The sequence below is a fragment of the Apis florea genome, unplaced genomic scaffold, assembly GCF_048593485.1.
Source record: "Apis florea isolate Af1SG1 unplaced genomic scaffold, ASM4859348v1 contig_3571_pilon, whole genome shotgun sequence".
Lineage (NCBI taxonomy): Eukaryota > Metazoa > Arthropoda > Insecta > Hymenoptera > Apidae > Apis > Apis florea.
The window spans coordinates 211723-350000 of record NW_028256783.1 but is presented as its reverse complement, the minus strand read 5'-3'; the positions used below and the strand labels follow the sequence as shown (position 1 = coordinate 350000).

The 138278-nt window shown below is 22.7% G+C and overlaps 8 protein-coding genes and 3 long non-coding RNA genes across 21 annotated transcripts; 5 read left to right on the top strand and 6 right to left on the bottom strand.

Moving 5' to 3' along the window:
* Positions 1 to 39: 39 nt before the first annotated feature.
* On the bottom strand, positions 40 to 18514 carry ITP (ion transport peptide). 5 transcript variants are annotated; one of them, XM_012486166.3, is made up of 4 exons: positions 18326 to 18514; positions 3261 to 3790; positions 2344 to 2464; positions 40 to 1032 (listed from the first exon to the last, which is right to left on the bottom strand). In XM_012486166.3, exons 2-3 carry the CDS (start codon positions 3785 to 3787, stop codon positions 2344 to 2346), a joined length of 648 nt encoding a protein of 215 aa, XP_012341620.2. In that variant the 5' UTR covers positions 3788 to 3790; positions 18326 to 18514; the 3' UTR covers positions 40 to 1032. The 5 variants fall into 5 exon arrangements, with proteins under 5 accessions (XP_012341620.2, XP_003693445.3, XP_012341619.2 ...); XM_003693397.4 differs by having other exon boundaries at positions 16782 to 18483; XM_012486165.3 differs by having other exon boundaries at positions 18240 to 18482.
* A 4515-nt stretch (positions 18515 to 23029) lies between these two features.
* LOC147656621 (uncharacterized) lies at positions 23030 to 24295 on the bottom strand. The gene is made up of 2 exons (XR_015294089.1): positions 24107 to 24295; positions 23030 to 23273 (listed from the first exon to the last, which is right to left on the bottom strand). It is a non-coding gene; the product is annotated as an uncharacterized LOC147656621 (long non-coding RNA).
* Positions 24296 to 25337: 1042 nt separating this feature from the next.
* On the bottom strand, positions 25338 to 27404 carry LOC100864833 (activator of basal transcription 1). Of its 2 annotated transcripts, none has more exons than XM_086914017.1 (4): positions 27099 to 27404; positions 26286 to 26586; positions 25909 to 26098; positions 25338 to 25821 (listed from the first exon to the last, which is right to left on the bottom strand). In XM_086914017.1, the coding sequence occupies exons 2-4, from the start codon at positions 26461 to 26463 to the stop codon at positions 25545 to 25547; spliced, it is 645 nt and encodes a 214-aa protein (XP_086770143.1). In that variant the 5' UTR covers positions 26464 to 26586; positions 27099 to 27404; the 3' UTR covers positions 25338 to 25544. The 2 variants fall into 2 exon arrangements, with proteins under 2 accessions (XP_086770143.1, XP_003693446.1); XM_003693398.3 differs by having other exon boundaries at positions 26946 to 27129.
* On the top strand, positions 27178 to 39221 carry pps (protein partner of snf). Of its 4 annotated transcripts, XM_086914014.1 has the most exons (16): positions 27178 to 27464; positions 27780 to 28116; positions 28186 to 28443; positions 28669 to 28922; positions 28996 to 29152; positions 29221 to 29520; positions 29606 to 30259; positions 30344 to 30604; positions 30684 to 30845; positions 30924 to 31048; positions 31163 to 31536; positions 31608 to 31969; positions 32087 to 32554; positions 32644 to 32789; positions 32857 to 35739; positions 36567 to 39221. In XM_086914014.1, exons 2-16 carry the CDS (start codon positions 27990 to 27992, stop codon positions 37494 to 37496), a joined length of 7461 nt encoding a protein of 2486 aa, XP_086770140.1. In that variant the 5' UTR covers positions 27178 to 27464; positions 27780 to 27989; the 3' UTR covers positions 37497 to 39221. The 4 variants fall into 4 exon arrangements, with proteins under 4 accessions (XP_086770140.1, XP_086770142.1, XP_086770141.1 ...); XM_086914016.1 differs by having other exon boundaries at positions 27376 to 28116; positions 29221 to 29511; positions 31614 to 31969; XM_086914015.1 differs by having other exon boundaries at positions 27376 to 28116; positions 31614 to 31969.
* On the bottom strand, positions 28441 to 38905 carry LOC147656620 (uncharacterized). The gene is made up of 2 exons (XR_015294088.1): positions 38544 to 38905; positions 28441 to 28842 (listed from the first exon to the last, which is right to left on the bottom strand). It is a non-coding gene; the product is annotated as an uncharacterized LOC147656620 (long non-coding RNA).
* Positions 39222 to 40422: 1201 nt separating the features above from the next.
* On the top strand, positions 40423 to 49443 carry OstDelta (oligosaccharide transferase delta subunit). Its single transcript, XM_003693399.4, has 11 exons — positions 40423 to 40580; positions 41093 to 41298; positions 41499 to 41630; positions 41830 to 41990; positions 42102 to 42241; positions 45091 to 45466; positions 46170 to 46349; positions 46455 to 46677; positions 46765 to 46977; positions 47294 to 47465; positions 48827 to 49443. Exons 1-11 carry the CDS (start codon positions 40424 to 40426, stop codon positions 48967 to 48969), a joined length of 2103 nt encoding a protein of 700 aa, XP_003693447.2. The 5' UTR covers position 40423; the 3' UTR covers positions 48970 to 49443.
* LOC100866804 (dynein regulatory complex subunit 2) lies at positions 49234 to 52175 on the bottom strand. Its single transcript, XM_086914013.1, is given in 6 exon segments — positions 49234 to 49647; positions 50448 to 50680; positions 50712 to 50972; positions 51108 to 51230; positions 51386 to 51675; positions 51738 to 52175. Coding segments are annotated over 6 exon segments (1305 nt in total). The 5' UTR covers positions 51971 to 52175; the 3' UTR covers positions 49234 to 49482.
* LOC105735359 (uncharacterized) lies at positions 52167 to 53995 on the top strand. Its single transcript, XM_012486161.3, has 3 exons — positions 52167 to 52948; positions 53179 to 53462; positions 53565 to 53995. The coding sequence occupies exons 2-3, from the start codon at positions 53179 to 53181 to the stop codon at positions 53641 to 53643; spliced, it is 363 nt and encodes a 120-aa protein (XP_012341615.1). The 5' UTR covers positions 52167 to 52948; the 3' UTR covers positions 53644 to 53995.
* A 1751-nt stretch (positions 53996 to 55746) lies between these two features.
* LOC100865144 (uncharacterized) lies at positions 55747 to 57085 on the top strand. The gene is made up of 4 exons (XM_086914012.1): positions 55747 to 55987; positions 56077 to 56321; positions 56411 to 56590; positions 56675 to 57085. The coding sequence occupies exons 2-4, from the start codon at positions 56077 to 56079 to the stop codon at positions 56682 to 56684; spliced, it is 435 nt and encodes a 144-aa protein (XP_086770138.1). The 5' UTR covers positions 55747 to 55987; the 3' UTR covers positions 56685 to 57085.
* A 1176-nt stretch (positions 57086 to 58261) lies between these two features.
* LOC100865263 (retinal guanylyl cyclase 2) lies at positions 58262 to 93047 on the bottom strand. 3 transcript variants are annotated; one of them, XM_086914009.1, is made up of 22 exons: positions 92523 to 93047; positions 91061 to 91458; positions 90011 to 90174; positions 87815 to 87941; positions 87554 to 87706; positions 84673 to 85105; positions 84231 to 84547; positions 82014 to 82119; positions 81708 to 81810; positions 81453 to 81641; positions 78054 to 78134; positions 77782 to 77958; positions 76361 to 76520; positions 74440 to 74589; positions 73921 to 74092; positions 73356 to 73496; positions 73051 to 73243; positions 72744 to 72915; positions 68182 to 68452; positions 66909 to 66920; positions 58832 to 59401; positions 58262 to 58740 (listed from the first exon to the last, which is right to left on the bottom strand). In XM_086914009.1, exons 2-22 carry the CDS (start codon positions 91335 to 91337, stop codon positions 58440 to 58442), a joined length of 4269 nt encoding a protein of 1422 aa, XP_086770135.1. In that variant the 5' UTR covers positions 91338 to 91458; positions 92523 to 93047; the 3' UTR covers positions 58262 to 58439. The 3 variants fall into 3 exon arrangements, with proteins under 3 accessions (XP_086770135.1, XP_086770136.1, XP_086770137.1); XM_086914010.1 differs by having other exon boundaries at positions 91061 to 91453; XM_086914011.1 differs by lacking the exon at positions 58262 to 58740 and having other exon boundaries at positions 58835 to 59401; positions 66909 to 66964.
* On the top strand, positions 91316 to 93141 carry LOC147656619 (uncharacterized). Its single transcript, XR_015294086.1, has 3 exons — positions 91316 to 91645; positions 91808 to 91968; positions 92429 to 93141. It is a non-coding gene; the product is annotated as an uncharacterized LOC147656619 (long non-coding RNA).
* The last annotated feature ends 45137 nt before the right edge of the window (positions 93142 to 138278 follow it).

Here is a 138278-nt window from a genome sequence, read left to right as displayed (position 1 = left end):
TAAAAAGGAAATGAACACGACAATAATAAGAATGAATAATTCAATGAATAGGACATCAACGATCATATCAACTGGTGGGATTTATTTGTTTTTTAATTATATTTTTACAATTATTTTATATTAGGAATAATATTTATTTTAAAATAAAAGAATCACATTAAATTATTTATTAAATTCATTTAAAATCCATTTTTTAAGATTTAATTCTTTTTAAAAGATTTAATTCTTTTTAAATATTATATCAATTATGTATTTTTACATCTCTCTCTCTCTCTCTCTCTCTCTCTCTCTCTCTCTCTCTCTCTCTCCCCCTCCCCTCTCTCGCTTGCTCGCTCGCATATGCTCTTCCGCTCATTTCTTCTCTTCCCCGCTCCTCTTCTCCTTTTCTTTTTTTCTTCCTCTTTTATATCTTTTTGTCGCTCTCTCTTTTTGTCTTTTTCTCCTTTTCTTTTCCGGATGAATGTAAATATGTATACATATACGCATATTTGTATATGTATACATATAACATATATGATATAACATATATGTACAATACACATATACATATAATATATACAATACACATATACATATAATATATACAAATATGTGTATATGTATAGCAATTATTAGTTACTCCGATAATATCATTTTTGTTGTTCTATATGATGTATCATAGAAGAGAATGGAAAAGGTATGATTGCGTGCTCGAATTTAAGAGTATTCTTTCGGACTTCATAAAAGAAGTAGGATAAACGAATATTATATGTTTTTCACAATTCTGCGTAACAATAACCTTTTTATGAAAATTGTTTCTTATAATTTCTCGTTTCTCGTTGTTTCTTATAGTTTCTCGTTGGTCTTATTAAAATCATTCATCGCAGATGTCATAAAAATGAAAGCCTTCACGATGAAAGCGCTTCTGTGTTCTCTTCCTCTTACTTCTTGCGACCTAGGTACTCGACCATTTCGTAAAGTTTTTCCTTTTCATCTTCAAGCAGCAATGCTTGAATACAGCTTGTAAAATATTCCGTACCAAAGCAGTCTTGCCTAAATTAAAAAAAAAATAAATTAAATTATGCAAATTAAATTTTTGTAAATTATTATAGAAAAAAGAAAGAAAGAAAAGAAAAAAAGAAATAATGAAAAAGAAAAATTTAAGATCCGTTTGTTTGATTTTATTTAGTTTTGTTTTACGTTTTAATTTTCTCATCATTATTATTTTTGACAAATTTTACGATTGATATTATTATATATGTTTTCTTATATACATAATATAAGTAAATACAAACGAATCCGCCAACATGAACAAATATTAAATAACTCGAAATTGAAAAAAGTGCCATCCATTTATTACACCTTCTGACGAAGTATAAAATGTATAAAAAAAACATAACAGATACGATTTTATCGTAAAAAATTGCAATTGCAAGGAGATCAAAAAATACATAACTGCTTCCGACAAGAAAACCTGCAAAAATATTTGAACGTTGCAAAAATATGTTTTATTATTCTCCATTTTGCTGTCTTATCCTTTGGTATCCTATACTGATCATGTTTTCTGAAAAATTATGTTAACACAAAAAATATATTTTCAACGAGGCACGATAATGCGTGACAAAAATTTGAAAAATGTGTGCAAAAACGATGTGTTATACATCATAAAAAGATAAAAAGTGTAAAAATGAAAATGCTATCGAATAAAAAGTTTGAAAAACTATTATTTCCAATACGCATAGTAAAATGCGTATATATTAAAATAATGTATCTAACGAAATATATATTAAAATAGGTATATCGATCAAATACTAAACAATATTATTTTTTTGTTGCAAAATCTGCTGAAAATTACCTAAAGGAACATACAGCATGCGCGAATATCGCGTATCATCGTACGTATCATATGCATCGTTGAGTTGTGGTTCGTAAATTCTTGAGATGACATCAAAAGTAAACCATATGCGTCGATGAGAAAATAACTAGCTCGATGGTAAATGCTGGTAACTATCGGTAATAAGAGTTTGTTAACGAGCAACGAAAACAAAAAGATTGTAACCAAAAAATAGAGAAAACTAAAGAATTGTAAAATAAAAAAACTGAAGAGAAAGAAAAAAGAGAAAGATTTAAAGTAAAAATTGAAAACTATATAAAAACTATAGGAAGATATTTATCAAAATTTAAATAGGATGGAAAATTTTTTAATGAAAAAGATAAAACAGAAAAAAATGATAGGGTGATTAAGAGGACTGATCAAAAATAAAGGGAAAAGGGAGAAGCAAATGCGTTTGGTGTACAATATGTATAAAGCCATAAAATGAAAATGCGCGGATAAGAAATCATAAACATAAAATAAAAAGCTACCTAAACCCCGGGTTCCGCTCCATGAAGTTGCTTGATCCATGTTTGGATCTTTTCTACTTCATCTTGCAATAACAATACGTCTAAGCATCCTTTGAAGTAGTCTGATGTAAAGCAGTTTTTCCTGGAAAAGATTTCAAAATATAACGCTAAATATAATTTGATGAATTTGTGATGTATCTTGCGTCCTAGATCTGAAAGTATAGTGAAATATTCATCATTCGTTCTTAAATAAATGTAAGACAACGATTTTGAGATAACCTTCGATATAAATTATATATTTTATAATTGAAGGAAATAACAATTAAAAATATCACATATAATATCCATTTACATCTATAATAATTTATAAATATATTTCAATATTTATTCTTTTCTCTTTGCATATTTAGCTCTCAACAATCTATGTATTCTGATATTCTATTTGAACTTGTGATATATGATTATGTTATTAACAAAAAATTGTGATTACATATGTATTACTATCAAAATTTTGAAAATTCAATATTTTGAATTTAGAATATTTAACAATGGAAAATGAAAATGAAAGAAAATCTTTAATAAATTATTAATGTTCAATTATTAATCACGTTATTAATGTTAATGTTTCCACATGAAAAATATATTGTAATATTCCGAAATATTAAACATAATGAACATATTATTATGTTTATGTATTATCAAAATAAAAAAGGATATTTGCGAGTTTGCCGCAAATATATAAATGTATTCAAGACAATATATTATATATTCGAAACAATGTGCATATTATTTAATAATGATAATAAAATTTTATCTATTAATTATTTTTGTCGATGGTTATCTGAATCTACTTAAAATTAAAAATTTGTTATAATAAATACATTAAATAAATATATGCATATATAATAAGTACAATAAGTCTTTTAATGAATAATTACCTGCATAATTGATGCAATTGAGGTTCTCGAAACAGGTTATAACAATCCTCGCAGATTCGATCCAGCCGGGCAAAGATACTTTTATCATATATACCCTTACATTGAATATCAATAAAGGACCTTTTACCCAAAGGATGTCCATTTAAGATGCCAGCATCCGTTAAACCGATACATGATGAAACAAGTAAAAGCGTCACAGACCAGGCTAACACAGAAACAAGTCTTGGACAGGGTATTGTTGACATGATCGACAATTCGCTTGGCAACGAGGATAACCTCGAACACGAGGTTTGTTGCACACTCCAAGAATATGACGATAAATTGGATGTCGACCATGTTGCGGACGATGGTAAAAAGATGGATGACGATGATAACGGTGATGACAAAGTTGAAGTTGATGTTGTCACAGACGACATTGATGTAGTTGGTGACAGCGGTGCGGATAGAATGGATGATCGAGACATCGAGAGTGGCAACGATAATAAAGATGACGATAACGAAGATCGAATCCTCTGTTGCCGATGCATGGTCTGGAAAAAAGTAAATAAATAAATTTAAGAAGATAAAAATAATTTATAAAAAGAAATAATAATGAAAATATATGAGTATCATTTTCAGTTTGAATTCAGTTTAGAAATTTAGTTAGTTTAGAATTTATTCTAGTGAAAAATGATTGATTATTTAATTCTGCATGTCAATAATACTGTATATTATATCCTTAGTATATATATATACTTTGTAGTGCATAAAACTGTGCATAAAACTACAATAAAGAAAAGAAAATATAGCGAATATCGAAAGAGAAAAAAATTATATTTAAAAAATAACAGAGAAAGGAGTAAAAAAAAAAAAACAGAGAAGAAAAAAGAAAAGCAAGAAAAACGAGGCTGTGCAAATGATTAACAGAGAGAAACCTGGATCACAATGCGATGTATTAAATTCATCGATTATTCAAAATATGTCTGTGTATTAATGACTCATTTGCTGATTTTCTTAAGATAAATAATATTCATACTTAAACGTTTTAATATTTCTGTATTCTTTCTTTCAAATCTCTTTTTACAAGCTATTTCGTTGTATTTATTTGATAATAATAATCGTTTTCTGTCAATTTTACCGCGGAAACAGCAACAAACAATTGCGACTTTAATAATAATGACAACGATTATCATCGACAAGAAAGACGATGACGATGAGAACAACGATCAATCCTGTTCAAGCAAAGAATATCTCGAGGCTCGACGAACTCGAAGCAGTTCGTGAGGTAAAAGTAAAGATGTAAAGCACTCCTAACCAGTCCCGCGGCAATCGTTGTGAATGGACCACACGCAGGTAGGCCCCACCTGTAAACGTTCTGAACCGACAACTTCATTAAGCGGAGCTGAAGCGCAGAGCAGCACAGCACGGCACGGTACTGCATAGCAATATGTGAGACAAGAGGGTTCTTCTTATGCGGGGCAATGCGAGATTCTCGAACACACGGCAGTTTCTCGTTTGTCCCTTTGCCTTCGACTCATTGGCGGCACCTGTACACGCCGAAGAGAACGTTTCGCTCAGTTCTCTTTTTTTGGAACATAATCACTGCTCCCGGGTGGGATCTTATTTTTAGCCACGACCGATTCTCGGAACTCTCAAACCGCTCCACTCTATATCGGTCCCCCACCTGGTAATTGCCTGCAGTCTGATAATTTGCCTCTGAAATCGCATTTCAATCGTTAAATATCGTCCCATGGATTTTCGAATCAAGTGATCATCGATCATTGGTCATAAACCATCATTTCGATTTTACCGATTCTCACGTCAATTATTAAATATCACTGATTGACGACTGATTTTGAACAGAATAATTCTCTTATTTTCTTTACATCATCATCAATGTAAATTATTTTAAAAACATTAACTTTTTCATTTTTTATATTATATATTCTATTGTAAGATATTCTATTATAAGATATTATATTCTAAGATAATATTGAAAATATACAATTAATCATACAAGTATTTATATGCTTATATTAATTTAATTGATAAGTCATATAAATATAACTTGTAAATTTAATTAATAAATTATGTTATTAAAATAATTCTATTTTGTATAAAACATTGTGAATATGTAATTATGGTTATATATAGATAATCATAATGATTATATATAAATCAATTTTTTTTATTAATAGAATATCATTTCGACAGGACAATATCAATCCTTAAAGTTTGGTTTTTTTGGTATTTTTGTTTTTTCAATATAATTTTGTAATGATACGAAATAGAATACGCTCTATTACTTTGTTATAAAAAGTGAAATCTTTTTATTTGCATTTATATACAAAAAAATGTTAAAAATTTTAGATTGATTTTAAGAAGATTTTCGATCGAAAAATAAATTATTCTATATATAATATATCATTATGCTGTATATATACTGATTTAATTTTCAAATCAAATTTTTTAAAATAAGTAAACTTTCTTATGAAATAGCATATAAATATTTTTGCTAAGTTTATATCATAACTTATAATATTACATTATAATCAATATTTGTGATTATCTAACATTAACTAGAGAAGAAAATAGAAAATGAAAAAGTAGGAAGTAAAGATTTCAAAATAAAAAACTAAATATCGAGACTGAAAAGTAAAAAATAAATAGCGAGACAGGTGAAATAAGAAGGATGAAGAGCAGATAGTGGAGAGTAGAGTGGAGAGCAGAGAACGAAGTGAGTGTACGTAAACGAAGAAAAAGTCAATGGAGACCGGTTACTCGACAGGTGAGGTCTTTCCTCGGCTGAGCCATGCACAGGTGTGCAATCTGTAAATCCCCCTTAGCAAAAAACTATATACTCTTCGGCACCGCTTCACGGCTCTGTCGCATGCTGTTATTCGAATCACTAGTTATACGTTCGTACACACGTTCAATGGTTGCACGCGACTAAATGCGATTCTTTCATTGTCACGCACGTTTAACATTTTCATTTGAATTGTATGATCAAAATGTAAATTATTCTTACATGTACATTTTTTCTTATATTTATTCGAAATTTTGAAAATTTTTCTCAAATCGAAATTGTCTGGCGAAAACGAAAGATGAACAAAAATAATCGTAGGTTTTATTTTCGAAATAAATGAAATAGAATTAATTTTTTGATTTTCAGCTAATTTTTCCAAGAAATCAGAATCAAAAAAGAAAATATTTAAATTTGTACTTATATTATTCGGATGATAAAATGATAAATGTATATCTGATAATGAAGAAAAAGTGAAATTCAATAAAAAAAAAAAAAAAAATAAAAGATAGAAATATAAAAGAAAGGAAAAAAAATAATGACAACATAAGTTGAATTGAATCGTAGTATCGTATTCAATTCAGTTGGATCGAATCCAAGCAAGTCGAATCCAGTTGATGAGATAGGAGGAAGGAGCCACGAGGCGAAACAGTCTACATATATCGTTAAGTAGATATATCGTGGGTTCTCCTCACCAGGTGGTCCTCTTTCCGTGCCGGATGACTCAATCGTGAGATGGAGTTGCTCGACCAGCTTACGAAGAGACTCGCTAGGACCGCAAGTATTTCACGACTTGATTTCAATTTATATGTTTGTGTATCTATTTGTCTTCTACTAAATTTATATTTATGTAGTTCGATTTTCTCGTCAATTTTTTTCATCATATGCTAACATATGCAATACTTCTATGATAGGATTGTGATATATAAGTATTATTCAGTATCAAATATGTAAACTTTTCGAATAAAACATCTTCTTTTATAGTATATATTGCATATATAGATAATCAGAGGAAATTATAAACTGTTTATAAAAAATGAAATAGGAAAATAAAAGAAGAAAAAAAAAAGAAATGAAAAACAAAAGAAGAATAACAATAATTATTTGAATAATGAATGCAAAAATTCAAACGAAGGCATAAGAAGAAACAAAAAATAAAAAACAAAAAAACACATAAAATAAATAATTCATATTAGTTACTTATATCAAAGTAAAATGAAATTGACAAAATTTGCTAATAAGATTACTATCAATGATTTTTACATGTATTTATATATATTATAATATTATAATACATATTTTGTATAGAATATTATAATACATATTTTTTTCAAAAATTTTTTATATAATATATTTTCATTTTCATTTTTTTTTTTTTTTTACATATATTTTTCTATTTTTTCTTCCTTTTGCATTTAATTTGCTTTTTACTATTCTTATATTTACTATTTCAAGAATATAAAGAAAATTCATTTAAGTTAGATTATTTCATTAAAATCTGAATAATTAAATTTATATCGCTAGAGAAATTGAGTTTTCGAAAAATGAAATAAACACAATAATATCAATAAAAATTTTGATCGTGAATAACAATTGAAAAAAATCAATTTATTTATTTGTAAATATTTAGTAATTCTGTAGAAAAAATTGCAGAAATGCAATTGCAATTACATAAATGTAGTAAATAATGCGAACGAAATAACAAACAAGCAAAAAATGATAAAAATTGAATCTATTATTCAACCAGTTCGAGAACTTTCTGATAAAGTTAAATGCACGCGTAGTTAGAAGTAATACTTTGAAAGTACCGCGAAAGTGCTGGTTATCTGGTCACGATCGAAGATCAAAGTGGTAGGATAGGCACAGAAGAGACAGAGAAGAGAGAAAAGGAAAGGTAGAAGTTGTGAGCGGAACGGGGAGAAGGACGCGGAGAAGCCGAAGAACTCAAGGAGAAGGAGAGTTAGGCGGGTTGAATGGTCGACGGAAGATCGAGGCGTCCGGCGTCCTCGATCTCGGGATCTTGGAGCAAAACTAACGATCTCCCGCTCGCTTGCAAGATCAACACGATGATAATTTAATACACGAGATCACCACCCAGGTGTGCTCTGACGTGTACAGATGCTGTTTATAACCTCGACGAGAAGGAAAAGGCTGAGTCGACAAAAGTAGGAATTTGTATATGTAATTCCAAATGCGAATATTGACTCTTCCCTTTTCTCTCTCTTTCTTTCTCTTTTTCTCTCTATTTATCTATTTATTTTTTTATCTATTTCTATTTATCTAATTATCTATATATCTTGTCGTTATAATGTTTTTACCATTTCTTTTTTTTTTTGTATTTATATTTTTACTTTTTATTCTCTGCATTAATATAAAAGATACATGCATATATATTTTTAACAAATCTTTGTTATTACATAATTTATTCATGAGTTCAAAATGCATGATATCCCAAAAGTCATTAAGTCATTGTTTCTTATGAATAAGATATGGAATACGAATTTTATTGGTTATATTTATATTTTAATATATCATGGAAAAATCAATATTATCTATAGCTATGAGATATGAGGAACATAGAATATAAAAAAAGAATATATTTTTGACGTCATAGATTTTTATAGAAAGAACTCCATTCGATATCAAACGAAATCGATAATTGAAAAACGAATCGACAATCAAAATGAAAAAAACATATATATATTATATGATTCGTTGATTGTGAAAGAAAGAACACATAAATAGAAAAGCTAATAATATCAATCATTTGCATTAATTATATAAGAACAGTTCTTATTAAACTATGCCCAGACCGAATGACGATTTAATATTAAATGATTGCAATAAAATCAAAAAGTTCATTTACGAACGAAATGATATTTATATAACATTTTTTTGATATTTCTGTTTATCTTTTTTATACACAAATTATTTTGTTTTCATATTGTCCTCTCTTTATTAATAATTCAATTATTTGAATTAAACTATACAATCTAATGTTGCATTATCTAATTTGATCGCGTGTATATATTTGAGCATTATGATCTTATATAAAGCATTCATATTATGCATATACATATATACGCATATATACATACTTATATATATATATATATAGTGTATATTAATTGATATAAGTAGATAAAACACTAAACAGTAATTATTTATTGACTTTGAGTCATTTATAATAATAGAATTTCTACGAAAAAAATGAGGATGATTAAATCATATATATATTATAATGTCCCAGTTAAGTTTTTAAAATTCTTAATTCTCATTAAAAATAATTAAGTTCTAAGTACTGTTTTTTACGGATTATCATTATGTTCATTTTGTTATTCAACTAAAATTACGTAAAAGTGAGACATGATTCAGAAACACAAATTTTTCCATCATGATACTTTTTCTATCATGAATTGTTATAAAACATTTCAAAGAATCGGATCAAAGTCTAAATCAACTATACTAACAATTATATTAAAAGATGGATTAATGGAGCTTATTTTCATGAAATTCGTGGAATAGACAAGTTCTTTCGTGACTAGTTCATGTGCAAAGCAAAGCAAGACAAGATATGGCAAGGTAAAACAAGACAAGGCAAGGCAAGACAAGACAAGGCATGGCAAAGCAAGGCAAGGCAAGCACAGCTGCGTCCGTATGCAACTTCGCATGCAATGCGCGTAGTCGACGCGCGGGTATTTGCGAAGGAATGTTCAACAGGTGTGTCGCTCGGATTGAGCTTTATGCACGTACACGCCTTTCCTTTCGCCCTTCCTTCTTTCTTTCTTCCTTCTATTTTATTTCTATTTTTCTATGTGTTAAATCTTGCGCGCCAACACTGTCGTAACGAGTGCTCAAATAACGATCGATCATATTTACCGTAATACAATTAATAATAAAAATATATAAAAATTAATAAAAATATATTATAATTCATCTCTTTTTTTAATTAAATTCCACATTTGAATTTTATTCAATATCTAATATTATATTTTTTTATTTCTATTTCTATTCGAAAATACTATTGATCTATTTTAAGTTACTATATATATATATATATCTACGTGATAGTAAGGAAAAAAAGATTGTCAAATATGATGTAATATATTTTTCAATCAATAAATATATTTAATTAAATAATTAAATAATTTAATGTAATAATATCATATTCTAATCAAAATTGAACATCGAAGGTATTTATTTCTTACTAAATTAAGATGGTGAGAAAGTATATGAATACACAGTCGATGACAGAGAAGTTACTGTTTCTTCAGACCTTGTGGCCGTTAGTGGTTTACATGTTTTTTTCTTTAGTATACTTGAAATCATTCAACTCGTGGGTAAGTGATGGTTAAGGGGAAGCTGCGAGGAGAAAATTATACATGATTTATTTACACGATCTGGCCAGGCTTAGTCTGTTACATTTCATAAGTATAAAATATATATATGTGCTATTTCTCATATATAGGACAAAGCTCGCTTTGTGGTGATTTCTACTGCTGTTCTGATTAACATTTCAACTTTACTCTCTATTCATATTCTATTCTTCTGAATGTTTAAGTGTTCTAAGTGATCCATCATTTATTATTACATCTATTTATTCATTTTCATATATATCATTGTTGCTATATAATGATGGTGATATTCACAGTGTCATTAATGATGATAATAATTATAACGATAATAATAGTAGAATATTGTTATCGTTTTGTTGTCTATGCTTTATTTATTATTGATAATTATAATAATAACAAAAAAAATATTGGTAATATAAATGCAAAGAACAAAAATAATTGCATTTTTTATAAATGCAGAAATTGAATTAAGGTTAAACGCAACGTATTAAAGCAACGATAGTTTATGAGTACGAATATAAGTTTAGTAAGAACAAGGACAGAAATAGAGGCAAAAGCAGAAACAAATATAGAAGGAAGAATAAGACAACAGCCGCAGTCTCTGCTGGCAGCAACGTTGTGATTGGACATTAACATCGAACTCTGTAGTGGGGCAAAGCGCGTTCCGGCAGACAGCTTGGCGTCCTATGGTTCGCATTACGACAAGCTGTAGCCTTTCTCTGTCTTTCGCTTCTCTCGTTTCGCTTCACTGCATCTTGTAACTGCTTGCTACTCCATGTATTTTGTCGAATACTCGAATATATTCTCTTAGCCTTTCTTTCATTAATATCTCAATACATACATAGTTTATTTTTTTTCTTTTTTCTTTGATATAAAAATAATATTTGTGTCTGATTATTTGGTTGATAAACATTTATATATTATATATTTATAAAATGAAGATATATATATGAAAAATTTATTAGAAAAAAAATGATGTTTTCCATTTATTTTTCTTTAGTCATAAAAGCCATTTTGGAATTCATATTCTATGTGATTCATTGTAATTTGGCTTTTAATACGATCCATTATAAAACATATGTAATAATAGATAAATACATTTTATTTGCTATAGTAAAATTTAAAATATATATGTGATATTATGAAAGATATTATAAATATTTTATGAATTTAGAACAAAATAAAATTTATATAATGTCGTGTCCAAAAAATATTATAAATGAGTATATGAATTATAATTTGTCATTAATTTAAATGGATTCATTATTTTTCTCATTTCCTGATTAAATATTATTATAAGATTTCAAAGATTAATCAACGATTCTTTTTTTTTTGTTATCTATAAATTAATAATTTTAAAAATTTTAAAAAAGGGAAATATTGAAAGAATTGAGATTGTATATATAAGTTACGTTTCTACCTGCTTGCCAGAAAACGCGCACGCTCGTTGAGCAAGTTTCTCGAGAGGCGTGTCGCTGCTAGCTACAGGTGGTTGTACCTCATTCCTCCTACTCTTTCCTGATTTCGTTCGTTGTTTCGATTTCTTTATCTTATATTCATATTGTTATATAGTTTGCTTTTCTAATTCTATTCATATGTTATTTGGCATAAATAATTTTTTTTCAGTTAGATATATTATATAAATTACACTATATAGATATATATAATATTCATCTTTATATTATATAATTATTTAATATGCTTCGTATTATTCTATTTTTCAACAATACAGTATAAATTCTGTTTTTTCTTTTTCTATCTTTCTCTTTTTGTTCTCTTTTGATATTATTAAATTTTTATTTCTTTTATATTTTAAATTAGAAAAATATTCTCCATTTTAATCTCTTTTTCTTTTTTTCTGTTTCTTTTTCTTTATTCTTTATCTTTTATAATAATATGTAATAATTTAATAAAAAAGTATAAATCTACTTAATATAAAATTATAAGTATATTAAATTGAATTGAATATATACTGCAATTAATAACGTCTTCTTAATCGATATACTATTTGTATCTTTTTATATCAATATTCAAATTGATCTCATCATTTTTAGATTAATGCAAAATAAAAAATCAATCAAAAGAAAATATTGCTTTAATTTTTTCATTTTTATTTTTTTCCATTTTTTTCTTTTATCCAATTTAAATTTTACTCGAAGATTTGGAATTAATGCATTTATAATGCATAAAAAATTGTAAATAAGAAATATATAAGGAATATATTGAATCTTCCTATTTTTCATTTCTTCATATATTGGTTTTTCGAGTATGAGTCAACTCGTGTTTGATGCTCACTCATTCGGCCCTGAGTGAAAGATTCTCTGAATGAACTCTAAAGATAGAGACCCTCTTATATCCTTTCATCCTCTATCTTCTTTTTACCTTTCCGTTCGTTCTTCGCATAAGTATTTTTTTCTTTCTTCTTCTTTTTATATTTTTCTTTTTCTTCTCTGTTTCCTTTTCTTTTTTTTTTTCTATTTTTTTCTTTTACTATTGCTTTTTCTAATAATGCTTCAATCGAACACTCTTTTCTAACAATCTTTTTTTTTCTATCTTTCTTGTTAATCTTTCTAACAATATAGTAGGAATTTAATTAATTCATTAAACATATGATTCAATTTTTTAAATTAGATGTGCTTAATGTACAAATATTTGGGAAATATTTCTAAGAAATATTTAAAATTTGTTATGCTTTAAATTAATCGAAATAATAATTAAAATAAATGAAAATAGTAAATTAATAATAAGTGAAAATAGTAAAAAATGATTTATAGAATGAAAATAATATAGTTTAGAAATTGATTATAAAATAAATAAATAATTGAAAACGGATAATTAGGATGAATATTTTTTATAATCTATATCTATCATTTATATAATATAAATAATCATATCTTTTTTTAGATAATAATAATTTAAAAAAAAATTCAAATTTTTTTGTTTGATTTTATAATATATATACGTATATATATAAGTTATTCGAAATGAAAAATCAACAAGGATCGCGTTACATATTATCTTATCTATCAATTGTTAAAAATTTATATAACGGATTAATATGAACGATAGTCAAAGATAAATATTACAATTAAGGGTTTATATTGAAATCTATAAATAAAAAATGAAATTTAAATTGTTACATTTGTGTGCACAAAATAATACACACAATACAAAAATAAAACTTACATTTTTCTCCTTTTTTTGTTACTTGTATTATTATTTTCTATATTCTTCGATGTATTAAGTTCTTCACTATGAATTTCTTTTTTTCTCTTTTTTCTTCTTTTACACGTTTATTTTCCTTTCACAATTTATTTCTTTCAGGATTTCACATTTTATACGCGCATTTTTCTCATGCTACTTTCTTTTATAATTTTATTTCTTTTATAATAAATAACTATTTTTTTTCCATTTCCACTCTTTTCTTTCTTCTTTTTTTTTCTCTTCTCCTTTTGCTTTTTCCTGTGTTTTCCCTCCCTCCCTCCCTCCCACCCTCCCGCCCAGCTTGCCTTCTACCCCCTATTTTTCTCTTTCTCACTCTTTCTATCTCCCCTCCCCTTTTTTCAACTTTCAACAAATTCACTTTTGATCACTCTCTCCTTATAAAAAATATTGTGTTGATGAAAAACTCATTTGCCAGTTTTAGAAAAAAACGTATGTATCTTAACCGATTCTTTTCTTTTTTATCAATTTCATAAGTATCAATAATATTATCACTTCACTAAATATTTTGCATGTGTCTCTATAATATACATGAACGATTCTTTCGATCACTGTTACATTAAAAAATCTTATTTTTTTGTATTTCTGTCTATTATAAAACAGTTCCTTCTTTGAGGCAATTCCTCAAACGTCGCGGAAGGAAACACGCGAGACAAGTACCACCGCGGAACTGTGGTATCGCGATCTCGAGAAAGGCGCGCGCGCGGCAGAATGCCCGCCTGCCTCCTCGACCACCCACCCCCTTACAGCTCCAGCACTGTCGAGTTCGTCGGAGCCGAACAACGCGAGATATATCGAAGGACAGAGCCGTTCTCCGACGCGATCCACCGCGTACAGGTAGGCCGTACGTGACAATCCAGAGAACTGATCGGATTGGCCTTTAAACCATGGGCGAGATTTCCTTTTCGCATCTCTCTACCCCCCCCCCCTCCCCCCTCTACACAATTTGTCTTTTTTCTCTCTTCTTTCTTTCCATACATTTATTTATATATCTGTTTGTCAGCTTATCTATTTACATATTTATTTATTTATCATCTGATTTTTATTTCTTTCTCTTTTAATATATCTAAAATATACGTGTATTGCGCTTATTTTTTATTCGCTTTTTTTTTTCTTTTTTTGAGTATGTGTTTCTTTTTTTGATTTGATTTTCTTCTTTGACTTCACTTATTCTTTTATATAATTTATTTAAATATGCAAAATAATTAGAAAATATTTAATATATTTAAAAATATATATTCAAAAATTTTTATTGTTAATTTAAACAAATTTTTTTTCATTGTTTTTGACATGACCGTATCTTTGATTACATAAGATTATTTCTTTTTTAATAATCATTGTCAACATCATCATTAATGTTTCTATTATCATTATTATAAATATTGTCATTATTATCATCACCATTGTATATTGTCACAATTTATTATAACTAGGTTAAATATTGACAATATTATAATATCATTTCTATCAGCAGCATCATCATCATCATCGTCATCATTATTATCGCTACCAACAATATCAGTTCCATCTACGTTTCCATTACATATATCTATTTTCATCATTATTTCTTATATAATTATTACCTCTATCGTTTTCTTTTATATATGGCTTTTTTTACATGCAGTATATTATTTTTGATTAATATTTTTCGATCTATTACTTAAAATATTTTTTATTATTTAATGCAGTATATACATTTATGTAATTTTTTAAATATATTTTTTTTATAAATAATATTCAATAATAAAAATAAATAATAAATACAGTTAAAAAAATGAAAAAATTTTCCTTTCAAATTTAAATTTAAATATAATAAATATTTTACATACGTTTCCTGCATTCTATGTGCAGAAAACGTAAATTTGATTTTAATAAAGAAAAATATAATAATTTTAGAAATTGTATTCTAGAAATTTATATAATTTTCCATATTGTTTTTTGTTATTCTGATTTTTTCCAAATACTGTTTATTGTTAATTATTGATAAAGAACTACTTTAGAATTTGTCTCGTCATGGTTCACGTAAACTCACGTCACGGTTGCATCAACTGACGTGAACTCATTACATCATTTCACCTTTTCCGCTAAATATAACAAATGTATTTTATATAGAAATGTGAAAGTTGTATTAAATTATTATTAATTTTTTATCGAAGATAAAAACATATTTTCGTATAGATCAGAAAGTAGAATAAATTACAGGAAGAAATTAAATTCAATCCACTGATTAAATTATATATATATATAATAATTATATAATTATGCATAAATATTATATTGTTTATTGCATAAATACTATTTTTAATGTTTTTGAGGTTTAAAAATTAAAAAAAAGTTTTAAAAATTTAACGATATAAGTAAATTTAGATTATATAATAAAAAAGATATTATTTTTAATAAATTTATAAAATAGATATAACTTTTACCTAGATATGATTTTTATAAAACATATAGAAATAGTCAAAAAATATTTATTGCATATAAAAATTTAAATTTTAAAAAATAGATATATAATATTTGTATAGTAAATCATCAATAAATTAAAATAAAAATTTACAAAATCTTAAAATCTTTCATAATTTTAAATTGAGAATAAAAAAAAAAAATTCGACTTTTATCTCATTTAATATAAACATGAATTAATGACAAATTTATGACAAAATTGTGTCACTAAATAAATATCTTCACTGATAATAGAATAGAATATTGAATTTTGAAGACTCGAAGCAAAGAGTATAGTAGAATTAAGATTGATTAAAATAAAATATACATATTCATATATATTGAATATTGTATATATAATATGAAAAAAATTTGTTAAATTATATATAGATTATGATAAATTATATATAGAAGAAGATTCATAAAATTCATAAAATAGAAAAAGATTTTGGAAATAATTTTTTTGAAATATACCAAAAGATATTTATCTATTGAAGATTATCTTAAATTTTAATTTTTTAATTCTTTATAAAATATTTTATAAATTTTAATTCTTTATAAATCCAATGTTATTTTTAACTAAATATTTTATTAAATTTTACATGCATTCCATTTATTTATGATGCATTTTTTTATGAAAAGATACTTTTTTACAAATGATACTTTGTGTAAATCTCGTTTATAAAATAGTTTCTTGAAACATTCATTCTCGAAACTCACGTAGTGAATCGTTAAGTTGACACAGCTTCTCGTAGCGTGATGACGGTCGTTGTCCCCCATGGTGGATTATATGCGCCGGCAGCTTCATTTCCTTCGACGAACATTAAATTAAATCGAAATCAACTCTACTGATTCGTTGAAAATTCAAAGAAACTTTATTATCAACTTGTAAAAATTTCCTTTGAACAAGAACACCAATAATAAACGATAAGCTATTGTATACACAAAATACATAGTCTCGCTTTATTTTTTTTTTTTGTTTTTTATTAATATTTCTTTTCTTTTCGTTAATATTTATTTTCTTATATTTATTTTTTTTCTTAATACTTTTATTTTTCCATTTTTTTTATTATTCTTATATTTTTATAATATTCTTTTCTGTTACTTATTTTATATATTTCTCATAATTTTATCATTGTTTTAGTTGTGCAATATTGAACTTTATCACGATTGAGAACTAGCCATGATGAGGAGGACTGATAGGTTTAATGTCTGTATCCGTACCAGTCAGTGCATACGCTTCAACTAATTTTCTCACGCATTTAACTTCAACATTAGCTAATTGTCTCCTTATAATAACTAGCGAATTGTTAAATCGTTCATCAAATAATCTTAATACAGGATTAAACGTCAAGTACATTTCTAGTATTATTTTCTCTTTCAATTTCATTTGATATCCTTTTCATCAATGTGCGCATCTTTATTTTCTCATTTTTAATTATATAGTTTTTAAAATTTTTTTATACTTTCTTTAATTTTTTTTTAATTCTATTTTTTTTCTTCTTTCATCGTTACCACCATCTCCGTCACCACTCGCGCTTTTACTTCCACCACCACCATTATCACCATTACCACTACCTCTTTCTTTTCCACCGCTACTTCCACTTCCACCTCCACCTCCATCAGTACTACCATCACCATCATTGTCGCCACTACCACTGAATAGTCACCTCCACTAACACTATTTCTATTTTCACCTCTTTCTACTTTATATTTTATTCCTTCTTTTCTTCCTCTTGTTTTCTCTTTTTCATGACTCTTTTCCGTCTTGACTTTTTTTTTCTTTTCTTACCTTTATTTTTCTTTTAAGCTGTTACAAACTCGATAAGAAAGTTTCAATTTCCTTTCAAAACATGGAATGAACATCAGCATGTTCTTTTTTCACATAAAAATTTTCTATTTTTTATTTTTCGTTTAATAATTAATCGTATATTTTTTAAAAATTAGTTTTATATTTAAAATTTGGTTTTAGATTTAAAAAAGGATAGAATGATTTTGCTTTTTTCTTTGGCAAAATACGCGCAAAGAAATGCAAGATCACATGTGAAATATATATTTTCTCGTTGAAAATAAAAAGAAAATAATATAGATGAAAACAAACAAATAAATACGATAAGTTAATAATAAATCTTGCATAAATAGAACCGTAAAAGAGAGGGGAAAAATATAATAACATACGAAACGACACGCGGCACCAATTTGTCAGCTTCAGACCAAAGAGTAAAGTATCGATGATAGAGTAACCAATCACAGTGAATACTGACTCGGAATCGGACTGGTTGTATAGGGCAGTGAAGCACGCACACGCTTTGCCATCCTTTTTTGTTACGGTCGAGCCCCTCTGTAAGTACGACTGGCACTTAACGCGAATGGACGGTTAAAAGACCCTCCTGTACGAGTCAAGCGGCCACTCGAAACAACTACGATCAGCCTAGGTTCCTCTTACGCTCACCCGTTCATTGCTAACCCCCTCCGTTGATGCCTACTTCACTTCTCTTCCCCTTTCCTCCCTTTCGCTGTCTTTCAGTTGGCTTCTGCACGCGCGTGCTCGTGTTCTGTCACCGCGAATCATATCGAGTCATAACGAAATGGTTTATTCCATATACTCATAGAAGTTATCATATGGTCCGGAAACAGAATTCATTTGAGTTTTTCATTTCAATTCTTTAATATCATTTTGCCTCGATACATCGTTCTATTTTTAAACATAATCAAACATGAACTTTCGAAATAGAACGAAACATTTGTATGACTAGATAATGATATTCGATCATGTACGATTATCTTATCATTTTATAATGGAAATCGTAAAATGAAAAATCAAAGATCAGACGATTATTATTCTTTTTTTTTTTTACTCGTCACTTATCAAGTTTCTTATATATTGGTTATTAATTTTTGAAATTCTAATGAATAAATAATTAATATATTAAATAGCTACTTTTTGCTAAGAAGTTCTTATTAATCATATATTTAAATTAGCAAGAGATTCTATGAAGAAAATTAAGGTTAGAGAAAAAGAAGAAAAATTGAATGTTCTTTTCTGACAAACAGATCACGATAGGACTATGAGCTATAAATAACTCGGCGACTTCTCTGAAAACGGAAAGTAGCTCGCCTTCGAGTTCCGTAGCAAATTCTCAGAATAGCTTTCTGGATCGGTGTTTGTCCGGTTGTTCGATCGCTTGACTAGCCACTTGTATTCTTTATGTACGATTATCACACATTCGCATTTAAAATGCGATTTTCAACTTTAATTATACATATTCTTTTTTTAAATCAAATATTAAAATGTTAGTGATAATTTTTTGTTCAATAAATTAATAAATCAAAATTTTCGAATAATTTGCGAATAATTTTCAAATATATGAAATAAATAAATCATTTATTTTTAAGTAAAATATGTCTTTTTTTATTTTAACAATTGGATTAATTTTTGTTTCCTTTTTTTTATAATCAATTTTTTAATCAGCAATTACACTTTTCAAAATTATACGATTCCATGTCATTCGATTATATTGATTATCGAAGATGATATTAATGTTAGAGTAATCTAATAATACATATAAATATATATTATAAATTTATTTTTTAGTGTTTGCTAAACCGCCACCCGTTTTTATTAGATAAATAATAATATTAGACAAATAATACAAATGTTAATATATTTACAGATGTCTTTTCATATTTATAATCATTCATCAACGAAATTTCTTCCTTTTCTTTTCAATTATTTTCCTTATTTTCCCTTTTCTAATCTATTTTTATCATTTACTATAATTTTATTAATACTATCATAGTATGATTTTGATTATCTTAGAAAATTTGATTAGAGAATCTCTATATTAATTTATATTTCTCAGTGATAAAAGACTATGAGAATTAATGAATAATATTTGTTGAATAGTTAATAATTTATAAATGATATAAATAATTATATGAATTCAAGATGTAATAAGAATAATTAGTATATAAATATAACAAGCTGAAATGCAATTTAAACATTTATAATTCATTAAAAAGCGTGCATCTTTCGTTGACATCTTTCATTGGTAACGTTTATGTACAATATTCCTCTCAACTATGTCCAGATGCAATTGATATAAATTAAAGCGAACAATTAAAGAAAGCAAGAGAATGTCATTCTTTTCTCAATATACATTTGATAAGACAGCTGGACAGATATATGTACATATATGCTTATTTTATTACAATTATTTGTTTTTTAAACGATTATTTATTCGTTAACAGCTTCATTGAAAAGAAATATCATTTTAACAATTCAAGAACAAAATCGATTTATTAATATATCAATGTACTTTCATGGATTTTCATGATTTTTAAATATATATGATAGGATAAGATTTTAAACAATTTTTTCTTATGTATATATATATTAATCAGTTTTAGTTTTTGAAATGTTTGTAAAAAATAATATTACGTTGAATTTTGCCTATATATCTATGACAACATATGCATCAGATGTAATCTATTTACTATTATATCCAAAATATGAGTCACTTGATATTTATTGTTTGATCATTTCGATCATTGTAATTTCAACTAAAAATTATTTATTATCTTTTATTTTCGCATTTTACAAATTTCAAGAATACCTAATTCATAAATATTAAGTGATTTCTAGGTAATATTTTAATATAGTAATAGCAAGCATTTTTATATAAATATTTGAAAAATTAAAATTGATTATATGTATCTATAGGAAAAAATTGCTCAAAATTTTGTTTTTTAAAACATATTTAAATCATTAAAATCCATGAGAATGTTACTATGTCTATAGAATCATCAAAAACAGTATAAGTTTTATACAAAAAATAATCATTGAAAAGTTCCTTTTTTAAATTTATTTTTTATCTTCAATTTAGAATAAAAGCAATAAATATTGAAAAAAACATTAAACAATTTAAATCAATTTAATTTAATTTTGATTCAATCTCTATTTTGATTCAATGTAAGTAAACTTTATTCAACTCGACTCGATTCGATTCAATTTAACTCGATTCGATTCGACTTGAACTGTATTCTTTCTTGTCCTGTTGCGTTCGGTTCCCTTCCTCCATTCCCTAGTCACGCGATACTCGAGACACTTAGACATACGACACTCGACACTCGACACTGAATACCGAGGACGAATCTAGACCTTAAAGACAATGACAACGTTACAATATAAAATTTTCTCCAAAACCGAAACTTTAGTGTCGATCGAGATAACAATAATTACAACAATGTATTTTCGTAATCGGTATCTCGAAAGACATACCTTGATATAGTCTTCGTTGAATGACAGCAACACCACAACGAACGGAATCCTTCTGATCTGGGCGTCGCGACGTTCTGCGTCTAATATACACCTCTCGGCGGGTGTTCGGTGCGCGCGTCCTTCTCTTTCAAGGGGAGGACCCCTTTCTTCGTCACCCCTTCAAGTTACCCAGAGAATCGCTGCGTTATCGCTGCCCCCCGGTCTCTTAGCTTCAAGTTACCTCCCTCGGCACTACTAGTTGCCCACCTAATTGCGAACAGGCAGAAATAGAGCCTGCAATCTTCTTCTTTGCAAATAACAAGTACCCTATCTCTTATTCATCGAGAATTTTTTCTTTTTTCCATGTTTCTCTTCTTTTTTTCCTCTCTTTCTTTTGCATTTTTTTTTATCGTCAATTCATTTCATTACTTCCTTCTTATTATCTTTCATCATCTATCCAACATTTTTTTTCTATTTTCATTTAGTTTATATTTTTTTCTCTCCCTTTTTTTTTTCTTTCTTTGAATTATTTTTATTATTTCGATTTATGTTTTTAAGATTGAACGTAGATGCGCGATACAATGTTTCGAACTACATTTCGAAAATTGACAATGGCAAAAAATATATTGTAGGCGGCAGTGAAAGAACAAAGACAGTTGATTAACGATAATTTTAGGACGACACGTGGAATGACGAAGAAATTGCCTTAAGTACACGTGTCGTTGAATCTCGCTAAAACCGTGGGTGCCAAGGGTGCAGAGAATATCTAACCACTCTAACGGATAATAATATGCTCTGTATAAATAACTAAATATAATAGCAAACAAAAAGAAACTATTGAGAAAATTTTTTTAATCTGATCTATTTATAGAATTAATCATCTAATCATTTTGTCGATTTTTAATGATTTCTACTTCTTATTTTCTTATAAACAATGACGAGATTTTTTTTCATACTTTAAATGTATCTTTAAATAAATTTTTTTTTATTTCGTTATATTTTTATTTTTTCAATCTTGCAAAAAAATAAAAAGTTATAAAAGAAAAATAAACATTGAAAAAAAGATATTATCAATTTTATATTCTATAATTCTATATAAAGAAAAGTGTTTTTATGTTGAAAAGATAACATAGAAAAAAGATATAATGTTTTTATATAGTTATTTTATAATTATTTTATAATATTAATTGCAACATATTGAATGCTTATTATAGTTTTATAATTTATTTTTTATTTTATTAATTATATTTTATAAATTTATAATTTTATTGATTTCTTTACAGTTTTAAAATCTGAATATTTGAACATCGAAAAAATTAATCGATGATCATTTTGAATTTGTGATAGTCATTCATTAGAAAATATCTTAATTGTTTAAAAAAAGATCTACTTTTGAAAAAAATATTAAAATATCTTTCTAAAAAACGTATATTTGTAAAAAAACCAATTTTAATTTTTTATTTTTGATCTTTTTAATAATCAAATAGAAATTGTTTAATTGATAGAAAAAAATGAGAGAAGCTTTAAAAATTCATGAAATTAAATAACTTTTATTTTGTCTTATCATTTTTTTATTTTAATTTGTATTATTAAAATTTTACTTGTTAATATCATGATATTGTATATAATATACAAATAATTAATGTTATATAATTATTATTATTAAGCAGTATTAGTAAGCTAATAATTGTAAAAAAAAACAAATGAATTATATTTTGATTATAAATATATTATTTTTTAAAATTCTGAATCTTCAAAATTAAACAAATAACAAATTTAACAAATTTTAACATATACCTTATACAATTTTTCTTTTCACATAAGAGAATTGTTTTAAAATTTATAGATAAGTATTTTTTTATTCTCCCTTTTTATTTAATTCATATGTCAATTTCAATATGGCATAATTCATCTTACGAAAAATGATTCCTCCATTGATTTTTAAAAAATCTCTAAAAAAGGATTTAAGATTATAAATTGTGATTCTAAATGAAACATTAATATTCTAATAAATAAAGCAAACGAAAATTCATATATGATAGATATGTTAGATATTGTTATAGTAATATAATAGTATAATAGTATAACTTTTATTTTTTTAAAATATATATATATTTTTTATTTCTTTTTAAAATAGAATTATGTTCTTCTGTTTTTCAACAATTTAAAGATTTTATTTTTGCAAATCACGAAATTCGTCCACTTAAAATCTAATTATCTAAATATCAAAAAAAAAGAATCAAATCATGTTATATGTAAATAAATATGAAAATTATACATACAAAAAAATTTAATCTAAATAAATTTAGTTTTAGACTATCGAATTTAAATAAATCTATCGAATATCGATAAATCTATAAAAAGGCCTGAAAGTTATTTCATTTTCAAATTTAAATAAATTTTACAAATTCGTTTTATATGTATATCTGATATAGCATATTATGTAAAATTTAATATTTTATTTAACATATTATTATAATATTTAATACATTGAAAAATAAAAGAAAAATAAAGTTAAATTTGTTATTAATTAAATTCGAATTAGACAAGTTGCTAATGAAGTGAAATGGAAAAATGGTATTGATGTCATTACTAGTGCAGTTCATATTAACAGTTATACGTTCGGTTATATCAAGAATGGAGGCTTTTTTGTAACGTATCCACACCGTTGGAGATTATTCCGGTTGGTTAACGGTAATGAAAATAAGAATTAAGAATATAGGAAGAACATCGCATATAAGGCGACATTATGGCGCCAAACATTGTAAGGGACAGCAACACTGACCTTCTTTCACTGACGGAAAAATAACTAAGTCTAAATTGAGTCAATTGATTATTAAGGATCTGAATCGATGTTTCGTTGGTTTCGAACAAATATCACAAATATCATCCTTTTCGAACTCTTTTTTATCTCTATCTATCTATCTATCTTTTCATTTATCTTTTTCTTTTCTTTCTTTTATCTTTCATTTCCCTTTCAATTGAATTTAATGTGTCTCTGTTATTAACAAATTAAATAAATAAATACCAATTAAATTAAAAAAATTTGTTTGATTAATCGATGCATAAATTTATAAAAATATATATTTTTTATTTATTGAACATTGAATAATTATAAACTATTTTATATTATATTATATTATATTATTTATATATGATATTATATATGATATTATATTATATGGGTTTTTTTATAAGAAAATAAATACATTCTTTTTTTAGAATTTTATTTTCTTTGAAATATGAAATGAATCATTAGTAATTGAATATTAAAAATATCGATGTCCAAATTATAATATACTATAATATAATATAATAATAAATTTATAATTCTTTCTTTAATCAATGATTTTAAATTTTTATCGTTTACTTTTGTAGTTTAACGTCTCGATTTTATATTCATCGATATTATATTATATATAATGATTTTTTTAAATTAAAGATAATTGAATAACTCTCTATAAACTTTTCATATATGTATAAATCTTTTGAATCTTGTTTTGAATTTTTTTATAAATTGAATTAAAAAAAAATAACAATGATATAAGAAAAATATTATAACGAATTTTTGTACTTTTTTTTCTCAAATACATGATAATGATAAAAGAAATGAAATATGACATATTATAAAAACAAATTTATTTATTTGATAGAATAACAATATATATATATATATATATATATATATATATATATATATATATATATATATATATATATATTATATAGAATAGTTAAATAAATAGTTAAATATAGAATAGAATAATTTAATATATTTTATAATTGCTTTTTAAAATTATTATTTAATTTAAATTGTTTGATATAATAAGTATATTATTATTCATTTTTTTTAATGTAACTATTTTTATCAAAATAAATTTAATATGTGATTTTTATATTTTAATGATATAATTTATATTCTGAAGACTAAATATTAGAATATAAAAAAAATAAACAATTGATATTTACAAATTCTATTTATTAATAGAGGTTTTAAAGAAAAAAGTAAAAAAATATAAAATATATGTAATTTATTTTATATCAGAAGATGTAAAAGATAAAAAAATTCATTACAATCAATCAATTAGATATTATTCCATTAATCAAATGATAATTGTTTAAATATAAAGAATAATATAAATAAATATATAACTTTTATTAATACAATTTCTTTGAATATTTTTTTTAAAAATATCTTTCGATGTATATTATAGTCAAATATTTCATCCAAATAAAGATTTTAAAAAACCTGTTCTATCTGTTACCAATTCGATTTCCTTTCTGCTTCTAATTTCAGCATCTGTGTCTCTCTGTTTTATTACAGGTGGTATAAAAGAATTATTTCCATTTTGCTGCACTTGATGTAATTTTCTACTTCTATCAACATTGTGTGAAAAGAAGTTTGCTTCTCGCTTTGCTTGTGCAATTTCAGTTTGTAATCTTTGTTTACGAACTGCTTGTTCATATGCTAAACGTTCACTTAAATGAATCCATTTAAATCTAATAAAAATGGTATTATTAATATATAAATGCATTTTTTTCAAAAGTGTAATTACAATTTAAAAATAAATTATTATTTATTTATACCTTGGAAGATATTTTATGTTCCAAATAACATCATAAAATTTGCTTCTTTTTCTAGTTGAGATTTGTGTATTATTCAATGTAGATGCAATATATTTTGCTACTTTCTTACTTTCAAATTCAACCCATCCTTCAGTAAAAAATTTTGTATGAATTTTTTTTCGTTTTTTTGCTTTACTATCTTGTTCCAATACTGCATAAAAAAGATTTGCTTATACATATTTAAATATTAATTAATAGAAAATATCGCAATTGTTATCAAATGAATGAACGTGTGTATTCTTTTAAAAAAAGTGTTTAAAAAATATGAAATAGAGGTTATGTTTATATAGAATAAAATTTTTTATACATATTTTACTTTTTCACATATGACAACTAACCATTTTCTGCCAATTGAAAATAGATTCTTCCAACTTCTCCATATATTGAAAATAATTCACGAATTTTTGCAATATTCATATATTTAGGTATGCTAGATAAATATACAATTCCTCGTTTTCGTTTTTTTGTTTTCAATCCATCAAGTTTCGCAATTTTTATACTTTTACTATTTTCCATATTTTCGATATTTTATATATCATTATACATTCATTTTCATTTTCTTATTATTTCTTTGTAATATATTTATTTAGTTTTAATCGAACAAATTCTCTCGCACTCCCTCTTACGGAAAAACTTTAACTGTATGACACAAAATGTTAAAATGTATATACAATGTTATTATTATTTTACTTTTTTTCTTTTATTTTTAAGTTTTATTTTACCATTTTATCATATTTATAAATATTATATAATTTTCAATTCACTTTATACAATATATAAAATAATATATAAAAATTTATTTTGTATTATTTATTTAATTCATATATAGAAATAAATAAGAAATATTATTTTGAAATCTGTTTATTTTCACATATGCATTAATTATATTAAAATCAATATAAAAATTTATTAAGATTTATTGAAAAAAATAAAAAAAAAATTTATAGAAATATACAATATGATTTATAATTTTATAACTTCAAACTTATTTATAATACCATTTAAAAATATAATATATCAAATATGTCATGTTTCAGTGAAATTTTAAATGAAAATGTTATTTAAAGTATTTAATAACATGGAAACTACTTTAAGATATTACAAATCATAAATATTTATGAGATTCGTAAAAATTAAATATTATCAGTTACAATTTAAGGTGTTTTTAACGCGCTATAGCGCTACTGCTTTACTCTTCTCGTTGTTGCGCAACGAGAAGTGCGCAGCGTCTCAGTGTGTGCAGAAAGGTAGAAGTGCGTTCGTAACATCATGTATCGTTGAAAAAAGTCTCATTTTTTCGTTAGTTACGTTATTTTTGCGAAAATTACATAAAAAAAGTCTCATACGAAGAGCTTTATTGTGAAATAACTTAATAACAACGAAACAACGACGGATGACCGAAAACTTTTGGGAAACGTTACTTGGCTAACTCAAACAAAATGGCGACTATCCTTTTCTTGGCGGTACTGTTTACTTGACCATGAACATTATGTTTCTTTCAAAGTGTGACATTAAAGGTGTTGTGTATTTAATTTCTTTACTATTAATTAATATCAATTTAATTTGATATTCTTAAAAAAACGTGTAATATTTATCATCTTTAAAATTTTTATAATTGTGTATCATAAAGCGTAGAATAGATAATAACGCGACAAACGTGAACGACACGATACTGTGTATCGCAATTTTTAATTATTTGTTATTTTACTTTTTTCTTAATTTTTCGTGATTTCTTTGATATATATCTTAAAAAATTTGTTGCATTCAACTTATTTTGATGTCCTACCCGGCTTATACTGCACAGGATCCAAATTTAATTTCCATCTAACTAGGAACGCGGCTGATTAATTGGAATTCTTGTTTATTCCTTCTGATACTCTCGATGCTTGTTCGAATGTTACTTCTCCCTTTGAAGGGCATATATAATCTTTCTTTCTTCTGGACACAATTCATTTGTGAGACAATTGCGACGCAATTGTTGTTTTTGATAAGACAACTTCATTGAAAGCAAATACTGCAATATTATCATTATTTAAAAAAAGATGTCTAGCTCGTTCATTATTGAACCACAAGAGAGTGGATCAGAAAAGAAAGATGATACATTGATTATCATTGTTAATGATGATGGTACAATATCTGTTGATCAAGAAACTTTGCAGAGTTTAATCAGTAAGTTTACATTATAAATTTATTTGCAATTATTGGTTTTAGATATTGATTACTCATGTTAACTTTTAGTGAATCAATCCAATGCAAATGTTAGTGTTGTTAGAGTAGGACAAGCAGAAACAGATACAGAAAATGGAGATATCACATTAACTGTTGATCCTCCAATGTTTACATCTACTGCAATAAATTCTGGTACATCCACTGATACAAATAGTTTGGTTGACCCTTTCATGGAAATGGATCCAGAACAATTGGAACGATTAGAGACAGCTTTGCAAAGTGAAGAGGCAAAACAAATTCTAGGAGAAAATGTTACAGCAATGCTTGGTATTATTAGTTTTATTTTATTTTATTTTAATTTTTTATACTTGAAAATTCTGCTATGAAGCTTTTAGGTACAAAGATTTATAAATTATGCAAATTGAATTATTTTCATTTCATCATATATGCAATAATTGATTCAAATAATTAAATAATGATTAATTTGATAATTGATAATAATTTTTAAATAATAATTTAATTTTTAATTAAATGATTAATTATGTTTTTCAGATATGTTAACAGTAGAAGAACAACAAAATTCTATAAGGTATAGTGTTAAATTAGATCATTGCTACACAAGTAGGCTATCTCCTTCTGATCCAAAGCCAAGAGATCCATTGCCTGTTATTGATTCACCTACTTCTGATGATGGTTTACAATATGGGCGTCAACATTCTCCTGCTCCTGGAACATCCAAAATATCATCGCCTATTGGCGATACTGAAAATACAGTCACAATAAAATCAAAAGCTATTGTAAAAACTGTAAGTTCAATATAATTAAATTTTTATGATCAACAAAAATTGAATATATTCATTATTATATTATTTATTCTAGGGTAAACCAGTTGGTCGACCACGAAAAAATTTTCCTGCAACATCTACTTCTCTTTCTAATAATTCAAAATCGATCAACATAACAAGTACGCCTAAATCTATTGGACATCCAATTTCAAGAAATTTAACAGGTGTAATGCAACAAGGAATTGGAAAAAGTAATCATATCATAGGTACATTAAATTTATTAATTTATATAACATTAACATTATACTTCTTTAACTAGATCAAGGAAAATCTAATGATGAGGATGATGAAGAGTTACTGTCATCAACTGAATCATCAGATTCAGAACCATCTGATAATGATTCAGATTTTGGTCCAAGAGGTCCTAGAAGAGGTGGTGTAAGAGCTAGAGGTGGTAGAAAAGGACTTACTACTAGAGGAGGAAGTATGGTAGCTACACGTAGAAGAGGTCCTAATAAACAAATGGATATGGAACAAGTTCGTCGGTTAGATATGGAAATGGCTGCTGCTGTGAATGCTATGAAGAGTCCTGAGAAAGATGAAAAGTCAGGTATAAGAAGTAATTATTTTTTTTTATTTTTTCATTTTTATTAATATAAAAATTCATGATAAATTGAAAACAACTTTATTTTTTCTTTTCTTAGGAGGATTTGGTTTAGTTAGAGGTAAAAGACAGCTTAAAAATACTATTGCTCGGAAAAAAGAGGAATCGCAACGTATTGAATCATCTTCAATAATGAATGAAGATATTTCAGTTAATTTTGACAAACCATTGCAAACGACGAATCAAGTTAAAGCGAATTTGATTAATGCTAATATGATTAAAGGTGATATGATTCTTACAAAACCTGGACAAGGAAGAACTAATCAAAAAGTTACTTTTGTACAAAAGCAAGTGCTTATGAAGCCAAATGATCTTAAAAATATTGACATAAAGAAACAAATGATTCTTCCCAAAGGGAAATATTTGAATCAAACTGGAACGAAATTTTTTGCAACCAAAGATGGTAAACTAGTTCAAATACCTGTCGCTGCTAAAAATATAACATCAAATGTATCAGTCACTCAAATGAAAGGAACAATACCGCAAGTATCGTCAGCACAACAGTCTACAATGATACAGAATCAAACATCAAATATGCAACATCAACAATCAGCAAAAATAACATCACCTGGTACTATTTCAAAAATAAAATCTTGTGATCTGAAGAAAGAGAAAAGAAAACCTGATGGTTCAGAAATTCTTATGAAAACAGAAATAGATTCTGGTAAAATATCAGAGAACAAGATTTTTGATGGTTAATAATTTTATTTTATAATATTTTACCAATTAATTTATGTATGATATTGCAAATATATAAAAAATACCAATTTATTTTTAGGCACGAAAAAACATCCAAAAAAAGAAAATCGCAAATCGCCAGCATATATGGTAGACAATTTGGGTCCTGCATTGTTTTCAACTCCAGATATTATTCGTCGTGTTGGTTCGAATAGTGATTCGAAAGTTCAGGAAAATGTAGTGACATCATTGATCTCTACGACATCCTCTACAGTTGTTTCTTCTGGAAGTGGAAATTCTCTTACTCATTTATCATCAACACCTTCATCATCAACATCGTCTATAACATCAAATCGTGCCAGTTTGTATATATACATATTTGTATATATTTTAAAAAATTTATATATGTTCAAATTATCATTTAAAATTTATAATCAAAGGTACTGTTTCTACGTCTTCCGACCGAATTATAAATTCTGAAACTTCAATTACCATAGAAAAACGAGAAAATGGTGATTGTTTGGTACAAAATCACGAAGTGGAATCTAAATCAAGTATAAAATCTAATGTTTCAGAAGAATTACAACCAAGCTTGGATTCGGGTAATTACTACTTCTAAAGATATTGGAAATCATTAAATTTCTTATACTTATCGAAGTATATATTTAATTCATTTTTAGGTGGTATAGAAGGTGAAGAACATTTACTAGCTACGTTGGAAATGGAAGCTAGTAAACATGAAGAAGAATTATTAGCTGAAGCATTATTATTACAAGAAGAACTTGGAGTTGACTTAGCTGAACATGTATTAAAATTTTTATTTTTATTAATATTAATATATTATTTAAAAATAGTATTAAAAATTTGAATCATGTTTATTCTCTTTTCATTTTCAACTTTTTATTCTCTAATTTTATAGGCTACACTTGTTGAACAAGGAGGAAATGTTGTGCCTGAACCATTGACGTCAAATAATATGCTTATTCCTTCTTTGATTACATCTGAACAAGAAGGTACTAAGCCGTTAGATGCTTCTACGGCAATAATTGTAACATCAACTATGTCGAGCACAACGGTAGCTGGAGTAACAACTAGTGCAAATATAAACACATCTAAAGAAACAGGAAAAAAGTCAGCAAAAGATGATAAAGAACCCATTCAAATTATTCGTGGTGGTCGAGTAATTACATTACCTCCTATCGAAGCACCAGCTACTAGGAGCAGACGATTACAAGTTAAAACAGAATCTATTCAAAAAACATTTGAACCCGTTAAACGAACAGAAAAACTTGGGTACGTAAATAAGTTAAATACAAAAAATTATTATAATTTTCAAATTACAATATTTTAATATTTATTAATAGTTACAGTGTACAAACAATGCAACAAAGGATGTCGCAATCTGTAAAACATGAAATTCGTACAAATATAGATCAAGATGAAAAAAGTCAAAATGAAATTCGAGATGAAGATGATGTAGAAGAAGAAGGTGAAGAAGAAGAGGATGAAGAGGAAGAAGATTTGGAAGAAAAAGATCCAAAACAAATTGGGGAAGAAGATGAAGAAGAAGAGGAAGAAGAAGAAGAAGATAATTCGGATTCAGAAGATGATCCCGATAGACTTTGGTGTATATGCAAACGACCGCATAATAATCGTTTTATGATTTGTTGCGATGTATGTGAAGATTGGTTTCACGGAAAGTGCGTACATGTTAGCAAAGCAATGGGTAAGAAAAAAAATAAATATTATATTTTTTCGTTCAAATAATATGATAATATAAAATTTATATATGTTCTTTGTTAATGTTATATTTCTTCTTTTTTTGATTTTTTTTCTTGTTTAGGACAACAAATGGAGGAAAAAGGAATAGAATGGGTTTGTCCAAACTGTGCTAAAAAAAAGGACGAAGAAATAAAAACAAAACTGAATACTCAAAATGCTTCAGGAAAGCAACGGATTCAATCTGATAATATATTTGATAATCCAAAAAGTCTTACTTCTGTTAATCAAACTTCATTTAGTGAAGAAATATCACCTTTAATACGTTCTAATTGTGACTATGGTAGTGTTCAATATTCTAGTGGTATGCAATGTGTTGTTTGTAAAAAAGAAGCAAGAAACTCCAGCATTTATTGTTCTGATGCATGTATACTTGCGCATGCTCAAGAAACATTGACCAAAGACAAACCAATACCAGGATCAACCACTAGCCCGAAAGGAACAAGATTGTCACCTTTTGATTCTGCCTCAAAGCCGAAATCTGATACACGAGTTATTGTCTTTGAGAGAAAATCTGGAACAGTATTAACTGGTAAGTTAATTCTGTTCATTTTTAGGTTTCAATTAAATCTTTATTTAAAAAAAATATATTTTTATTTGTTATTATTAATATTTTTTAAGGTTCGGATGCTCCAACAAGATCAAATTTACGTTTATGGTTAAAAGAACATCCTACATTTGAAGTAGTTGGGACAAATAATCTTGGTACTTTACAAATAGGGAAAACGATCACAACTATTCAAAATACGCAAATACCCGTTAAAACAGTAAGTATAAAAATTTTCTTTTATTTTTCTACTTTTTTATTAAATATTTAATAAAATGTATCTTAAGGGAAAGTCTGCATTATTATCACCTGGAAAAGGACAAAATCTTCCAAAAATGACGTATACAAAAGTACAAGGATCTAAGCAAATGATTTTAACAACAGGAGGTAAAAAAATTACAGTCATTTCCGGTGGACAACAGCCGCAAGTACAACAAATTCAACCAACAAGTACAAAATCAATACAAATTAAACAAACGTTATTACCAGCATCAAATAAAAACTCTTTATTATTGAAAACTACAACGACAAAATTGATTACTCAACCACAATCTAAACAACCAAATGCTGTATCACCAAAGCAAACACCAAATGTAAAGAAACAGGAATCAAAACAGACAATTTTACAATCAAAACAGCAACAAATCAAGCCTAGTCCGCCAAAGAAACCTGAAACTGAACCTATAAGATTAAATATACGAAAAACTTTGACAGAATTATTGTCTAGCCGCATAAAAGAAACTGAAGATTTAAAACTTACTGATGAAGAAATAGCAGATTTAGCTTACAATATTGAACTAGAGTTGTATAAATATTTTAAAGATACAGGAGCAAAATATAAAGCTAAATACAGAAGTCTCGTATTTAATATAAAAGATACAAAGAATTTGACATTATTTAGAAAAATTGCTGATAGATCATTAACGCCAGATGCTGTTGTAAGATTAAGTCCTGATGAAATGGCAAGTCAAGAATTGGCCGAATGGCGAGAAAAAGAAACAAAGCATCAGTTAGAAATGATTAAAAAGAACGAGTTAGATCTAATGGCTCAAGCTAAGTCTATTGTTGTTAAAACGCATAAAGGTGAACAAATAATTGAAAATGATGGTAGTATTGATCACGTTGATCCAAAAACTCCTGTACAAGATATTGTAACTGCACTAAATAGTGCTGATAGTATAACTTCAACTGTGGATGATATGGAAAAAGATCTAGAAAGATCAAATGATGAAGAAAAATTAAAAACTAAAGAAGATATGAAAAGATTAAGGAGTTTTGATGATAAGAGAAAAAAGGATAAGGAAAAAGATAAAGATAGAGGCAGAGAGAAAGAAAAGGAAAGAGATAAAGAAAAGGAAAGGGGAAGAGAGAAGGAGAGTAATCGTTCGAAGGCTACGAACGATAGACGTGGTAGAAGTATTAGCAGAAGTAGACATAAACATAGTAGAGATGACAGAGAACGCAGTAAAACTAGAGAAAAGAGTAGAGAAAGAAAATCTCGAGATAAAGAAAGTAAACGTGAACGAGAAAAAGATCGCGATAAAGAAAAAGAACGGGATCGAGATAGAGATCGTGAACGATCCAGAACCAGAGATCGAGAAAAATCAAAACTTCGTTCGGAAAAAAATAATAGAGAAAAAACTAAACAAAAGGAAAAAGATAGGGAGAGAGAAAAAGAAAAAGAACGACATAGAAATAATGAAAATAATTCAAGAAATCGTAATAGTAGTTTCATTCATTGTGATTTAAAAGATGTCGATAAAAAAGACGACGAAAGGAAGAGAGAGATGGAAAAGAAAGAAGAATTATCAGGATTAACAGGAACATCATCTGAAAAATCAATTGAAGATCGGCTTTGGCGGCATATTGAAGACGAAGCAACAACTAACACCATTGATGGAAATGATTCTGATCTATCGGATAGAGAACCATCTTCAACAGTTACGATTAAAACACCGGATATAAATGATGAAATTGATAGAGAAAGAGAACAAGAATCAACTATCATTGAAAGTGAAACTCCGAAAGGAGGATGGCAAACAGTTTGGAGAGGTTTCGTTAATATGGTGGATGTAGCAAAGTTCTTTATTACCGCGCAAGAAGTCAGTGGTCATGCAAAAGATTTGATGGATGACTTGCCAGATACAGTTGATGTTGTTGGTAGAATAAGTCATGAAACTGTGTGGGATTATATTTCAAAAATGAAAAAAACTGGCTCGAAAGAAATTCTAGTGATTCGACTTACTGCAGCGAATGATGAAGAAAAGATTCCATACATAACTCTGTATAGTTATTTAAATAGTAGAAGTCGACTTGGAGTAGTTGGAAATGTTTCTAAAAATATAAAGGATTTTTATATAATGCCATTTTCAAGTCAAAGTACAATACCTCAAGTTCTGTTACCTTTAAACGGTCCTGGTTTCGAAGAACACAGACCGCATCTTCTTTTAGGAATCATTGTTCGTAATAAAAGAAAACGCCTTGCCGGTATAACTTCGAGTGTTCCAATGAAATTATCGAAAAAAGACACTGATCGAAGCTATACGCCACCATTAGTAAGTGCTTCAAAAGATAAACCTAATAGTACCAATACAACGATTGCAGCTTCTGTTGCTTCTACGGCAACACCAACGATCCCAGCGTCTTCATCTCCTTCAGCAACCGGAACAAGTACATATCATAAAACAATTGGAAGTGTTAGTACGACAGAATCCACAAAAGAAAAACAACATTCTGTCACACAAATAACTCTTGACAATTTGAATAGAGCACATATAGGAATGTCGAGGAGTACGTTACTCGATACCGCAACAATATGTAAAATAGTTCCCGAATTATCTTCAAAGATCGATCTTACTTCTTCACCTGGTAAAGTACCTCTTGAGGATGATGGTGATGAACCGTATAGTCCCGGCCAGATGGATGAAGAAGAGGTTGATCTTGATATACGAACTTCTTCAACATCGGCATCAACAGCTACAGTACCTTCGATATCTGGTTCAATGGTTATTGATAATACCCCACTTGATAATAGCATAATTTCTTCTAGTAAAAATTCTACCGATCTTCAACGAAAAATGGAAGAATTAAATAGACAAATCGAAGAGCAGAAGCAACAAATACAGAGTATTAGTTCGTCGTTTCTTGGTGAATCAACATCTACTTTGCCGGTGAGAATTTTAACAAGATTTATTTTTTATGAAATCAAATGTTATTGTTTTTCCTTTTATCCTATTGTAAATAAAATTGATTTCGATCTATTCGTGGTATCCTCTTCCTATCCTCGAGCTGTTTGGTTACTTTTTGCGAAAATATTTTAATGAAATCATTTTTATGTTTGATACATATATACATTTACATTTTTTATTTCTTTTTTCATTTTTTTTTACTTATTAATATAAATTTATATATATATATATAAATTTGTATATATAATTTATTATATATATATATATATATATATATATATATAATATATAATATATAATAAATAATATATATATATATATATATATATTATATATATTATATATTATATAAATATATATATGTATATTTTATACAATTGTATAAATTTTCTTTTCAATTTAATACTATCAATATATTTGATTGATTTTAAAATGCACCAAATTTTTTTAATTATAAATACAAATATTGTATCAGTTTTAATATATTATAGAATTGATAATTATTTTATTAAAAAAATTAACATATATAATGTGAAATAAGTAAAAGTTATTTCTTTCAGTTTTAGTTTGTTTTTTGATTTTTATTTTAATTTTTTTCCTTTCTTTTTCTCTTTCAATTAATATTATTAAATCAATTCGGTAAGTTAAAAACAATTTCGGCAAGGATAAAAGGAAATAAGAAGTTCTAAAGAGAAATTATATTTGATTGTAAATGATTCAATATTATATACATGGATACATATATTTATTTAAAAAAAGAAAAATTTAAAAATTCTATTGATTTTTGATATTATTTTTGTTAATTTCAGGGTTTAGGGCTGGACCCACCGGCCAGTGATGAGTGTGAAGAAGCTTACAGTCCGTCAGATACAAGATCGTTTACACCACCACCACCGCCCGGTATTTCAAAATTTACTCAACCAATTCTTGACAAAGTTTCAAACATAACGATACCACCAAATTTGCAAGAAATCTTAGCAAATGTTAAACGACAAGAAAGTTCAAAAATAGACCCATATTTACCATCCAAACCCAGTGCTACATTCTTAACTACTGCAAATTCTTCAATTTATCAAAATTCAGAAAAATATTCTTCACCGCCTTCTATGAAACTCTCAGTTGGAGGATCAAATAAATCCAATGCTGATAAATCCTCACTTGAACCATCATCTAGTCATCGAGAATCAATTTTAAAGGAAAAAGAAAGTAAAAGCACTTTAAGTTCATTAAGTGATTTGGATTTAATCAGAAAAGCAGAAGAAGAATTAGCGGCCGTTGCAGCTGCATCAGCTGTGGTAGCATCAGGAACAATGATGACTGAAAATTCTGTTCCATCAACTTTATCTACAACACCAACTGTTCCAACAATCATTTCCTCTCCATCATTAATACCAGTATCTGTAAATCTTTCAAGTTCGACAACAGATTCTCCCACTCACGAAGGAACTTCTTATAAAAATCCCTTTCCAGAAACTTTTAAACGAAATATAGCTCCTGAACAGCCGAAACCTCCGGGTCTCGAAGATGAGGATTTTCCTCCGTTCCCGTCTACGCCACCAAGTGTGGAAAACAATGTATCTAAAACAATGTCTTCTCGTTCAAAGTTTGTTCCAAAAAGTGGAATTGTGTTAAGCGTTAAAAGAAAAGTTAATGATGATAGTATTGCTCCTTGTACTCCAAACAAGACACAAAGGGTAAAATCAAGATGGGGTCAAGGTCCTTCCGAATCGATTGATTAATTGTATTTATACATTTACATACAGGAAGAAATTTTTTGCAATGGAAGGTTGAGAGTATCACATGACTTGAAAATTTAATTATTTTTCGCGAATTTCAAACGCGATATCACTGAAAAAAATGTAGCCAAATTGATACAAAAACTCATTACTTTTTTTATGAGATATAACGATTGGTAATTAATATGGAGAAAGAACAAACTATTGGAAATGTTTTCGTACTAGATAGATAAACTTGGTATTTTGTGTTTATTGTTATTTGATACGTAAAAATGGATCTGTTCATGTCGATGTTTGCTCTTATGAATTGTATGTGTGTGCATATGTGTATAAGTGTGTTGCTTGTGTACATGCGTGTGTGTAGTATTAAATATGAAAACAAAGAAAGAAATTAAAGAAAATCAAATATCTTTTGTCGAAAAGATTTCGGCACCTAAGATTACTTGTAAATACTAAGGCGATGAAAATGAACGTTCATATCGCTCATTAAGCTCTTCGCTATATGTATATAGTCTTATTGAAAATGCTGTAATATATTGTTTAAATTTACTCGGAAGATTATGTAAAACGGTGCATACATTTGTGTGCGCTGTCAGTGTATATATATAAGTTAGTTATAAGGATCTACGACCGACCAATATCTTTATTTCAATCAGCACATTTGTATATTTATTTGTGCGGTTGTGATTCATACATCGTGCATCTTTCTAACAATTCATAAATATGTATAACATAATATTTTTAGGTTTGTAACGCTTCATTCGGAAAATTAAATATTCATATAACGGTGTAATCGTAGATTCTTTGACGCGCAAATCGTTATGTCGCTTAAGATATCATAAAATCCACTATAATAACGTTTATTTTTTCACTTTGAGATCGATGAAAAGGCTAACCAAAAAAACGACGATCTCATCTGTTCTCTTTTTAATATTTGCTTTAAGTTTATATGTACGCATTAATCTCTCTGCGTCACATAGTTAACGCATGTTGATAAACTAGTACTATATTATTTTTACATTATTCTCTCTATTAAATTTTGTTTATTACCTTTGTTTCATTTTCTTTTCACCGATGCTATCGAGATATAACCATTTTTTTTATATGTTGCAAGTAATACGAAATCTTATTCAATGATTGAAGATCTGTTACATATTATAATGATGATTATACATAAATATGATTATTATATTGCTAAAAATATGCAATTCAAACGAAAACTTATATTGATCAATACACACTTGTACGAATTATGTATGTATCAAAATTCGAAGAAACAAATATCTTGATCAAAAGAGAATTTTTTTCTCGTGCAATTTTTTCTATTCTTAGATAAAATCTTAATCATTGCACGAATATAACTCTTTTTATAAACAAAATCCTGTGTACCTTTATCTATATTCGTTTTATACAAATCAATTATCGTTAAACTTAAGTTTTGTACACATTTTTGAATAATGTGACACAATAACAATTCACTATATAATCACATTACTATCGCTTTCGTAGCATTATTTTTATTATTATAATTATTAATGCCATTTTTATTGCTAGAATAATAGTAAATGAACTCAATTATCATCATTAATTACAGTTATTATCATCATCATCTGTTGTTCATTATAATCATCCAACAATCATTATAGTTATCATTATAATTACCTAATATTATAAAAATAATATCGAAGATCAATACATAACATAATTAATTTTGATTGTAAAAGTATATACAAATTTTTTATTTTTTAAATGAATTCAAAAAAATCAAATATTTTAAATCATTAGAATAGTTTGATTACTGAGTGAATTAGAAAATAATATAATTCGTTTTGGGTTAAATGTTAATGATAATACATATTGTATTTAAAAGTAAAATTAAAATTTTTTATTTTTTTAGTTCTAAAATTTTCAAACGATTTCAAAATGATTTATTATATTAGTTTGGATTTCTAAAAGAATTTTTAGAAAAAACGGAAATAATCTTCATACAGTTGTAAAAAAAAAGTTCGAATTATATTGATTTCAGTTTCTATATTAAATATCGGTTCTATATTTAGACGTATTTAAGTAAAAAATTTTGAGATGATTCTAGAGATTAAAATATACATAGAGATAAAAATTGATACAAAAATATTTCTTAAAATTTATTTTTCAATTTATAAGTAATTTTATTTTATATTAAACGAAATAAAACAGAAATAAAATGTGATGATTTTGATTTGTTAAATCACTTTATATGTTTTATTTAATTTCTAAAATCTAAAATCATTGCTTAAATTTTATGTTTAATTAATTCAATACTGTATGATGATTTCATAATAATATATCAATTATAATACACATATTTGTATCAGTTTTGCATTAGACAAATATTAAATTAATAATGTTTATTTAAATATTAATTAGTTTATTAATTGTGAACGTAGTCACTATTTCTTCGATTTTATTATAATTTATTATAATTTAAACATAAAATTAATATATCTCCAACCCAAAGAATTACATTTCATGTTTATTCATATTTCTTTATTGCCCTTTTTGTTTTAGTTTCTGTTTTTAAAATTAAATTTGATAGAAACTAAATCGTAAGATAGAATTTATAAATCAATACTGTATTGTTATATAAGCGAATTGATATAATATTAATTATGTAGAATCGAAATTGAAATTAAATCACTATAAATGATATAATAATGATATATAATATTGATTTTCTAAAATCAAAATTAAAATTAATCAATATAAATTAGAATTTTTTTAAAATTATTTCGGTTTTTTAAAACTGTTTCAATTTAGAATTTTTAATTTTCATTGCGAATAAAACATAATTTTGATTGAATTCGAACATTTTAATATATTTTAATTGTTGTTTCTCATAACCAATCAATTTTTAGTGACTTATAGGAAATTTATTATTATTATTATACTTTATGCGCATGCTTTCTCTATTACAATATATTTTCGTTTCGCTACTTCCGGAAAGAATTGTCCATTTTTCCGTACACGCGCAATGGAGGAAGAGCCATTTTGTCCGGAGCAGCAACGTGGCAGCCGGTGTTCCCGGTGTTCTTATTACAATGAATATTCGTAAGTATATTGAATAATAGTATATTATTTTCAAATGTATTTTATATAAAATTGGATACAAATATTTGTAGATATCATATTATGATATTTATATATTTTATATATATATATATATATTATATATTATATATAATATCCGTTCTTTACATTTTAGTTACATTGACTACACCCCTAATTTTTTTTGTTCACTTCAATTTATTATTTTTATTTTTATTATTTTGAATTTATTGATTATTTTAATAATTATTTTAAGTATCTATATATTTTATATTTTTAAGTTCTTAATATTCTTAAGTTCATTAGTAATTTTTATCTGTTTTTTAAATGGATAATATGTGTATATTATATTTGTATGTTCTTATTTCAAATTATCATTTTCACAAATTTTAATATTTCATTCATTATAATTTTAATATATCATTATTATATTATTTCACTATAATTTCTTATAAAATATTATAAGTAAAAGGTGCGAAGTTCAAGTTAACATTTAATATTTAATTTTTTTTCAGTTATATCATTACTAGTCACAATTATCGGTATAACAACTTGTTTTTCGACCGAAATATTACAGTCTACAAATTCCTACTTAACTACAGCTGATAGAATTCATCTGAAAAAAATACTTGAACCAGGTTTAACATCAAATGATGTTACATTTATGTATTATGCAGTTCATGGATATACATTTCTTGGTGAAGTTTTATCAAACAAACAAGTAAGAAAAATTTTTATGAAAAATTTTAATATTTTATTTGTTTATTTAAAAATATTATTTATCAATATATAAATGATGAAATATTGCCATAATTGAAATATAATGATATCTTGATTAGTCTTACTGATTTAATCATTTATTTATTGTAATATTTTAAAAATATTTTGAAAATATTTTGACAAAATTTATATGATTTTTAGGATATTTGTAATTTTATGATAAAAATTATAAAAGATGATAATAACATTACAACTGAAAAAGCTTTTTACATTGCATCTATATGGCAAACCATGGGAAATTGTCAAGCCAATTCATTATTTAATATTATAAAGGTTTGTATTTAAAGATTTTGTATTATAAGGTTAATACATAAAATAGTAAATTTTTAAATATAATGATGTTTCAAGACTTTCGTTCTGCTAGATTTCTATATTGAAGAATAACTTTATTTACTGAATAAGAGTATTGTTATATATATATTAATGAAATTTTTGTTATTAGAAATTAAAAGAAATTATTTTATATAAATAGGTGTTTACAAATACAATAGAGAAAGAAACTTCAAGTATGATGGAAATATATTATGCAGTAAATGGTCTGAATATTTTATCGGAAAAATTGTCACGTGATAAAATTGACAATATAATAAAAACAATACAAAATATGCTACGAAAGGATGACAACTTATGGAAGTACGACTACTCTGCTAATATTTTAGTCTTATAATTTATTTAATTTTTATTAAAAGTTACAAGATTTGAATCCAAGTTCTAATTTTTCTTGATTGAATATTCTACGAGCAGCTTGGGTTATGCATTTCACATTGCTTCGGATTTTGGAACAAGCGGTATGTTTGCTTTTGATCGCATTGAAGATGCCATTATTCAAGCTGATGAAGTAGATGGCCAATATTTACAATTTGAAGGTGGTCTTTCGGTAACTAGTAAGTATTAAATTATTATTATTAAATTTATTTATTTTAATTAAAATTACAATAAAATATATTATGCAGTAAAAGTTAAATTTTGTTTGAAAGACCAAATTATTAATTTTTTTATGTTTTCTTATAATATTTGATAAATATTATTTAAGAATATAAGTTTTAATAAGAAGTTTTCATATTAGTTTAATATTATGAAATGTTTGCAATAAATTTATGAATCAAATTTAATATGCTCCAATTTAGACCTAAATACATTACTTATTGTAAAGTATATAATAAATAGCATTAATTAGAGATACAGCTAAATGCTAAAATCCTCAAGCGCTATACTTGCCACAAAAAATATATTGACAAACTTAAAAAAATATAATTTTTTTAAATTGAAAATGAAATTTAATAAATTAAATAATTAATTGATAATGTTTTATTAATAATAAATAAACATATATTTAAGTTTATATGTTGTATATAATATATACATATATTTATGTTATATTAATGTTATATTAACCCTTTGCGCTCCAACAGTGACTCTCAGTCACCACTCAGTGTAGTGCGACAACTCCAGTGGTGACTCTCCGGCACCACTTGGATTGATGCAGTAATTCGAATGAAAATATTTATTTATGTTTGATTTTTTTTAAAATATCGCTTCATGAATAGATTCCTAAGCTCTTTAAGTATAAAGTGTAGAATAATATACTATTAAATAGTTTAGATTAGTAGACTAGTAGATTTTTATCTGAAATAAGACCGTGATCTCGGATCGAACTATTTTCGGCATTAGTCCGAGTTTGACATTCATGGCGATAGAAATATTATTTTTAAAGTTTCTGAGTTTTGTAAGTGTAGAACTGTAATGAAATTGGTTCAAGTGGAGATGAGTTTGATTTTTCGTTATTAAATAACGAAATGATTTCTATTCATTAAGAAATTGATAGAGAGAAAGAAAATAGTAATGAAAATTGAGATGCTGTAAGAGAAGGAGAAAAATAAGAATAATAGACTGTGAATGTAAGAACAAGTTATTGGGACATTAGTTCAAGATGAATTTTTCATTATTAAATAATGAAATTATTTTTATTTATTAAGAAATGATAATAGAGAGAAGGAAAATAGTGATAAAAATAAAGATGAAAAATAAGAATAATAGACAATAAATGAGAGCACGTTATTGGGATTTTAAGGTTTGTAACGATATTTTATTGTGATATTTACTCTGACAAACCGAGGATGCTTTTTAGTAATTACTTTATTATTAAAATATCACACAACAATATAGATTTTTAATATTCAACAATTTAATATTCAATAAATTATCTTTCTTTATATGTAAAGATAGATAAAATATTAAAATATAAAAGTTTTATACATTAATTTGTGTATGAAATCATTTTAAGTTAGCTAAGAAATTCACCAAACGCGTGCGGGAAATCGTCTGGAGTTATTGGTTCGCCCGAGCTAAAGAGGCCGGGGTATAAAGGGTTAATATATAAATGTAATATATGGTTTCTTATTACAAAATAAAAAATTAGTTAAAAAATTTATATTAGTTATATGCGAAAAGTGTATTGATAAAAAAAAAATTTACATAATAAATTTTATCAAAATAATATAGTATGAATTTTGATATCTATAATTATTTATAATTTCTTGAGATTTTTTGGTGTATTTTCTATTAATTTATTAATTATATTTTGATCGATTTCAAACGACAATTTCTTTAATAATTTTAAAATAGTAATATATTATATTTTATGTTTTTCTACATTTTTGTTTAAATAAATACGTAAAATCAAATCGGAATTTTATATTGATCATCATAATAAATTGATTTTCCTTTTCAAATATTTTTTTCTTATTCAAAAAATTTGATATGTATGTGTTTACATGACTAATATTTTGTTGTAAAATAAAAAGCTCTACATTTTAATTTTTTTAATTCTATTAAATTCTACAGTATATGTGTAATATTCAGAAATTTCTTTCTGTAAATTACACAATTCAATTGTCTTGTAAATTACATATACAAATCACTAACTAAAGTAATATTATATGAATATTAAATCATTTCTGTGATTAAAATAATTGAAATAATTACAGAAATCTTAAAATTTTCATTAGATAAAACATTTTCTTTTATTTATAAATTGCATATCAAATATTAAATGATTATGAATATTACTATGAACAATATCTTTGATAATTGAAATCTTATTTTTGAAAGAATTTGCATTTCTTAAATAAAAGTATATGGTTCAAATTTTAATTTTTTTTATAAAACGATTTTTTAGTTACTTTAGTTTTTTAAAAAATTTTGATATTTGAAAATAATACTATTTTTTAAAAACTTATAAATGTTATAAGTATAGAGAAATAAATAAAAAAAGCATTATAAAATATAAAAAAATATTATAAAAATATATTTAAAAGTAACTTTTTAAAGAAATAATAAAATATTACTAAAAATATTTGTTAATTTATTTTTATATTATATATATATATATATATATATATATATATATAATTTATTAATATTTAATAATATTTAATAATATACATTTTAATTCTTCATTAAGATGACCTTTATATATAGTATGTATATTATTTTAAGAAATGATAAAGAAGTATTCTAAATGCATATAATGTTTTAACAAAAAACAGTTAGAGAAATTTGAAATATATCAATATACTTTCTGCAACAAATGTAAAAATTATTTCTATTTTTAATTAATTTTCAAATTAAACTTAATTTCATTCAGTTTTTTAATTAATTTCATTTTAAAAAATTTTTTTTCCTTTGTACAAAAAAAAAATTTTTATTAACTAAGTGTATCTTTTTTTTTTAGGTTTCTTGGTGAATGGCATTTTTAAACTTTCCAGTACATTAAAAAAAAAGCCACCACTAACACTTCAGCAAATAGTGAAAATGGCTAATTATCTTTTATCTCGACGTTCCGTACAAACACCAAGAGGCGTTACAAGTTTACTTTCAGCATTAACAACTTTAGCAAACAATGATTTTGAAAAACCAGTCTGTGTAACATTAGCCAATGAAGAAATTAGCATTTCTATTCAACAACCCTTAGTTACAATAAAAGTTTGTGATATATTAGGCAATCCATTAACTAACACATTTAAAGTGATTGCAAATTCTGCAACTAGAATTGGAGATGATGTTGTTATATTCAATAAACAAAGTTTGCAGTCTTCTACAACAGACAAGTAAGTATTAAATCTTCTTGTTTTTCCCCAATACTTTACCGATTCAGTTGAACTTTTTTCGAAATCGGTTATACCTTGGGGTATAGTATTTGTTGAACAATCTTTTAATCTTTTGTTAGAATTCGAAAAGATCAAGAAGTTCAACAGACAATTTATGTATGTATTTATACAGGATATCCCAAGAATATTGAAACATTAGTAAACTGGAGATTCATGAAATAATTTCAAGCAATATTTTTCTTTGCAAAAATTTCGTTCCGAGTTATTAACAAAAAACACTCGTCAATCACGAAACGTGTAGCCTAGTCATACTGTAACAACAGTCGCCATGTGTCGCGAATAAGTTCAAACAATATATCGAAAATGTTGAATATATTTATTTATTTATTCATTGCTCGTGGTATAATTCGATCTAATTTTTTATTGATAAAAAAATATTTTATTATATTCAACACATTTTTTTCGAGATATGTAGATGTAATATATGATATAACATGTAACAGCTCGACTAAGTTATATGCTCCATGATTGATCAGTATTTTTTGTTAATAATTCATTAACAAAGCCGTAACAAAAGTTTTTGCAAAGAAAAATATTGCTTGAAATTACTTCAGGAATCGAAACGGATATTTCCACATTTTTTGGGACATCATATATATATCCTATATATACAAAAAATTTTAACATATTTATTAAATTTTAGAACATTATTTACTATGAATTTTATGGAAATGAAACCAGAACGTGGATTTTATAAAATATCAGTCACAGCTGGATCAGTAACTAATACCGTTACAGTGAAAGTTCTTTGCGATGTAATGGTCGATTATATGGAGATTGGTACTGCTGATGCTGATCAAACTACTCAACCAAAACTTACACGGTAATTTAATAAAAAATTTAATAATAGATTTAAATATGAATTATTTCACATAAAATTGATGTATATATGATAAATGTAATATTTAATTTGATATACTGTTCATAGAATACTTTTCCCTGAAAAGTTGTCACAAAAGATTGAAGCTGATTCTCAACAAAAATTAGTTATGAGATTTTTATTAAGAGATAATGCTAATAAAAAACCTATGCGCACACATCAAGCATTTGTACGACTTTCTTCTATGTTAATTTCAAAAAATGATAAAAAAGGACATGAAATTCTTTTTGTTGCTGAAGCTGATACATCGCATCTTTATAAATTTGATATGGTATTTATAATATTTTTTAGTATAATTGTAATGAAATTTCTTGAAATTATTTAAATTATCATTATTGCGCTATTTAAAACATTTTAGCCTGTAGGAACCGCAGCAGCAAATTTTAATTATCAAAGTGGAGATTATAATGTAGAATTAATTATTGGTGATGCAATATTAAGTAACCCTTTCCAATGGACAGTAGCAACAGTTAATTTGAAATTTCCTGAACCATCTTCGTCCGAACGAACAGATAAAAATGTATTTTACAAATCTAAATCTAATGTTTATTCAACAAAACCAGAAATAAAGGTATTTGTTTTATTATTGCATATTATTGATATTCAAATAATATTTTTCTCGTTTTGTGTATTACTAACTAATACAAACCAATGCTCGTTAGTGATAGCAATCATTTTTCTGATTCTATTGCCTCCTTAACATTGGAAAAATATTATTGCCGTCAAATATATTTTTCTATTTTTCTAAATAAGATAATATTTAAGACGATTACGTTTAAATATTTACATTTATATTTTGACGGACATTTTTTAAATTTAATATTTTTATAAATAATATAAGTTATTTAAAATAAGTAGAAATTCAAAAAAATATTTATATGTTGTAGCATATGTTTCGCGAACCCGAGAAGAGACCTCCTGTCTTTGTTTCAAATTTATTTACCGGTTTATGCTTAGCACCAATTCTTTTGTTACTTGTTTTGTGGGCTAAACTTGGAGTGAATATATCAAATTTTCCATTTTCGCTTAGTGCGGTTATATTTCATCTGGGACTGGGAAGTAAGTATTTCATATTTGATAAAACAATAGATTCCTGTATAATGAAACGAAAAAAATATATCATATATAACATAAATATGTCATATATTATCAATTTATAATGTATTAAATATAAAATAAGTTAGATAAATTTCAATATTTTGATATATTTATTAATATTATTTGTTTAGAATATACAAATATGTATTCAATACATAAATGATGCACGATTTATTTAAATATTTTCGATAATGCATCAAAAAAATATTTTAAATAAAATTTGATTTATTTTTAATTAGTTAGAAATTATAATATTTAAAATCTTCAAAAATTCTTTTTATAAAAATTACCACTGGTGAATTATCGCATAAGGAAAATTAAACTATTTAGCGTAAAATCTGTGAAAAATAACTATGCTATGAAATTAAAAATACATCATATTATTTAAAAGAATCAAACTTGACTTTTTATACAAAAAAGCATTTTTTGAAGATTTTAAGTATTATAGCTGATATAAAACAAATCAACTTTTGTTTAAATATTTTTTTTGTTATATTATGAAAATGTTTTAAAAATTGCACACTATTCTGCTGAATATTTTATATTTATTTTTTATTCATCAACATTATTTATAAATATAAATGATATAAAGATATATATAAAATTTTATAAAATTAAAATATATATTTAAACAAATAATAGATAAATATTTTTATTCGACTTTAATATTTACATTTATTAATGCTATCTATAAATAATATCCTTTTTAGTATATCTGATCGTATTAGATTCATCGCTTGAAAAGTTTAAAGTATATATGTGGTTATATAACATATTATGCAAAATGTAATTTTCTAGATAGAGATTCATTATATGATATTAATTAATCTTTCCGCGACTTTTCTGCTGCGCCATTCTCGCTGAACGCATCAAAAATGTGCACAGTGTTCAAGAAAGATCGTTGTTTTAACGGTGTTTATTGAAAAAAAATTGATGCTATATTTCCAGAGAAAGATACTCGATGTGCAATAATTTCAATCATCATATCGTCAACTCATCATATACGATGTGCTGCATCTTATGCAAAATAACTAGTCGCTCGTAATACTTCAGTGGCATCTTGTGCAGAGCGACTATAGTCTAGATAGTAGTAGCAAAAGAATTAAGATATGCCCAATGTTTGACAAATAATCACTTTTGATTAATTTGTTGTATTTCGGGCATAAAAAAAATGTGAAATTTTCGCAAGTGTAATTATTATATTGCAATTGTAGCCCATATTTCACAACAATGTTTCTTAACATTTACTTATATCCTTTCAAATGATATAATTATATATATTCTATTATTTTTCAATAATTCTTAATCAATTTGTTTTTCAGGTATTTTCACACTTTTTGGAATATTTTGGTTAAAACTAAACATGTTTGTTACTCTTCGATATCTCGTCGGCCTTGGTATTGTTACATTCCTCGCAGGCAATAAAATGTTATCACGAATAGCGCATAAACATAAGTCACGTTAATTCATTAGAGCATAATATTTTTATAATCACTTATGAAAATTAAGTTATTCAGCAAAAAGAATAAACCTGAGAAAAGCATAAGACTGGCCTTGCTGGAATGAATAAATCCTTGAAAGTGATGAATAAATTTGAATTGTCACTTGTGTTTCATGTTTTCATGAAATGATATTTATTGTATTTATAGTAGTGTAATTTTCGGTTAATACAAGAAATAGCAATACTATTTTTCATTGTAATTAAATGTGAAACAAATTAAAATTGCAATTATATAATAATTGTATATTGTAATTTTTATATATTTTATTTGTTAAGATTGAAATATATCTAAACATATGTATAATTATAATTTTCGTTTCAGAAATGCATAAGAAATTTAAAATTTACTCACATTTCTACTTTTTGCTTTATTCCACATATAAAATGGCTATGATCAATGATATCCACTTGTACTAATAATAAATCAATTTTTAATAAGGTTTTTTTGTATTGATTTATTGACTTAGACATATTGAATTATGTTGAATTTGTTTGATCAGTAAGATAATCTTTCACTAATTTTCGTAGATCATTTGCTTGCATCAATAATTTATCTTTTTGAGTTTGAAGTTCTGTAGTAATTAATTGTGCAAAACCTAATCGACGCCAAAAATTAATCGTTTGTTCAAAGTCTTTCGTAATCTAAAAATATAATGAATATGATTTCAATTTTGATAGCATAGTAATAATCTGTATTTTTCTTTTCTATATACAATGGAACGAACACTTTTAAAATTCTTTATGTAATAAAGAAATAAATAGCAGTTAAATATAGACAATTTTTTTATGAATACTTTTTTAAAAAATTATAAAAAAAATATTTTGTAAATAATTTTTTTTAAAATAAGATTTAAAAAAATTTTCAGAAGCTATAGAAATATTGTAGAGATTTACGATTTATGATGTAAATAATAATCTAAATATAATCTATAACAGATGTTCGAAAATTTAAGCAAATCATTTTTATAGTACATAATTGATTTGATCTCAATATGACTTGAAAAGATTTCAAAATTTCCTTCATATACTAATGTACGTTTATATATAAATACAATATTATGCATATATAATGTAATTCTTAAGCAGTTTCAGCATGTTTAGTTGAATTATTTTTATTGATTCTTTTATTAGTACTTATATAAAATGAGCATTTGCGTTATTTCTTTTTCTACTTCATTTTTATTAGATATTTTTCATTTGATAGTTGATATCATTCTTGATTAAAGTGTCAAATTTCAATTTTTGTATCATTGAAATCTCCATGATAGAGGAGATACATCGTAAATCGTTTTAGAAATATATTGAAGATAAACTGCAATTTTCAAGAAAATATCAAATCAAATTTTTATAAAAAAATTTTTAAAAAATGAAACAAAATCAATCCTATAGATGCGATTCGTATCTATTTTTTTTTTAAAATATGGAAAGAATTGAATTTTAACCGTTTGAATTGGAATAACATCATTATCATCGGTTAATGATAATTGCATAGGATAACTATTCATTATGGGAAGAATTTTTTCATCTTGTGTTTCATATTTTCGACACATTTGCATATAAGCAAGTATGCGTTCAGCTTTGACCATCAAAGCTTTCATATGTTTTACACTATGATTATATTCTTTACACATTGTCATCGTTCTATGTTTATCTTTTTTGTGACCTGATCAATTATAATTATAGTTAATTTAATTAGTTAATAAAAACAAGTATATATGTATAAAGATGTATACCAAGAATAAAACGTTCATTTGCTTCTCTGTAGATATTATGAAAGAAATTTGATTCTCGTAAAATTTCTTCTAATTCATTTCCAGATTCTCTTCCATGAAATTTAATTTTATTACGATATTTCACGATCTCATCAAGAAGATTCGCGATACGAAGATATTGTTTAGTTATTATTTGTTGATCAATATGATCCTTGTTCTTGATTATCTCGTAATCCTTTCGCCGCATATCTGTATCTATTACAATGAAATATAAAACAGGAAAGATTATAAAAAATATTCATAAATTATTAATTACAAATCATTATTATCATTTTCATTAATCATTATCATATCATTATCATTAATCATTATTAATTGGTATTTATGTACTTTTGCGATAATCAGAATAAACATTTCGCAAATTGCTCCAAAGATATTCAAGTTTCCTTTGAAGTAACGTTATAGTTGTTCTTTTTTCGTTATCTCTATCTTCCACAAATGCATCAATTCTACCTTTGAAATAAAAAAATTTATATTTTAAAATTGTTAACAAAGAATAACAATATTTTTATTTTTAATAAAGAGAGAGAATTATATAAGAATACTAAGTAAGCATGATCATATAATGGAGAAAAAGTATTTATAGATAATATCTACAACTTACTTACTAAAGGCAGTACTTCTTGCGACATTTGCGACATTTTCTCCTCGTTGATTTACAAATAAGTTAATTTTTCGTAAAATATTTTCTTTCTGATTTCGATGATAATTAATATTTTCGAAGGTAAAGATTTTATCAGCCAACGCTGTTTTAATTTTTTGATGGAAAAAATTATAAATATCTGCTAGCCGAGCTTCATGTGCTTCCAAGGATCGATTGAATATTTCTATGTGAGTACCATTTGCTCTACGACGTTGATCTTCGGCTTCTTGTAGACTATCCAGTAATAAACTGATGCTATATGAATGTAAAGAATTTCCATGATATGTATGTATTTTAATTGATCGTTTATCGTGTACCTGTAGTCCTTGAGATCGAAAACGTGTTCCGAAGTCTGCCAAATTATGTTGATCTTTTTATAGATATCCGGCATTTTTATACGTGTAAGCATTTCTCTCCACAAACTTTGATAACGTTTCGTGTTCAAAGTACTAAGCTTAAGTTCATTAGAGAATGCTTCTTTTTTCAATTCTTGCACAGTACGTACTGGTTTATGTGGTGGTCTTCTAGTTCGTTTCTGTTTAGGGCCCATTTTTTAATTATTTATATCAATCTCTGATAAAATTATTTTCACAAATTTCTTTTTCTTTTTCTTATTTTTTCTTTAACTATTTCTTTCAAGCGATTATTCCTTTCGATTTGATTGATAATCATGCGAAACGAATTTAAATGAATATTTTTCGATTAATCGAAATTTTATTGATTTCGATATTATCAGTTTTCTTGTTATAAGAAATCTGAAGTCGAATAATATGTATAAAAACAATTACCAAATTATTATAAATATAATATATAATATTAATAATAATAATTATTAATAGATATTAATATTGAAATTGCTATATATATAAAATAATGGAAATGAAATATGGTTAAATTATCTTACAATTTTTTTTTCCTAAACTTTAACTTTAATAGTTTTAACTTTATTAATGTTTTTTTATGTGATTACTTAAAAATGTTGTGTTATTTAACACTGTTTCTTCTTTCGTGATTTGTCTTTAAAATTAGTAGAATTTTCAAGGTTTTAAAATTAGAGAAACTGTTTACACTGTTTAGTGAAAGTATATATATGATCGGCATAAAGTCTGATTATTCTTTCTGGAATTTTCGACGAATATTTTATTTTACATTGTATATTATGTAATATAAATATGTATATTATATAATGTAAATATATTATATAATGATAACAAATTCAAAGTTTTCATTTATGTTTTTAAAATGAATCACAATATGGAGTGATACGATATTGAATATAAATTCAAAGGAGGATAAAGAAGAAATATTCAGGAATTTTAACCAATTAAGATGAATTCAATGACCTAAGATTAAAAGAAGGAATATGCCAAAGTAAAAAATGAATTCAGAAAGAGATTTGTGAATTCCGGTTTTAAAACTAGAAAGAGATGTTAATAATAAAGGGAAGGGATAAAATCTTATATATAAAAGTCATTCAGTCTGAAGCATCCGAATATTTTGTTCAAACGATTATATCAATTTCGACGAGGTTAATGTTCTTTCTCATGTTTATTTTAAATTTTTTAAAATTTCTTTTTATTCATAATAATTTGTTAAGATTTGATTAATCATTCTAGTTATATTTTTCTCTTTTTCATTATATTATAATTTTCTTTCTTTATTTTTTTTTTTTTCAATGTTTTTCATTCTTTCTTTTCTTCTTTTTTCTCTTTTTCTCTTAGAAATCGTATAGAAAATTTAAATTTCTTTGATTTTTAGATGAAATCGTTATATCTTCTTATATTGGTGACATTGTTGCTTGTTAATTATATCCATACTTTATCTGTGATTATGCATGGAGAAAATCGTGCCTCAATTATAAATAACAACAAAATTGAGAAAGAAAAAATAATTCGGGTTAAAAGATCTTTAGTTAAATTACCTTTGCTCGCTGGAGCAGCTATAATTGGTAAAAAAGCATTATTATTGGGTGGTACCGCCCTTGGAGCTAAGACTCTTATTGGCGCTGGACTTGTAGGAGCTAATTTGTATAAAGCTAAATAGTAAGTATATTTTTTAAGATCCAAATTTAATTTTAATATTTTTATTATCAATTTATTTATTGTAACATTTAATTTTAACGATTAATCTTCAATATGTATCAGTTATGGCGGTGGCTATGGAGGTAAATATGCGAACTATCAATATCCACCATTCTCTTATGTTGAATCAAATTGGGGCTAATTCGTGAATATGCGTGATGTAATATTAATAAATAATAATAAGGATAAACAAAAGAATAATTCAAAAAATAAATTTATTTTTTTTATTTATTTATAAATTTATTTTGATACATGATAAATAGAATCGATCTGCAGAAGAAAGTATAATTAAAACTTGTTTCATGTTCTGAAATAAATAATGTATTATTATGTTGTAACTTGAATAATTTGTTTTTTAATTGTATGATTTTTTTAGAAAATTTTACAATTATTTCATTTCATTATAAATAAATATATATGCGAATACATTGTTTTTATTTGTAATAAAATTTTTTGTAATAAAAATAAAAAATACACATATATTTTATTGGCAATTCTGAAATGTAAATGTGTTATTTCATGTATGTTCTCTCTCATATTTTTTTCTTTTTAAATTAAATTTGTTAAATTAATTTAAATGACAATTTCATATACGGTAATTAATTTCAATATATATTGATATACTAAAAATTCTGTTTAAAAACTATTTAAATATGACAAGAATTGAGCAACCAATTCATATTTCAAACTAAAGCACGTAGTTGAAAATGTTGCGAGATTGATTTCTATCGACGAATACCTAATGATTCGAAACATTGTAAAAGTAAACGCATTCTTATTCGTATTTTCTCTTAGTTTTGCAACCTTTCTCTTTTATGATCCGTATTCTCAATTCTTGCCACGCATCATTCGTTACTTAATATACACGTTTGATTCATTGAAAGGATTGAAAATGTAAGTAAATCGAAAATGATAGAACTCGATTCATTATTATTCAACAATTGTTCGTTAAACTTACGACACCTGTATTATAGATGCGATACAATATTACGTGTTAACGAATGTAATATATTTCGTAAGTGAATCGATCTTGTTTCCTTTGTCTCTATTATCACATATCTTTTTAATTTCTTTTCCTTTTTTTCTTTTTTTTTCATTAAATTATATTTTTATGATTACATGATAAAATCTGATATCATATTTTTTTAATTTTTTAGTACTGCAATTTTAAATTTTGTTCAATTATAATTTTTTGAAAAATTATAATTTTTTTAAAAAATACAATTTATTCTTCTTACTTTTTCATCATTTTTTGCAAACAACTAGATAATCTAGATATTATAAGAAAAAAATATATAAACATATTTCTTGATGAAAAAATAATATACTAGATATTATTATTTAATAACAAATTTATGAGATTTTGATTTATATCTCCTATATTCTATATAAATTATAATATCTACTATATCTAATTTTAACTAATTTATTTAACAAGTTTTAGTTTACTTAATATAAATAGAAGTAATACAATATTACAATCAAATTATTTTAATATATAATAATAACAAAATTTGTACCCTTTTTTTGAATGCTTAGTGAATATAGAATTAAACATATAAGCAAAAATCTCCTATTTAATTCTTCTAATTTATATATATATATATTTGGTTATTGTAATTAAATAATATATAATAAAATATAAGTAAATGGTTCATTTAACAAATATTTAGTGATAGTTTAAAAGCTTTCAAATAATTTAAAGCTATTTTTTAATTTTTGTTACATATAATAAAAATTTATAAAGAATTTATTAACTATTTTTTTTTATTTATTAAATAATTTGGTTATTTTTTTTCTGAATAAATTATTTATAAATTCTGAATTTTTCTGAATAAAAATGAATTATATAAATATGAATCAAAATATAAGAAAGAAATTTATCGTATTTACAATTACTATTTACAATAAATTAATATTTTTATTATTTATATTATTAAATTCCAATAATAAATTATTATTTTATTTTTTTATTCATCATTTTTTATAATATAGAAATTTAATATATTTTGGAACATTTATAACTTTTTATTACATATACATAATAGAAATTTTATTTTATTATCTTTTGATTTATCATTTAAGCATTTTTTATAATACAAATTTTTAGTAAATATCCTTTATAATTTGAAAAAAGTTATTGAAATGATTGACTATATATAGATAAATAGAGTTTTATCTAAAAAATTTAGTAATTTAATTAAATCAATTTTCTAATTTTTAGAAAATTAGTGAATTATTCAATAATTAGGAAGAAACATGGTAACTGAGCCTAGTTGTGTTGCAAGAGGTTCATTGTGAAAATGGATTACAATATTTAAGTAGGGATTCGATACGAATTTGATCACTTGAATAGGTGGGAGAATTTGTTGCTTCGAAAGTAGGCAACTGTGTATAAAATCAAGAGAAGGTATCGAAAATGTGACATACGAGTTGTCACTCTCTATGCGTTTAAGATTATTCCTAAATCTTTGATACGAAACACGGTAAGAGAATGTAGATAATCATATATAATAATGTATTTAATCATTTTATTTTTAAAATATTTTAATAATTGCAATTTTTTTTATGATAGATGCAACTAATTACTATTACAATTTTTGTTGTTTTTTGTTGTTACGTTATGCCATGTATAGTGGCAAAAGAAGACATTTTATCATCGGAAGAGAATCATTTCTCGAATTTTGATCAATTTGTTGTTAAACCAGAAAATGAACAATATTCAGGTGCTATATTAAATAGGCAAAAGAGAACACTTTTGCTAAAGAAAAAGCTTATTGGTGCGGGACTTTTGGGTTTTGGATTAGGTGTCGCAAAAGGGTAAAAAAATTTATATCTATGCGACGTAAATTTATTTACAATTTCTTCCAAATCTATCTACATAAATTAATTAATTCTATAATTTTTAGATACAAGATTGGTTATAAGACTGCTCCAGAAGTTCATCATGTATATTTGTCCCCTCCTCCAGCATCCGTGAAATACGTAGAATACGTTGACAAACCTATTTTTATTGAAAGGATAATTGAAAGACCTGCTCCGGTTTTTAAACCGGTACATGTTGAATATAAAGATGCTTCTTCTTATGGGTAAACTATTATTTATTGTTATTTCTTCGTTATATTAGTATCCAATAAAATTCTTTCATCATGTCTTTCATATATTCTTTTCAGGCCTTGGTAGTATTAAAAATCATCAATTGAAGGAAATCATGTAAAACAGATGGGAAATAATTATTGAATTGTCCATCATAGAGCATCAAAAGAAAAATTGTAAAAATTTAAAAGATAGCACATATATACATATATATGATATATATGTATATAAATATATATATATATATATATATTTATGTTTAACTTTCTATTGAGATTTATTTTTATATACACATACGCGCCTATATATTTATCCATATATTCAGAATTATATATGATATAATAGAATAAAATACAATACATATAGTATACATTATCACTTTGTGAAATGATTTAAATAGATACAATTATATATTGTATCTTTTTACCAAAAATTATATTATTAAAAAAATTATTAGTATTGAATAAAAAAAAAAGTGGATGTAAAAATTATTTTTCTTATTTTTTTGTCTAATCAATAAAATTTTATTTCCCAATTACGTACTGTTACATAATAAAAGTAACAGTATCTTCATGTTTTAAATAATTTATCGCATCATTCTTATTGTTAATCGCAATTGTTATAGGGAACAGATCACAAATTTGTCAAATGACATTTAACGAGTATAATGTTAAATAAATGTTTGTGCTTTTACATCTCTTTAACAATCACAATTCTTTTTTGTATTATATATATTTTATGTATTATAAGCGATGCAATGTGAAAAATTTATTGAAAATATTTTGTAAATTTTTCACTTACAAACACTTACAATATTATAAATTGTTCATCTATACATTATGTGCCCTATGTACACATACATCTAACACACAGATTATTGCACAATCACATTAAACACACATTCGTACATGCTCCTTTCTCAGTTACTTACGCAATATATAAGGACACGAAAGGATGTTATTTATTTGGCGCATTAAGCATCATTCATTGTATTAATAAATACACTTATCATTAATTTTGAAATATATATATATGTATATACACTCGAAGAATTCTCTTAATTAATCTTTACGGTGTATTTTATAAATTATACGATAAATACTGGAAAGAGAAAAAAAATGAAAAGAAGAAAGAGAGAGAGAGAATGTACCTACGTTTCTATATTATAAGTTTTCGAGTTATTATTGTCAACAATTCGGAGATGATTAAATTGTGCAGATTTACGAGAAAGATAACATTTTTTTCTCTCTCTTGGTGAGAACATAATAAATATGAGTACATGATAATTGTGTCATGATATTTCAGCAAAATTTTACGAACAATTTTAATGATACAATTATTTGATTTATTATGCATTTTATGCACAACAACAATAAAATATTATTTGATTTTAAGTTATGAAATAACTGAAGAAATATGGATCAGAAAAAGTACGGAAATAGAATATATATTGCACACATTTTCAATATAATATACTTACATAATACGAGAGTACTGCATATGCACAGAATGTATCTATGTAACAGAGATTGTCATTCGCGATAATGGGTATAAAGTTTTCTCTACATCTTTCGCGATAATTTGTGTATACTATAATCAAAGATCAATCGATTTATGATAATATTATATGGATGAAAGAGACAATGATAAAATACACAAGTAAATAACTTTTCCATAATTCTATCTTATCTTTGTGTCACTGTTCTATAAATTTAATATAATAAATTTCATATAATATGTCTAATGATCCGTATGGATACGTGACGATTGTCATTTTTTGAAGAATTTTAATAGTAAATGCTTAACGGCGGACATTTTTATCGCTTAAAAATGCAATATTCTTCAACGGAGCGTTAATGATTCTACAGAGAGAGAAACAGATGCTGCCTGTCTATAGTGTTGAAGAACAGGAGCTGGAGTAGACGGTACTTCTTCGATACGTTCCAGATCATTTGCTGCACCCGCACTATTTTGTTTATAAAGTCTTGGTGTCATGCTCAAATTTTGTTGCGATAATAATTGTTGTTGTTGCTGTTGTTGTAATTGTTGTTGATAATTAATTTGCTCGGTGAAACCAACATAGGTAGTTTCATCAGGACGATCTAGACTGAATTGTCTCTTTAAAAAACGACAACCTGTATTTCTTCCTATGAAGAAAAAAATAGACCAAATGATTTTAATTAATTAAATTCATAAAAATTAAGATTATTAAAATATATGAAAAATGTCAAGACTTGCCATAATGTTCGTTTGGTGAGAGACATCTGTAATGATTATATGGTGTGCTTAAGTCGTTTTCATCGATATAACCAGTTATTCTCCGATGTTTTGCGGGACCTGCCGGTCTATACGGGTTAGTTGAGCTTGAAATCGACGTAAGGGAACTAGTAGATGCACCAAGTACAGTCTTTTCTGTATAAAATATGGATGTTCCCAGAGAGGAACATTGAGTGTCACCAAAAGTAGTTTTGGTTACAGTAGTCGAATTAGCAGTATCATCGTTTTCTCTTCCATTCACTTTTTCTTTCGTAGATAAAATATGGAGAATGTTAGTTGTTGATTTTGAGGAAGAGCTCGTATCTTGAACTTGTTCATCATGTACAGAAACTGCAATTTTATACGTTTCTAGATCTTTGTCAGTATTTCCATCTACATCATCGATGTTTACATTTTGATTTCCATTGTTTTTGCTTTCTTCCTTTGCATTCGTATCTTTGCACGATAAATCCATGGTCGGAATAGTATTGTCATCTGTTACGCTTTCTTTGTTCATTAAATTCTCCAATATTAAATTCTCGTTCAGCCTTTAGTATAGAAATAGAAAATGATCAAATTTTAAATTAATCATCAATTCGATGTTTATTTAAGGAAAAGATAAGATATGTACATTTCTAACAAAAAATCGGAAATTTAAAAAATTATTATAATCTTTGGAAGTATATAATGCTTACGCAATTTTTTTTTTTTTTTGCTGCTTGAAATCATTTTATGAAGATGAAGTCAATTTTTGAAAATTCAATTATTTTTCGACTTTACGTTATAACTCGCTAACTATAAAAAATACAAAAAAAATTTTTAAACAAAAATTATTTCTTTTCATAAGAACTATCGTCTGTTAAAACATTTATTCTTTATGCAATTATTTATGCAATTTAAAAAAGTTATAAACAATAAAATTATTAAAATTCTTTTTAAATTTGTTTTTTAATGTAAAATTTTAATCAATATAATTATTATCTAAATAATTATACGAAACATATAACTATTTTAATATAATTGAATTTTAATATAATTGAAAAAAATAAATTTCTTTATTTTTTTATATATCATACATTATCAAAAAAATAAAAAGTGTTACGATAATAATACAATCTAGTATATACAATATACAGCCCCTACTATATAGTTACACTATATTTTCAAGAATATTCCTGAAAATTTCTTTCTTCTCTTTTTATTATTTTAAAGAAATAATTATAGACTTCGGTTCACATGTAGAATAAATTTTTACTTCGATCATGAAACGTTTATATAGAAGCTTTCACATCCAGTGAAGTTAATTAAAGAACTGTTTAACGAGTAATTAACAAATATTTATTTACCGAATGTGAATGTTTTATTATTGAAATCTTGTCACTGATTAGTCATTGTTTATCTACATTATAAAATAGCATCTAATCAACATGTAGAGATATTTACAGTATGAAAACGATAGGAATAATATGCGATGTGCTTGATTTTCGCATATGGAAAAACTTTGTGTAGAAATTTTCTGATCTCAATCATTTCTTCCATCATCAAAATATAATGTATTTGTTTATACATAGTATAAGAGTGAATATATCGATGAGAAATCAAATAATTTTGAAAATCCAATAGAATTCGTAACAAGATTTCGTATGACCGTTCTATGTACGACAATCATGCTATACGATGTGCACGATGCAACATTCTATGTTTCTATGTTTATAATATTCTTTTAAAGAATTTCATTTTCATGAAGAATAATTTATAATATTATAAATATATGTATACAATACTTAGTTATTTATATATTTTTATCGTTATTCTTCATTGAATTTTATTACATAAAAAAATAAAAAAATTTGATGACATTAAAAATAAAAATATAAAATAATTACAAATATGTATAAGTTTCTTCTCTCTCTCTGATACGTTGATCTAATGTTAATTAAAAAAGAAGAGTATAGTGTATATTTTATATATTTATAAATATAAATTTTCCTACTTTTAAAAATCTAAATAGTTAGCAATATAAAAAAGCTGTATTTAAAAACAAAAAGTATTTTTGCATGCTATCGCATAGTTATTTATACAATTAAAATTTTACGTTGAAAAATAAACTTAAAAACAATTATTAATTTTTTTAAAAATTGTATAAACAATTAATAAATGTTTTCGACATCGATAATTTTCATAAAAAGAAACAATTTTTGTTTGAAGATTTTTTTTTGTATTTTTTATATGTATTGAGTTATAATATAAAGTATAATTTTCAAGAATTGATTTCATCTTCTTAAAGTGATTTCGAGCAGCAAAAAAAAAAAATTGCATAATACAATTGCATAAGTACTACATATCCAAAGTTTAATAATTTTTTGAATTTTCGGATTAGGGATCTTTTTTTTTTAAATAAATATAGTATTTATTTAGCATATTTCTAATAATTGAACCGAGTTATATATAAATTATAAAATTCAATTATATTTCTTTTTTTAAATACTATTCTATGATTTTTTTTTTTTTGTATCAATCAATTTCTCGTACTATTCTGAATAAGTATAATTAGTATAATTGTGAAATTCAATACTTCTCAAAATATTAACTTTTTTTTTCTGAATTTAAATGATCACATTTGCATTTAAATTTCTATCATTGCATTCTAAATATATTTTCTTATACGTTTTTTATTTTATATTACTTTTCATCATATTCTTCAATTGTTTGGCATTAAAATTTAAACAGTTCCTCTTAATTCATTTTTTTATATTATCGAAATATATTGAAATTGTGAATACATTATTTTTTATTTTATAAGAAAAAGTCAAAGAGATTTTAAAATAAAGTATTAGGTATTAATAAGGGTGTGATTATTATATAATATTTTATTATATAATATTTTCATAAGATAATTCGTGCAATTGCAAAATTTGAATGTTTATTGTAAATGTTAAAAAAAAAGTAACTATTTCGAAAAATATTAAGTTTTTTACGATTGTACCTTAATATTTTTTTATTCAGAATAACACTAGAGGGATAGATTTACGCGAAAAAGAAATTATAGAGCATTCAAAAACGAATACAATTGCAACTGCACCGATATATATTTTCCTTAAAAAACTGAGTGGTGATGATGATAGTGGTTATTAAATTTAGTTTTACAATTTTTTATATTTAATAAACAAGTTATAATTCGGCTTAATTACTAAATTGATTCTATATGGATATATAATTGCTAAAAATTTCGATTTTGCTACATGTTAAACGAATATTAATATGTATATGTATATACATGTATATACGTATGTTCACGAATTCATATATACGTGGATTTAAATATAATTTGTACGAAATTAGTTAATGAAATTCACATAAAAAAAATTATTAATTGTATTCATAGTTTCATGGTATAATATAATATATAGTATAATTATAATCAGATAATATAATATATATATAATAAATTTGCACGTATAAGTTTAATAAATATATAAGATCTATTGCACACAAATATTTTCAATCATATTAAAAAATGAATGCTTTTTACTAAACAAAATATAATTCCTATCCGGATACTACAAATTTAAATTAATATTACTCTACATATTTATTTATAATATGATTAATAATTTATAATATGATTTTTCTTCTCTTCGATAATCTCGATATTTTTGTTTCAATTAAAATATATAAATTTGAATATATAATATATATAAATTTGATTAATTGTACAATTGCAATATACTTTTTTTAATATTTTTTAATACAACTCGTGAAAAAAATTTTCGGAAATACAGAATTACAAACACAGGAAATACAACATATTTAGAATATTATTGGTAATTTAGAATACCGAGATATCTAAAAAACTCACGAGATATTTAAAAATATATTAGATAATATTAATAATATTGTAAATGGTAAGAACGAATGATATTTGTGTAAAAATTATAATTTTAATATTTCTGATTTCTAATAAAAAAATAAAACATCGATATTTGAAAGTTTTGTAATAAATATTGAAATAACTATTGAAATCATAATTAAAATATGATCAAAACTTTAAGGTAAATTTAATCTATTCATTTATATTTTAATTTTAGGATTTCATATGAATTTTATAAATATTACGAGAATAAAAATTTGATATATGAGATTTTAGATAATTCAATATCATGTTGTTAATTCGAAATATTAAATGTACATAATTTGAAACATAGAATATTTTTAAGACTATTATTCAGATTAATAAATGATGAGAAGATATCTATTATAACCTACAAACAAAATGATTGACTGTAAACATATATTTAACAGAGATTTCGAAAAACATAATAATGGAGAATAAATTTTATGAAGATTAAAATAGAAATCAATATTTATCTAATATTATAATTTCTATATTGTTTTTGTATTTAATTATTGATCACAAGATAGAATAATTTTAATAAATATATATATTTTTTTAATTTTATAAAGAAAAATAATTTGGATTCTATTATTCTTTAAATAACTTTAATAAAATCCTTTATATAATTTTTTGTAATAAAAATAAAGTTTCAGATACTTTATGTTTTTTAATATTATTCAAAGTTTGAAATATAATAGTTTATTAGTTTTCCTATAATTTCATATAGTTTTATTTGTTCCAAATTTTTTTACAATAAATTTCTATTCATCTTAAACAAAATAGTATTTCTAATTTTCTTTAATATTCTAATGTAAAAATTTTTTTTCTTATTACAATATTAAAATTGAAAAAACAATTAAAAAATATCAATTGAAATATTGCAAAATATTTAATTGCAAATTCCGCAATTATCTGCAATTATTTATTTGTTTGTGATTTTAATAAAAAATCTAAATCAAATCTTAATTGAGATTTGGTTATATATTTTTCAAATCCTATATTTACATCGGATATTTTATCAATTTTATCATTATATAAAAATTGCAAAGATTTCTATTAATTTTTTCTGAGATAAACTTCAAATTTATTTTTCATTATGAATGATGACAATTTATATTTTAAGTTTTTATATTTTGGATCAAGAGAATAATAAATATGATTTAAAAATATATTGTAATTAAAGTTTGACATATCATAATTTAAAAAATTACTATTTTTTAAAGATACGAATAATATAATATATAATATATATTATAATTTTATCATTTTCTTCAAAATGTAAATGCTTCTCTAATTAATTTTAATTATTGTTTAATAAATTAATGTAATAATTAATTCTTTTATTAATTAATTCATTGACAATAATGAGTTTTTTTCTTCTCAAAAGAAAAATTATAATTTGAAGCAAATTTAAAAAAATTTATTAATTTTATATTTATTTTTTTTTTATGATTTTATTTATGATTTTATTTTTTCTCAATAATTTTTTCTAATTTCTAAATTTTTTACTACTTAAATTCGTTATAATTCTACCTTTTATGACTTTTATTTCTATAATCTATTTATAAATGTTTTAACATTTTATGAAAAATTTTCCAACAAAAAAATAGAATTCCATCGAATGAACATTATAATAATGTCATTTTATTTAGTTTATCCAAATTGTTATTTTTTAAATATTAAAAATCCTGCAATTTTATAACATTGTTAATGACATTTTTAAAATGTTTAACCATTTATACATAGACGAATAAAATATTTCATTTTGTTTTTCAAATGTTTTAAATCAATTGTAAATTGTATGCATGTAGTTACATATTTATATTTCGAATTTCTGTTTTTTATTTAATAATGAAACAGCATTTATATTCGAACAATATCTATAACTATAGAAATTATTTTGTTGATTACTTTCTAATTATCTAATATCTTTTATAATTCATTATATGATTGTATATTATACTGATTATTTATTTAAAATGTATCGTTGCTATTTATATATATATTGTCGTAAGGAAGACGAAAAAATGTCTATCATAAATACTATGTTTTCAGCAATTCTTTTTAATTTTTTTTTTTTTTATTTTTCTTTTCAAAGCAATTAATATACTTTTAATTGTTTCTTTCTTATATATTTTATAATTTGGTTTGAGAATATGCATGAAATTTTGAAAACTGAGAACAAAAAAATGATAATTGATTGAGTATTAACTTAACAAGTTAATCATTTTTTATATGATCATATAAATAATAGTTCACAATATTACGAGAACATGATTATCGATTGTGATTTTTTAGATGTGATGGAATAGGATCTACAGTTTCATTATTTCGTGAGGATGAATTTTCATCATTTTTCCTATGTAATGAATCTATTGTTATTCACCAGCATATATAAATTTATTATTTTTCTCTTTATCTATATTGCAGATAGCTTTTTTCGTTAATAAAAGTTGTATTATATTGTTTTATCTAACTTTTTTGTTATTCATTTTAAATATATAAATATATATGTATAAATATTATATATAAATAAATATTTAAATAAGTTCATAACTGTAATAAAGTAACTTAAAGAAAATTAATCAAATTAATAAAAATTAATACAGAAAAGTTAATATATGATAAAGTAAAAAAATTACAATATTTATTTGCTAACATCACACAAGTTCGCAACTTAACTTATTCAAAAATAAAAAAATTACTATAGAGCATAGAGAGTATGAAAATATGTAGAAATCTTTTTTTTTTTACAGTTGTTAAGATGAGATACGAAATTTCGCATTTCATCGTATTCATAAATATGCGCATATTTAAATTTAAATATTTGAATATGTATAATAGAAATATTCGTATATTTAAAAATTAATTTATGGATTAAAATTCGGATTTGTTTATCACACATGAAATACAACTTTTAAATATATATTAGAATGTAAAAAATAAGTGTAAAAAGTACGATTCTCCATCTTTGAATTGGTAAAAATCTGTAAATAAATTGAAAAACAAATTTTTTTTTATTGAATCATATACATCGCAAAGATAAAAAGTCTCAAAGAAACCAATTAAACCGTTTTCTGAAAAAAATTAAAATACTATTAATTTTTATCTTATTATAATTTGTTTATACTTTTGCAGGAAAAATTTATTGCGACACATAGATATTTTAGATCTACAAATGAATGTTACAATAAATATCAATATCATTTTTAATATCTATCATTATAAATTCGGTCAAGGGTTGTTTTATATTTTATTTTTGTATTCCATGAATCCGAACGATTCGTAAAATATCCAAAATGTTCGATTTCATGCATATATTCCATGTTAGATTTGAAATATTTTAAGCTTATCATAATCCATGAGGAAAGAGATAACTATTTCGTTATATGTTTTAGTTGTCTGTTTTTATATACATTAACAAAGCATAACTGGCATCATACGTTTATCTGCAAACGTATATGTATAATATATAAGAAAAATTCTATATACATATAACAATAATCTTTTTTTGCAAATATTTCAAAAATTAAGATCGAACGGCGATACATGTAAAGAAAAAAATTGTTCAAAATTTTGGTCTTTACAAAATTTATAAAAATCATTTAAATCAGTGAAATTTAATCTATTTCGAGGAAAAAAGGAAAATATAAGAAGTATATAATGATAGATTTAGGATATCTATTACGTGTCACAATAAATACTATTTTTCTTGCAATTAAGCAAAGAATGTAAGCAAATTATAAATAAAATGAATTTAAAAACTAATGAAAATTTAACTTTTTTTTCTGAGAGAGAGTAATTGATTGATTTGAAATCCATGGTTCTTTTGGATTTTTTATTTTTGCGATGCGTAGAATATGATGCAATAAAAAAAATTTGATTTCGAATTTCAAGATTATTTTTGTATATTTTCTTTTGTAAATCTTCATCGATTCGAGATCCAGAAGTACATGATATGAGTCCAGAAAAATCACAATATGATGGAATTACATTTACTTTTTGTGCATTCTCTATACAATGATCATCAAATATTCTTTTTCTTCAAGTTTTAATTTTTTTTACGTTCTCATGCATACATACGATCGTTCCAATTGTATATGTGTTTTTCATCGTTTATCATTAAAATATGTTATCGTAATTAACAATCTTTGACTTACCCATGGTTTTCCCTGAAGATGGCGGCAGTATGGCAACAGATAAAAGCATTAAAAATCTGAAAAGCAAACAGCTTGAATGAAGATAATAAATCAAAATGTGTAATGCGAATGCAATGAGCGTTACCATAGTTTGCTGTGTATAGAAAATTTGAGAAAAAAAAAAAAAAAAGAAAGAAGAAGGAATGAAATTTAGCAATGAAAAATCGATATTTGATTATGTTCAATTTTATGTGATAACTTCTGATACGAGACAAAAATGATGGAAAATATGATGAGGTGAATTACAAATTGATTGAAAGAAAAAAAAAATTATTTAGCAACAAATTTCATCTTTAATTTTGATTATTTTTAAATTAATTGTAAATATCAATATTTTGAACAATCTTTTCTTTACATAATTGTCATTCAACTATATTTTATAAAAATATTTGCAAAAAAATGATGTTATTATTGCATAGAATTTATATATATACGTGATAATGCATACATAGTATGCAACTACTAGTTACCTTTTATTAATATAATATGAATCGTGGCAAAAACAATTAATATGTATAATGAGTGATCAAAAAAATATTTTTTATATTCATTCATAAATTATATAATTTCTCATTCAAAAATAATTTAAAAAGAAATTTTTTTCTATTATATTTTTTATATTTTTTAGATTTCATTTAGTTGTCAAGATATTCCAAAAAAATATTTTTAATTTTTAACTTTGAGAATTGAGATTTTATCTTTTCAAATGTTAATCAATAAAAAAAAATATTTGTATTTATATATTTTTTTGAAAACTATCTCTTCTATAAATTTTATAAAATATATATATATTGAGTTTTTTCAGATATTGTTCAATTTCGATCGTCCGAGCTGTTTTATATTTTATTTTTATTCTGTGAATTTAAAGAATGTTGAAATTCTTTATGGATAGGCACTATATAATATATATAGTATAAGTTTATTCCTTATACATTCTACCATCTCGATGTATTTAAAGAAAATAGTAGATAAGTGGCATACACGCTATTGATACATACAGGCGAAATTCAATATTATATATCTTTATATGCTTAGTAATCATTTTTTGCAAATATTTTAAAAACTAAGATTAAACGACAATTATACGTACATAATATATTTTAAAATTCATTGAAATTGTTGAGATATATTTGAGAAGATTTATTTTCTATATAATCAATACTATAATCACATTCAGCATAAAGATGGTCTTGGCAATGGAATAGAATAAAACTGAACAAGCATAAAGGCTTACCCAAGTGGAGGTGGCGTTGGAAGTTCTTTATCGAAGCCTTGCTTTCCTAGTAACCAATAAGTAGGCATTTTCCCTTTGCCTTTAACTTCAGTTGGTCCGCGATATTCGATTTGATATCCACCCACTTGAGTCAATCGATCTCTAGTCGCTTGACTAAGATGAATACGCCATGGCGCTCCGGTGGACTCCATCCTCGACGCGGTATTGACAGTATCACCAAAAAGACAATATCTTGGCATTGTCAGACCAACAACACCGGCGCAGCAAGGACCTACATTCAATTAATATATTAAAAAACGATGATATACAATTTTATTTGCTATTGAGAATGACATATTTCAGTATCATGATAATAGACGAGATATTTTTATATTATTAGAATACGAAATATTTTTATTCCAAAATTTATTATTATTTTTATCAAGATTGTTGTAATGTTATAATGTTTCCATTACTTCATATTTTGATGAATTTACTTTCTTCTTTGTCGATTTTAACTTACGATTGTACCTAGAAATATGTTGCAAAAAGCAACATTTTGAACAATTTTTACTTTTACACACAACTGGCTATTAATCTAATCAAAAAAAGATTTTCTTGAAATCTGCCTATATGTATGCATTTATAACAGCGTGTTAAATTTCTTGATCATGTTGTCAACTGTTCATATAGATATGATATAATAAACGAACAAATATCGTCATTTTGTATCCATCGATAAGTTAAAGTTTTCTTCATATTAACAGAATACGAATATAAAATAATATTTGGATGATGAAAATTATAATAATCGAAATTATCAACTTCCGAATGATATCAGTCTATTTAATATCTATAATAATCTGTAATTTCACCAAAATTATTATAATTTTAATCGTCCAAGAATTATTTTATAGTTCATTCGCAAAATTAAAAAATTAAAAAACTCTGTAAAGATAAGTATTAAGTTATATTAATTTATTGATAATAATAATTTAATCATATTTCAAATGCTGATCACGAAAATGTATTTATAGAAACAATAGATAAATGGTAATACTGTCAAATACAATATTATCAAACGCACATATATATAATGAAAGAATTAATGTTATTTTGTTAATATCTTGAAAATTATAATTGTAATCTTGAGGTATAAATTTTTAATCGAATTATATATATCATATATCTTTCAATTCTTAATAATTAAAGTTGTAAACAAATTGAAAACCAAAATTGACTGTTAATTATGTGCAAAGAATGAATTTGTTCATAATAATATTCCTAACAATATTTTATATTTCAAGGTCATTAAGATCAAGCTTATTAAGGCGAGAAAGAAGTTAATTGATAGATTTCAAAAAGAAAAAAAATTGATTTGTAAAAATTGATTATTATTATTATTAATATTATTTATTATTCACGATTTCTCTTCATCAAACATAAGATTAAAAATATTTCGTATTTCGATAAAAAATATATATAATATACATGTTTCGTTAATATCATCATATGATAGTGATATATATATATATATATATATATTATCGTATATATGTATATTATATTATATATATATTAGCATATATATGTATATATATTTACATAATGTTATATAATTGAAATTTTGTTTATAGGAAGCTTGAGAAAGGATTAATATACATAATATTTTTGAAAAATCGATTTTAAAAGTCAAAACGAATATAAAACATTGATATACAAAAATGAGAAGTTTATTTATTAAGTTTATAAGCATTTGAAGTTTGCATTAGATATGGAGGTAAAAATTGAATCTATCTTCATCGCTCTCTCATTCTTCATTTCGCTTCATTTAACGAATATATTATTTAATTTATAATTTATAAGCTTATGTTTGTTTGGCCTTTAAAATTTTCTTTTAAGATTCTCCAAATTGGAATGAATATATTAATATTCTTTAATTTTGAAATTTCGAACGATTTCAATGACTGATTGATATAAAATTTAGAAAAATTAAAGATGAATGATTTCAAATAAAATATAACATTTTATTTTTAATAAATTATTTTCCGAAATATTAATAAAAAATAAGAGAAACTGGAGAGAAGTGACACATAAAAAAGTTTGATACATTTTTTATACTTTTTATGTTAAAAATAAAAAAAGATGCGTATGCATCTTAATATAGAATGTAAAATTTTTATGTAGATCACATTAAATTACAATTTTTTTTAAGCAAATTTATTAATCTATTTTAAAAGAAATACATTCTCGTGTTGAAAAATGTAAATTTTTATTTTATTTATATAAGCTTTTTATCAGTGTGTATTGATATATATATATTTTTATGAAATATTATTAATTTTATATTAAAAATATATTCAATATTACATATATTAAATACATATACTTTCGTTGTTTTCAAGTTAAGAACAAATATTGTTAGAATTATTATAAAAACATAATTAAAAGAGATTTGATATTATATCTCCCTAAAATAATTTAATCATGTGTAATCTATAATAAATATTTTCCAGCAAACAAATTATTATATGGATGGATATTTGTATATTTTAATATGATGTCGTTTAAATGAAAGTCTAAAAATTATCAAATAAATTGACTTAATGATATAGTATACTGAAAATTATTAACGAAAATAAATCAATAAAAAGATGATTAAAAAATACAAAATCAATAAGATGTTATTATCTAGATATATAATTAAATATAAAAGTAACAACAAAATATAATTTTTTATTCAAATTTCATAGCATCACAAATATTAGCAAACAAACAACGAAAATTATTAATAGAAATTATTAACTTCAGCAAAATGACAGATATTGAGAGTGTAAATGAAAATGAAGATGCAACTTGCATTTATTGCAATTTTTTATATATTATATTATGTTTGAAGACAAATGACTATTGGATTCAATGTCAAATGTGTTCCAAATGATGCCACACAATATACTAATATAGTCATTTATTATATATATAAATATGAAACATCTTTGGAGAATGAATTCTCCAAAAATATCAAAACAATGAAAAAAGTTCATATACACATATGATATCCAATAAGGCTTAATTGACGAATTATAAGCATTTTAAATTTGTATTAGATAGAGTGAGATGACAAAAGAGTGAAAACGGTCAATTAGATACATAGCAATATTGTATTACAATATCGCTTGCATAATAGAGCCTCTCAATGAAAATAAACGCATTGATATTCTTTTATGTACAAATGACTCTTTCAAATGAATGTCAGTGTAATATAATATAATATATGTATTATGTAATTCCTTATTTAATAAAAACTTATCTCGAATAAATTTCAATAAATTCCAGAATATTAACACATACATCAATTTATTTAAATTCATAGATAAATCATTTTATAAACATTTTATTTAAATTCATAAATTGAATTATTGTATGAAACTCAATCTATTTATCGAAATTCAGAAGGAAATCAAAATAAAAACAAAATATATTCCTATAAGATTTCAGATTAGAAAAATTGAAATTCAATAACTATATTTTAATCATATCATGTAATATTGCATTTTGTATTCACTAAAAAATTATATTGTACTTTTTTTTTTACGTTACTATTGTCTATTAGAGATATTTTGTTTTATTCACTATTCACATTAATTTCTTACAATAAAATTAAATTTCGATTATTATTTATTATCATATAACTTAATTTTATATGAAAATTAATTAAAATTTTATTTTAAACAAATTTTATTCAAATATATATTATTTCATCAAATTCTGAATTTGACTCAGCAACAATGGGTTACTGAAATAGCGTTGTTAACAATTGAACGTGATCGTGAGAAAAAAAATGACTTGACAGAAAGAAAAAAATGAGATAATAATATTCAAAATCGAATTTTATTTATATTTATATAAATAATATGCATTAAATATAAGAATACGAAAGCCTAGGTTAATAATCTTTCCTATTGCTAAAATAGTATTGTTTTTTTTACTTACTCTTCGTATTGGTTCGTTTGTTGACAATATATATAAAAAATAATATTATAATAAAAAAATTAGTGAATTTAAATTTTTAATATTCATTATAAATAAAAGAAGCAATTGCAATATGTATGCATTTTTTGGATATGTTATCTGGACATGTTATATTAATGTGCAATATTGATTCATATTATTAATATGTGATATCCAGATGGACTATTATTTTTTTCTATATAAGAATAAGAAATGTTGAATGCAAATAAAATAAAAATAAAGATTCGTCAATGATTTAACTGGCTCATTAATAATCTGAAATTCAAATTGATTCAGATATCATAATAATACTTGAAACTTTTTTGTACATGTGAAAATAATTAAAAAATTGTATCTATATGATACAAAATTAAAATACTTATAACTCTTTAATTAAGCTTTATGGGATATATGGGATATATACTTTTTTCATGAATCCATCTTCTAAAAAATCCCATAATTTTATGAACATTCTATGTATGAGATTTAATCTCTTCTCTCTTATTATCAGAGATTTTTGAAATTTTGTGCAAAATAAATAGAATTTCAATAATAAAATTCAGTTACTTAACCTGTATGAAGTCCAATTCGTAGCCTCAGCTGAGTTTTTGGTAGATGTTTCAATTTGAATTTTCCACTTTGATGCAGCAAATCGAGGGCCATCGTAGCTATTTGAGAAGCATGATCAGATATTCTTACAGGACAACCTCCTACGACCATATAAGCATCTCCTATAGTTTCCACCTATAACAATGAAGAATAGAATGTTCCTCGTTTAACAGGTAACAGATAGCGATTTTCTTTACCAAACGTTGTTCGAGTGAACATCGATTACGGTTTTCAATTGTGTTGTACCGTCTATTGCATCTACTTCATCACCTTATATACAGTATATGCGTTGATCGTGGCATCGAAGCATGTATATAAATCGTTTAAAAGATCGACTACTTGGAACGGGGTTGAATGTGCTGAAATTGTTGTGAAACCAACTATGTCCGAAAAATAGATCGTTACTTCTCGGAATTCTTCAGGATCCACTGGCATACCAAGTTTTAATTTTTCAGCAACAGAACTGTAACATTTTATACATATATATTTTACATATTGACGTATTGATTATAAAAGAAAATCTATATTTTTCATTATAAATAGAAAAAGGAGGAGAGAAATTTTAGATATATTACCTGGGTAACATTCGATTCAATAATTGTTCCGTTTTCTTTTTTTCCATGTCTAATTGTTCCGTGCGTTCACGTATCAATTCTTCTAAATTGTTCGAATACTTTTCCAACATTTGAAACATCGTGTCGACAATGTTGACTTTTCTACATATAATATATAATGTATTTATTAACAGCGGATAATACAATACATGTTTCTATTATGTATAATAATTTTTTCAAATATATATGTATGTATGAGATGTTTACATTAAATAGATTTTCATTTTAATATATATATATAATATATATTTAAATGTATTTAAATGATTATGAAAAAAATATTTTTAAATTTAAGATTATATTCATATAAATATATAATAAAAATAAATATATTGGTATCAATGACTGATATGAAATTTAGAAATAATGGGAAGAAGGAGACGATCTTAAAGTAAAAAAAAATATTAATTTTAGAAACTCTTCTTTTTTCATTTTTTCATATCGATCGATCATTGGAAATTCTTTTGAGAGAATATTCAATAAAATAAGAAGAATAAACTAATGTTGTTCATTTCATTCTGTTTACCTTCCATGATTCAATTTTTTGAAAAGATCATGAACATCATTGAAATCAGGCCTCATATCCGGTGTTTCTGCCCAACATTGACGCATAATATTTATCGCTTCTGGTGGTGCTGCACCTTTGCTCACAGATGGTCTAATCAGTGGCGGCGGTTTCATCACTTTTTCAATAATATCTATAAGAGGGAAATGTAAATTTCATTTTAATTGGAATTCTTTTCAGTAAAAAAAAAAAAAAAAAAAAAAAGAAAGATGAAAAAAAATCGTTGAATATAGATAATAAATCGTGGTAAAATTTAAATGAAAAAAGAGATAATTTATTTAAATTTGCAAAAAATCTGTATTTTCTTAATTAATTAACCGAATCTTAAATCTTCAATCTTAAAAGATAGAATATATTCAATTCTTTATCTCTTATTTTTACTTAGGATTTATGATTTAATTATATTTATTATATATAATTAATAATTTATTATTAGATTGATTAATAACATTATATCGGATATATAAAAATTTTTGTTACCTTCTGGTGATAGAGCGAGCATGCAAAACGGTTCTCCACGAACTACTACCTCCTGCATAATAATACCAAAGCTGTAAACGTCTCCTGGTTGTGTTCCTTTTTTTTGAAGATTTGGTTGCCTTAATAATTCAGGTGCAGTCCATAAAAGATCTAAAGATAACAGAAGAAAAAGAATATATGAAGAATAATCATTGAGATTGCGAACTAGCATTAAAAAATTTAGAAAGTAATTATTAAAAAACAGACATATTCTAGATTTCGTTAATTTTGAAATATATTTATAAAATATGATACAAGGATAAAGAAATCGAAGCTGATTCAAGAAAAGAAATATTATAAATGAAATATCAGTTATATCACAGATAGAAATAGATGTGGATATGCATATAAATACGAAATGAATAATGACAAATCGTGTGACTTTGTAGAATAAATATATATATTCATGGATATCTAAAGAAATCAAAAATAAATATAAAAATAAATAAACACGAAAAATTTAGTTAATGTAATAAATGTAGTTATTTATTATTTAAATTATAAGTAATTAAAATTTATATTAGATGAAGCGAAATGGAAAAAATAGAAATGGAATAAAATAGTTCTACTTTACACTGCCGCTTTCATTTTACACAATAAATTATTTATAATTTAATAAGTATAAAAAACTTAAAAATTAATAAGCCTTAATTGAGCCTTATATTTGTATACCAATTTTTATGTTTATTTTGACCTTTAAAATCGATCCTTCAAAGATATCAAAAATGAATATTAAAAAAAATATTAAGAATATATAAATACATTACAAAAAATTATAAAAACTATAAACAAAAACCATAAATAAAAAAACTCATTGAAAAATATTTTATCTTGATGTTCGAAAAATTCTATTAATTTTTTAATCGAAGTAAATAAATTCGAATTTTCAAAAAATTTCTTTTTTGTCGTCAATAGATTAAAAATGAAATAACTTCAAAATGATATATTTCGATAAAAAAGAATCTTATAATGAATTCGATTTTATATTTTATATTTTTTGAAAATAAAGCAAAAATCGATATTTTGTTTATTTTCTAAACTTAACATGATAAATAATTCCTATAGGTAGAGTTAGTTTTAGTATACAAAAATGCATATAGTAGAGAATACAAGAAATAATATATAATATTCTTTATTATTAAATAATAATATTTTGTTAATATGTTTTATGAAACTTGTGTTATCATTTTGTTGTAAATATTTTTTACATATATAGGCAAATTTCTAAATAAAAATGTAAATTGCGATTGATCTTTTTTTATATTGTTAAAAAAATGATATTTTATATGGATATGCGTATAAAATTTGAATATATTGCATTAGTCTTGAGAAATTCGTAAAATATTATTTTTATCGTGGAATTTATAAACATAATTAATTTAAAGAAAAATTGAATTATAATTTTAATCTTTTTTTTATATAAGATATACATCATTTTTTATGAAAGATATTTATCATATATTACCAATGAAAATGAAATCAAACACGATATAATTAAATAATTGATAATAATAATAATACTATGCATTATATTTATTTCGTTCAGTTTTATTTCCTACGATTTTCTATCATAATTTTTCATTCATTACCATTATCATTTCTCATATATTTTCATATATGTTGAATCATATATTTTCTTTTCTTATCATTACCCTCAAACTTTTTGGCAGAACTTGAAAATAATTTACTTTTGTAATATATTTAAAAAAAAAACATATTTCTTCAAAATCGACAACGCATTTCTTTTCTAAATATTTATAATTACAAAAAACTAACAATTTGTTTTATCAATTCGAAGATATTTTCAATAAAATCTGTGCTCAGATTTTTATGTTAATATGAATCTAGAAAAAAGTGACAATATTTTTTTATTATGTCATACCTCTAGCTGTTTTTGTTGGAGGAACAATATTTTGTGCTTCATAAAAAACAGGCAGTCCATAATCGGTAACTTTAAGAACCCAACGAGCATCGATGACGCAATTTCGCGAAGTAAGATAACCATGTACACGCACTGGTGTACTATGAAGATATCTCATACCCTTTGAATAAAATTATATCAAATATTAATGTTCGATTTGTTATCTTATTTTTTCTTCTTTTTTTATTTTTTGCGATTGATATCCAGTATGTCCATTTTAAATATCATGTGATTATTTTTAATAGAAATATGAAAAATGTTTTAAATGAATGTTATATAATATTGAGAAAAATATATTATGATTATATTAATAATATTTTCATCTTGAGAAAATATAAAAAAATCCTATAAATGTCATTAATTTTTTATTAAATGTAGATGAAATTATTTTTTAGTGTATATTCTTATAACTAATATTAAGATAAAACACTGTATTTTTCATAAGTTGTTTATTAATTTTCAAATTTTCAAATATCCGATATTAGTGTTATCCATTATGAGGAGATCAGATATTTTGTATGTATTTTGTATAATTCTCTAAAAAGAATTGATTATATGTTTTGACCTATATGAAATTATAAGAAAATATATTTCCAACAAGATGCGTTATATATCGTATAATAAAAAATTGATTAAATTGAATAAAAATGAAATGAAAATTTTCAAAATAAATGAATTAAGCATAGCGAGTACAATATGATAGTTATCAAAATCGCTAGATTATTCGTTGTGCATTTCTTTCTATGGAGACAGAACAAATAATTTATTGTTATTTTCGTTCTTCATTTCAACTAAATATAGGTTCATTTAAAAATTTAATTGTGACATCATAGAGCTTTCTAATATTTTTTCAAAACCAAACTATTATCATTATAATATACTTCAATGTAATTTAATGTATTTTTGATTTGGAATATTTTTTCCTATTTCTAATATATATCTATTATAAAAATAATCATATGTAGATATTTAAAATAAATATATACTGTATATAAGATATTAATATATTTATCGACTTGAAAATTGATTTTAGAGATTAAAACAAACACAAAAATTGATATATAAACAAGAGTTTTATTTATTATTAGATTATAAACAATTTAAATTTGCATAGTAAGACAGAAATAGAATGTGATAGAGACAAAGATTTTCTCATTTGCTTTCTATCTCATTTTCTTTATGCAAATTTTAATTGCTCATAATATTTAATCATAATAACATTTTTATAACATTTTTGTACATCAATTTTTGTATTTATTTTGGTTAAAATCGATCTTTCAAAGATATATTATAAATATATTAATATATTCCCCGTACATATATATATATAATATAATATAATTTAAATTTTAGAGAGAAGAAAGATAAGAAATTTTATTTACCCGCACAAGATCAGTAAGAAATGATAATCTAAAGGACCAATCGAGCTTGATTTCATCCTGCACTAGTACGTCCTCTAAAGATCCTCTTGAACAATATTCATAAACAAGGCACGGTCTTGTCGGTTCATTTAAACATCCTATCAGGGGATTCAGATTTTCATGGCGCAGCCCATGGATCTATGATCGGAAATATGATAGAAAGCGTGAAACGCTTTTTGTTTCGCCATGATCTTCTTTTTAAAGTGCAACATTCTACAAGAGAATGCCCTTACCATGGCCAACATATCCATAGTTTTGCTTTTCAGCTCGAAAGTACCTTGAGTTGGCAGTTCTTTTAGTTGCACAAAGTCACCCTGATAAACATAATATATATAGATCGAAATTAGTTTGATTTAAAATATTTATTATATGTATATAATTTATATGGATTTTCAACAGAGAAAATATGTAATTCGTAACTGTTATAATCTAAATTTTACAAGTTATGATATAAAAATTATTATCTTTATTTTGATGATTTTGATTAAACGAATAATAAATATTATATATGATTATAAATTTTTTAATTATTAGTAATCATTATCGATTGATAGAAATCGTTTTTGGTTTCAAATAATGATAATAATAAAAAAAAGACTCATTTTATCAATTTTAATGATTTTTAAATATCTTAGAAAGAATAAGATTTTATATATATAGATAAGTAATTTTTCCTTATACATATATATATATAACTAATATATGCTTGACTTTAACTTTCCACATATGCCATAATAGCGTGTGCATAAACATACGATCGGCATTTATTTTATATTTATATACAATTGTACCTATGACGAATTAATCGGTTAAAAAGACAAATCTGACAAATCTGAATAAAATTTATTTTACATAATAATTTAAAAATAATTATTTTAAATAATCCTAATTGTTATTTGATAACTAATGTATTTTAATTCAAATTATGTTTTTTATTTGATCATTAAAATAATTTAAAATAAATGAATATTTAAAAAGAAATGAAGGCGTGTGTTTGGAGAATATATGAATAATTATAATTAATATTTACACATCTTTCGAATTTGAAATATAAAAATAAAAAATAATCTTTGATAAAATATTTTTAGACGATTAAAATTACAATAATGAAAGTTACTAAATTATGAATATTAAATAATAATAATAAAAATAAATATTAAATTAAATGTAATAATTACGAATATTCATAATAATAATAATATTTATTATTGTAATCCAGTGGATAGATAATAGCTTACATTATTCTTAGTGTTTATTCTTTTCGATAAATTTAAAAAAATAATGTGTTAGTACCGATTGTATAATGATGTTCATGGATACATGTATATCAGAATTGAAATTCGTAAAACGTAAGTAATAACAAAATTTCGAAAACTAGAGACTGAATAGTTATATGTAGGAAAAAATTATTCAACATTTTTATTTTATAATATATTTCAAAATTATCAGTGAAATATTAATTAAGACTATAATTAAAATTATTAAATAATGTTAATTATTACTTGATAAGTAATGTATTTCAATTAATTTTATATTTTTTATTTGATCAAGTAAATAATAAATTGAAATATTAAAAAAAGATTATGTTTTTCTTTTAAATTGAAAATTTATTTAATTTATTTTTTCTGAAATAATATTCTGAAATAACTATTAAATTAAATATTATTTAAATTATATAATGTGTGGTGAGAAAAATAAATATTGGTAATAAAAAATAAATAATATATTATAATAATTGTGAATATTGAATTAAAAAGAAACATTGTAAAATATGTGTTAAAAAAAAAAATAAATATTTAAACTTAATAAATATTTAACTTCATATATTAAAATAATTATTTTCATTAAATTAAAATAACAATTTTAATTTTAAGTATTAAATACTTTAATATTAATATTATTTAAAAAATAAACTGTTTTTCAAAAATGATAAAATTTAAAAATATAACATAGATTATTTTCATTTAGATTAAAAATTTAATCTTGATATTTAATCTTGATATGATTCTATTCTGAGACAATGATTCTATTAGAATGTTATTATAGTTAAAATTAAATCTTCAATCAAACTTTTTGAATCGAATTTTTTATTTTTATATTTGCAATATTATAATATTAAAAATCGTAATTATATTGTTTATATTGTATTTTTATCTAAGAAAAAATAAGAAAATTATAATTATACTAAAATGTTTTTGTTATTATTCTTAAATCAAAATAAAATATATCAAAAGTTATCCATTCTGTGGTATTTATTTAATTTTTATTATAATAATTAACGTTATTATCCATTATTAAATCAACTAGATGAAACATGATTCATCGACATTCCATTCTAAAATGTCAAAATCATGTTAGACTGTGCAATAATTAATATGAAACATTATTGATTCGGACACATTATTTTGACGTATATACTTTAAATTTAAAGTGTTGGATGATCAACGAGATGAAATTTACTGATAAACTTTATAAAAATGTATTTATAAATTTATGTTTTTTGAATTAAATATAAACTTTTTGTTAATATATATAAATTATATTACATGTTTATTAATACATATAAATATTATATAAAAATATTATATTATAATATTTCTTTTATGTTTTATAAATTTTAATATTTTTTTTATTTATTATAAATTCTACAATTACTTCTATATTATTAATAGATACAATAATCATTATTAATAAGAATATATGATTGAAAATATAGATAAAATGTAATCAAAAGAATTTTTCATCGAATGTTATTAGTGATAATCAAAATAAAGTTTGCGTCTTCATTAATTATTATAATAAAGAAAGAATTTATTTTATTAATATTGAATATTACCAGTAATGAAATATAATTTTTTTTACTAGTAATATTTCATTATTGAAATTAAATTTCAATAATAGTTATTTATAACTAAAAACAATTTCAATAATTAAAAATAAATCAATAATGATTGTTAATAATTTTATCAATAAAACTTATCAATAAATATATAATATATAATAAATAGCAAAAAATTTTTATATCTAAATTATTTATATTTAATAGTTATTCATATTTAGAACAGTTAAAAGTTAATATATTTTAATCATTTCATTTTTAAAAAATTTTTTAAAATTTGATGATAATTGTCTTCCATTTAAATAAAGATTAATTTTAGTTAAATTTTAATATTCAATTAGAATATAAATTTTTTATTTTTTATCTGATTTATATTTGATTTGAAAAAAGTATTTGATATAAAAAGAAATTTATAAAATTCAAATATATTATATATCAATATAAATCTAATTTATATTATATTAAATCTAATTATCTGAAAAAAAATATTTGATATAGAAAAAACTTATAGAATTCATATATAAATCTTAATATCAAAAAATTATTTATTAAGAATTATCAGTATTTAAAAATTAATTTTACTACTTATTTTGATGCACATTGTATTAATTTTGTATGTAATTAAGACATCTAATAAAGCAAATTATGATTATACATACAAGACATGTAGTATTGTAGTATCGTCTGTAGTATTTTTTCTATGGGTTTGAAGTTTTAAGTTTAAATAATAGAAAGTTTTTGTTGGGTATACAAATGCATAAAATATTTTATGTATTTTTACATATATACTCACATTGTATCTTGCACGAGGATCTTTGAAGAAATTATGACGTGTCAGGTTTCCCGTGCTAGCTCGTAAACATGGTTTCAGAGAAGATACACTTCCTAATTGAAGTAAATCCGGTTTTTCCACTTCAGGTCCACCAAACTCCTGCAGCTGTTGCAACCAACAGCATAACATTGTTTCGATACCCTCGTCCACCTATACGAATTTCTTTATAGTATATTTCATTTAGCATTATATTTTCGTTAAAATTTTTTAACTTACTCTTCTAGAATCTATTTGAGGCACTTGAGGAAATACGAAATCCGATGTAGTTAAAATGATCTTGTACGGACCTTTGGACATTCTCTTCTTAAGTAACTTCTTTCTATAGTTACAAATGTTAATTATTATGTGATTTATCATATGATTTATTATTATGTTATGAATATTAAAATCTAATATGAAATATCATTTTATATTTTTATGTTTTAAATTTTGTTTAAAAGTCTATATATGTTTCAATGAAAGTTAAAATAATTTATATATTATTAGTGCGTGTTTATGAAACCTAATAAATTGATTCGTTACCTGATCAATATTGCGATCGATATTGCAAGCACAATCAATAACAATGATCCCAAAACGATAACCACGATATGTACAACATGAAAAGTTGATTCGTCCAAAGTATTCTCTATAAAAAAAATATTTTCATAAATTTATACGATTTAAATGAATATATTTTAAATAAATCACTTGATGAAAATGTAATAGTTCTTAAAATCTTAAAAATAGATCGAATTTAGTTTTCCAGTTATTCTCAAAACAGTTTTGATATTATATCACTGAATTCTATTTATATGTATCTATTATATGTATATAGTTTATGTAGCAATACGACCATTATTTAGAATAGCTGGCAATCTAATCTGTATAACAGCTGTATGAGCTACGATCTTTTTTTTTATGGATTTGAACAATTTTTTAAAGATTTTCTTTATGTATATGTATATATATTATTTGCAACAGAAAAACTGATTTTCGTTAAATTTTGTAAAATTTATATTATATAAAAGACAAACAAAGTAAAAGTAAGTATAAGCTTTATGTGTTTCTTGACTGTCATTTAATAAGTTTTACAAAATTCATGTTAAAATACCTCTTAAATCATATACCTTTATATAATACCTTTATATAATATATAATATCTTTAATTTTGTAGTATTAGTAATTTTTATCGAAATACATTAATTGATGCATTAAAAAATATATGATTTGATTTAAAAAATAAAGATCAACTTTGAAAAATCGAAAACATATTCATTTAGAAAATATTTGTACCATAAAATATTCCTTCATGAAATAATGTAAGTTTTATTTGAAACATTTTTCAAAATGATCTATAAAAAAGATAATTGCATTGAAATTGAACACTCTGTACTAAGATGAAATAAAATATAAGACCAAATTTTCTTTTATCATTATCTTTTACCTTTTATCATTAGAACTTTTGTTATATTACTAAAGTTACTAAAAATTTATGAAAATAAACTTTAAATTGTTAAAATTTGAATGTAATCAATCAATTTTTTTAAGATAATTAAGTAGTTAAAATTATTAATTAATTAAAACTAATTAAACTATTTTTAATTATTATTTTCATTGATTTTGTAAGTTGTTTACAAAATTAAAAATAATTTAACTTTTATTTTCAGAAAACATTTTTTTCTATATACAAATAATTTTGAATAAAAAAATTTATAACAGATAAAAGAAAATTATCATTTCCCAAAAATTCTTTTTTTATTTTTATAGATTATTAATATATTTCTATTACCTACAGTGAATTGATTCTACAGATCAAAACAAGCATAAAAGTTAGTATATAAAAATATTGATTGAGGCTTATTTATTAAGTTATATATATATAAACAATTTATATTTATGTTTGATGATGCAAGATAATATAGATAGAATGAATAACGATGTAACAGAGATAAAGCTAACTTATTCTATATTCGCCTTTTATAACTTAGTAAATAAGCTTCAAACGATTTTTCTATATCAATTTTTTATTTGTTTTGATTTTTTTTATTTAACTTTAAAAGTAAACCTTCAAAAGTATTCTACGAATATATTTATTGTAATTTTTACAGTTCAAAATGACATAAAATAATAGCACATCTTAGGAATTGATTATTTCTCAATATTAATTTAATTTAATATAATTTAATTGTTTTTAAATTTTTTAATATATATCCATATGAAGTATCTTTTTTTTAATAATATAAAAGAAAATTAAATACAAGATACTTATATTCATTTATTTCCTAAAGTAATAGGAGATTTTTATAGCTAAATTTAGATTCAGCACACAGAAATACATAAAAAATCTTTTTACTTTCAAATAAAAATAATTATTGATTTATTTTTCAGATCCTAACATCTATCATTTTACGCCAACTATTTTTCTCATAAATTTCAGTAAAATTTAGAAATAGAAAAAAAATATTAACTATATTTTTCTTTATATTATTAAGCAAGAGATATTTCATATAAGTATATATTTAAAATTTGAATACATTATTTTCAATATTTATTAATTTTTTTTTACTAATTATATTAAACATTTAAAATTTAATAAAATGTGCTTTTATCCCGAACTATATTCATTTTCCATTTATTATCGATCTATATATATATATATAATTATATAATTAATGTAATAAAATATTATTATAAATTTATATTAATATATAACATAAATATATTATTATATAATTTATACTTTTGTTATTTTTTTACCTATGCAATCGATAATGGGGATTCCATTGACGTCAAAGTTGCATTTCGGGAAATCAGTATCATTTATATTGAGAAATGCTAGAGCGTTTGTAGATAGTTTTCGAACAAATAGTTTTTCATGTCCTTCCACGGTAACCATTATAGGTTTCCAAACGTCGATACGCCAATCCAACATAACATATGTATAAATCTTATTATTAAATGCATTTATACTGGAATTATCATTCATTAAAATATTAAGAGTTTCGTTTAAACGATCCATTAAAGTCGGTACCATGTATCGTTCTATACCTTCGAATACTTTTTCCACATTATATCTGTGAAAAAATATACAATTTATTATTCATTATGCCAAAGTTTTTATTACTATTTTTATATTTTTATATTTTATTACAGTTTTTATTTTATTTAGATAGAAAAGATAAAAAACTAGTAGTTATACCTGTAATCGAGAGGCGTTATTGTTAACAATCTCTCTAGGAACGTAGAGCTTAAATTTCTTGGCGGGAGAAATCGATTATTTACTTTTGATTTATCACGTAATTGGTGAAAATTTTCTTCTCTTTCTTTTTCTTGCGTGTTCACCGTTGTGTTGTCATCGTAATTGTTAAAAGTCATTTCGTTGGACAAGACTTGATTCGAAACAGAGAGATTTGAAGATGATGAAGTTGCAAACGAAACGGATGTTGTTACTGGATTGAAATAAGAAATCGAAGTGTTTTCGATCGGAAGAAAAAGATCGTCGTCCTTCGTATGAATAATTATAGTCATAGAATTTCGTATGGAATTAAAAGAGTGCTGTACAATATCTATTTCGGAGAGGACACGGGTAATTAATCCATCTTCATCAGAGGTAGGTAGACATAGTACCGTAACTGCATGTAGTTAAAAAATACGATCGTTTTAATCATTAATATTTACACTTTACACCATTTATATATAGAATATTTATAAAAATGTGAGACACTTTTGTAAGATGAGTAATAAAACTTCACTCATTGTATTTTGACAATCTCCACTATGAATTTTCCAAAAATTTTTGGCGATACAGAAAATGAGGAAAATATAATACAGAAGTTTAAGAAGTGGGATCGTATGATTAGTTATCTCTTTCATTGTGCACATGTCTTGATTTTTCTGCGCATTTTTGGTTCCATTTCGTGCTAACAAAGTTCTAGTAAAATAGAATGAAAAATAAACGCTCAGATAAACGATAATATTGTTCATAGTTTCATGGAGTTTTCAAAATTAAATGTATTAATACACAAGATCTTTTAAATAGAGAAATAACTATTTTTGAATATTAATGTAATGTAATATGCAATTTTGTACACAAATATCGTTTAATGTAATTATATAGCATTTATGTCATTTTGAGAAAAAAGAAAAATTGTATTATTCTTAATTATAAATAGTATAATAAATTAATATAATAAATTTGCATATAATAAGTTTAATGAAAATAAATATCATATATAACTAAATTATATGGTAATTAAATGATAAATATTTATTAAGATAATTTTATCCGAAATTATTGAATAAAAATATTATCAATATACATTAGTAGCAACGTAGAAAAGAAAATTGCAATCTTCGTGTAGATTTTTAATTGGCATAATATTTGATGTTAATACAATATGATTAAAATGGAAATGTTGAATTTCGATTATTTCTTTTCGATTTAATAATCTTATATTAAAATAAGAAATATTAAATACAAATAAAATAAAGATAGAGATTTATCAATTAATTTATTTAAATATTATTAATAGCATTCTTGTACATGTAAGAATAATTTAAAAAAGCAAGTATATGATAAAATAAGTCTCAAATGAGAAGTAATTAAAAAAACAAATATATAAAAAAATATATTCTATTTTATCGATCTTTCTAATTCGAAATTTTATGTTTTAATTTGTTCTTTTTTGGCAAATAGTAGTAGGTTAAATATCATAGATGATTCATAGATTAAATAAAATGTTGTTAATATTTAGAATCGTCGAATATTCAGAAATTTGCTATAACTTGTTGATAATTTTTCTTTAATAACAAGTTGTATAATAAGCATATTATACATGTAAGTAATATATATATAAATATATAGCATACCGTATTAAAGTAAAATTTCAAAATGATATATTTAAAAGAATATGAGCTTATCGTCTTTTCGTTGAAGGATTCAATTACACAAACGATAGTGCGATATAGTACTGCCATTCAGCTGAGCATTCTAATTGTATCGATATTTCACATTCACTTTAAATGTTTACAATTCATTAACTCTTATGAGATATGACATATGAGATATAAATGATGAACCTTTTTAATCGCTTTGATATCTAGAATTTATCCTTCGATGTCCCACATTTTTATAAACATTCTGTATATAGTTTTAAAATAGAGATAGATACTTTAAATTTTGAAATTTTAAAAAGTTTTGAATTCTTGAATTCTAGAAAGATAAGATAAATAATAATTAATATAAATAATTTATATCAATAAAATAAATACAGTTTATACTCTGATTTTAAGATCAACCTGTTAATAAACTCTCTTGCTAATCTTAATAAACTTGATATTATATTTGATTATTAATTTAAGCAATTTTTTACTTTACAAAGAATCTGTATAACAATCGGTTTTTTTTGAATTATTTATAAAAAATTATTATACAATTGATTTTTATGTATTTAAATATATATAAGTAGTTGCCAATTACATGATATATAATATATGTAAATCGCATACTTTTGCATATGCCTGATGAACACACATGTATTAATATTAATTTAATATCAGATATAAAATCAAAAATTTTTTGTGAATAACTTAAAAGCTAAAGCCAATTATAGTTACGTAAAAAAATTATTGTAAATATTGCAACATATTTCAAGGTCATTAAAATTGCTAACGAGGGACCTAATTTATTATTTGTTTTATTATTGAAAGAGTTATTTTAATTGATATGATTCTGCTAATCAATTATAATAGTATAAAAAAAATTTAATTTAATTTTTAAATCTTTTTTTAATTTAATTAAAATAATAATTTTTATTATTATTAATTCATTAATACGTTTGAATTCGAAGAATTTTAAAAACTTATTAAGATTTTAAGTTCTTAACAAAATAAAAAAATATCTAATTACCTATTTGTTAGAAGGTAAAAAAAAAAAAGTTTCAAATTCGAATTTAAAAATTATCATTTCGACTCTATATCTCTATTTTAAAGATATTTTATTTGGATAAAATTATTATTAGAATCAATTACAATCAATTTTATAATAAAAAAAATTAGATAGAAAAATAGAAGAGACTCACCTCTACGAGAAACGTTGTAAACATTGCGAAGAATTTTTCGAATTTGTTCAAAAGAGGCTTGGTGTGGTAATACTGCGCGTCGTCGTACCACAGCACCGGTATTTTGTAAAGAATTCAAGAGTGCTTTCTCAAGACTCATCCACGGTTCGCGATCTGAAACGTAATAGATCTTTTTCTATATTTGTTCATATTTTTTTCATTTATTATCATAATTTTCAATATTAGCAATCATAATAAGAATAAATAGAAATGAAAATTTACCAGTTCCTATTATCGCTACGGTTTTCCATTGTAAATGTATCAGCATTTCTGCAAGGGCTTTCGCTATCATTGGTAACGATGGAGATAGCCTAACAATTGATGAAAGTTGCCTTTCCTCTAAGTTTCTCTAAAACAATATTTTGATCATGCTTGCTACTTAAAATTCTGTTTCTGTACAATTATATATCAAATAATGAGATTTTATTTTTTTTCGTGAGAAAAGAAAAATAAAAAAAAAAATTTTATTCAAAACAGATATTTTTACTGTGCTTTCTTATTTTTACAGTAAAAAATATTTATTTTAAATTTCAATATTGATAAAATTGATAAAAATTACGATTTTACAGAAATGCTAAAATTCTTCTTCGATATTCTCTATTTTTAAGTTTGAACATGATTGTGCGAGTTTAATATGAATTACATTAACAAGTATTAATATATTTTTAAAACATTTTTAGATTAATCGATTCTAGGAATTAAAATAAACAGAAAAATTAGTATATAAAAATGCTGACTAAAGTTTATTTATTTATTAAGGTAAGCAATTTTTTATAAAAAATTAAAATTTATACTACGTAATAAGATAAAAATAAAATGAGACCATTCTATTTCATTCTATACCATCGCATTTTGTTCCCGATTCGTTTCATTTATTATGAATTTAAATTTCTACTTATAATAATAATAAATAAAATTTAATTAATAATAATAATAATAATAATAATTAATAATAATAAGTTCATCTAATATTTTTGTGTATTAACCTTTGCTTTAGTTTTGATTTCTAGAATCAACAATATTTCACAAATATTAGTATTCTATGCAATATTTCACTTAACTCAAATATCTTAAATATCTTATTATTTTTGATAGAAAAAAAAAAATCAAAGAAAATCATTATTTGAAAGCAATTATTATTATGATAAAATATGAAAAATCTTTTTCTCGAGTATATATTTTTTATTTTCAAGATATTGAATGACCAAAATAAAGTCAAAAGTTGATATATAAAAATGTCGGTCGAGAATTATTTAGGTTAAGTTATAACTAATTTAAGTTTGCTAGAAGCAAAGTGCTGACAGAGACTGCGCGATGATATAGAGCCTGTTTTTAATAAAAATTTCAATTGTTTATAATTTAATAAATAAATTTTGACCAACATTTTTTGTATTGATTTTTGTTTTGTTTTGATTTTCAAAAATATTATAAACTTTTACCATAGCAAAAATCAAAACATATACAACAACCTACAATATTATGATATGTTATAATTCATTTATAATATAAAAATAGATAAAAATTAGATAAATTAGTTAATATAAATAATAAAATAATAATAAGTGAAGAATTAATTTTAAGAAATATTTAAAATAATGTTGAACAATTTTAATATATTTATGTAAACTACTTATGAATTGATACTGATTATAATTTTTTCACTGATATTGAAACATTTACAGTTTTAATACGTTCTTTCATATTTTCGCGTATTAGACGAATGTTATCATAATCTAGCAGAATCTATAGAAATTGGTGCACATTATTTTAAGCATAAGTTAAAATAAATTTTTCTATATTAATCTTTTTATTATAATCATTTCACTGTTTGTATCAATTGACATAAATTTTTTATATTCATAGTTAAATCATAATTATTAGATTTGTTTTTGGATTTCAGTTATCATTTTGCTATAATAAAAATATGTAGTTTAAAAAAAATTCAATATTGATGTTTCTATATTCATGAAAAAAATATTTTCCTATCATATAATATTTGCTCACTTAAATTAAATAATATTTTCTTTTAATATTTTTTTTGTATTATAAATAATAACCGAAATATTTAAAATATCCTGTATAACGATCCGAAATAAAAATCTCAGTAAAATGAGAGTAAAATATTTTCATTTTGTGATAAATTTTCTACAAAAAATTTCTGAATTTAATATAATTGAATATAATAAATATTTGCAATAATTTTAATTAAATATAATTCAAGTTTCAACAATCATTAAATATTTATATTTATAGAACAATGTTTTTTCTTACATATTTTAAAGATAAACTTTCTTTACTTTATTATATAATTTTTTATTATAAAAAAAGAATTATAAAAAATTTTCTTAATTCTTTAATATAAGAAAGGAAGAACAAGAATGTATACAAATAGTATACTTATACGTATAATTTGCTTACCAAAGGGCAAGTCCACGTGAAAAATGGCATGTTCCAGAGATGTGCGAGTTTTATGGTAACTTCACACATTGGTGAATCAAGAACAGCTACGAGAGCTTTTGCTCTTTTTTGACCAAGTATGCGTAACAGAGCATCAAGGCCCCAAGTTTTTGTTTCACATGACACTAAGAAAAAGAAAAAACTGATTCTTACATTCGGATAATCAGTAAAATTAATGATAGAATTATATTGCAAATGCGTATTTCCAAACATTGAAAATCAGATTCTAATCTTTTATTAAAAAAAAAAGAAAAAAGAAACGCAATTTTCATTAAATTCAAATTTAAATACTATAGATTCTAATTCAAAAATGAAAAGAGCATTTCCATTAATAAGTTAAATTCATTAGTTATTTAAAATTTTGTGAAATAAATTTGAATTTATGAGAGGATTCTATATCTTACTAGAAATTTTTTATTCGTTTAAAATCAATTGGCTATTTTTAAAAATAATTCTTATATATAAACATATATAATACTACATCTATCTAATAAAATAATATTGTCTTTAATTTCCTTAGAAATATTCTACATTTTCATATGTTTTAAACGTAATATTATTTTTAAATAGTTAAGTGAATTTTATGTAAAGTGAATAAAAATAAAAATAAAAATTCTATTTATTCTTTATAATTCTTATATTTTTCTTATATTTATAAAATGAAATATATTAATTATGAAATATATCTTTTTGTTTCTCATAATTTCATTCCTATAAGAAATTAAATTCATTCCGTTATCGAATTATTTATAAATATAGATTTTTCGAAATTTGTTGAAAACTTTTATTCTGAAATAAATTTGTGAAAATCAAATATTATTTCACAAATACCAGAATAAACTATTGTAATATCTCTCACTATAATAGTACTCGAATTCTGAAATCGAATTTCTTGCACAAATTCGATTCAGATTTATAAGCGCATAGTTGAATTTATTCCTATCACTAAATAAGACTGATCGGCAGATCAACAATTTAAAAATCAAATGCGCACAGATGAAATATACTTACGTGACAAAGGTATTATGGTGATTCGTACATCAAAACTAAATCGATTAAAATAGTCTTGTATATTTGTGGCTATATTAGTAGCATTGATCTCATCGTCGCAATACTCTCTTAGAAAAAGCATTACTTCTGTTTGGGTTTCATTATAAGTATCCTCAGCTGTATTCGACAAATAAGAAACACAACTTGGAACTTGTTCGCCGCTTGAAGTAAGCAAACATCCAGACAAGACCATGATCGAGATCCACGACCAAAGCCAGCGAAAAGAGTTCCCGGCCATGGGCCTCTAACCCTATTTATCGTTTAACCCGTTTAGTTAACTTGTTCACCTTTCTCGTCACCAATTAATCTATTGACCCGTATCTATTCGTCTCCGTACTCGCCTTCTTTTAGCATCTTCACTGTGCATAGAATAAAACGATCCTTTTTAAAAAAGAGATTTTTTTCTTCTTCACCAAAATCCAAAAATCATATTTATCATGAAAATTATATTACATTTTAACAAAGATCTAAAGGAAAAATATTGTTTTCTAAAGTGCACAACAACTATGCTATTCTAATTATCTTAATTATAAATACAATAATGGAGTAAGATTTTTACATTTATTTTTTTCTCTTTCTTATGTTATTTTTAACAAGCATTATTACACGTCGGTTAATGATAATCGCGATATCGAAACGATTGAGAAAAAATATAAAATTATAAAGGATTATAAAGATTGTAAATTATTTATCAATTTTTAATTTCAGATCAGATTTGCAAGTACGGAATAATTTAATTTTCTTCACACAGCGAAGATAAGTGTATTCATTATGAAGTATCGGAACACGCGCGGAAATATTAGTATATGTACTATACAGGATGTAAGCAGTAACAAATAGAGCGTGCACGATCTTTTCGTACAAAAAAGGTATATATAATTTAATTACGCTAGATTAATTTGCTGTAAACATTTTCCACCACATTTAATACTCATCGGTGCTAAAAATATTTACAAACAATCTTTTATGGTTTTTGTTATGCATTCCTTATAGGCAAATAATTATTAATGTACAATTCCAAGTTGAACTAACGAAGCAAAATCAATTATCGTGTTCCAATGCATACTGATGATATTAAAAAAAATGATCGATATCTGCTTGATTTCATAATTGATTTTCGATTAATTTATACAATAAATTAATTGCAATCGAATATTCATAATTCAATTGATTAATAGCGATAAGATTAATTTTAAACTAGTAACGTTTTCATTCAAATCTCTGTATCTCATTAAAAAAAAAAAAATAATATCTTCATCCAAAATTGAATTCATCGCAAGCTAATACGGATAAGATAACAAACTTAACTTGTAAATTGAAATATTGCAGGTGAAATTAAAAACGTGAATCGTGTACATTTTTAAAAGCGAAAGTGCATCAATAATATTCGCTATATGTAATTAGGCATAACATTTCATCTTACCGTTTTTCTTTCCGCGACGAGCAACAACGATGAAACGAATCTCTCTTTTTCTGTTTGCGTATATACCAAAATGGGATGCGTGATTCCGAAAATATTTTAAAAATACGCATATCGTGAACAACCAAGGGCTAAGGTTACTTATTATATTTCAAATTTCAATAATTTTTGTCACGGGACAAAAACGCGTGCAAGGAAGCTGATTTGTTTCGGCCAAAAATCGCAAACGTTTTGGACGGCCCGAACGCCTCGGCGTCCGGTATCGAACTAAGTCAAGTTCCACCCTTCTACACATGCCCGAAGTGACGTTATCACGGGGTAGCGAGAGCGTTTGTCCCGGGAAACGAATTCAGCTAGTACGCGAGCCCGCACCATTCCCAGTATAAGTTACGCCTTGTTAATGTTCTGATCGGTATTATCCGCATTCAAAATTACAAGAATCAAAAATGAAATTAATCTTATAGAAAAAACAATTGTCATTGGAAAATGCATGAAAAAGTTTTAAAGTTCTATTATTGGTGATATTAAATACAAAAGAAAACATTGTAGAAAAGACTTTGTATGAAAATGAATGACATCCATTCATATTAATTGAATGAATATATAAAAATTCATATTGAAATTGAAATTAGTTAATATTGAGAAACGAAAGAAGTTATTTAATATTTAAGGTTAAGTTTCTCTATTTTACGTTTTAAATTTTTCTAATTAAATTAATTTTTTAATCTTAATAATTCTATCACATTAATCATAGACGCGTTTTGTGCGTAATAATTTCTTTGTAATGAAAATTCATTATTTTCCAAAATGCAATATTATTGCAGATTACATTATGAAGATTGTATTAAGATGATTGTATAATAAAAAAATAATAAGATTAATAATATTTGAAATATTAGATATTATTGATACTTAAGAAAGACTTATACTTTATATATTTTCGGGGCATAATTCTAATTGTAGTTATTTTTTCTATATATGTATAGATTGTTACTTGATCATAGTTTAGGTATTCGCAAAAATATATATTTCGATGCTGAACTATACATATATTTGATACTGTACAGAATGGTTTCAATGACTAGAATATACTATAATTTTATTTCAAATGAAATTAGAAACAAATCATAGGGAAAATTACATTGTTTATACGCTCCATCGTACTATAATAATACGATAATACTATAATACTATAATAATTTTTCTTTAAATACATTGGTGCAATTGCAAAGTGCAATCACACTTTTTTTTTAAAATGAAACAATTTTTTTAAACATTAATCGATTTTCTATTTCATTAATTAGTAGATGTAAAGCATCGTTGAAAACTCAAATATTCTTAGAGATATTTTAATTTGCTTGAAAATTCAGTACTATATGAAGCATCATATTAAAGAGATATTAATACATTATAATATTATATATATATTATATAATATTTGCTAACATTTTATAATTAATTTTACATCGATCGTCAAATTTAAATCTTTTGGATTTTTTGTAGAATAAATAATTTAAAAAATATTTATATATTTGAATATTTGTTGTAAATTATCAAAGAAATTAAAAATCTCGAAAAATATTGAGTTTTCAGTTATTCTTTTTTAAATTGATATAAGAAGAGGATTTATGTAAAAAAAATTATAGAATTCTATTTAAAAAAAAATGCAATTACACTTTGCAATTTTTTTCTTTATCATTTGCGATATATATTTACATCCATTACTTTATGTTAAATTTGGGTCTAACTTCAACTTAACTTAATCCAAATCTAATTTTTAATTTCATAATTAAAAATTGTGAATAAATATATTATAAAATAAATTAAGCATTTTATTGATTTGTGATATTTAGATGACCGAAATTAATTAAATTAATGATTAATGTTACAAGAATAATATACTAATTGTAAATATATAATCGTAAATATAATATATAATTGTAAATATATAAAATGTTGGTATCGTCATAATTTTAAACATTGCCAACTATCCTTTTATATTTTATTTTCAACGAAAAATATCCATGATCCATATAATTTGAAATTGAGATATTTCAAATGTCAAAATTTATAAAACAAATAACTTTTTAATGCTTCACTAGTTACATGTATATCCTAATTATACAATGTTTCTATAAACAGTAGATAAATGTTACAAAATAAATGAACCATTTTTTATAAATACAAAAACTAAAATCGAAAGATGATTATTAATATAGAAAAAAATTATTCAAAATATCTTTTTAATAGATTTTAAATTATTGAAATGTGTTTTTTTAATTCCTATAATGAAATAAAAATATAATTAGGAAAGAGCTGTATTTCTGAAAAGCATACGTTTTCAATTGATGTAAAATTTGAAGAAATTGAAAATGGTTAGTAGATATAATCATCTTTAAGTTGTTATTCATATCATCAATATAGAATAGATAATATAATATGATATCATCAATACAGTGATGATACCGGTCCTAATATGAATAAAGAGTTCCAAATAAAATTGATTATACATATAACTTCAGTTGTTTAAGAAATATTTTTATGCAATATAACCATTTTAAATTATATTATATATATATATATTTTTAAGGTTAATCTATCGACAGAATTACTAATTGTGGTTTAATTAGCACAGATTTTTTTCTTCAATCCCTGGCAATATCACCAATAATTATTTTCATTCATTTTAATTTCAATGATCAAAAAATATTGATTTTTCGATACATCATATTTAGACCATACTAGTTTTGGATTATATATTTTCCTTACCAGGGATCCGGTTAGAACAGTTATTACGACGCCAATATTTTATGTGGAATACCTTATAGATACTGGGGCCATTATAGCTATTACGTCATTGGCTATTCGACACTCGATAACTACGATTGCTATTGCGAAAACAGTTGTATTAGTTAGATATACATATAGATATTCAATATATTATACCGAGAATATATTATAAGAGAATTCAATATATTATACCGAAAGTTTAATTCGTTCCATGTTATATCGAAATCAGAACTAATCAAAGGAATGTCAATAAAAATAATATATTGGAAATATTCGTGTTACAGAGGATTGTCTATGTTTATTAAATCATGTTAGATGAAAGAATTACAATCTTGTATCATATTTTATAGAAATCTTATTTTTAGAATACCGTGTTATAATATAAGGGTTGATATTTCGAAAACTAATAAGAATAAAAATCCGAAACTTTTAGATTTACGATCCATTTCCTTTTCTCTTCCTTTATTTTAAATTTCATGTCAATCGAAAGTGTATGCTTTTCGGAAGATTAGCCCAGGAAAGTGTCTCCATTCCTCTTTCTACATCCCTATTTCTGTATATGTATCTACCCCAAATCTAATCCAACTGATACAAACATATCATAAATGTTGAAAATATCATGTATCAAGTATATTTTTAGACTTTATATCTTAACTAGACCGAGCGATTCACATAAGAAAAACTTATTCAAAATCAAGTCTTGTAACATATTTACGATAATATATTTTATCATAGATAATATAGATCATCATAAAATATATATATAATTTATGAATAATTTTGTAAAACTGATGTAATAAATAATTATAAACTAACTACCAAACTTTCTGAAAATCAATTAAAATAGTTATTACGAATTCAGAAAATTAATTAAACAAAAATTTTAAAAATTGGATTACAAAGGAGAAGGGGGTTATATTATAAATAATTGTTAAACAAATTTTTTTAACTAAAATAGTTAAATTGCTATAAATATAAAAAGATCCTGCTAGTATTGATTCCAATTCTATAGTCTGTTAATATATATAATATATATACAGATTCTTTTCTGGCAAGATGTGGAAAATAAATTTTTGAAATAGATAAATAGAAATAAAAATTTTAATTTCTTCGAATAATACTGAATTTCTTCAAAATGATAATTATATAAAAAAAATAATATTTTAAATATATTTTTTAATATTAATTCATATAAATATTATTGTAAAATAAATATTTCATTCAAATATAAGAAAATATTTCAAATAAGTTTTTAACTTTGACATTAATGATTGTGACATATATGTTGAAATAAAATTATTGTATAGGGTGTTATTTATGAAATATGGAAGGGTCGATTCTTCAGATCAAAACAAACATAAAAGTGTTTGTTTCTTCTATTTGTTTTTTTCTAGAATTGATTCTTTAAAAATATTCCACGATATTAACATCCTATATAATATATATAAAAAATTTAATTTATTTTGTATCTAATCAATAAGAAATAAAAAATAAAATATAATTTCTGCTCTATATAAAATCGATGCTTATTGTGTTTCAATAATTCAAATGAAAAATAAATATTTCATTTATTATTTCAAATTTAATTTTAAGTATGAATATATAATATATATAATAAGTATATAATAGTATAATATATAATATATCTATATAGTATATTATGTAATATATCATATAATATATTATAATAGTACTTGCTTATGATTTAGATATTAAAAAAAATGGTATATATAATTTTTAAATAGTATTTATGAACATATATTATTTCTATATATTTGTTTTAATTTATTTTTCAAATTTTTTTCAGATTTGCTGATCTTGAACATTTTATATTAATTACATAAGCACTTTCATATCGTATATAATCTTATAAAAATAAAATATTAAATAAATTTTATAAATAGAGAAATAATCCAACGTGAATTTTCAAAATATTATTATAAAATATTATATTTGAAAATTCGAGTAAATTGTAAAATATGATCTATTAATTAAAATCAGTGAATATTTTTAACGTTTTAAAAATATATATTTTATATCTATTAATAATTTTATCATTGTTAGATAGATATCATATAATTCAATATTTATTCATTGTTAGATAGATATCATATAATTCAATATTTGTTATTTTATAATTCAATATTAGATTTTTCATCCATTTATTAATATGTATATTCCAATATAAAACATTGGATAACAATTTTTTATATGTTCAAAATACATAAATATGACAATTGTAATATCATATTTACTAATTAAGCGTTTATATTGTAAGAAAATATTTAATAATTTTAATATAAATTTATATTAATTATCAAACAATAACAACAATTTTCAAAAATATAGAATAATTCATAATATTTTTTATATAAGATATAAAAAATATACTAGAATAATATAATTTATTACATATACACAATCTATTATACAAATTTAAAAGTTTTGTGTTTTTATTTTGCTTTTTTCTATTACAGTAAAAAAAAGTTAAAATTATTTTTTTATTATATATTTTACTTTATATCACATATTTAACATTCCTATATTTTATATTTATATAATATTTATATTATATTTTACATCTGAAAAACTATAAAGAAAGTTTGAAAAAACAATCATTATAAAAAATAATTATTAACCAAATTTTTCAAAATTTATGACTGGAATATTAAATTCATAAATTAATCATAAATTAATTTAAAATTAATAACACAAAATATGCTCCAGAAATTTAATTTTCACATATATTAGCTTTTTCTCAAAGATTATTGTTATAATGTGATCTAATATTATAAAATTATCTAATATTATTAATAATAATAATCTAATATTATATAAATTTTAATATTATATTAAAATTTATGACGAAAAAATTCTATTATTTAAATATATAAATCAAAATGATTGAAAATCAATAATTCATATGTGAATGAAAATTAAATTTGAATATAATTTATTCATATATTTATTAAATTAATATAATTTTGATCATTTAATTTTCTCTTTATAAATTTTATTTTGATTATAATTAATTTCGATCAAATTATTTTGCTTATTTATAATATAAAAAATATTTTTATTCATTTCTTTCTCTAACAAAAATTATTTTGTGCATAATATAAATGAATTTCTTTGATAATGATAATTTTTTTTTTTAAATTTCATCCTCTTTAAATATAGATATTGGTGAATAATATATTGCACATTACATATATTTATACATATTATTACTGCGATTGATTGTTGAAAATGAATTTCATACAAAAATTTTTGTATGATTGATGATTATTTTATTGATGTTAAGTTGTATTATTTATTTTTTATCTTTTTAAAATTCATAATAAATTAAATAAATGTTCGATTTTAATGCAAAATCATACATAATACTTTTAACATTTTGCCAAGAATATTTTCCGTTTAAAATTAGAATTGTAAATATTTTATATTTGTTTAAGGCTTTTTCTTTAAAATCATATTTATATTTTATAAAAATAGCATAACATATATTCAGAAAAATGTGGGAGCGTGAATTCAAGATATCAAAACAATAAAAAATTTCATATACATATAGATCCAATATGGCTTAAATAATGAATTATAAGTATTTCATATTTTTATTAAATGACGACGCTTAATTAGATGCGCAATAATGTCATATTGCAATGTCGCTTACGTAGTACCTCAATAAAAGTTAATACAATGATATTTTTTTATACATGTCTATTTCTGAAATTTAGTATAACATAATATACAATATAGATATCATGTAATAACATATAAATACAATATTTTTATATTGTTAAAAAAAATCGTTTAATTATACAACTCGAAATCTATGTAATATCATGTAATATCATGTAATATCATGTAATTACATGTAATAAATACAATTTTTTTATATCATTAAAAAAAATTTTTTTTATTGATATAATGATATAAAATTTTAAATAATGATATTAAATTTTAATTATACAATTCGAAATCTATGTAATTTATTATTTAACTTACCTCGGATAATAATAATAAGTAGCAAATTCCACAATATTCGGAGTTACAATGATTACATAATATTTCATTTAAAATCATATATGAATCGTTGTATTCCAATTAAATAAAATCCATAAAAATAAATCAAAACATACTTTTATAAGATTTTGAATTAGAAAGTTTGAATATGTTCTTATATGCACAATTGTTTTTTTAATTATTTTCACATGTACAAAAAATCTCAAGTACTAATGATACTTGAATTTTTAGATTATTAATGATTCAATCATGTCAGTCAATCAAATAAAAAATCTTTATCTTTATTTCATTTATACTTAATATTTCTTATTCTTATACAAAGAGAAATAAAAGTTAATCTGAATATTACATATTATTTAATTTTAAATAAAATATTATAATTTAAATATTAATATTTAATTACATATTAATAATATGTATTATTAATACAATAATAATAATACTGTTAATAATAATAATAAAATTTATATAATAATATTATATAGTAATAAATATTAGTAATAATACGAATCAATATTACACATTAATATTGCATATTCATAAAAAATGCATTGTTTTTTTTATGTATGCTCCGAATGAATGTTTTAAATTCACTAATTTCTTTTTTATACTGTTATTTTTGATATATGTTATCGAGTACAAATCGAGAAAAAGACAAAGCCATATTACCTTAGCAACGGAAAAGATTGTGATGTAGGCTTTCATATTCATATATTTAATATACACAAATAAGATTCGATTTCAAATATTGCTATCTCATTTTCTCTTTCTATCTAGTTTCTTTTTCTAACGCTCCCATCAGCATTCAATTGTTAGCAACGCTGTTCAGTAACACATTGTCGTGCCGCGGAGTCAAGTTCAGAGTTTGATGAAATAATATATATTTAACATTTTTATTTAAAATAAAGTTTTAATTAAATAATCTCAATATAACATTAAATTATACAATAATAAATAATAATTAAAATAATTTTATTCAAAAAAATTAATATGAATAGTGAATAAAAAAAAATATTGCTAGTATACAATAATAATGTGAAAAAAAAGTGCTATGCTATATAATTTTTTAGTGAATATAAAACGTGATATTGATATGATATAATTATAATATAAATATTGAATTTCGATATTTTTTTTTTCTATTTAGTAATCTTATATCGAAATAAAAAAGATTAAATTCGAAGGTAATAAATTTTTCAATTGATATATTGATCAATTGATGAAATTCAAATATCATTAATGACTTTCATATACATGTGAAAATAAGCAAGTAGAAAAACATATTTAACCTTTCTAATCTGAAATCTTACAGGAATATATTTTGATTTGCTTCTATGAATTTCGATAAGTAAGCAGATCGAGTATCATATAACAATTCAACTATGAATTTAAATAAAATGTTTGGACCATAAAATGATTTACTTTATGGATTTAAATAAATTATGAATTTTTATGAATTTAAATAAAATAATATGTGTTAATATTCTGAAATTTACTGAAATTTATTCGAGGTAAGTTTTTGTTAAATAAGGAATTACACGGTACGTACACTATTTGACTATTTTCATTTGATATTCATTTGAAATACTCATTTATATAAAAGAATATCAATGCATTTACTTTTAGAAAAATACTTTCAGAGATATTCCGTTACGCAAGCGACATTGTAATACGATACTGCCACGCAGAACGTTCTCGCGCTTTCGCCATCTTACTCTATTTAATATAAATTTAAAATTTAAAATTAATATCGTTTTGATATCTAAAATTCACCCTCCAAAAATGTTTAACATTTTTATGAATATCCTGTATATAAGAAATAATAAATACAGAATGCATAAAATTGTACAATAATTTAATTTAAATACTTTGACACTTTAATTTCAAATAATGAAAGAAAATTCTGAAAGTTATCATTTTAATAATTTTCTAAAAGTATTTGTTCAATAAGATATTTTCGTTCAATTTTTTAATATTAAATTGTATTTATGTAATAACAATCAATAGGGAATACATTTATTATATACAAAATGCAAAAATTTCTGTATTATGCTATTTTTCTATTGTATTTTTTGTATATACTATATATTTACTATGATGTTTATTTTAAGAATAAATACCAAATATTTTTCGCAAAAATAGTTATTCTAATTCTTTTTAAATTCATATACAAAATAATATATATTAGTATATTTGTAAAACATTTTTATTGATTGATTCAAACAATAAGATTAAAATAAATACAAAGACTAAATACAAAAATCACAATAAAAATATTTGAAATTTATTTATTAAGTTATAAATAATTGAAGTCTGCGTTAGATGAATAAAATAAGATGATTCTATTTCCATTATATTTATATCTAGTTTTATTTAATGCAAATTTAAATTATTTGTAACTTAATAAATAAAAATCAACTGATATTTTTGTATATCTTTTGTGTTTTTTTATTTTTGTATATATTTTGAATTTCTAAAATTGATTTTCCAAAAAACATAGTATTAACAATCTCTATCAGAGGATGCATTTAAGTTAATGGATTTACGCTTATTACATAAATTAATATTACATAAATTGTTCAAAATGATTATGTCATTGTGCAAATGATTATGCAAGTTCTATGCAAATAGGCGTGTTTCCATTGACCGCATTGACTGAATATTAATAAAATCGTTATGTTAACAATAACTAGTTAAATGCTAACAATAGTTTTTAATGCTTGTTATCAATTGTTAACATATATTTGATTTTCGAACTAACAAAAATATTCTTTCGAAAAATATACTCATTCAATTCCATATATATATATAGTAATATATATAGTAATCTAGAGATTATCATATTTTTGTAATCTATGAATCTTATACTAAATACCTTTAAATTATTAATTGCATTGCAATAATTTTCTAAAATACAGAGAAGAAAAAGAAAAAGAGCATTTTTTGAAAAATGCTGTTTTCTGATTTAATATCTTCCAAATCGCAAAAATATTTTAAATATAAATATTTTTATATCTTTAATAATTGATAATTTTAATGCGTAATATGTATATGTTATGAATTGACATTTAAAATAAATAATGCATTAGCTTTGTTTATATTGTTTATAAATGACTACAATTTAATATTGAATATAATAATAAATAATAATAATTTCTGTGTTACGTTTCTCATATTCGTTTTGCTAAAATATTCTCAAATTTTCAAATAGTGCGATATTACAATTTGAATAAACGAAAATAAAAAAATATTTTTCTAATATAAAAGGAAAAGTGCAGGAAATAAATCAAATAAATGAAATATAAAAAATTATTCAAATATAAAAAATTATCAAAAAATAGAAAAATGAATTTTACGAAATGTATAAAAATAAAATAAGAACAAAAAAAAGACATTTGTTATATAGATTTGTATTATAAGAAAATGTGTTATAAAAATATTAATTTTAAAATGCAGAAAAATCTTTTCCAATTTTATCACAATAATGATAAATAAATTTAAGAAATCATATATTTATGTAAATATGCAATTCAATGAAATATTCAATTATTTTTAATGTTGCATATAATCAAAAAATAACGATCAAAAAAAATCAAAAATTTTTTTAAAGTTTTATTATTTTTTACTGAAATTGAAATAATGATCTCTTTTGATGTTTTATTCTATCATTTTATTCTATATTAAAAATAAAATTATTGATTTTATATTTTATATTAGATTTTCCATAAATATCGCGATTCTATAAATAAAAGAAATTTTCAACTTTGAATATCTCGAAATATCTCGAAATGATTTATATTTTCATTCTAAATAGTTCCTCAATTATCATTGAAAATAGCTGCAAGTATCTAATTATTTGTAATTTATCTCACCTTTTCATATTTCGAGGATGAAGATAAATCGATCCATGTTATATAATATCTTTTGCTCAGAATGACCTTCCAAATATATTAGCAAAGTTGATCAATTTTGACCTAGAATATTCTATGTAAAATGGTTTCAGAACCAATATAAAATTATTTTTAAACCAAAAAAAACTGATATATTAATGGTCTATCGAACTAAAATCTCATAATCATAGTATCATTTTGTTTTTTTATAAAAAAAACTGGCATCGATATCATAATAAATATTAAATCCTATCTGTTATTATAACTATTTTCAAACTTTGTTATAATAATATACAGAGATACTTTTTCGATAAATTTTTTAAATTTTACGTTCAAAATAATAAATCATTTAAAATAAATAAATTTAATAGATTATTAAAAAATATAATTTTTTAAAATGTTTTTTTAATTTAATATTATTAATAAAATATAATATGTAATATATTAATATTATAAATTGTTATATCAATAAATTATGAAATAAATAAATTGTTAGTAAAATATTAAAATTATAACTTTAAATATTTCATATTAACATTTTAAAAATAATTATAATTTAACAAAAATAGATGGTATTTATATTTTTTGTATCTTCTGTTATTAATGTTTAAAGATCAGAAATTTTAAATTATCGATTTTTTTCAGTTTTTCACGCAGAAATAATAATATAGCAAATTGAAATATGAAAGATTATTGCATATAATTTTAGGAATATAGAAAATAGATAGGTCTTTAAAACATTTAGTAAACAGTTTATTCACTTCTTGAATGATTATATTTAGATATTATGATTCCTAATTTAAAAAATATAAAAAATGAAAATATTGGTAATAGAAATTTTTTTTTAAATTAGATCTTTTATTATTATGTCATGTTTCAATGATAAAATCATTTTAACAGTAAGAAAAAATTATTTAATTCATTAATTAATTATTAATTATTAATTATTATTGTTATAAGATGACAACTTTATTGTTTTTTTTAAAGTATTTAATACAAAAGCTATGATATAATAATAGTTTTAAGAGAAATCAAGGCTTTATGAAAAATAGTACTTCGATAGAAATTCAATAATAATTAAGTCTGCAATTTTTTCATATAAATTAATTAAAATATAAAAATAATGCATTTGAAAAAAAGAGTTTTATTTTTTATTTTATTTTTTGTATGCTTAGATTTGAAAATTGGATCTGAATTGCAAAAAAAAAGTTTAATAAAAACTATTTTTATTACAAAATATTTTATTTAGGATTATTTTAGGACTTGAAACATATGTATTTATATTTTTCGCATTAAATTTAATGCAGAAATTTTTAAATTTTATCGAATAATCTCATAAATAAATAATTAATTGAAAGTAATATAATTTAAATTTTTTTACGAGTTTCTTCGAATTTCTTGTAAACATCAATCGTTGTACGTAGTAAAGTAAATCATAACATGGAAATTATCTATAAATATATCTTAATTTTGTCATTTTTTACGAAATCATGTTTATGTATAATTAATAAACATTATAAACGCTTATGAACATTAAGCAAAAAATCTGTGTGAAATAGTTTTCTTTTGTACAAACATTAAAAGATATTCATACGTGTCAAGATGTTTCACGATGAAATCATGATACAAACAATTGCGAAATGATTCTATATGTAAAAATAAATCGAAAAAAAAGAAATAATATTTTTCGCTTTATTTTCAAAATAATCGAATTTGAAAAATTTTGCATAAATGAAATTGATTAATTCTTAATTAAATCCAAATGAATTATCAATAAAAGATAATTCTACATGTGAAAATTAATAAAAATTATAGAATAAATCTTTTTCATTTAAAAATTCATTTTCAAGAAAATTGAATTTGAAAATTTACCAATTATGAATTAATATAATTCTTAATATAATTCTTAATTCTTTTAAAAACAAAAATATATGCGATAAAATTTTATTTAAAATTTCTTTCTCGTTTCCACATAGAATAACTATATTTCAATAATTCATCCAATAAGAAATTAACCACTAATTTCGTTTATATTTGAAAAATTTTCAAATATAATTTATTTGAAAATGAAGCTTTTTTTCTTAAAAATATAATATAAAAAATAAAATATAAATCTTTTTTTGGATCTATTTTACCAATAATAATATTTGATGTTATTTTTATTTCAATGTTGAATTAATATCGAACGATACAAATCCATTTAATCATTGTAATTATATATTTATATATATATTTTATTTTCATATTCCAGTCAATTTCTCTATGAATGAATACTAAGTATGATGATATTTGTTATATCATACTTGAATACAAACAGGTATTCAAGTATTAAAAAATATAGTGTTGTACGTGCTGTTATGCATGCAAAATTCAGAATAATAGACAGAATTTAATATAGTAATATCGAAAGTTTTTCGATCGAATAATTCAAAAATTAACAATATCCGAATCATATATAAAGAAAAAGTCAGAATTATGCATTTATTTATAATATATTAAAAAATTATTGAAATCATTCAATGTTGCTATATCAAATAAACTCTCATTATTTTCATTTTTTTTAATTTTTTTCTCTTGCATGTAATCACACTTATTTATGATTCTTTAAATACAAATTTTAAATAAATTTCATGAACGAAATTTCCGATTTTGAATATTGTAATTATTGCATCAAACCATAAAATTATCATAAAATGATAAATAATGAATAATATATAACATAAATACATAATCTATGAATAAATCCGTCTGTACCTATAACATATATATTGACAGCATCAGTTTAATTTCTAATCAATGTTATATGATTGACAATTATTATAAAAAGAAATAAGTTAATAAAAAAAGAATGTACATATAAATATCATATTCATTATTCATTAATATCTGATATAATAAATAAAATATTATATATTTTCAATCAAAACAAAATAAATATTCAAAAAAAAATTTTTTAAAATTGAATTTAAGAATTTCCAAAAGTTGATGGGAAAATATAGATAAAAATTAAAATAACAAATAAATAACTCATCAGATAAAATAACAATCTTAAAAATCAGAAAGATATTTTTTATTATTTGATATTTCTTATGCATCAATATAATGCTGCTAACATATCAATTTTTAAATCATTAATTTCTAAGCCCTAACTAAATATTTTCATATTTATTAAAATAACATTAAAAATATAATCGAAATTGTCATAAACAAAACTTTAACACAATATCAACTGAGATTTATACAAGAATATTTTCAGTAAATATTCAATTAATAAACATCTTTCAAATACAATGTCAAAAACATAAATTCGTTTATACATATAACTTACAACTAGATTTAAAATTAAAATTTACATCCGATATAATCTTTCAAGATATAATACACAGTAATGGATAAAGGGATAAATATTAAAAAAAATATCATATATAGATCTATATATATTAATGCAATTTCAACATGAAATTTTTTTTTTGTTTCTTACGGATTCTTTTTCAATTTCTCCGATTATTTATTTATTTATTTTTTTATTATTATTTTCATAGTCCGTTTATATTGTGTATTCTAATAATAGAAATTTTTATTTTCAACTAACGATTATATCATGTAAATATAGATTTTTGTTTGAAATTCAACTCGATAATAATAAAGTATTTAATCGCTAGTGTAAAACATAAATTAATTTAAAGGTATAAATGTTTATTTACAGATTATACTTGATTTCATTGTTTTAATTAATGTTACCAAAAATTCCTTTTTAAAAAAATGATGTCACATTATATATTTTCCATTTATTCTATTTACGTTATATCACATCACATCATGTCATGTTTAATTATATGATCTATCTCCATTTGTCTATAGTATGAATTAATTCATTGATTATATTAATTCTTCCTTCAATTTCCTCAAAACATAACTCTGCTATTGATTTCTGTGTGAATAATGTTGTTGGTAATCCTGCTAAATGCGTTGTTAGGTTAGTTTCACATAAAACATGCTGCTGTACTTGCTGAGAATTGGTGCTCCAATAACATTGATGGTATGATGTATTTAGTTGCTCATTCAATAACTCTATCTTCACTTCTGATTGGCTATTTGTTGTAACCAAAATAGAATAACAGAAAATAGAACGCATTCAATCAGCAAAATTCTACATATTAGCTTATACAATAGTTTCTAATGACATCATTCTATGTTACAGATCTATCAAATATGCAATATAATATAATAACAATAAAAACAATAAAATTCGCATTGGGTTTAATTATCGAAATATATATATAGCTGTCAAAATTATTTATTATTTTATTTTATTTTATTATTATTTACATTAATTGAAAAAAAAAATTAAAAATAATAGTATAATAAATAGTAAAAAAAAAATTAGTCAATATAGAAATTAAAATCTAATTTATAACACTCAAATAGATTCAACATGATATTATTATATATAAGAAAATTTGAATAAAAATTAAAAAACAGCATTTAATGATGAAGAAATATCATTTATTAATAGATGTTATTTATTAGTTAACTCAAATGAAATAGAAATAACAAATGAAGATGTAGAAATTAGAAAAAAAAAATTCATAAAAATAAGAAATTATTATTTTGAAGTTTTCATAGAAATATAGAAAATTATTTAATATTTATAAAAACACTAAAACTTACTAAAAGATAATTACTAAGGATATCACAATAAATTTATAAAAATTTTTATAATAAGCAACAACAGTTCACATTATTTAATATAATAATTATTCTAATAATTGTGAATGACTAATACAATTTTTAATATATAATTTTATAGATGCAATTTTTAGTATATAATTTTATAGATGCAATTAATATTAGAATAGCAGTTAATATAATATAACAATTAATATTTTAATGTAATATGGTAATTTTATGTAATATAATAATATATAATATTTTATCAAATGAATTTTATCAAACTATGATTTTATAATGAACAATGTTTTTCGGTGCTGACAAAAAATATTCTCAGCAATATAATATGTTAATATAATATAAAGTATACAATTGAAAAATATAAATTATTATATATAAACACAGAGAGTAGGAAAAAGAAAAACATTTGTAATTAAAGAGTTAATTGATTACAGAAACTAAATATAATATAAGTAATATAAAGAACATTAAAATATTAAAGTACACAATAAAATATATCGAACAATATCAAATTAAATATACTATATTTAATGATTAAATATATATTTAATAATTAAATAAGTAAATATACAAATATTAGAATAAAGATCATCTAAACAATTGTACAAATAAAAAACACATATAACACATTATGATAAATATCGAGTTATATCAAGTTGTTATGTTAAACTTGAATGTTTAAAATATATAAAGAAATATTTAATTAAACATTCTACAAAAAGAATAGCTTTGCTATAGTAAATGAACTGTAGTAGAAATAAAGCTAATGCAAATAAAAAACTAACTAAAATAGAATATTTCAAAAAATTGAATGTTAGAAACTAGAAATGCAATGTACAGTAAGAATACAGAAAAAAGTATCAAAAGTGTTAAAAAATAAAATATCATATATTTTTTATTTTTTTTTACAATGAATTTAATAAACTTCAAATTAAAATATTTTTTTAAATTAATGATTTTTTAACTTGAATAATTTATTATTTTTTTATAAAAAATATTGAACTGCATTAATTAATATATTAAAAATTATATGATTGCTTTTAAAAACTTAAAATTGATTTTCTTGTGATTCATCTATAAAAAAATATTAACATTGCATAATATCTCTTTATATCAAATAACTTTTTTAACAATATTTTTTCCTTAAAAGATGTTTATATATAATTATGTATAAGTAAAATAAATACTTTATATTTTCTCACACTTAAAATAGTGTCAAAAACAAAGCTTGAAGAGTTTAGTAAAAAAGTAATTCTATTATCAGGTAATTTGAATAAAAAATGTAACAAAAAATAATTAAAAATCAAAATAGTTTCAAATATATTATAAATTTTTTAATTAATATTCAGAAATAATAATAAATAATTTTATATAATATTGATATAATTAGAAATTAGTAAATTTTTATACTGAATATGAAACTTACATCTTTCTTATTATGTTAATAAATATAATTTTATTATTGAAGCTGTCTCTTTTTGTACCAAAATAAAAGAAAAAATAACAAGAATCCACTAAAAAAAGTAAATTTTATTGCAATTCTTATAATAGATTCTTATAATAGATAATGTATTTAAACATAATAAGATTTCAATGAATTATATTTATAGAATCATTTTTATATAATTTATCTTATATAGGAATTATCTAATGTGAAATTTTATGATTTCATTTTATTTTAAAATCATTTTATTCATATTTCATTTTCTTTAATATATGTTTTTACATATTTTTCTTTATTTTTGCAAATTTATAATGTTTTTATGTTTGGTAATTTTTAATGAATTTTTATAATTTGACAAGATTAATCATTGTAGTCAATGTTGTTTTTTTAATATCTAATATTATTTTAATTTTTATTGATATTTACAAAATTTTTATTTCATTGAATTGTTCCTTTTTGAATCATCAAGAACTTGTATTTCAAAATAGAATAATTTGTACTTTATGATAAAATATCCTTTTTTTTTTATTAATAATTAAAAATGATTTTAAAAAAAAAATTGCTTCGATTTTATACTAAATATATAAAATGCATATATTGCTATCACTTGTAAAATTACTTAGAACTAATTTTTTTTTACATCTTTTATATTAAAAGATGTAAACATTTTTTTAGGATAAATCAATGATTTTATAATCCGCAACATTTGATTAAATGCAATATTTTTTTCAATATTTTAAACTCAACTTCAAATTAATTTATTTTTTTCAATAATAATATATATTATTTAAAAAGAACTATGTTTTGAATAATTACTTATTTACTTATAAAAATAATTTATATTTTATAAAAAAAATTATGAATGTTTTTATGTTACTTGAATAAATCTTAGTTTTTCATTATTTTTGTTTAATTATGTATTGTATTTTTTTTTATTAATTAATTGCTTGTCGGTTATTATAACACAAAGAAGAAAAAATTGAATTCCTGCTCAAAAAGATAACATATCTTATATATATATCTTATATAAATAACATATTTTCAATGTTTCTTTCACTTTCACTGTTATTTATTTAATTGTAATGTTCAATCGATTATCTTTCTAAAAAATTATTTTTGAAATATATCATTATCGTTTTATATGTAATGTATATAATAATAATATAGTAATATAAAGTATATTATAATAATATAATAATTAGTATAATACATACCATAGTATCTTTATTAATAGTAAGATGCAAACTCAATAAATAAATTCAGTAACAGACTGTTTCTGTCACAAAGAGATGATCACATTAGAATCAGCCAATCGTTTAATTGATAACACTTCTGATAAAGAAAATAATAAAAATATATTATATTTGTCAGTAAAAATAATTATTTGAAATTATGATCACCTACCGATTTCGATAATTTTTTTTCCTGATATTATTGAGATCGTGATTCTACACAAATTTTTTCTTTGCATATTATTGGTTTTTGAGTTTATTGTTATACATATTATTTTTTCTTTGCATATTATTGATTTATTGCTACTTGGTTTTCGAGATATTCGCAAAAAAATTATTACTTAGTTACATAGAATTTCACCTATGCTTATATTTTTATGATAAAGTGTGCAGCAATTGGCATTTATAATTATTTATATAGAATTATTTATTTATATAAAAAATGTGGAAATATACATTAAACAGATTACTGAAACAATTTTAAACAACATTTTCCTTTATAAAAAAATTGTGAAGTATTGCAAATTTTTGTTATGGCTTTGTTAATAAATTATTAATAAAAAACACTGATCAATCGTATATAGTTTAATCCGCGATGGTTATATGTCAGTAACCGAGCATAGAAACATATATCGAAGAAAGTTATAATTTATTCATTGTTTGTGATATAATTTTTTATCAATAAAAATTATTTGTTATATTCAACATACTTTTTCCCTTATATTTGATTTGATATCGTTGTAATTTCAGTCATTTATAATTTCGCACAACATTGTTTTATATTTTATTTCTGTATTCTATGGATCTAAAGAAAACTTAATAAATAATATCTTTAGAATTATTGATTAAAACAGATATTTTTTCGATAAATACCAGCAATGATTATTATTTTAGTAAATTATTTTTATTTCAATTTTGATTCAATTTGTATAAAACAATAATCATGATAAGTTTCTTAAGCATGATATGGATTGGAGTTGAGCTCCTTATAATTGATAAAGAAGAAAGTTTTTTAATAGTTCACCCGTTATATGCCTTAGTTGCCTGTTGCAATATGTTTGGAATAGAAACATTAGATAAATGATAAATGCATACTTATACATATATGGATACACATATGGGAGAAATTCTATATAATAGCAATCTTTTTTTGCAGATATTTCAAAAATTAAGAATGCCGATAATATACAGTTGCTTGTAAAAATATTTAAACATTAATGTATGCTTAACTTTAACGATCTATATTTTTATTAATTAATTAATTAAGTTTTATTATTTATTTTAGTTATTTTCATATATTATACTTGATATTTCAAAAATTAAGAATGCCGATAATATACAGTTGCTTGTAAAAATATTTAAACATTAATGTATGCTTAACTTTAACGATCTATATTTTTATTAATTAATTAATTAAGTTTTATTATTTATTTTAGTTATTTTCATATATTATACTTGTGTTAAGAAGCTTTTTTTCTTTGGTTTATTTTGTAAAATTTAAACAATAAATCAATTGATTTTTTATAAATATATATTATTATATAAATTATAAATATATATTAAATAACATATATTTTTCATATGTAATAACTTTTATAATATTGTATGTAGAATCCCCAAAAATAAAAAATTTGCTAATTTACTATTTGAATATTACAAGAAAAATCGAAAAAAATGCATTTTTATTTCTGCAAAAATATTACAAATTAAGTTAACAAATATATTGCAAATTTAAGTTAACAAATTAAATTAATTTTATACATTTGCACATCCTCATGCAAAAAATTGAATAATTATATAAAACAACAATATATATTTAAAAAAAATAATAAATTTGTTCAAAATAGGACTAAAATATAGAATATATTATTAACAAAAATTTTTACATTTAAGATTGCTCAAAATCAAGAAAATATTAAAACCAATACTTAATTTTTATAAAAAATTGCTATTTTAATTATTTTATTATAAATTTTTAATGCTATAAATTATTTTAATTTTACTTTAAATTTTATATAACATAAATATTTTAATGTAATATTTTTGATAAAAAAAATATTTGTTTTTTCATTTAGTTTTTAATATTATTTTATTATATTAAATTAATTAAATAAATTGCTCATATTTATTAAATATATATAAATATTCTATTGAAAGAAACAAGTTTGAATTTATTTCTTTTATAATTAACGAAGTCATTTAAATATTAATGTTTGAATATTTTTGTGAGTAACTATATATAAAGAAAAAAGTTATTCAAAATATTCAAAAATTTTCTAAAACATATCCAGAAATCAATGAAGAAGATAATTTTCTAGACAATTTCCATTGGACATTCTCGGTCCATTGAAATAATAATTGATGAAATCAACGAATCTGAGATATCATTGAATACGAAAAAAAGAAAAAAAAGAATATAACATATTCGCAATTACAAATTGTGATAATGTTTTTTTTGTCTGTTGGAAGAGAAAGAAGATAAAACCTTCGACGCAAAACAAATAAAGATAAGACGCATTGCAATATCGGAAGATCATGATACCACCATTAAAACTTATACTAAGAACTAGGCGATATCTTTATCGCTTAAGAGTAGGGTGTTCAATTTCAAAAATTAAAGATAATATTAGTAAATCAATTAAAACAAATCAGTAAATCGTGCAGTTACGTGTCATAGTCGGATACGAATTCTCACATTTTATGTGGTATCATTTCTCAGAAAAATATCGAGTTGAAGATAAATTTAAAGACGAGATTATCAATTCAAGAAAAATATAAATAAACATGCCGCGACAAAAATCTGAAAAATACAAGAACATTATGACATGATTAAGAATTGAATAGAATATTGCGCGAAATCAAATAAAAAAAATTCGAAAATAAGATAAAGATGTTGATCGTTAATAAATGTAAGAAACTAGCTGAAACTGTGAACAATCAAATAGAAAGAAATACAATCAAATATCAAATTAATACAAAAAAAAAAAAAAAACAAAATAATGAACGATAAATTTCACATATATATTTGTGCATTATCCGTGAAATCATAAATATAAAAAAGAAGAAAAAATACATACATCAATTGTTCGTAATGTCTAAAACAAAGAAAAGAAATTTCCAGAAGGGAAGTAGAAGAAGAAACGATAGTAATAGAAGCGATAACAGCAATGAAGCTCGCGTTAACAAATGTGTAAAATGTATGGGTATATTTTTTGTATTGTTGGAAGCGATTTCACGGCTTGTTTGCATATAAAAAAGATAAGTGAAAAAAAAAGTGAAAATTGATAAATTGATCGAAGAGTTACGCATCTGTGATATGTAATTTTCCGAAATAACAATTTATTGTTCAATAATTGACAACAAACGAACATAATTGGCAAAAGATCGTATAAAACAAAAGTGTGAATTATGTGAGTTTATTCCACTATTATCAGCAAGTACATATCTCTTAAAAACAAAAAGGATTCAATTAATTTAACTCTTTATAACGATATTGCGTAAAAAGTTTGTTCAATTTACAAATTGACATGAGAAAAAATTTTACAATTCTGATTTTCAAAATTATATAACAAAACACGTGAGTTATTCTTATTCTATCTACAATATTATGAAAACATAGCTACGATATTATAATCGCATGTTCAATAATGTGATAGAAATCTTTCTGATTGATCAACATTTATTGTGGATTGATATATTTTTAAAATATATAAAATAAACTATAATCGAATTATAATAAAAAAAAAAACGTCATATTATGAAGTGAGACTAATAGATATAATTCGTGATAACGAAAATCACTTCTATCTACTTCTGCAATATCACTTATGTAAATAGCAATATAATAAATATGCAGATTAATCCAAAATCCAAAGTAATAAAATACGTATCATCAAGTTCAAGTTTGCTTAATTGAAATCAACGAAAATGTTTAAAATCGCACGACTTTAGAACATCGATAAAGATATGTTGATTGAAAGCTTATAAAATAAGAATTAATAATAGATATTACGAATTACCACAAATTCGTTTTTTGAAGATATTAACAAAAATTATCGCCATTGTATTATATTACTTATTACTCATGCATTTAAATTTGGAAGATTGAAAGACCTGTGATGAGCTTGGGATTAGATTTAGTTTAAATTTTTAATCGAAATTTTATGACAAATAATTCATGAAATGTTTAAGCTCTCTAAAAATAAATCTATAATAAAATAAACTAAATTTAGTTTTCATTATTGTTTGATATATAATACGATATTTCTTCGAAATAAATATTCGTAGATAATTACAATTATTATATTAATTACATTTGTGTCACTTCAAATATATTATTTTGTGAATTCATAATTCATATAATATTCATAATTGTTTTGTTTTATAAGCTTTCTGTAGTCATTCATTCTCTGTTTTAATATTTACCACGGAAATATTGAAACAGAAAATGAATTCGATTATGTATTTGTTAAGTGATTCACGAAATAATCTTATCGTTAAAGAATTCTATGATATCTATAAACAATATCTATATCTATAATTCTATGATTATCGATGAACAAAAATGTAATTTAAATAAAAATATTTTATTAAATTTAATAATTTTTTTATTCTTTCTTATTTTTTTCTGTAATATCCCCGAGAAAGTATATGCATACATATATCGAATTGAAATTGTTTATTGTCATACAGACTAAGAGCTAATTTCTTTTTGTTTGTTGCATACAAACAGGATTGTCAGACACTTTCTTCTTCAGCACTAAAAATAGCTCAAATTCTCTTCGCCGAATTTCCGAATGAGAAGAATGCATAATGTCATATTAAGCAGAAGTTACGTGACTAGCCTTGCATTGTCGCGTAATGTATCTCTATCTAATCTAGTGGCAGTGGATATAATCACGTATTCTTTTCATGCAAAAATTCATTGGAGAGAAATTGAGATATTTTTAGAGGGAGTACTGCATTGTGTTCGATATTTCTGATAATAATCAATTTATGTACATAACAAATCTATGTTATTTATATATATATATAATTTTATTTATATATATATATTTACTAAAATTTATATATAGACTCATTTTAATCGAAAAAATCTCAATTATATTAATTTCATGAAAGCAAAATAAAAATTAGAGAAAGTAAAATTATTTTCATTGTATAATTATTTTTTTCTCTCATAGCATTTTTTCAAAATATCTTTTCAGTTTCATTCTCATTTCTTTTCATTATATTTTTTTATCTTTTAAAATTAGATATTATCGTTCAATATATTTTATTTCATATAAACATATAAATATTTTCAATTACAAATATTTTTTAATTTTCTTTTATATTTACCGATTATTGATTGATAACATATATTCATTATATTTAAAAAAAAATGTCATTTTTTAATCTTATTGTTTAACAATTTTTTTTCATATATTTTTTTCATATTTTAATATTTTTTACAATATTTTTAATAAGTTGTTATATTATATATATGTTATATATAATAAGTATAAATTATATGACTTGCTACTTGATAAAACTTATACAATATTATTTGATAAACATGTTTTGTTGTATAATATGAAAACAATTTCGAAGAAGATACAATAATAAATTATGATAGTTCCAAAACAAAATTTATTATAATTAAATTAAAAAAATTTATTAAAAAAATATTTATATATTATATTCAATTTTTGGAAATAATTTTTTTTAAAGAAATAATACATTAATTATTGTACATTTTTTTTAGTGTTTATTATATATACAAACAATGTGTTTATTTAAAAATAGTTGTTAAATTTACTATTCGAAAATAATAAAAAAAAAATGAATGAAAAAAAAAAAAATGAAAATTTTCGTAGTTATTTACACATTTATAATCGACATAATAATTGAACATTTCTATGTTTTTGTATAATTTTGTATCTACTCTATATCATAATAGCATATATGAATTGACATGTATTATATGCTTTACTTGATAATTAATTACTTTATTTTTAAATTTGAAAGGGATGTCTCGTAAAAGTGAAATATCAGACCAGAAAGTTCGAAAAAAAATTATTTCTTTATGTGCAATTATTTTTTTAAATGCAATTATAGTTACAGAAAAATCGATGAAATTAATTAATTTTACCTTAATTTTAAATTTTTTTATGATATAAGTAACATCAATAAACAAGATACTAAAAAAATAATAGAAAATAATTCAATGGTGAAACAAAATGCTGAAAAAATTTAAAACTATTCTTAGAAATTTTACGATATATTAAAAAGTTATTCAATTATCAATAAATAATATTAAATAAATTGTTTGTTTTTATTAATTGGCAATTATGAAAATTTTATACAGATAATATTGTCTTTTTTTTTATTGTATACAAAATACAGCCTATAGATATCAATATTTATGATTCAAATTTATGATTTAAAAAATACAAAGTTACTTTTAATGATTATTAGTGATAGCAGTGAATGGAAGAATTATCAAAGTTAATGATATCAAAAGTTTAATCTGAATTCCATTAAATACAAAGATTTATATCTTGCAATATAATAAGTTTTTATGATAATCAATTTCTAATTAATAGATTAATAAATTCCTATTTAGCCAAAAAGATTTTATTAATTCTTATACTTAATCAATTTTAAAAAAATATAAATTTCGATTATGCATTAGAAAGAACTTATAAATTTATCATCAGCTAAGATGTTAAATAATAGAAATGAAAATGAATTTATTATTGAAATGATGATATCTGATGTTATTGACATCTTTATAAAAAATTGAATAGTTTTTAAATATAACATTTACTTTAACTAATATGTTGAAGAAAGTATTTGACAATACCAATAATTAAATTAATTAAGGTAAAACTATATTTTAAAATAAGAAAAAAAAAAGAAATCAATAATATCTTTTGAAAAGTAAAAATACTATTAAAAGCAAGAAAAGATTATTAAAAAAAATTTTTTTAATAAAAAATGCAAAAAATATTCTAAAAAAAAATAAAAGAAAAAAATAAGAAATCCATTATAAATTCTGATTCAAAAGATATTACGTAAATTTTAAGTCTGGAAGAGAATTCAATCATTTCGATTCCGATATCAAAATATAAAAAATAATACAGATAATATATTATTATTACTTGATGACAAAAAATTATCCATTTGAAATTTTTTGCTAATTAAATCTTTGACAAAAAAAGTATAAGATATTATATAAAACAAGTTTTGAATATTCTAGACTAAAATTTATGAATCTAGAAGATTTCTGAATCTAAAAGATCTCAAAATTTGTGAGATAAAATTTTTAAGAAAAAAGAGAAAATTTAATTTCATTTATCTTCAAGCAGATATTTTAATAATGCATTTCAGATTGCTAAGTTGTCAAAGTTTATTATTAAAATATAAATGTTCAAAATGCTATCAAGCTATCAAACATTCAGATTAATTATGTATTATAATTGTATTAAATTATTATTTAATAGCTTAATCCAACTTTAGAGGATAGGTCACAACAATTCCAAAATAACAAAGTAGGTCACATAGTAGATTATGCACAAGGATAGAATTTGCTGGAATTTACTAATTCGGAGATAAGGTTACAAGATGAATTCTTATAAATTTAAAAAAGCTTTTCAGATACCGCATTAAATTTCCAACTGAATCTAGCCGCTTATTTATGACAGGTCGTACCAGTGAAAAACGCTTAATCGACATGAAGTCAATGTTATTTAGAAATATGGATCATAATAAAAAAGATAAACTTAAGGCAATTCCGATGGAATATGATAATACTTGACATCACACACTTTACCATCGAAGTAAATTTTTTTTTATGAATGTCAACAAGCGACGATTATTGGATAATAAAATCTGTTTATCAGTCGTAAGACCAATATCAATAGGACACGTCATTAACGTCATGTGTATAAAAATTACTAAAAAAAATATTCAGATCTTGGTAAAATTGCAGAAATCTTCTCTGATTTTTAAATATGTTATAATATATCATAAAAAATGGAATTTTAAACAATTTTTTCTCAACAGATAAGTTCTTGAAATACTTACAAAAAAAGATTGCTATTATTATTTAAAATTTCGCTTATACATTAATAACAAAGTGTTAGCATACATAACAGTTATTTATCAACTGTAATATAAATATATTATAATAATTCAAAATATATAAAAAGCGAACTATATCATAATATCATAATATTTAATATCTTTCGGATTCGTACAATATTGAAGCTCTCTATGGATAAATATTAATAACAATATGATGAATTTTGCGAAATATCTAATTTCGGTATGGATTAAGAATAAAATATTTCAATTATAATTCATGAGAAAATTAAAATAAATTTTTTTATATATATCTTAATTACTCCTAATCGCAATGTATTTATAATAAATATATTTATGAATATGTATGTTGCATAAATATAAATGAAAATCTATATAATAACAATTTTTTTTTTCAAATATCTTGAAAAAGTTGTTCAGAATCTCATCTTCTATAATATATTTAAAAATCAACATTCAAAAGAAAATAATAGTTTTCTATTACTTTAGATTTCTTAAAAGCAAATCAAGATAGTAGCAAACTATTTACACAGTGCACATGGTTGTAATCAACCAATAGCGTAGAAGCCACGCAGATTAACTACTTCAATCTGAAAATCGTAAGAGTGCCAATATTTATTGAAATGGAATATAGCGTGTCTTTCAAACAGTTGCTAGAGATCACTATTACACTTGATATCCAAGAAAGATGAGTAGAGACTGTGTGATGATTACAGAGCACTTAACGAAAGATTGCTCTGGATAAATATCCGGTATATAACCGATATATAGAGGATTCTGATCAATAATTACGGTAAAACAGTACTTTTGAAAATAGATTTACTCAGAACGTCATCATAGATGGTTCATAGAAGAATGCTTATATATTATATAATAATTTATATATATATATAAATAATATATAATAATAAATATATATAAATAATATAATAAATAATAATTATATATAATAATAATAATAAAATAATAATTATATATTATAATTATTATTTAAATAATAACGTTGATAATTTCTGATATTTTATTTGGTTTCTTTTTTATATTTAAATTTTTTATATTTAAAATAGAGTTTAATTTTAAAAATAATTTTTTAAATGATATTAAAATAAACATAATACAAAATATTTATTCTATTAATTTTTTAAAAATTGGAATTGATTTTTCAAATTAATGGATATTTGATTCTAATATAAATTTTTTCTTGTAAATATTGATTAATTTCTGTAATAATTTTATATTTTTTGATTATAATAAGTATTTTTTTTTATATATTCTAAAGTATTTCATATTGATAATTCATTTATATTTATGGTATGTATTTCTAACATTTGTAACAATTTATGTTTATTATGTAATTATATGACATCATTCAAATATATTTATTATTTATATTTTTATTATATTAGATTTTTTTCTTCATTTTTTTAGGATGCATAAATTTTTACAGAAATTACAAATTTAAGCTATTTTATTGTTTTTTATATTTCTGTATTTATTATATTTTTTCTGTTATATTTTTATATCTATCTTATTTAATTTGAAACATTATTTGTTGAATATTTATTGAAAAAATTTTTTTTTCCAGTTTATTACATGTTTTTTAATCCTGAAATTAATATTATGAATGGAGCTATAAGAACATTAGTCTCTATTAATTGCTAATTCTATGGTTCTTATATGATTTAATTTATATGCAATGCTTTTAAAACATTTGATATATAAGGTAAGTTTTTATTAATTATTAATATTGTAACATTATATAAAATCATCAGGATTACTTAGAAATTATAATGACTGCAATTGAAAAAATTGAAAATATAAAAAAATATATTCTACAATCAATAAAACATTAAAATAGAAATATGAAAAATAATTAAACAAAATTTGAAATAATTAAAAGATAAATATATACGATATATATTATATATATATAATATAATATAATATAAATGAAAATAAATCTTTGTTACATTTTTTCTATATTTATATATTATTATATTTTTTTAATATTATACATTTGTATAATATATATTATATATTTATTTTATTAATATATTTATATATTATATATTATATATTTATTTTATTTTGATATATTAATACAAAAATGATTTAATCTAATGTAAAAGTTATTAAATTTAATAATTATTTATATTTGTATATATCACATGATATATTCTTTGTTTCCATGAAATAATAAAATAAATTGCATTTAAGTATTTTTTTTTAAATTTGAGATAGTTTATTATAAAATAATTTTTTTCATCTAGAATTGTTCACTAGTATAAAAAAGTTCCATTACATATTTCTAATTTGAATAGATATTTTATTTTAAAATTTCTATTCAAGACATTTTGAAAAGAAATGAATCTGAACAAAGAAAAAATCTACAATTTTTGGGAATATTTTATCATATTTTATTTTTTATTTATTTTATCTGAAAATAACTTTATTTTGCTTTGAACTGCTTGAAAAGATCTATTTTACTAACAAAAACAAATAAATATTTTGATAGTCATTTATACATTTCAAACATTTTGCATAAGTATACACAATTATATATACATTAATCATATCATATTTTTATTTGTTTTATTTTTATATTTGCTAATGAATATGAAAATAATATGAATTTAAAAGAAATTGAATTTTTAATTTATTTTATATTATATCAATCTATGTTACTATATTACAATATTCTATTATATTACTATATTTTTGCATATATATAATATGCAAGAATTTTTGAATAAAAAATATTATATCATTTTAATTATTAATATAAATACATATGATATTTGATATATACATAATAATATACGCATATAATATACATATATGATAGTTTTTTGTATTCTTAAATATTTTTTAAAAAAATGAAATTCATGATTCTATTTATCAATTTTTATCAAAATTTAAAATATAGAATTATGAATTTTTTTTTTGAAATAATAGAAAATGTTTTTAAATTGCATGTTATTAATATTTGAATAAATATAAAATATACATAGAAAAAATTTTACTTTATAGGGAAATTTTATGATTAGATAATTTTATCAATCAATTTTGTGACTTAATTTTATCCATAATTTTTGTGTCAATGAAAATTAAGAAAGAAAATATAAATAATAGAATTTATTTTTCAAATAATTAGATAATAATAAATTAATAATAATAAATTAAGAAACAGCTATTAAAATTAAATGTAAGAATATAATAAAAAAACATATAATTTATATTATATGTTTTTATATTATATTATTTATATTATTTATATTATATGAAAGAATTTTTTTATTATTATTTATTTTAATAATGTTTTAATTTTATATGTTACATAAATTATACATGTGTCTACATGTATACTATATATATATATAAAATTATAAAAAACTATTTATTATTTATTTATTTATATTTTTTTATATTTATTTTTTAAAATAATTTGCTATATAATAAATATAATATATACGTACATATACATATTTTATAATTTTTTTTATTTTTTACTAATTTTTAAAAATACGAATAGTAATTTAATTTATTTTCAAATCACATTCTCTTTTAAAGATAAAAAATTACGATAATCATAGTAAGCAAAAAATTCAAGATAAAAATTAACAGTTATAATTGTGAATAAAAATAAATTAGAACTGTGATTATGATTTTTTTACAAATAATTATAATTATTTTTATCTTACCTTTAAGTATCTTCAAATAAAATAATTTAAATTAAAATGGAGATATCTAGGAATATTAAGTAGGGAATTTTATGTACGAAGGTTAGAATCAGTAGATAAAAAGCAGAAATAACAAAATAACATGTATTTTGATAAAATGAATTCTATCTTTTGCATCGATATGAATCGTAGACTTACAGCAACGCATATAAATTATTTTTTTATTTATGGCAACATTATTCATTTATACATAAATATACTGTGATAAAATTAGTACTGGATTTTGTGATTGATATATTTTGGTTAGGAAGAAAATTTTCTTTGGTTTTCTGTATAGTTTTATGAGATAGAATTATATATAATAAGTGTTAAAATATTATTTTTTATCTATTAAAAATATTAAAAATCCTATATTCAATTGAACGAAAATATTTAACAGGTAAGCTTGAATTTTTTTCGCTTTGAGGTTATTTTATAATATGTTATATTCTTGAATGGAATAATATAATAAATCTTAAATATAATGTCTGTTTTATAGCTCTTTTTTTCATACTTATTTATTTTTCTTTTACTCAATACTTTTTAAAATACCTATTTCTTGTAAGATAAGAAAAATGCTTTTAAAAATAGAGTTTAAATTAGTACGAAAAAGATAGAATGCGATAAAAAAATTATTAAAGAGACAAATTTATAACATGAATAGATTTCTTTTAGATAAAAATTTTTTTTAGAAAGTTAAAGAAATCAAGAAATCACCAAAAATAGATTTTGTATATCATTCTATATATTGCATTGCATATTATATTTTCCTGTTCTGTACTAAATATTTAGCTTTGAACGGATTATTTTTTTAAAAATTCATTAAAAATACAGTCGAAATATGTTATGAATTAATTACCTAGTAGTTAATTCAGCATATTCGTCTATTAATCAATAATTCTATATAGTAAAATTAATTGTATTGTTTTTGAAAAATGATATAAAAATAAAACAGATATGATGAATTAGTTAAAAAACATTTTGGAAATCGCACTGTTAAGAAAACACTTAGCTAAAGGATTTAGATTTTAAACTTAATGTTACAAATTTTTTTAATAATTTGAAGACATCAAAAGTTTATTTTTTTTTTTCACTTCTCATTTAAAAATATGATTTGGAATATGAATGATACTAATTGTAATACCATAACTAATACAAAAATAGTGATTACAATGTAATATATTGTAATACTTAGTTTTGGTAGATATTCATGCCAAATTATTTCTGTTTAATTTTTAACAATGTTAGCAAAGATATTGTGATGTATTTCTATAGAAATTTATCACAGAAGAATCGAACCATTTTTAGATATAAAAAATAGCGTGGTGCATTCACTCGATAATTATGGTTATATTATTGGCTTTTGTCAATGTAGCAAGGGATACTATTTTTCCGATATTTATATTTTCACAAATTTATTTTAAATATCACGCTTCAAAGCGAATCTTGACTAGATTTAATCAAAATAATCGAAGAAATTTAATTATCTATTCTCTGAAATGATTAAAGCATTTTTTAAAGTATGTTAAATTAATTAAAAAGAAGATAGCATTGATCATACTGAATTGATAAAATTCATTTAATTATTAATCATTTAAATATAAATTAAATTAATAATTTAAATATTAATCATTTAAATATAATCTTTTTATTTGCACATTAAAATTATTTGATTATTTTGATTTTCTTTTCACATTATAGTCATTGATCATAATTAAATTATTTTGCATAATTATTTTTGTCATTAAATCTTATTACAAATTTTTTATAAGCGATTGAATAATTTAATTATTCAAAAATAATTATTTACAATCTTGCAGAATTAGCTAAAAATGTATTTTATTCTGTACTTAATATTCATAATATTTTATTGGGATTTGAAAATACCAAAATTTAAAAATATCAGAATTCATTTAAAATGTTTTCATTGAAGATGGTTTTTTTTGTCATAGAATTTTTAATTATTCCAATAAAACAGTTACAATCAAATAGTATACTAAATTTAATGAAAAAAATAATGAAGAAATTGAATTTCTTAATATTTCTGATATATAAAATACAAACATTGAAATTGATCTTGTATCATTAACATCAAAATTAATGAATCAATTTTCGAAAATATTAATCGTGATCAATGAAAACAATTTATATTATTTTTTTTTAGAATAATTTTGTAATTATTCTATGTTTAAAAGCTCGTAAAAATTGGTAGCAATATAAAGCTAAAAAAATATTGATATACTTTTTAAAATTGGATTTAATATCATATGTTTTGAGAAGTTAGAAGAATTAGTTTTAATAATGTGTAAAAAAAAATCTTGAAGAAAATTACAATTTGTTGGAATTGCGAAAAAAATAATAAAAATCGCTTTTTTATTTAAGTTTGTAATTAAAATTTAAAAAAATAAAATCTAAAAATTTATGTCATTATATATATGCTGAAAATTTAGTTGAACAATTTTTTAAAAATATTTTTACATCTAATCTTTTTTTGTTTTTTAAAAGGAACTCAAATTGTTTTATTCAACAAAAAAAAGTTATTTTGTTTTAAAAGATTCAGCAAAAAAACTTTTTGGAAAATCGTATACGGAGATATTATAAATATTTTATTTATTATATTTTAATTTTTTACTTATTTTGAATTCGCTTGTTAATAAATATGCGAAAACTATTAGAAAAAAAAGGTGCAATTTTTGGAAGAAATAATAGATTTATTTTTTGATTTTAAAATTTTTTGCAAATAAAACTGAAACCGAAACCGAAAACAACAAGAATAACAAGAAATATTATCTAAAGAAGGATCTTACTAAATTAATTGTAAATTTTATATATATTATAGATAAAAAATATATAAAAAAAATATGTATATATTTACATTGCTATATTATAGTCTATATTATTTATATTTGTTTATAAATTATGAAAATTGTTATTCTACCAAAAAAATATCAATCGATTTTTGAAAAAATTAAATGTTAAAAAAAAATAATATTATTAACATTATTATGATTAAAATATAATTTTATATATTTACATTATATATAAAATATTTGTAGTTTCTTTAGAAATGACTTTTTTGTTAAAAATCATTCTTTTTCGATAAAATTTTAATTTATTTTAAAAATGAATGATTATATTTTTCAATTTTTCAAATTATATAAAAATTACAAGTTCGGTCATTACAACATTTCTTAAACGACATAATTTTTAATAGTGAATTTTATTTTAAAGGTGAATTTTACTCTTTGATCATTCATTTAGATATAATTTATTTAAAGAATCAAAAAATAAAAAATTCAATTTTTAAAATAGTGTTTATTTTAAAAGGTTCTTAAAGAAGAAAAGAGATTTTTAAAACAAACTCCAATTTTTAGAAATTTGAGCTATTTATCTGAATTTTGGAGAGATGGAAACTGAAAAAAGGATGAAAAAAAAAAAAATAACATTAGAAATTTCCAAAAAGTTTCTCATTCATTAAAAAGTCTTTAATAAGAAAATTATCGTAAATTACTGGAAATTTGTCTTGTTACATCTGATTGGAAATTCTATTGTTTATCGATTAATATACTGTTATGAACATTGACAATTACAATGTGAAATATTCGTCCAAAACAGCAAGCTACAAAATGATAACATTGGTTGTTTACATTAAACAAAGTCGTTTTCCAATATTCTTTATTCTCTTTGCTCTTTAAGTAAATATATAATTGATAAAATAAAAAGTAAGTAATTATTAATAAATAATAATAAAAAAGTGCTGAATATTTAATATGAATATTTGTAAATAAATAAATAAAATAGAAAATTGAACATCCATTGAATACAACATTGATATCAGAATCCCAGGGATTCCAAAAGATTCTTTTTCTAAAAAGAGAAAGGGATAATCACAGACACAAGCTTTCTCAGAAAGGAAGCTCTTTTCTTTTTAAAATTAATTATTCTTGAAGATCAATTTACAGAACAACATCAATTCTGGAACCATGATTGGGAAGAAGAACAATAATGTATCTAACAAAAGAAGATTGCAATGGAAAAAATTGAAGTCCAAACATGAATGCTAGTCAAATTATTCGTTTTGAAGAATAATTTCAAAAATTCAATTCGAGGTCATTATTTTTCATAAATAATTTTAAAATAACAGAACAGCGGAAAAATATAATCATTCAAATATTAATGTGAATAATTTTTACGGCTGAGTCTAATAAACAATTGTTTCCATTAACATTCCATTTCAGAATCATTCTTTGGTTTCTAACATGTGGTAAAATATTCACGTTTTGATTTCGTCCTTAAAGAAATTTCATCTATCATTGTGATAGTATAATTATATAAATAATATAATTTGAAGTATTTGCGTGGACAAATATTTGAAATGAGATTACTAAGACTATAATTTTATTTGTGCCATTAGAGGGATCAGCATAAAATATGTTAAATTTTTTCTTGGCTGATTATTTTTCGGATTATTTAAAATTAAATTCGCTTGTAGAATTTTTTGAATTTAAATTACATTTTATTTCAAAAATTGCAGCAGCAGAAAGAAGTCGATTTCAATACGATTGGTACAAATTTTGTTTTAATTGTTTTTCGAAAAACAACATAGCTATTTCTCAATTCATTATTTTTATTATATTTATATTATATTATATTTATATTATATTATATATTTTTGGCATTAGTCAACGAGGAGAGAAAAAATCTCTACATATTAGAGGTTCGTATTTTTAAGGATTTCTGTCGTAATTTATTAGAGTCTTGAAAGTGAAAGCTATTGAGACTATGTTTCAAGAGGTTGAGCGTATTAAATCAAAACCGAAATCAATTATAATAAATAATAATCAATTTTTGTTTCCGGTAATAAGCCAAGAAAAAATTGAAAAAAAAAGAAGTAACAAATCTGCGGCATGTTGGATATGCAGGAAGTAAGGACACTTTCAAAGAATTGTCATAAAAAGAGAAAGAAGGAAAACCAAAAATGGTGGCCTAAAGGGAGAATTCTAAAGTTGATTTTCTGCTATCCTCGTTGTGCTGAAAATGAGTTCATTTTTGAATTTATTGGTCGAGAGAACCATTGACGATAGAAAAATAATTATTGATATGTGCTCAAATTTAAATCTTCATGCTCTCAAGATAGATTTGGGATTAGGAAATATTTTCTCGATCTCTGGAAAAAAATTATTATAATTGATGTGACTTTTAGTTAAAATTAGGAAATTTAAAAAATAAAAAAGATTTTCTGCTGATAGATATAAATAAAAATTTCCTAGGAAAGTGTTCCTCAAGAAATATAAATATTTAAACATAAATCTTGACTAGATTTTTCAAAATATTTATCGATTAAAAAGAAATTATTTTCCAAAAAGAAGAAAGGAAAAAAGAAAAACCAAGAGAAAAAAAGAAAAGATAAGAGAAAAGATAAGAAAAAATTTCTGAGCATTTACAGGACTTCGTAATTGATATGTAGAGGGATTGACAAAAGTTGAATTTTTAAAATTATTTAAATTTCGAGAATGTGTTCGCAAAAAACAAAAGAAATTGGGAAATATGATAGTTCAGCATGAAATCAACATTGAAAAACACTTATTAAGCAAGTGTTACGTCAATTTTTCTTTAGTCATTACGAAAAAGTAGATGAATGATTAAAGAAGCAAAAAATATTAAAAAAATTGAATAAACTAAAATAGTATAAGATTCTGTGTGATTATAGACAATTAAATGAAATTACCAAAAAAAAAAAACTTTTATTCATTAAGAAGAATAAAACAAAATTAGAAGGAGTTTGCAATATTTGAATGCAGTAATGAATATTTGAGAAAATTGTGTTCAATGTATTGAGTCCATTTCCATCAAAAATTACGAATTGGAAATCGATTTAATTGCTGATTTTACAAAGCTTGAAATAATACCAATGCTAAACTAACAAGTAATCATAATTGCCCAAGTTCTTTCTAAATATGTTATAAACCGTTATGAATATATTTAGAAATTTACTTCGATTAAGGACGAATTTCGAATTAAGAATTTTTCAATAACTAATGATATTACTTGGAATTTAAGAAAATGAGAACTATTTCATTATTGAATCGAATAGATTAACAGGTAGTTTGATTAAAATTTGATTTCAATATTTAACAATGTTTGTTATAGAAAACTAATGTGATTGGGATGAATAGATTCCATTATTTTTGGTTTATTTCTTGGCATGAATCGATATAAATATTGCCAGCTGTGATTTTGTATGGTTACATATACATTTGTGATATACAATTATGAAAAGGACTTTCTAATAAAAAAAGAAGATGCCAAAATATATATTAAGGAAATAAGAAGTAGATTAGAATGGATTCATCAATTTGTAAGACAAAGATTAAAAATTTTCTTAAAATGAAAATGTAATATGATAGCCATGTATTTAGTAGAGAAAAAGTTGCATCAACCATGACGATCAAAATGTTAATTGAATTGGGAAGAATCTTATATAATTATGAACAAGATAAATAATATAATTTATCGAATCCGACATTCGCCAAGAACAAAATGTAAAATTGTACGTATAAATCAAATTAATGAAATATAAATTTTGTAAATAAAATAAGAAGAAATTGGGTTTACGGCACAATTTTTGTCTAAAAAAAAAAAAGATATTTCATTGCAGAAGGCTTATAAATATATTAATTATTAAAGTCTTATAAATATATTAAAGTAGATTCTTTATTATCGACGATAATATTTGTGCAATTACATATTTGTCATCTTGCTTATATAATGCAATTGAATATAAGATATTGCGATCATTTGCTGTCATTTGTCAAATTGCAAAATCAATCATTCCATTACGACGGAATGAATTTTTTTTGATATTGAATTATTAATGGAAAAAGTTTGAAAAAAACGGAAAATTTGAAATATATTTTGTGAAACATCATCATAAAAATAAAAAGAGTTTAGAAGTATTTAGAAATTTATTCGAATTTCAAAAAAATAAATATTTGGGTAAGGTCTTTTTTTCTTAAAAAATTATATATTTATTATTGGTTTATTATATATATATAAAATAAATCAATAATAAATAAATAAAATTTAAATACAATTATAATAAAATTTAAATACAATAATTCCAATACAAATTTTATCAATATTTTTCAATATTTTTATAAAAGATTGTTTTTTTTTAATTTTATGAATATATAATTACATTTTCTAAGATATATACTTCATTTATTTTTAATTATATAGAATAATGATTCATAAAAAATATATATTAAATGAATTTGCATCTTTTTATTATCATTAATAGAATATTCACTTTATAAAATTATTTATTTGATTTAAATCTTCTTGACGCATTAAAATTTTTACTTTTATATAATTCATTTGTAGTTAAAAAATCTTTGAATTATCTTTATTTCGAATAGTATTATGAAGAATGCAATTTGTGTTTACAACGAAAATATCGTGTTATGTTTTGAAAATTCGATTTTCATTGTTTATGACAATCTTTCCCAATTTTTTGAGATTGCAAACTTTTTAAATTCTGGCGATCAGATTATCAAGGATTATTATAGTTATTCCTCACAGTTTAAAATAAGCAATATATCGAATACTGATTCGAAGGTCTTGACTAATCATTGACAGGTCTTAAAATGATAAAAGTTTTATTAAAAAATATATCTATTAGTTTTTTGAAAGTCATGGGTTTCTTTGTTAACGATTTACATTTCATTCTCTATTCTCAAGCTATCATTATGAGTGGAGATTCGATAATTAACTTCATTAATTATTTAAGGAACAAACGGCAAAAAGCAGAGTTGCTTCGACAATGGACTTATCATGTGCGGCAAGTGAATCAATGAAGAACGGTTGGAGAGTTGAGCATTAATGAGTAAGAATTAAAAGCTTGAACTACTGAGATTATTAGGAAGCATTCCTTGTTTCAATCATTGGGACTACTGGAATCATTCTTCGCCTTCAATCACTAGGATTATCGAGAAGTATTTATTGCCTCAACTATTCATAGATTTGTAGCCAACTTGCAATGATTTAGATTTAATTTCTATTGGATTTTTCTAGCCCTGTGCTTATCTTACTATAGGACATTTCAATCTAACTTAATCTTTTTTTTTTTTCTTTTGTGAGGTAAGGAAAATGCAATTGAGTATTCCTAATGATTCATGTTACGGAAAAATATAGGATTCGATTATCTTAGATGTTTCGACATAAAAATTCCTCTTAGTGATAATCTGAATAAATATTTAGATATGGGGATAAGAATATTTTTTTACATCGTATAATTTTATAAAACAACTGTTCTGTTCCAATCAAGATTAAGTCTTCTCTTTCTCCGCTCGAACACTTTTCTTTTTCGCAATGAAATATTATATAATATTGTTCGAGCAAAATTGCTAAAAATCATTCAGTTCTTGATTTTATCAAATTTTTTATGAAAATATTTTTTATTTTAAGATAGCATCTTTTTATTTGGGACAGTAGAATATCGTTTGTGTTCAGTATTAACGAGTCAATGATAATTTCAACATGCTCTGTTTATTTTTTTTTTTTATTGGTTACATTGAAAATGCCATAATCAGCAAATATCTCAGCGATATGATAGTCAAACGTTTTAAATAGTCTCTTTGTTAGTTAACGTCATAATAATGTTTTCAATTAGTCTGCTGATAAAAATTCATTTTGTTGTAGACACTCCGCTTTGCCACTATACTTTCACAACATATGAGACTCACATGCATTCTATGTTCGACTTCATTTGGATTTTTGTTGCCTAATAGAATTATTTATTATTTTTAAGAAATTCTATCAATGAGATGTCATCATATCTTAAGAATTTTGAGTTTTTTAGACTTCATATATTTTGTTTATATAGATCACCTGTAACTAGATAGGTTGCTATCCAATGAGAGCATTGAGAGCAAGAAGCGAAGTCATATTCTGTATGCTCATACTTGTATAAGTATGATTTTTTGGGCCTAAAAGAATTTCTTCTTATTATTATCCCTATATATTTCAAGTAAATTCCATGTACTAATTTTCAAATATGTATATATACATATACAGAATATTCTAGTAAAACACATATCACTTTTATTCAATAGGAATAGTGTTAAGACTTTCATTCTGATTCGTTAGGACTATCAATATGTTAGGGTTAAATCATCTCTCATAGTCAATGTACTTAAGCATTTGATTGTTCTCTTCATTGAAATGTTTCAGCTCAAAACCTGGAGATTAATTTCTGTAATAATTCCTTTCTTGATTAAGGATTACCGCTTTCATTTTATCCGAAGTCAACTTAAGTCTCTCGTTATAGCGGAGGTTTTGCGCAAGGCATCTCTCGCCTTAGAAAAATCTTCAACGATCATTAGGTCATCTGCAAGTGTATGGTTATTGATATCTGAGGATTCCGTTGTACAAATTTATAAAAGGAGTTTTCAAAGATTGAATCTTACTTCAATTTCGACTAGTCCATCGTCGCACAGTATCGTCAGTTTTTTCTGTTTATAAATAATTTAAAATAATGTTCAATGACTATCCAAATATCTTTTCAGTTCAATAATATAAACTAATATAGACTTCCATTGGAAAATTAAAAACATTTTTTAATACTTAATAGATGCAAATTTTATTTTTCTTTTTTTCTTCTTTCACTCTTCAGTTATCAAGGTAGTGTCTATCATATACATTTATCGTACATCATCGTTTTCTGAAACTGAATTGGAAGTTGATAAATGAGTCCGTCTTATTTTTCTTTCTACGTAAGAGAGAATATACTTCAATAACTTTTTTAGGCTTAATTCTTTTTGTCGTTTTGATTATGAAGTTCTGTATATTCTGTGTCCACTATGATCGGTAAAATAGCGTAGCGGTTTGGTTTCTAACGTTGAAATTTAATCTAATTTAATCAATTTTATTTTCGGTTTTTGCAGTCAAAATATAACAATAGGAAACAATATTCTAAAACTATCACTAATTATGATATCTATTTAGATATCTATTGATATCTAAATAACAATAAAAAATGATTTAAAATGTTAATAGAACTAGCAGTTAAATATATTAATAATATTGAAAAAAAATAATATAGTCAGAATTCAGTCTGAAGTGATATGTAAAAATAAGACAAAAACTAGAATAATTATGAATAAAATAAATTTCAATTAAGAAAAGAAATTAAATTCAGATTAATTAGAAATCTTCATGCAATGACAGATTGTACAAAGACAATTGTAGAAGAATTGGAAATAATTTCTATCAATTTTCTTTAATCTAATCTAATCTAATCTAATAACGAAACTAAATAATAAAGAATTCATAATTAAAAAATAAAATTACAATATATTCTCTATAAATGAAGAAAAAAATAGTACAATGAAAAAGATATCAAAGACATGTACACTCAAAAATATTATATTAGTACAATGAAAAAAATATCAAAGATATGGATACATTCAAAAATATTATATTAGAATTCTTAGATGATTATGGCAAAAAATATCCAGAAAATTGTAAGAATTGTGCATATACAATAAAGAATAAAACTGAATCAATAATTAAAAATTTTGTACAAATTTTTATTTTTTTATTATAAACAATAATTAAAGAAAATAAATATCACAATAACATTTTATATAATATGAGCTAAAGTAAATAATTTTGTAGAGTTTTCAATTTTTTTTAACTTATTTACAACAAAGATTATTGATTGATTCAGTTTTACACATTGTTATGTATAAAAGTTTTTGTGATGTTTGTTGTCAACATGAATTTTTTGAAATATGCTATGTGTACCATAGTATTTATATAGAAAAATTGTCTGTCTTAACACGCAGTTTGCTGTTATCAGTGAAAATGTTAAAAGTGAAAATGAAGCCAATTTTTTGTGATACAATAAAAAAAGTCATTTCTCTCATAAATGAGGGATTATTAAATATTAATAAAATTATTGTGAAATGTTGTTTCTGAATCTACTATGCAATGGTTAAAAATAAAATATTACAAAGATGTGTTATATTCTTTGGAAAGAAGATTTAAGAAATTAATACTTGCAACTGAACGTAAAGTTATGTGTTACATTCAAATTAGTAAGATAAAAATTGCAACTATGGCAGCAAAAATGTTGAAATTAAAGGAAAGTGAAAGTGAAAGTATAATCGGATGAGACAAAAATTAATAAAATTAATAGTGATGGATGTTTTTGATGCTAAATTCGAGTAGGAGAATCGCTACAAACACGGCACGTAAAACAAATCCTCAAACATAGAATAAATTCTTTCTGGTAATGTATGAACATTTGGCATTGTTTTATTACGCAGGATAGAAGGTATAATGAACTAATATAATTATAAAAATATTTTAGAAAAAAATTTATCATATATTATGGAAAACATTTTCTGAAGAAAATATTATATAAAATATTATATTCCAACATGATCGAGGTTTTAAGCATATTGCTAAAAGTATAAAAAGTTGGTCAAGTACAAAAAAAATTTTTGTTTTGAAATAGGCGACACAAAGTCTAAATCTCAATCTAATTGAGAATATATAGGTACTTTTAAAAAGTAGAGTACAAAATTCTTAATATATATATATACTTCCTTTAACGCATCTAAATATTTTTTGCAGAAAAAAATAAAATATAAAGAATTATCAACGAAAATAAATGAATGCTATTGCTTTGATTTTTCGACTGCAAAATTGAATGTTAATCTATATCATTTTAAAATTTAAATAAGATAAGATTACTTTACATTTACGTTATTGATTATTAGTTATTATTTATTATTAGGTTTAGGACCAATATGGGTTTAATATATTTTTATTTAAAATTTAATATTTTTTTAATTTATGATGAAAAAATTCTATTTAAAAAAATGAAATTAACTTAAAAATTTTGTAACATTTTCATACATACATTTTTATATTTTTTTATCTTTTATAATCAACTCGATGTATGAGAATTGACCAGAAAATATAAAAATTGATATTTTGTATTTATCTCTTAAATTTAAAATGGTAGATAATTTTTAAGATAAGATTTAGATTCAATACATAAAAAATGTAAGAAATTAATAATAATATAATAATATTAATAAAACAATAATAATAAAATTAATAAAAAAAATTCTATTATATAAATATGTTTTATTAAATATGTCTTATTATTTTGCAATTTAAGAAAATCAAGAGAAAGCAAAATAATCACATTGTAAATTGGAATTCGAAATTATTATAATATAATAAAATAATAAAACTGCTTTGATACGTTATTTAAATATCATTTTAATATATGCAAATGTTATGACAAGGATTATATTAACGGCAATAATATATTAAAATTGATCAATGTTTTTTATTTATAACTCATTAACAAAATTGTAGCAAAAATTTTTTTAAAGAAATTATTACTCGAAAATCTTCAGTTAACGTTCTCACATTTTTGAAACATTTTGTATATATAAATTTGAGAAAACAGACAAAATATTTATGACAAAATATCTATGGAAATTAAAGAAGATAATTATTTTTATTATTTTAATATCATTTAAATATTTTATATTTAATTTTATTTTGTCATCATTATTTAATACTTTATTTTATTTTATTTTATCATAATAAATATTCCATGTTATAGTATGAGCAGATATCGTATTATCCTTTACAAGAGATGGACTTTCGATCTATTAATAGTTGTTTATCACTTATGCTTCATTATATCACAAGAGATATATTATCATATATTCAATGTATTTAACGTTGAAAAAAATCTTATATCGGAAATATAAAAAATGTGTTACTTGAGTCTTTCACTACATGAATTATATTAGCAATTCCATTAATTTAACATGTTAATTGACAATGAGTCAATTTACAATAATATTCTAAAAGAGATAAGTATATACAAAAACTTATATCAACATTATGCCTTATTCATCTGTCATCTAACTAGAAATTAAAATGACAATAAAAAAATTTTCAATAAATACGGTAATATATAAAAAATATAGAGATTCTCATGATCAACATCAACAAGAGAATTAATAAAATAGAAGTACAATTATCAATAAATCATAAAGAGAATTCTCTATAACTATAATTTAAGAGATAAAAATCAGATGAAATTCCATGTATGTAATGATAAGAAAATTAATTTTTTATTTAATGTTACAAAAGAGTAATAATTAATGAGGAATGGAAATTTGCAAATTTTTTTATTGATATATTACAATCCATGAGTAATTTTAACTGAAATAATGAACGGTCAGATATACTACAATATATCTGTCTACGTACATTGGATTGAAATGTATTAATATTATGATTATGATATTATGATATATAAGATGTAACAACTGAAATTTAACATAAAAAAATAACATTTGCATAAAAAAATAACATTTGCATAAAAAAATAATTTTTATATTTGCAAATATTGTATTAATGCAATATTTAGTTAAAGGCAAGTATTTTATGAAATAAATATGTATTATAGTAATAATACACTTTCAGAATTGTTTTCAAAATGCAAAAGAAATGTAATGAAAAAATAACAAAGCTTGGTTTTTTCACTAAAATTTGTGCAGATTTTAATGCAAATTTCGCTGTTTTTGATTCAATGTTCTTGATCCACAATTTGTTGATGATAAAATAAAAATTAATAAATAAATAAAGAAACGCATATACTCATTGTAAAAGAAAAATCGCTAGACATAACAAATTATCAGGTTTACATTGGGATAAAAAATTACCCAAACAATTTGATTATAAATTATTCGACGCTATAGAACAATACGAAAAATTAAGGAAACATCATTGAATATATTCACATATTAATTTAAATCATGTCTATGCTGATTATTATTGTGTAATAGAGCACATTGCTGCTGTATACAACAGATACAAGAATTTATAAATTCTATAGTAAAATTCCAATTATCCGATATATTTACTCTGATTATTCTTCGATATTGATTCATATTTCTCTCTAAAACTAATGGCCAAACTAATGGTTTCAGTAATAATATCGATATTAAATACTTGATAAATAGTAAGAGAATTCATGTGTTTCACAATCTATTAAATAAGTATATATTTTAATATGTTTATATATAATGTATTCAGATGTTTTCAAAATACTACATGAATTTCAGATGTAAGAAGATCACTATAAATATATATCATTATATATATCCTTCTAAATCTTAAGATTTTACAGATAAATCGAATATATATTATATATCAAGAGTTTTATGTCAAGGCTTCTATTGCCTTTTCGCTTCAAAAGAAAAATCTTCTTTTTCATATTTTTAAAAAACTCTTTTTACGCAAACTCCATATTACGTATTTCTTCAATCCGTTCATAATCATATTTAATATGTTTCATTGACTATATAATAATGATTAATTTATTCATGGAAAGATTACTCAATTTAAGAATGGGAATCATATAGTTTTCCTAGAAAAAAAAAAAGGAATTAATCGAAAATTTTCGGAGGGAAAGAAATTCGATAGATATACATAAATATCTCTTTAATTCTCTAGTTTCGTGTTTCTAATTGTGATATTACATGAATACTATAAAATCATGAATTCTTTTGATTTTATCATTTTATCAATTATTTGATTTCAATGTGACTGTAATTTTAATATTCATCATTCATTATATATTATTCGCAATTACAACTGTATGTAATATGTAATATTAATATGAATAACTAAAAAGTAAATATTAGTTAGTGTGAAAAGATCTTATTCAATCATTGATGTGATCTATTTTCAGAGATTTATGAAGATATCATGATTTACATATTGATCTTTTAAACAAGATATCTGCAATTTATACAATTAATTGTAAGAAATCAATCAATTCTTTGCCTATTGAATTACGCATGAGATTATTAAAGAGAATATAATAATAAGGACAACATCATGATTGGATATAAGACAAAGCAATGATTAGTTCAGGATTCCAAGATGCCAGTTACAATAAAAGAATCTCATAATGGGTAAGTGTTACTTTATTTTTAATTTTACTTTAAGCTTCCTAAATGAAATTTCCGAATGTTCTTTATCGGCATTAGAAGTTTGTTAAACAAAATTAGAGCAATTTTTCAATATTTACGTTAAATTGCAAGTTATATTTATATCAAATTGCATTGAAAATAGCAGACGAGAGTGTAGATTATACCGAAGAAGAAATACAATTCGAAAATTAATGTTATCTAATAGAATTTCTAGCTGACAGAAAAAATACAGTCTACACATCTGTGTAGACCCACATCTACAAATAGAATTTTGGATTTCCCATTATCTTCGTTAAATAATCTAATTTTACATTCCAAAATTAAATTCAAATAATTCAATGAAAATAATAAATAATAAATTGAATAACATATTTTTACTATTCCTGAAAACACCTGAAAATCCTTGCATGACAACGAGTGTATTCAATGCATGCATTTCATTTATTAAAAAATTATGAGAAAGTAGCTGCAATAATTGCTTTATATATAAACAATTATAACTTGCGCTTTATCGCGCTTTCGTTGCAATAAGTCATAACAGATCATAAATGCAAAGTTAAAATTCCTTCTAGATTTTCTGAACATCATTCGTTCACCGATTCGTTCGCGAATTAATTAATTAAATTAATTAAATAATAAGATAAATTCATATATTTATTAAAAAAATTATCTATGACTTCAGTCGCAAATTTGATAAGATCAATTTTGCAAAGAAATTCATTCAGTTTGATTCCTTCAATCCTTGGTATGCTATCTTATTGTGCGAAGAAAAAGAAATTTTATTTTTATGCTTGAATATATTGCGCTTAATAAATCTAAATCGATTTAACTTTAGCTATT

Bases quoted from the DNA above. Each gene is read 5' to 3' on its own strand.
- ITP (XM_003693397.4), bottom strand. From the start codon at position 16,841: ATGGGGGACAACGACCGTCATCACGCTACGAGAAGCTGTGTCAACTTA. The intron at 3,791-16,781 runs GTGAGTTTCGAG...ACTTTTTTCCAG, and splicing joins TCAACTTAACGATTCACTAC to ACCATGCATCGGCAACAGAG. The intron at 2,465-3,260 runs GTAATTATTCAT...AATCTTTTCCAG, and splicing joins CAATTGCATCAATTATGCAG to GAAAAACTGCTTTACATCAG.
- LOC100864833 (XM_086914017.1), bottom strand. From the start codon at position 26,463: ATGGAAAATAGTAAAAGTATAAAAATTGCGAAACTTGATGGATTGAAA. The intron at 26,099-26,285 runs GTTAGTTGTCAT...TTTTTTATGCAG, and splicing joins TTTTCAATTGGCAGAAAATG to TATTGGAACAAGATAGTAAA. The intron at 25,822-25,908 runs GTATAAATAAAT...CATTTTTATTAG, and splicing joins AACATAAAATATCTTCCAAG to ATTTAAATGGATTCATTTAA.
- pps (XM_086914014.1), top strand. From the start codon at position 27,990: ATGTCTAGCTCGTTCATTATTGAACCACAAGAGAGTGGATCAGAAAAG. The intron at 28,117-28,185 runs GTAAGTTTACAT...GTTAACTTTTAG, and splicing joins AACTTTGCAGAGTTTAATCA to TGAATCAATCCAATGCAAAT. The intron at 29,153-29,220 runs GTAATCATATCA...TTCTTTAACTAG, and splicing joins GCAACAAGGAATTGGAAAAA to ATCAAGGAAAATCTAATGAT.
- OstDelta (XM_003693399.4), top strand. From the start codon at position 40,424: ATGCGCATGCTTTCTCTATTACAATATATTTTCGTTTCGCTACTTCCG. The intron at 40,581-41,092 runs GTAAGTATATTG...ATTTTTTTTCAG, and splicing joins TCTTATTACAATGAATATTC to TTATATCATTACTAGTCACA. The intron at 45,467-46,169 runs GTAAGTATTAAA...ATTAAATTTTAG, and splicing joins CAGTCTTCTACAACAGACAA to AACATTATTTACTATGAATT.
- LOC105735359 (XM_012486161.3), top strand. From the start codon at position 53,179: ATGAAATCGTTATATCTTCTTATATTGGTGACATTGTTGCTTGTTAAT. The intron at 53,463-53,564 runs GTAAGTATATTT...AATATGTATCAG, and splicing joins AATTTGTATAAAGCTAAATA to TTATGGCGGTGGCTATGGAG.
- LOC100865144 (XM_086914012.1), top strand. From the start codon at position 56,077: ATGCAACTAATTACTATTACAATTTTTGTTGTTTTTTGTTGTTACGTT. The intron at 56,322-56,410 runs GTAAAAAAATTT...TATAATTTTTAG, and splicing joins GGATTAGGTGTCGCAAAAGG to ATACAAGATTGGTTATAAGA.
- LOC100865263 (XM_086914009.1), bottom strand. From the start codon at position 91,337: ATGGCCGGGAACTCTTTTCGCTGGCTTTGGTCGTGGATCTCGATCATG. The intron at 87,942-90,010 runs GTAAGCAAATTA...ATATTGTTTTAG, and splicing joins TCACGTGGACTTGCCCTTTG to AGAAACTTAGAGGAAAGGCA. The intron at 73,497-73,920 runs GTAAACAGAATG...TATTATATGTAG, and splicing joins AAAAAATTGAATCATGGAAG to AAAAGTCAACATTGTCGACA.